We start from the raw sequence: 144,179 nt of genomic DNA, 5'->3' as shown, positions 1-144,179 counted from the left end.
AACCCCTTTAAGTGAAAGCTTCAGCTGCTAAGACGTTCAGCCTGGTTGACCAGTGTCCATCCTGGGGACACGCTCCCTTTAAACCTCCATCCTCTAGAACAGGCATGCTCAACCTGCGGCCCTCCAGCTGTTGTAAAACTACAACTCCCACCATGCCCTGCTGTAGGCTGATAGCTGTTCGGGCATGCTGGGAGTTGTAGTTTTGCAACAGCTGGAGGGCCGCAGGTTGAGCATGCCTGCTGTAGAATAACAGAATGTACTTTGCCATTTTAGGTTCATCCTGAAGAAGTACAACATCACGTTCTTCTCAATGAGACAGATCGATCGCATCGGAATCCAGAAGGTCATGGAACGTACATTCGATCAGCTACTGGGAAGGTAAGTGATCCAATGTTCTACAGAATGCCCGTGTAAGGCTAGGTTCACACCCGTAATCTGAGAGACTACCAGAGTGACCGTATGCGGCCGTGCTGGGTCCCCATTGGTATCCGGCGGGGAACCTACGGGTTTTCAGCTTAAAAGCCAGAAAAATATCACTCCATGCTAGGTTCACACCCAACGGACGTGTGAGCCCAGCCTTACACAGCTTTCAGCGGAATATGGCGCAATTTTTTTTTTCCTGGCATGGGAACTGAGCTGTGATATGACTGTGTGCATGAGCACCTGAGGAGGCCGCTGACCATCAAGAAGCCATAAGAATTTGGGCCCATTCACATGACCATATTTTACTTTTCACATCCGATCCGCAATTTTGCGGATCGGATGTGGACTAGAGATAAGTGAAGTATTGGAAAATACGATATGGCTGCTTCACCGAATTTTACAAAAATATTCACTTTGTGAGAAATTACTTTGTCACGACGCACATGTCTTTGTAAGTAGCGGGTGCAATGACAGGGAACGGTGATTGCTTCCCCCCCCCCATCACTGTACCGCGATCAGTGATGAACTGATCAATATGCCGGGGCCCCCACATTGAATATACTTACCCGTGTCCCTGCTTCTGATCCCCGCACAGCCGCTGCTGCTTCTCCCCGTGCGTGGATGAAAACATCCAGTGTCGAGGAAGGGGGGAGCAGCCAATGGCAGGCGGGGACGGGGATGAGCCTCCCTAGTATCGCGGGTGACGCTAATAATGCTGATCGCGGTAATTCAAGCCTTTACATGCCCGCTTCCTACCAGCATCCTCTGCGGCCAGTGAGGATGCCGGTTATTGATTTTAATACACTGAGCATCACTGAAGAGGCTGCAATTCTTATTTTGGCCACCAGGTGGCAGGCCAACATAGGAAATGAGCAATTCTGAGCAATAACTGGATTAAAAAAAAAAAAATTATTTTGTACGCTCAAATAGAAGCCTCAAAATCATTAAAAAAAAACTTTAAAAATATATAAAAATTTAAAAAAATAAAAAAAAGTTTAAATCACCCCCTTTTCCGTATAATAAAACAACTGGATTTTAAAAAAAATTTGGATTTTGTATGCTCAAATAGAAGCCTCAAAATCATAAAAAAAAAAAAAATATATATAAAAATTTTAAAAAATAAAAAGTTTAAATCACCCCCTTTTCCGTATAATAAAAAAACTGGATTTAAAAAAAAAATTTGATTTTGTACTCTCAAATAGAAGCCTTAAAATCATAACAAAAAAAATAAAATATATACAAATTTAAAAAATTATAAAAGTTTAAATCGCCCATTTTTCCGTATAATAAAAAAGTTAAAAATATACACATCATGGTAAAAAAAATAAAAAATCATACTTACCTCATCCATTTGATAGCAAAGAGCTGGCCGATGCCATCTCGATTGAAGATCCAGTGTGAAATCTTGCGCAGCCCGTAGTGACGTCCTATGTCATCGCGTACAGGATTTTGCGCAGGATCTTCAATCAAGAAGGCGGTGGACGGCTCTTCGTGCTGAAATGGATGAGGTAAGTAGGATTTATTTTTTACTGCCATTTCAGGGAAATCGATTCGTTACCACGAAGCACGAGGAAATTCGGGTTTGCGGTGAATCGAATCAATGGGGCTGCAAAAGATTCGGACAGCACACCGTGTGCTGTCTGCATCCGCACAAACAAAGGTAGAACATGTCCTATCCTTGTCTGTTTTGCGGACAAGAATAGGCATTTCTATCATGGAAAAGGACGTTCTGATCCGTAAAATGCAGAACGCGCGGCCGGTATCCGTGTTTTGTGGATCTGCAAAAACAGATATGGTCGTGTGAATGAGCCCTTATTCAGGTTTTTCGGTATGTAATGAAAATGAAATCTAAAAAAAACAATTATTCCGATTTTTTTATTTTTTATTATTTGTTCCATAATAGGAGGCAGCGAGCAATTCACCTAAGCTTCGATATCGACGCCTTTGATCCCACGCTGGCGCCAGCTACAGGAACCCCGGTAATTGGAGGCTTAACCTACAGGGAAGGAATCTACATAGCAGAAGAAATACATAGCACTGGTGAGTGGAAGTCATGCCGATTGGCGGATTCTGTACGGAAAATTCACAGCGACTACACAGTATGGGTTTTCTGTTCCGCTGCAGAAAGGTGGTGGATATCTCTCCTGGCGTAAAAAAGTCGCAAGACCTCTTTTTGCGACTTTTTTTAAATGCCTTGGGAGTGGCTGGGGCCGCGCCAAATTTAGTAACAGTCAGGGGCTGGAGTCGTTTATAACACCAGGTGCACAAACTGGGAGGAATCAAAGACCAGTGTAAAAGGCCGGTCTTTGTAAATGACCCCCATGCGCTTCGCCTGCACTCGTGGTTTGGTCGTAAGGCAAATTACTACCCCACAGCATTTGGCCTCACGCACACGGCCGTATTTTTTCACGGTCCGCAAAACGGGGTTCCGTTTTTCCGTGATCCGTGACCGTTTTTTCGTCCGTGGGTCTTCCTTGATTTTTGGAGGATCCACGGACATGAAAAAAAAAGTCGTTTTGGTGTCCGCCTGGCCGTGCGGAGCCAAACGGATCCGTCCTGAATTACAATGCAAGTCAATGGGTACGGATCCGTTTGACGTTGACACAATATGGTGCAATTTCAAACGGATCCGTCCCCCGTTGACTTTCAATGTAAAGTCAGGAGTTAATATACCATCGGATCGGAGTTTTCTCCAATCCGATGGTATATTTTAACTTGAAGCGTCCCCATCACCATGGGAACGCCTCTATGTTAGAATATACCATCGGATTTGAGTTACATCGTGAAACTCAGATCCGACAGTATATTCTAACACAGAGGCGTTCCCATGGTGATGGGGACGCTTCTAGTTAGAATATACTGAGAACTGTGTACATGACTGCCCCCTGCTGCCTGGCAGCGCCCGATCTCTTACAGAGGACTGTGATCAGCACAATTAACCCCTCAGGTGCTGCACCTGAAGGGGTTAATTGTGCATATCATAGCCCCCTATAAGAGATCAGGGTCTGCCAGGCAGCAGACCCCCCTCCCTCCCCAGTTCTAATTTCATTGGTGGCCAGTGCGGCCCCCCTCCCTCCCTCTATTGTATTATTTTCATTGGTGGCACAGTGTGCGGCCCCCCCCTCCCTCTATTGTATTATTATTGGTGGCCAGTGTGCGCCCCCCCCCTCTATTGTATTAATATCATTGGTGGCCAGTGTGCACTAAAGGCACCATGTCCATATTTTTTCGAAAAAGGGAGCCAAGGACCTCTATAAGAATGGCACCGTTGGATCTGGCACTATGCTTAGTCGGATGTCAGACTCCCTTTAAGGCCCCAGTCAGATGAATGTATGGCCTCCGCGCCCGTGTTGCGGAACATGTCGTACCTTTTGCGGCGCGGAGGCATGGATCAGAAGTTCGCGGAAACATTCGGAAGCCTTTCCGTGGGCTTCCAAAAGATAGGACAAGTCGTATGTTGCAGATTGAAGTCAAAGCGTCCGCACTGCGGCACGGAGTTCGCATTGGCCTGTATCTCCGTGTATTACAGACTATAGGAAAAAGTGCGTCCACATCCAATCTGGAATAAAAAAAACGTGTCGCCGTGTGCATGATGCCTTACCGTGTACACATTCGCCTCTTATTACGGCTGTATTATTTCTCGACAGGAATGCTTTCAGCTATTGATCTGGTAGAAGTCAACCCTATTCTTGGAGCTACCTCCGATGAAGTCAAGGCCACCGCCAGTCTAGCCGTGGACGTGGTGGCGTCGAGTCTTGGCCAGACGAGAGAATGCGCTCACCGGATTATCAACGAGCTCCCGACACCAGGCGCTGCCTTCGAAACAGATGGCGAAGAGCAGATCCGGATTTAAGAGCGAAGGACGTGACTTTTACCACTCTCCATGACGAGGGCCGTTATGACTTTGGCCGGTGACCACCCTAGAGACCTTGAATACGTTGGACAAGGTGGTAACCAGGCATCGTACATAGATCGTTCGCGGCCTAGCCTTATTCTATAAGTCTACTGACACCAGGTTCTCGAAGATAATATTCTGTCTTGCATTTTATGTGCTCATTTAATTTAAAGGGGAAGCGTCGTTACGTAATATTTTTTCAGCATTTATAACCTGGTTGCATGGGTTTTTTTATTTTTCCGTTGCCGATGCAATGTACAAGTTTTCTTGCAATTTCATGGACTGAACTCTACTGTTTGATCAGTAGCGTTTCGTGGACTGAAGATATCCACATTGGATACTGACCGTAATCCATTCGGGCATTTAACTGGTGCTATATGAATGCACGCCATATTTAAAGGGGTCGTCTAGAATTCAGTTTTATATTTAACCCCAGGCAGCATTAGCTGTGGAAAAAAAAAATATCTATATTTACTGCTCCCACCCCTGGGTGCTCTTCACAGATTGTGGCGCAAAAAACCTCAATCTGCACCAGAAATACGCCTATTATAGGCGTATTTCTGAATAGTAAATGACCTCTTGTGTTCCTTGTTCCTTCTGCTGGAATAACTTCCATTTTGGTTAAGAATATGGGATGAAAAAAGGGCTCATATATTATGGCTTCATATATATATATATATATATATATATATATGCAGGGCCATAATAGGGGGCCTATACTTACTGATAAAGCCCAGCTGTACCTCCTCAGGCCTCGTGCACATGACTGTATTTTCGGTCCATGTCCAATCCGCATTCTTTGCGGATCGCACGCGGACCCATTAGTTTCCATAGGGCTGCAAACAAATTGCAGACATCCATGTGCCGTATGTCCGTCCCGCAAAAATAAAAAAGATACATGTCCTATTCTTTCTATTTTGCAGACAACAGAATGGGACGTGCAGATTGAGAAAGCGCGGGATGCACATGGCCAATATCCGTGGTTTTCAGGCCACTAAACACCTATATGGTCGTGTGCATGAGGCCTTCTTCTGATTTCTTATGAAGGAGAGATCCATTAGATTTTTTTTTTATTACACAGATATATGTCCCTAGAGGTATTTACTTCTTGGGGAGAATCAACCTGTAAAAAGAAGGCATCTCATAAAAGCACGGTATGGCGGCACAAGGTGTGCTAGGGCTCTGTAGGACACAGCCACCACCAAAGCAATGTGATACGTGTGTAGTCAAGACCTTAGGAATCCACTGATATCCAGAGGTATGGATCAGCTTATACTGTCAGGTGTAAGCAGGATACATATCCGCTTTTTAAAGGGAACCTGCCATCAACGTTATGCTAACCTCACTGAGGGCAGCATAAAGTAGTGACAGAAATGCTGATGTCAGCGGTGTGTCACTCATGAGCTAAAAGTGGTTGCCGAGAACCAGCCTCATAATCATTACAGCCCAGGCCTTGAAAAGAGTCAAATCTACCTGAGAAGAGTCAGTTATTCCTAATCTCCTGTCCATCTGCTGATGATTGGCAGTTCTCTTCTAGGGAGAAAACTAGGTAGAAGACTGTCAATCAGCAGGTGGGCAGGAATTTATGAATAGCCATGACTCTTTTCCAGGCCCAGTCTGCAAGGATTGTGATGTTGGTTCTCGGCAACCACTTATTCTTAACTTTTAAATGACAGACCTCTGAAATCATCTCACCTGTCTCTACTTTATACTGCCATTAGTATGGGTAACATAACGTTGATGACGGGTTCCCTTTAATACTGTGATTCATATCCCTGATATAGATGATGAAGAAGAAGCAGAGCTAGTATTCAGACCAAATAGCTATTCTAGATTAAGATGTATAGACAGATCCCATAGGGCTGTCTCCTATTTACTATGTGACAGACGTAGAATATATAGACTATATTCTCTCTTTGTTTGAATTTACTTATTTTTAATAAAATGTCTGGAAACGTCTTGGATTGTTCATCACTTATTTTATTGTGCAGGTGACAATTCTCCCCATCACGTATATTGAATTCTATATGTGTGTGTTCAGACGTCTGGAAAGTCCGTAGGAGCGTGCACTACTGGGAAGCGTTTCGCCGACAGAACGCACCCAGTTCTCTGAATTTTGCAGGCGGATTTTCAAAATCCGTAGTGCGCAACGTGGTTCGAGACGCATTTTTTGCGGCTCGGATGCAGACCCATTCACTTCAGTGGGGCCGCAAAGAGGCGCACAGCAGTCAGTGCTCCGTTCCGTGGGGCCGAAACAAAAAAAAAATAGAACATGTCTTATTCTTGTCCGTTTTGTAGACAAGAATAGGCATTTCTATTTTGGCCAGCCTGTTCCGTAAATTGCGGGACGCCCATATCTGCTGTATAATCCACTGCAACCAAAACGTGGCGGAAGGAGCGCTATTCCCAGGTACAGTACGGCGCTGTGAGGACTCCCGGGCATGTGAGCAGGGTGAAGTCTATGCCGTTACCGAGAGGTTTCATCTTTTTAATAGATTATTAGAAGTATAAATAGCAATGACAAGAGAAGAGGCTTGAAGGGGGTGTTCACGGACTTTAGAAGTGAGGATTGGCCATTTCTATTTGATTGTTGGGATTCCGACACCCCGCTGATCAGCTGTTCTGCAGCGCCGGAACAACACCGCTTCATCCACTCTGCACTGGACCGCGTTGATTTTGACCAGCGCCGTCTACTACACAATGGACGAAGCTGCGTAGTTCTGGGGAAGGAGCTACTGCAGAACTAGTGCGTTGTGGGGGGGGAGTCGTAACCCCTGACAACCCGATAGTGGTGGCGTGACTGTTTCGCTGGTCCGTGTTCAGTCCACAATTTTGGCGGTGGACCCATTGACGGCATTTTGCAGACACATTCTGTTTGCAAAACTGGAATACGGATGTGGTCAATGGTTCCACAAAAAAAAAGGGAATTCAACACGGACAGGATCAGCAATTTGCAGACTGCAAAATACATCCGGTCATGTGCATGAGGCGTAATCCTGAGATAGCCATCTCTTGTAAATCCTGGACAACCCCTTTAACTGTATTTGATTACTTTAAAAGGGCATCTGTCAGCAGTTTCGCACCTATGACACTGGCTGACCTGTTACATGTGCGCTTGGCATCTGAAGGCGTCTGTGTTGGTCCCATGTTCCTATGTGCCCGCATTGCTGAGAACAATGATGTTTAATATATGCAAATGAGCCTCTAGGAGCAACGGGGGCGTTACCGTTACACTTAGAGGCTGTGCTCTCTCTGCAACTGCCGCACCCTCTGCACTTTGACAGGGGCGATGACGTTTTCGCTGCCTGGCCCTGTCAATAAAAGTGCAGAGGACGCAGCAGTTGCAGAGAGAGCAGAGCCTTTAGGTGTAATGGTAACGCCCCCGTTGCTCCTAGAGGCTCATTTGCATATATTAAAACATCATTGTTCTCAGCAATACGGGCACATATGAACATGGGACCAACACAGATGCCTTCAGCTGCACATGTAACAGGTCAGCCAGTGTCACAACAGTCCCTCCATCCACTACCCCCAGCAGTCACAACAGCCAGGCGCAAAACTGCTGACAGATGCCCTTTAAAATATATTAATTCTGGAAAAGGATCATAAAGAATGAAGAACACTGTAATACAAAATTATAATGTAAGAAACAACAGATGCCACCTGCGACACATCATGGTCTCCTCTGTGTCACAATTACTTTACAGTTCTCCTCCACTACTAGGGAGGTATAATAAGTATCAGGGAATTGCTGAAGTAACAATTGCCTTATTAACAAACAGGTCCCGTTAGCTGCAGCAGCAGCGATGCAAACATGCTGCAGGGCCGCGCGCCATGCTTCTTACGTCCCGCACCCTGAGATAGGCGTACTCGTACTTCACAGATGAAAAAAAGTCACCCTTCACTGGACCAATCATGCTTTACGGAAAAACTTGAAGTAGACCACACCGCCAAGAATGGCGACTTCGAGGATGATGATGATGGATAGGAGGAGTTTGTTCGTCACAATTCTAGAAAAGAAAAAAGAAGAAAAAGCGTTTCTATAATATCAAAAGGATAAGCGAATGCAATAAAATGGCGAAAGGATTACAGTCATTATCCCAGGTACACCACAGCTGGTGGGTTTGACCAGGTCATCTACACCTAGGGCTTTGACATAGAAGCTTCTAGTGCGTTAAGAACTGCTCACTTTTCCAGCAGCCGGTCACAATTTGGGTGGGACTGCAGACCGCCCCATGACTGGAGCACAGGCACAGGGCCGTGCTATGCAAGTTCAGCTTTCCAACACCATTGTCTGCTGGGGGTCGGCCGTTCGGGGCTGCAAGGGCCCAGGGGCGGCCGTTCGGGGCTGCAAGGGCCCAGGGGCGGCCGTTCGGGGCTGCAAGGGCCCAGGGGCGGCCGTTCGGGGCTGCAAGGGCCCAGGGGCGGCCGTTCGGGGCTGCAAGGGCCCAGGCCGCTCTGGCTTCTTCTCACATAACCCCTCCCCAGCCTGTTGCTTGGCCCGCCCTGTAAGCCTCTTGCGTCATCCAGTGTACTGGCCGAGATCGCGCATGCGCACTGTGATGACCATTATAATAGGGAGTTTACGGGACTTGTGTCCAAAAACACGATGCTCATAGGTGAATGCATCCACCTACATATCCATCTCTAGTCTTGATCCAGCCATAATGTCATATACATGACATAAACCATCAGCTGAACGTTTCCCGCCCAGCCCTAACCAGTGGCAGACACCTCTGGTGGCCATCTTATATCCCAAAGAACAAAAGGATTGAGCATGTTGAAGGCCAACGTGCCCGAACCTTCTCTCCTGCCATTGCTCCAGTACACCATTGATGGTTGGCAGATACCACAGAAATCGGTTCGGGCCGACATACATCCAATATGTATGGTCAGCTTAAGGCTCCATTCACACGTCCGCAATTTCACTCCGCATTTTGCGGAACCGAATTGTGGACCCATTCACTTCTATGTGCGGGCCAGCTCCAGAAATGCGGACCCCCACTTCCGGCTCTGCATTTCCGTTCCCGAAAAAACTAGAACATGTCCTATTCTTGTCCGCAATATGCGGTCCGCAAAATGTGGAACGCACATTGCCGGTGTCCGTGTTTTGCGGATCTGCTGATCCGCAAAACACACTACGGACGTGTGAATGGAGCCTAAGGGTGAGTGTGGCTTCTCTGAGCTCTTCTTTGGGTAATCAGTTTTCTTTCTACACAGTTTGTAGATTACCAAAGTCTGAACTTACTTCCGAGACATGGAGCGCAGAATCTTCCGACTTTTGCTCAGGTTTTCACCTGTGTTTATCAGCTGCAAGAAAAACGAAAAGAGATCTGTTAACAAAGGCATCAAGACAGACCAAGGCAGGTAGATGGAGATTCAGCAGAACAGGTGCAAGGAAAAACCACACACACGGCTTCAAAACCTAAGGGTCTACACTCAAATACTAAAGACCAAAACAAAATGACAGAAAAAAATCTAATATACTACCCCTGAAGTCACAACAGTCCCTTCATCCACTACCCCAGCAGTCACAACAGTCCCTCCATCCACTACCCCAGCAGTCACAAGAGTCCCTCCATCCACTACCCCAGCAGTCACAACAGTTAATCCATCCACTACCCCAGTAGTCACAACAGTCCCTCCATCCACTACCCCAGCAGTCACAAGAGTCAATCCATCCACTACCCCTGAAGTCACAACAGTCCCTCCATCCACTACCCCAGCAGTCACAACAGTCCCTCCATCCACTACCCCAGCAGTCACAACAGTTAATCCATCCACTACCCCAGTAGTCACAACAGTCCCTCCATCCACTACCCCAGCAGTCACAACAGTCCCTCCATCCACTACCCCAGCAGTCACAACAGTCCCTCCATCCACTACCCCAGCAGTCACAACAGTCCCTCCATCCACTACCCCAGCAGTCACAACAGTCCCTCCATCCACTACCCCAGCAGTCACAACAGTCCCTCCATCCACTACCCCAGCAGTCACAACAGTCCCTCCATCCACTACCCCTGAAGTCACAACAGTCCCTTCATCCACTACCCCAGCAGTCACAACAGTCCCTCCATCCACTACCCCAGCAGTCACAACAGTCCCTCCATCCACTACCCCAGCAGTCACAACAGTCCCTCCATCCACTACCCCAGCAGTCACAACAGTCCCTCCATCCACTACCCCAGCAGTCACAAGAGTCCCTCCATCCACTACCCCAGCAGTCACAACAGTCCCTCCATCCACTACCCCAGCAGTCACAAGAGTCAATCCATCCACTACCCCTGAAGTCACAACAGTCCCTCCATCCACTACCCCAGCAGTCACAACAGTCCCTCCATCCACTACCCCAGCAGTCACAACAGTTAATCCATCCACTACCCCAGTAGTCACAACAGTCCCTCCATCCACTACCCCAGCAGTCACAACAGTCCCTCCATCCACTACCCCAGCAGTCACAACAGTCCCTCCATCCACTACCCCAGCAGTCACAACAGTCCCTCCATCCACTACCCCAGCAGTCACAACAGTCCCTCCATCCACTACCCCAGCAGTCACAACAGTCCCTCCATCCACTACCCCAGCAGTCACAACAGTCCCTCCATCCACTACCCCAGCAGTCACAACAGTCCCTCCATCCACTACCCCAGCAGTCACAACAGTCCCTCCATCCACTACCCCAGCAGTCACAACAGTCCCTCCATCCACTACCCCAGCAGTCACAACAGTCCCTCCATCCACTACCCCAGCAGTCACAAGAGTCAATCCATCCACTACCCCTGAAGTCACAACAGTCCCTCCATCCACTACCCCAGTAGTCACAACAGTCCCTCCATACTTACACGATCCTTAGTTCGCTCTAGCTGCTCCCTCTGTCCTCCGAGCTCTTCCACAATATCCTGGCCGATGGCATCAGTTTCGGCAGCTATGCAGTGGCTTCTGGCGATACTATCTGTAGTCCTGTTCAAGCTCTCATGGCCTTGGAGGAGCAGCGCTCTTTGTGGATCTACTCTCGCCTGTAGAAGATGCTCAATAATTACATACTATAGGCTGCAAGGAAGTACATGACTCAAGGCCAATCAGTTTGACTGTTGACACTCTGATCTTGTTCTTCTGATATATACGAGTGTACAAAACACAGGACAAGATAAACGGGCAAGGGGATTAATCATCATAAATGCTAAAAACTCCATTATCTACAGTACTTGTATGAAAACTGTACTAGTTTTAAAGGGAAATAATCTACAAGTAGATAGTTTAAGGTCGAGGACTAAATTAAAGGTCATTTTATAAGACTAAATCTTAAAGTGTGCCTCTACAGATACAGTGGAGATGCAGTCTGGTCACAAAAACCTGCTAGCTGTGAAAGACGAGAGAATGCAGCGAGAGAAAGACTAGGTGTTTAAATCAGTGCAGATGCTGCTGTGATCACAGGACTTAAACACTTGTAATTTTCCGTTTGTGTAAAATGCTGCAGTAATTCTCCTCCCTATGTTTAATCTGAGACCATACTGCAATGCATATCTTAACAGGTTTCTAAGTGTATTTATAGAGGCTAGCTTTAATCATTGTACATGTAGCAGCCAAGCCGCGGTAACCGCATGCAGATTACCACTATTTGGTGTGCGGCAACTGTACGTGCAACTAGAAACTACGGCAGGTACAAATGCATCATGGCAGCTAGCGGTAATCTCACTGTGTTCGGGTACAAATGGAAATTCTTGATTTCCCCCTACACATTCCACAGACGGTGGAGTCAGGAATAAGAAATCGAAGAAGTGATTTCTACAGGTCAGGAACCTTACTGAGGAGCTGCTGCCAGCTTGCGAAGGATCCGCAGCCAAGTCTCCTCTAAGGCCTAGTTCACACAAACGTTTTTTTTTGAGAGTGTACGGGCCTTTTTTTGCGTTCCGCATACGGAACCATTCATTTCAATGGTTCCGCATTAATAACGGAATGTACTCCGTATGCATTCCGTTTCCGTATTTCCGTTCAAAGATAGAACATGTCCTATTATTGCCCGCAAATCACGTTCCGTGGCTCCATTCAAGTCAATGGGTCCGCAAAAAAAACGGAACACATATGGAAATGCATCCGTATGTCTTCCGTATCCGTTCCTGCGGAACCATCTATTGAAAATGTTATGCCCAGCCCAATTTTTTCTATGTAATTACTGTATATGCCATACGGAAAAACGGAACGGAAACGGAAACACAACGGAACAACGGATCCGTGAAAAACAGACCGCAAAAAACTATAAAAGCCATACGTTTGTGAGAACTAGGCCTAAGGCCTAAGTGATCCGTGGCCGCATTGCGGCCCACAAATTGCGGGCCGCATGACACGGCCACAGTTCCGTGTGCATTCCGCATCACGGATGCGAACCCATTCACTTCAATGGGTTCCGCAAATCCGGAATTGCGGAACGGCCGCACGGAACATGTCCTATCTTTTTGCGGAACGGACGGATCGCGGACCCATTAAAGTAAATGGGTCCACATCCGTCATGCGGTGCACAAACGACCAGGGCCCGTATATTGCAGACCCGCAATAAAGGCACGCCCGTCTGCGCAAGCCCTAATACTCCACCTCATGATTAAAAACCTGCAAGAGAGAAGCGGTAGCTCACATCAACCAATCAGATCACTTCTGCCCACCCGCAACGGAAAAACAAAAGCTGGAAGTGGCACTTTTTCTTTCGTGTACGAGGCCCGGCACGTTCCCTGGTACACACTCGTAGCCAGGTCTGCCATGCCAACACAACCGGAATTAGCGGGTCCGCTAATAACCAGTAGGCTTCCCCCCATGTAGTCACAACCACAACTCCACCCCCCCAATGGTCAATGCAGGACTACCTCACTTCCAGTAGTCACAGCATCCATCTCCATTACATGGGAACCCCCGAGGGTTTGGGAGCCATCCTCGTATCCCAGAACGTACCCTCTGCTCGTCCTCCGCGCTGTAAAACCCTTTCCTTCTGTCGTCCGTGGCCAATCCGGTATTAGTACTTCTGGCTTCTCGCTGCAGCTCTGCGAGGCCTTTCCTGTACGAACGCATCTTACTCAACATTTGGTTCTGGAACGCCCGGGGGGCACCTCGGAGTTCTTCTTCCATTTGTAAAAGCTAGAAAAAAATAAATAAAAAAAAGATATTCATTTTAATGAAGCGCTAAAATATTACTTCCATAGCCATCCAACGTAAGACCTAGCATCTCCATAGCGGAAGGTGCTGCTGCTAACTGATCTTTAGGCTGGGGCTCATTAACATTGGAGGTCCGTTCTTCTGATCTGTCAGAAGAAAAGCAAAAAAAAAACAAAAAAAAACGGATCATCAGTATCTGATCGGTGGGGGTCCGACAGCTGTTCTCCCTGCTCACCAAGCACAGCGCCGTACATTGTATAGTGGCTGGGCTCGGTATTGCGCTCAGCCCCATTCACTTCTATAGGGCTGAGCTGCCGATGAACGTGTCGTCACTGGCCTAGGAAAAGCCGAGAGAAGGTCGGGACACTCAAAGGAACTCTGATGGGCGGGGGTGCCGGGGGTCTGACCCCCACTGATCAGAGAGAGGACAGGTCATCAGTATAAGGCCTCATGCACACGACAGTATTTTTTCACGGTCCGCAAAACGGGGTTCCGTTGTTCCGCGATCCGTTTCCGTTTTTGTTTCCGTGTGTCTTCCTTGATTTTTGGAGGATCACCAGACATGAAAAGTGAAAAAAAAAATCTAAGTCAAGTTTGCCTTCCAAATGATAGGAAAAAAACGGACACGGATCACAGACGCGGATGACAATCTTGTGTGCCTCTGTGTTTTTACGGACCCATTGACTTGAATGGGTCCGCGAACCGTTGTCCGTGAAAAAAATAGGACAGGTCCTATTTTTTTGACGGACTGGAAACACGGATCACGGACGCGGATGACAAACGGTGCATTATCCGAGTTTTCAACGGACCCATTGAAAGTCAATGGGTCCGCAGAAAATCACGGAAAACGGAACAACGGACATGGAACACAACAACGGTCGTGTGCATGAGGCCTAAGAGTAATAGACAAATCTCCTGTACACTTTGCCAATTTGTTCTGCGCCAAAAATTTCCTGCCGTGCGGATTTTCCAATCTGCAGCATATCCATTATTTCTGCGGTTATGGCCTCATGCAGACGGCCGCTGTTTTTTGCGTCTCGGATGCGGACCCATTCACTTCAATGGGGGCCTCAAAAAGAGGCGGACAGCTCCGTTCCGTGGTCCGCAAAATAAATCTAACCTGTCCTATTCTTGTCCGTTTTGCGGACAAGAACAGGCAGTTATATCGATGGCTGTCCGTGCCATTCCGCACACGGACGCCTTCCGCAATTTGTGGACCGCAAAACACACAACGGTCGTGTGCGTGAGGCCTTTAACCACTTAAGGAACACAGGTTTATACCCCCCTAAAGACCAGGCCCTTTTTTACAAATCGGCACTACACTACTTTCACCGTTTATTGCTCGGTCATGCAACTTACCACCCAAATGAATTTTACCTCCTTTTCTTCTCACTAATAGAGCTTTCATTTGGTGGTATTTCATTGCTGCTGACATTTTTACTTTTTTTGTTATTAATCGAAATTAAACGATTGTTTTGCAAAAAAATGACATTTTTCACTTTCAGTTGTAAAATTTTGCAAAAAAAACGAGATCCATATAGAAATTTTGCTCTAAATTTATAGTTCTACATGTCTTTGATAAAAAAAAATGTTTGGGTAAAAAAAAAATGGTTTGGGTAAAAGTTATAGCGTTTACAAACTATGGTACAAAAATGTGAATTTCCGCTTTTTGAAGCAGCTCTGACTTTGAGCACCTGTCATGTTTCCTGAGGTTCTACAATGCCCAGACAGTACAAACACCCCACAAATGACCCCATTTCGGAAAGTACACACCCTAAGGTATTCGCTGATGGGCATAGTGAGGTCATAGAACTTTTTATTTTTTGTCACAAGTTAGCGGAAAATGATGATTTTTTTTTTTTTTTTTTTTCTTACAAAGTCTCATATTCCACTAACTTGTGACAAAAAATAAAAACTTCTATGAACTCACTATGCCCATCACGAAATACCTTGGGGTCTCTTCTTTCCAAAATGGGGTCACTTGTGGGGTAGTTATACTGCCCTGGCATTCTAGGGGCCCAAATGTGTGGTAAGTAGTTTGAAATCAAATTCTGTAAAAAATGACCTGTGAAATCCGAAAGGTGCTCTTTGGAATATGGGCCCCTTTGCCCACCTAGGCTGCAAAAAAGTGTCACACATCTGGTATCTCTGTATTCAGGAGAAGTTGAGGAATGTGTTTTGGGGTGTCTTTTTACATATACCCATGCTGGGTGGGATAAATATCTTGGTCAAATGCCAACTTTGTATAAAAAAATGGGAAAAGTTGTCTTTTGCCAAGATATTTCTCTCACCCAGCATGGGTATATGTAAAATGACACCCCAAAACACATTCCCCACCTTCTCCTGAGTACGGAGATACCAGATGTGTGACACTTTTTTGCAGCCTAGGTGGGCAAAGGGGCCCATATTCCAAAGAGCACCTTTCGGATTTCACAGGTCATTTGTTACAGAATTTGATTTCAAACTCCTTACCACACATTCGGGCCCCTAGAATGCCAGGGCAGTATAACTACCCCACAAGTGACCCCATTTTGGAAAGAAGACACCCCAAGGTATTCCGTGAGGGGCATGGCAAGTTCCTAGAATTTTTTATTTTTTGTCACAAGTTAGTGGAAAATGATGATTTTTTTTTTTTTTTTTTTTTTTTTCATACAAAGTCTCATATTCCACTAACTTGTGACAAAAAATAAAAACTTCCATGAACTCACTATGCCCATCAGCGAATACCTTGGGGTCTCTTCTTTCCAAAATGGGGTCACTTGTGGGGTAGTTATACTGCCCTGGCATTCTAGGGGCCCGAATGTGTGGTAAGGAGTTTGAAATCAAATTCTGCAAAAAATGACCAGTGAAATCCGAAAGGTGCTCTTTGGAATATGGGCCCCTTTGCCCACCTAGGCTGCAAAAACGTGTCACACATCTGGTATCTCTGTATTCAGGAGAAGTTGAGGAATGTGTTTTGGGGTGTCTTTTTACATATACCCATGCTGGGTGAGATAAATATCTTGGTCAAATGCCAACTTTGTATAAAAAAAATGGGAAAAGTTGTCTTTTGCCAAGATATTTCTCTCACCCAGCATGGGTATATGTAAAATGACACCCCAAAACACATTCCCCACCTTCTCCTGAGTACGGGGATACCAGATGTGTGACACTTTTTTGCAGCCTAGGTGGGCAAAGGGGCCCATATTCCAAAGAGCACCTTTCGGATTTCACAGGTCATTTTTTACAGAATTTGATTTCAAACTCCTTACCACACATTTGGGCCCCTAGAATGCCAGGGCAGTATAACTACCCCACAAGTGACCCCATTTTGGAAAGAAGAGACCCCAAGGTATTCGCTGATGGGCATAGTGAGTTCATGGAAGTTTTTATTTTTTGTCACAAGTTAGTGGAATATGAGACTTTGTATGAAAAAAAAAAAAAAATCATCATTTTCCACTAACTTGTGACAAAAAATAAAAAATTCTAGGAACTCGCCATGCCCCTCACGGAATACCTTGGGGTGTCTTCTTTCCAAAATGGGGTCACTTGTTGGGTAGTTATACTGCCCTGGCATTTTCCAGGGGCCCTAATGTGTGGTAAGTAGGTAAATGACCTGTGAAATCCTAAAGGTGCTCTTTGGAATGTGGGCCCCTTTGCCCACCTAGGCTGCAAAAAAGTGTCACACATGTGGTATCGCCGTATTCAGGAGAAGTTGGGGAATGTGTTTTGGGGTGTCATTTTACATATACCCATGCTGGGTGAGAGAAATATCTTGGCAAAAGACAACTTTTCCCATTTTTTTATACAAAGTTGGCATTTGACCAAGATATTTCTCTCACCCAGCATGGGTATATGTAAAATGACACCCCAAAACACATTCCCCAACTTCTCCTGAGTACGGCGATACCAGATGTGTGACACTTTTTTGCAGCCTAGATGCGCAAAGGTGCCCAAATTCCTTTTAGGAGGGCATTTTTAGACATTTGGATACCAGACTTCTTCTCACGCTTTGGGGCCCCTAGAATGCCAGGGCAGTATAAATACCCCACATGTGACCCCATTTTGGAAAGAAGACACCCCAAGGTATTCAATGAGGGGCATGGCGAGTTCATAGAAATTTTTTATTTTTGGCACAAGTTAGCGGAAATTGATATTTTTAATTTTTTTCTCACAAAGTCTCCCGTTCCGCTAACTTGGGACAAAAATTTCAATCTTTCATGGACTCAATATGCCCCTCACGGAATACCTGGGGGTGTCTTCTTTCCGAAATGGGGTCACATGTGGGGTATTTATACTGCCCTGGCATTCTAGGGGCCCTAAAGCGTGAGAAGAAGTCTGGAATATAAATGTCTAAAAAATTTTACGCATTTGGTTTCCGTGAGGGGTATGGTGAGTTCATGTGAGATTTTATTTTTTGACACAAGTTAGTGGAATATGAGACTTTGTAAGAAAAAAATAATAATAATTCCGCTAACTTGGGCCAAAAAAATGTCTGAATGGAGCCTTACAGGGGGGGGGGGGGGGATCAATGACAGGGGGGTGATCAATGACAGGGGGGTGATCAATGACAGGGGGGTGATCAATGACAGGGGGGTGATCAATGACAGGGGGGGTGATCAATGACAGGGGGGGTGATCAATGACAGGGGGGTGATCAGGGAGTCTATATGGGGTGATCACCACAGTCATTGATCACGCCCCTGTAAGGCTTCATTCAGACGTCCGGATGCGTTTTGCGGATCCGATCCATCTATCAGTGGATCCGTAAAAATCATGCGGACGTCTGAATGGAGCTTTACAGGGGGGTAATCAATGACAGGGGGGTAATCAATGACAGGGGGGTGATCAGGGAGTCTATATGGGGTGATAACCACAGTCATTGATCATGCCCCTGTAAGGCTTCATTCAGACGTCCGGATGCGTTTTGCGGATCGGATCCATCTATCAGTGCATCCGTAAAAATCATGCGGACGTCTGAATGGAGCTTTACAGGGGGGTAATCAATGACAGGGGGGTGATCAATGACAGGGGGGTGATCAGGGAGTCTATATGGGGTGATCACCACAGTCATTGATCACGCCCCTGTAAGGCTTCATTCAGACGTCCGGATGCGTTTTGCGGATCCGATCCATCTATCAGTGCATCCGTAAAAATCATGCGGACGTCTGAATGGAGCTTTACAGGGGGGTAATCAATGACAGGGGGGTAATCAGGGAGTCTATATGGGGTGATCAGGGGCTAATAAGGGGTTAATAAGTGACGGGGGGGGGGGTGTAGTGTAGTGTAGTGGTGCTTGGTGCTACTTTACTGAGCTACCTGTGTCCTCTGGTGGTCGATCCAAACAAAGGGGACCACCAGAGGACCAGGTAGCAGGTATATTAGACGCTGTTATCAAAACAGCGTCTAATATACCTGTTAGGGGTTAAAAAAATCACATCTCCAGCCTGCCAGCGAACGATCGCCGCTGGCAGGCTGGAGATCAACTCTCTTACCTTCCGTTCCTGTGAGCGCGCGCGCCTGTGTGCGCGCGTTCACAGGAAATCTCGGCTCACGCGAGATGACGCCTATTGGCGTTAGTGTGACCTGGGAGCGCCGCAGAAATGACGCCTTTCGGCGTTAGCGTGGCGGGAAGTGGTTAAGCTGCAATTTTCACCCTTCTGAAATGAAGGCTGAGATCTGCGGCAAAAGCGCGTGAAGTTTCTTATCGCGGTGCAGAAATCCGCCCGGATCTTTTGCGCGTTCACCCTATATAGTTCTCTAGGTAAAGGGGTCTTGTGGTGCGAGGACATGGCTCCTGCTCGGTCACAGGTTTGGCTAAAGATGGGGCGAAATGTATGGGGATATTAACCCCTTAGCGGCATGTGCTGTTTATGGATCCTCGTGGTCACGCTATATTGCTAAAACTTCATTTTTTCGAATATTCAAGAATAATATAGCAATATAGCGAATATTCGGGGGAAAAAAACCGAATATAGAGCAATTTAGCTAATATAGCGCTATAATCTTCTTTGTCTAATAGTTGTACGTTCAAACCTTCGCAATAAAAATTTGCATTACGAAAATTCACAAACAACACTGCTCCTAAAGTCAAATATACTGCAGCCTTCTCATTGGCCCACAAGCTAGAAGCAGGGGAAAAAAAAATCGAATATTCAAAAATTACGAATATATATCGCTATATTCACGAATTTTCGAAGTACCTATATTCGCGATAAAAATTCTAAATTCGAATATTCGTGATCAACACTACTAGGGATCAGCGCCCCCATTAACCAAAGCTTTATGAGAAATCAGTAACCCTTTAAAAACCCTCACCCCATTTTGACTAGGCGTGCTGTCTGGTAGGGTTGAGCCTGCTGACGATACCCGTCTTGTGAAAAATGGTCGTGGCGTGTCCCAAAACGTATTTTTTTTTAATGCAAATGAGGGCGCAAAGCCCTTTGGTTGATCCTTCTGACTGCTTCAATCCGCACAGGGCGCTATTGGGGGGACATTAGCACAAGTCCTGCCCCCTATAGAGTCCATTTCATAGGGAGGGGGGGGGGGGGGGGGGGGGTAACCTAGTGTGCAAGCGAGCTTTAACCCCTTGGTGCACATTACAAATGGAGGAAACGGCTCCCGTATATTTACCATCTCATTTGCTTCTAGATGCCTCTTGTCAAATTCTCGAAGGACACTTTTACGTTTCTCTGTGGAAAAAAAAAATACAAAAAAAAGGCGCTTAGTTAGAAAAAGGCTTTCCGCAAATCCGTGAAAGGGAACGCCGTACCACCGCCGATCAGCTCTGAAACTACAGCGCCACTCATTGGGTAGTGGACAGAGCTGGTTACTACAGGAGAATCCCTTCTGCCATTGTTCTCTATGGATTGATCTCTGCTGATCATGGTCTGGCATTTCTGGATTTGTAGACCCGCTGGCAATGCCCACTAAGCCCAATGTCCAAAACCTGACATGCACTATGGCGCTAGAGGGCGCTCTATATCATGCAGTACTATGGGCATAACCACAGTGATGTCACCATTACAAACTCAGCTCTGCTACAACAGTATAAAGGCAGCAGCAGCCCACAGTCACCTCCGCGGCAGCCCTCCAGCCTCTGCGGCATCCTCTGCAGCTGCTCATAGCGCTCTGTGAAGAGGTCGTGAAGCGTCTCGAAATGTTCGGACGACATCGCGGCGATTACGGGAACCCACGGAGAGAGACCACCGAGCGGTCATGTGACAGGGCTGCCGCGGAGTCACGTGACCGGGCGCCTTTCACTTCCTGCTCGCGCCAGTGCGCGTCTGCGCATGCGCCGAGAACGAGCATCCCTGGAGCTGGCGGCGGTAGTCTAGAAAGAATCCACCTTGTAGCCGTCCGGGCGAGCGAGGCTGGGGGGAGCTTAGAAGTAAAACGCCGAGGCCCTGGCTGGTTAATGTTATCCTATGTGGATTGCCATAGTTCCTTAGGTCAGGAATCAACAAGCTCAAGCAGCGGTGAGACTACAACTCCCAGGATGCTTCAGTGCTGGTGCCAAGAACAGCTGAGAAAGTGGGCATCTTGGGAGTTGTAGTTTCACGAGTGGCGGTGGTCGCCGATCGCTGCTTTAGGGCATTCTGTGCCATATCTGCCATTGGGGTACTCGGGCATAGGGGGTCACGCAGAGGTAGCAGTCGCTACCGGGCCCAGGAGCCCGAGGGGCCCAAAGACCCTTGTGCCGCATAAGAAGACACACAAAGCACTGAGGGAAGAGGGGCCCAACCTGAACTCTTGCACCGGGGCCCATGAGCCTTTAGTTACGCCCCTGGCATGGACCGAGGGCCCGCGTCCACTAAGGGGCCCCGTGAGTTGTCAGTCCGCCCCTGTCTGCCTCCCATATAGGCCCAGACTATGATTTTTTTTTTCTCCCGACTTTTGGATTTGAAATCCACTTCAAGAAGGGACACTTTTTTTCTCAATGCCAAATTTACACGGAAACCAAGGCCAGGTAGCTGCACACGGATAGGGTTAATCTGCGGCTCGAGAAACGGCAAAGGTGCGGCCGAAAATCCAAGGGTGTTGTTGGGTTTGCCAATGAGCATTTTATAGAGGAGCCGTCGCCTCTCCTGAAGCATCTATTAGGGCTCGGTGTTGTACAGTTCCACTGTTATTCCTCCGGGAATTGCTATCAGTTTCCGATGAAGGTCCAGATGGGTGTTATCAGTTGGCGGGGGGAGGGGGAGGGCACAAACTGACACTTGCAGCACTGATAGGAAAATGACTGTCCAGGGACACACTCCGAACTGGTAACACCCATCTGGACCTTCATGGCAGACTGCTAGTAATTCATTCATAACGTCAGAAGCGCAATCCAAGCTGATTAAATAATGAATAAGACTGTGGGGTGCTAATGTTAATGCACGGTAGTCTGGGGCATAATGAAGGCTCCGACTGCTGCCGGCAGTGTTTTCCACAGAGGAGCCGCCTGCTGGTGACTGTCGGTATAGCACTGACAGTACAATGCTTTATAGAAATGATCAAAAGATTGCAAACAAAAGACTAATAAGTGGTTAAAAAAAATGCACCTTTTTCTATTGTGAAAATGCTTTTCAATGGCAAAAATAAAATCCCTTATACTTAGTAAGGCCTCATGCACACGACCGAATGTGTTTTGCGTTCTGCAAATTGCGGATCCACAAAAAAAAACGTCCATATGGCATCCGTTTATTTTTGTGGATCCGTTTTTTTCCCGATCCATTGTAATAAGGCCTATTCTTGTCTGCAAACTGGAAAAAAGTAGGACATGCACAATTTTTTTAGGCGGGGCTACGGAACGGACATACTGATGCGGACAGCACACGGTGTGCTGTCCGCATTTTTTGTGGACCCATTGACATGAATGGGTCCGTATTCTATCAGCAAAAAAAACCAGAACGGACAAGGAAACAAAATGCAGTCGTGTAATGCTGCGTCCGTAAAAGAGCCGCACTACACTATTATCACGTGATTTATCCCGTACGGTGAACAACGTAAAAGAAGATGTAAAAGCAATGGCAGAATTGCTGTTTATCCTCCACCAAAAAAAAACAACAGAATAAAAAGCGACCAAAAAGTGTTATGTACCCCAAAATGGTATCAACGAAAAGTAAAAGTCGTCCCACAAAAATCAAGCCTTCACACAGCTCTGCAGAAAGATTATTCGAAGGCTCGTTAAAAAGGAGACACCGCTTTGCATATTATTTTCCCATGGAGCATTGCCAGAAAGTCTCCATACGGGGCTGGTCTCTTTAAAGGGGTTCAGAGCTGAACCCGGACATACCTCCGTTTTCACCCCCCTGACTTGAGCTAGATCGCGCAGGGCAAAGGCATTTTTCGGAGATCCTGTGACGTACCAGGGCTCTCCATGGGGCTGCCATGAAGCCCGGTGACGTCACCGGCACTGATGGGCGGGATTTAGCGCTGCCCTAGCCAGTAAAACGGCTAAAGCCCGCCTATCAGAGCCGGTGACGTCACCGAACACACTGCCGGGCGGAAGTTTCCGCCCGGCCGTGTGTTATTGAAAATAAAAGAGCCCGTGCCCTGCACGATTTAGCATGAGATGCTCCGATGCTAGCCTCAAGGGTTTGCAGTTTACAGTCCCCAATGCATGGGCAACGTCCGTGCGGCGGCTGGGACGGATCGAGACCCAATCAACTTAAATAGGTCAGTGATCCGTCCGCACCGTAAAAAAATAGAACATGTTCAAGTGAATGGGTCCGCATCCGTGATGCAGGGAGCACACGGCCGGTGCCCACATATTGCGGGCCTCAATGCGGCCACAGGCGGGCAACGGCTGTGTGCATAAGGCCTTAATCAGTTAATCTTCCACAAAAACCCCCCAAAAAAAAAGTATAGCTCTTGGAATGCGACGATTAAAAAAATAAAAACAATCGCTTGGTCACTAACTCCCAAAATGCACATGAGGCGGGGCAAATTTTCTACAACAGAAGCTCCACTGTGGATTTTCTGGTAGATTTCACCCTATGCATTTGCAAAGGGTTAAATCTACAATGGAAATCCATAGCGTAAATTGGCATCCTGTGGTTTGAGGGCCAGTTCACATGGAGTTTATTTGGATGTGTTTCCTCCTCAAAAACGGCTCCAAGATAGCCTCAATGGGAAGCAGCACTTGCTTTTTTTTCCACTTGGAAAAACATGTAAAAATAGCCCTAAAATGTTCTTCAGTTAAATAAATGGTGTTGACCCTTTAACCCCTTAAGGACCCGGCCATATTTCACCTTAAGGACCAGGCCATTTTTTGCAAATCTGACCAGTGTCACTTTATGTGTGAATCTTTTTAAAACGCTTTTACTTATCCAGGCCGTTCTGAGATATTTTTTTCGGCACATATTGTACTTCATGACACTGGTAAAATGGAGTCAAAAAAATTAATTTTTATTTATAAAAAAAATACCTAATTTACCAAAAATTTGGCAAAATTAGCAAATTTACAAGTTTCAATTTCTCTACTTCTATAATACATAGTAATACCTCAAAAAATAGTTATTACTTTACATTCCCCATATGTCTACTTCATGTTTGGATCAATTTGGGAATGACATTTTATTTTTGGGGGGCGTTACAAGGCTTAGAAGTTTAGAGGCAAATCTTGAAATTTCTAAAACCCACTTTTTCAGGACCAGTTCAGGTCTGAAGTCACTTTGTGAGGCTGTCACGGATGTAGTAGGGGAGAACACCAAAAGACAATCAAAAAGGAAGGGGAAAGACATTAGGCCTCACCGCTAGGGAAGGAAAAGGGTCACCACCTGTAAAACCCTGCTCCTGGCCCTAACTCCTATCCGTATGGGCACCTCTCAATGGTAGAGATACCCATACACGGGAACCTAGAAAACCCTGGTGACCCTCAGTTGCCCTAAAGATAATGACAGGGCAGAGACAACCTGCTCCTTCCCTGGTGAAGGAACCAGCGTCTCACTGAGGCCTAGTAAACAACCGGGGGGGGGGGAATACAAAACACGACAAGCGGAACACTTAACTTCAGAGGATGAAGGATGAACAGCACTTAAACACGAACCACACTCCAGCTCTTCCAAGACCAAATGAAGCTATCCAGAGCAAGAAGTGATGGGTAAAGTCAGACTAAATAGGGAGAGGGGAAGGTCACATGATCCACACCTGAACAGGAGGTATGGACATACCAGCAACACACAGAAAAAGTGAAACCAAAAGAGGCTGTCAGATCACTAATGCGTAGATAATCTTTCAGACCTTCTGGGACCTGTCACAGATGTGACAGAACCCCCCCCCCCCCTTCTACGGGTGACCTCCGGGCACCCAGGACCGACCTTATCAGGATGAGCTCTGTGGAATGCTCTCACCAGACGACTAGCATTAACATCGGTCGCTGGAACCCACATCCTCTCCTCTGGTCCGTAACCTCTCCAATGAACGAGATACTGTAGGGATCTCCGGAGAACTCGGGAGTCCACAATCCTGCTGATCTAAAATTCTAAATTGCCGTCCACCATGACAGGAGCGGGAGGTGAGGACGGCTCAACAGGTTCGACACATTTCTTTAGCAACGAATAATGAAATACGTTATGGATTTTCAATGCCTGAGAAAGTTCAAGACGGAAGGCTACAGGGTTAACAATGGCAGTGATCTTATATGGACCAATAAATCTTGGGCCCAACTTCCAAGAAGGTACCTTAAGTTTAATGTTTCTTGTAGACAACCACACAGAATCACCCACTCTCAGGTCCAGACCACTCATACGTCTCCTGTCAGCCGCACGCTTATACCTGTTGCCCATCTTTTTCAGGTTATTTTGGATTTTCCGCCAAATAGAAGACAAAGAAGAGGAAAATTGTTCCTCCTCAGGAATGCTGGAATTTTGAGCACCAGAAAATGTACCAAACTGGATGGAACCCATATGCCCCAAAAAACAGCGACTTATCAGTGGATTCCTGTCTACGGTTATTTATAGCAAACTCAGCTAACGACAAAAATGAAGACCACTCTTCCTGATTCTCTGAAACAAAACATCTCAAGTCTCCAGATTCTGATTAGTGCGCTCCGTCTGTCCGTAAGGACAATTGTACACCCAGACGAGTACAGAACGCTTTCCAGAATCTGGAAACAAACTGAGTCCCTCTATCGGACACCACATCTGAGGGAATGCCATGTAGTTTCACGATGTTGTCGACAAACACCTGTGCAAGAGTTTTAGCATTGGGTAGACTAGGTAATGCAATAAAGTGTGCAATTTTACTAAAACGATCTACAACCACCAGAATCACATTTTTTCCCGAAGAATTCTGTAAATCCATGATAAAATCCATGGACAAATGGGTCCAAGGTCTGGACGGGATGGGCAATGGAAGCAGAGATCTGGAAGGCCGAGTATGTGTCACCTTAGCACGTGCACAGGTACCACAGGCTGACACATAGTCCTCAACACACTTACGCAACCCCGGCCATCAAAATCTGCGAGAGATGAGATCGACAGTCGATCTGCTCCCAGGGTGCCCAGCAAGCACTGTACAGTGATGTTCCTCAAACACCTTGTGACGTAATTCGGAGGGAACAAACAACTTCCCCGGAGGACAAGAGTCCGGAGCACCCTCCTGTGCCTCCAACACCCTGGCCTCAAGATCAGGATAAAGAGCGGATATGACTACCCCTTAAGATAAAATGGGACTAGGGTCATTAGACTCACCCCCCCAGGAAAGCTACGTGACAAAGCATCCGCCTTGACGTTCTTAACCCCACGGCGGTAAGTGACGATGAAGTTAAATCTGGTGAAAAATAATGACGATCTGGCCTGCCTTGGGTTCAGTCGCTTAGTAGACTCCAGGTAGGCCAGATTCTTGTGATCTATTCTGTAATTACCGTAATAGGGTCAATTGCTCCTTCCAACCAATTCCGCCATTCCTCGAACGCCAACTTAATGGCCAGCAATTCCCTATTTCCCACATCATAATTCCTTTCAGCAGTAGAGAGTTTTTTAGAGAAAAATGCACATGGGCGCAATTTACTAGGTGAAGGACCTTGCGACAAGATTGCTCCTACCCCTACCTCGGACGCGTCAACCTCAACAGTAAATGGCTAAGTCACGTCCGGTTGCATCAGAATAGGGGCCGAAGCAAAACATTCTTTCCAAGTAGAAAAGGCCTGTAATGCCGCATCAGACCAGACAGCAATATCCGCACCCTTCCTAGTCATGTCTGTTAAAGGTTTAACCACCAATGAATAGTTCAAGATAAATTTACGGTAGTAGTTGGTAAACCCCAAAAACCGCATAAGTGCTTTCAGATTTTCGGGTCGATCCCAGTCCGCCATGGTAAGGACCTTCTCGGGATCCATACGAAAACCTGAGGAGGAGATCAGGTAACCCAGAAATTGCACTTCCTGTACAGCAAATACACACTTTTCCATCTTAGCATACAAGTTATTCTCTCTTAGGATCTGTAACACCTGTCTCACATGATCCTGATGAGTCTCCATATTAGGCGAATAAATTAGTATGTCATCAAGGTATACAACGACAAATCTCCCCACCAGATGATAAAAGATGTCATTGACAAAGTGTTGAAAAACTGCAGGAGCATTGGTTAACCCAAAAGGCATGACCAGGTTTTCAAAATGACCCTCAGGGGTATTAAATGCGGTCTTCCACTCATCGTAGATGATCTTTCAGACCTTCTGAGACCTATCACAGATGTGACAGAGGCTTACATAATAGAAACCACCCAAAAATGACCCCATTTTACAAACTACACCCCTCAAGGTATTCAAAACTTTGTTTACCCTTTAGGTGTTCCACAAGAATTAATGGAAAATAGAAATAAAATTTCCAAATTTCACTTTTTTGGCAGATTTTCCATTTTAATAATCTTTTTACAGTTACAAAGCAAGGGTTAACAGCCAAACAAAACTCAATATTTATGGCTCTGATTCTGTAGTTTACAGAAACACCCCATATGTGGTCGTAAACTGCTGTACGGGCACACGGCAGGGCGCAGAAGGAAAGGAATGCCATACGGTTTTTGGAAGGCAGATTTTGCTGGACTGGTTTTTTGACACCATGTCCCATTTGAAGCCACCCTGATGCACCCCTAGAGTACAAACTCCAAAAAAGTGACCCCATTTTAGAAACTACGGGATAGGGTGGCAGTTTTGTTGGTACTATTTTAGGGTACAAATGATTTTTGGTTGCTCTATATTACACTTTTTGTGAGGCAAGGTAACAAGAAATAGCTGTTTTGGCACCGTTTAGATTTTTTGTTATTTACAACATTCATCTGACAGGTTAGATCATGTGGTATTTTTATAGAGCAGGTTGTCACGGACGCGACAATACCAAATATGACTACTTTCTTTGGTTGTTTGTTTCAGTTTTACATAACAAAGCATAAAAATAAAAAAAATTATGATTCTTTAGTGTCTCCACATTCTGAAAGCCATAGTTTTATTTATTTTTTGGGCGACTGTCTTGTGTAGGGGCTAATTTTTTTCGGGACGAGATGACGGTTTGATTGGCACTATTTTGGGGTGCGTATGACTTTTTGATCGCTTGCTATTACGGTATTCACCTGAGGGGTTAGGTCATGTGATATTTTTTTAGAGCAGGTTATTACGGACTCGGCGATACCTAATATGTATACTTTTTTTTTAATTTATGTAAGTTTTACACAATGATTTCATTTTTGAAACAAAAAAAATCATGTTTAAGGCTGGGTTCACACTTGAGCGTTTTACAGCGCGTTCAAACGCACTGTAAAACGCTCAACACATGAAAACCAATGCTTCCCTATGGCCCTGGTTCTCACTTGAGCGTTTTACAGCGCTAAAAAACGCGCTGTAAAACGCCCTACGCTCAAACAAGTACTTGAGCTTCTTTGGGGCGTTTTACAGCGCGTTTGTGGCCATAGGACATTGCAGTCAATCACACAAACGCGCGTTTACTATTGCAAAAAACGCGCGTCAAAAACGCGCGTTAAACGCGCATATCAAAGACGCTCAGGTCTGAACCCAGCCTTAGTGTCTCCATAGTCTGAGAGCCATAGTTTTTTCATTTTTGGGGCGATTATCTTGGGTAGGCTATGATTTTTGCGGGATGAGATGACGGATTGATTGGCACTATTTTGGGGTGCGTATGACTTTTTGATTGCTTGGTATTACACTTTTTGTGATGTAAGGTGACAAAAAATGGCTTTTTTGACCCAGTTTTTTTTTTTTTTTTACGGTGTTCACTTGAGGGGTTAGGTCATGTGTTATTTTTATAGAGCAGATTTTTACGGACGCGGCGATACCTAATATGTATATATATATATATATTTTTACATTTAACACAATAAAAGCATTTTTGAAACAAAAAAATCATGTTTTAGTGTCTCCATAGTCTGAGAGCCATAGTTTTTTTTATTTTTTGGGCGATTGTCCTATGTAGTGGCTCATTTTTTGCAGGATGAGGTGAAGGTTAGATTGGTACTATTTTTGGGGGCATATGCCTTTTTGATTGCTTGGTGTTGCACTTTTAGTGATGTAAGTTGACAAAAATGGCTTTTTTTTACACAGTTTTTATTTTTTATGGTGTCTATCGGACGGGGTGGATCATGTGATATATTTATAGAGCCGTTCGTTACGGACGCGGCGATACCTAATATGTCCAGTTTTTCTTTTTTTCTTCAATTTTTTATTCGAAAATCAGGGGAAAGGGGCGTTTTTTTTTTCTTGAAATTTTATTTTTTTTATTCAAAACACTTTTTTTTTACTTTTTTTTTTGAAACTTTATTTCTGTCCCACTCTGGGACTTCAACTTTTGGGGGTCTGATCCCCTCTGCAATGCATTACAATACATCTGTATTGTAATACATTGCCTGTTCGTGTAGTACAGTGAGTCAACAGGTTATCTAGGAGACAGGCCTGAGGCTGGATCTCCTCGGCTCCCGTAGAAGGCAGGTCCCGATGCTGTGCAAGACGAATTGGCCATATTGATCATCACCCCATTCACCGTGTGGGATACATTTTTAAAATATTTTAATAGTACAGGTGTTTTCGGACACGGCGATGCCTACAATGTTTATATTTTTGGATTGTTTATTTTAATTTTGGGGAATGTTTATATTTTTTAATATTTAAAAAAAATGTTTTTAGGCCCCCCAAGTGGAACCCAACATGCAATCATTAGATTGCAATTGGAAGAAAGAAGGGAAAAGGGGGCTAATGGATCAAGAAATTGAAGGAACTGTCAAGTTCGGTGGAGAAAGCCTGATGATATGGGGTTGTTTCACAGCTAAAGGCGTTGGATCAGGATCAATGGTGGTCTCAATGCTGAGCTATATGTGAGTATCCTACAAGAAGAGTTACTTTGTACACTCGAGTACTATGGGTATGAAAAGGACGACATAGTGTTCCAGCAGGACAACGACCCAAAGCATACATCGAGATTGGTGAAGAAATTATTCAATGACAATGAAGTAGAGCTACTGGATTGTGCCCCACAGTCCCCAGATCTCAACCCAATCGAACACTCGTGGGTAGAGTTGAAGAAAAAGCTGTATTCGTACCCAAGTGAGTCGACCAGTATGCACCAACATTGGGAACGTGTAGAAGAGACCTGAAAACAGATTTCGGTCGAGATATGCTTGAACCTGATGGAGAGCATGCCCAGAAGGATTCAGGCAGTGCTGAAAGCCAAAGGTGGATTTACAAAATACTAACAAAATACTAAAAATAAAAATTTTAGGAGGAAAACAGTAACAATGCAGTTACATGACAAGACTACCTCTTGAAGCTCATCAAGAGAATGCCAAGAGTGTGCAAAGCAGTAATCAAAGCAAAAGGTGGCTACTTTGAAGAACCTAGAATATGACATATTTTCAGTTGTTTCACACTTGTTTGTTATGTATATAATTCCACATGTGTTAATTCATAGTTTTGATGCCTTCATAGTCATGAAAATAAAGAAAACTCTTTGAATAAGAAGGTGTGTCCAAACTTTTGGTCTGTACTGTATGAGATAGCCAAGATGACTGTCTATAAAATGATGGGAGTCCCACGTTCCAAGCTGTAGAGGATGGTGAGATGTGGAGCCTGAAAGTCAAAAGGTCTAAACATTGTTACACTTTTTCTCATCAATGTATTTTAAGTCCCCTTAGGGACTGAATAACCATTGCAGCCTATGGGAGTTATGCTATGTTCCTATGGAGCTCTGTCACCTGCAAGCCTTCATAGGAACTCCTTTCACTATATTTTGGAGTGCAGCCTTATTTTTATGGGTTTTGGGTATCTAGAGGACCTTTCGCCTGTGGTTCCAGGGAGATTTCATCATCTATCTATCTTATATCTACCTATCCATCTAATCAATCTAAAGATAGGTAGATGTAAAGCAAATATTCCTTTATTTACCTGTATTTAATGCTGCACTATTTCTACTCCCAGGTACTGGGGTTTGTCAAGCTGGACAAAATCCTTATCTTTCAGGGCTGAAATGTGACGACATGAGAAGACAAGTCCACTCTGTCATCTGGAGCATTTCTACAGTGAGAAATGTTAAACCCCTAAATACCCTTCCTTCAGCCCCCTTCCAAATATAAACCCATAGCCACATAGTTGGCGGGAGGGAGGGGTTGCAGATTACAAAATGAATGAGACCAGTCTCTGTTTTTCAAGATGATGGGCGGTTTGCGGAGCCATGTGCGCCTCTGAGGATTGGGACCCAGGTGGCTGCCCAACCACCCATATAATATTCTGCCACTGCCAGACAGAACATAGACGGGTATTACACTAGTTGTTTGAATGAGCTCTAAATGTGGGCTGACCATTTGCAATAGTTAATCTGCCTGTAATATTCTATATGATAAATAAGGCAGCAATCTATGATGAGGCACTTTAAAGGGGTTCTGCAGTTTTTTCAACTGATGATCTATCCTCTATCCAATGATCTATCCCGAGTGTCGGACCCCCGCCGATCAGATGCTGATGATCTATAAAAAACTGCAGAACCCCTTTAACATAAATGAAAAAAGTAGTGCATTACCAAATATATGCACTAGATGGCGTTTCAGCATAGGAAATTAGTGAACTTGAAAAATGTACATGGCTCTTCCTGGCCACTAGAGGGTGCAGGCAAAAAAAACAGCTGCAGACAGCTAGAAACGAATTTAAAGGAAACTAAATCTTGGGGTCTCTTGTATAAGGTTGTGTTACTTTTATTATTAACATATAGGGGCACGTTGGCAAAAACATCCCAATTTTTATTGTACGGGTTCCGCAAAACTTTTGCACAGACGTATTGGAATTTTTTCCACGTGTGCTCTAACTGGCATACAACCACCAATCGTCATTTGTTAAACTATAGGCTTTACACTATATATGCCCAAAAGTAAGTGGACACCCCTCCTGGTTAATGAGTTTGGGAGTTTCAGCCACATCAACTGCATACTAGTGCATCCAATCAAGCACACAGCCATGTCAATTTACATGGACAATCATTGGTGGTCTTACTGAAGGGCTCATTGACTTTAAATGTAGCACTGTCATAGGATGCCACCTTTGCCACGGGAAATTTCAAGATATTTCTGGTCTGCTAGATGTATCCTTCTGATCTGTAAGAGCTATTATTGTGAACGTGGAAGCAGGGGCGGAGTGGGACCTTAAAGTGGCCCTGGAAAAAAAAAAACATGTTGTGGATGGGTCCAAACTGACAGAAAACTGGGCAACACAAGTCGGCAGGGACAATAGAAGTAGGCGGGGCCAGCAGAACACATTACCGCCCCAGCGGAACAAAAAACCATAGTGTGGCACAAGGTACTGCCGCCCGCGCCACAGTATGAAACTGAATCATTGTCCTGAGGACAGCAATACAGATGTATTCAGGAGAGCACCTGCGGCCAATGGCCAGGTACATGAGTGCCTGATGTTCCTACATTATTACTGCTGACGGCCATGAGGGGGCTTGGGCGGTTCCCTGGGTATCGGCCCACCGGGAAATTTCCTTGTAGGGTCTATTTCCAGTCCATCCCTGCATGGAAGGACGCTACCTACAGGAATGCTTAGGGATAATGGTATAGGGCTGCCCCACAGCCCCTTACTGTCAGTAAAGGGTGATGTTATTGCTGTAGCAAACAAAGACATTTTGGACACTTGCTTGCTTCCAACTTTTTGAGAAGTTTCCTGTCCCTCTATGACTGTTCTCACACAGTCCTGACCTCAACTCGGTCAGACACCTTTAGAAAGAACTGGATAGATTTTCTAATCCAACATCAGTGCCTGACCTCACAAAGACACCCTCAGACAAACTCTTGTTGAAAGCTCTCCCAGATGAGCAGACGGATGTCTAGCAAGCTCATATAGGCGTGGTGGTCAGGGGTCCACATACTATTTTGGCCATATAGTGCAGAGCACTATGTGTTATCCTGTCTCTGGTTACTCATGACCAGGCAGGTTTCATGAAAGAACAGGCCATCTGATTAGAGGTAGAGATTCATCTCATCAATCAGGGTCCTGCACCTGCCATCAGGAAGCTGAGGATGCTCCTTCCGTCACTTCGGCTGCTCCGAGAAATGGCGAAAACGCAGAGCCTCTGCTCCTCCTTATGGAGTAGCCACTGTGCCACTACACTTTTAGGTGGCGGTACACCACCTTCAGTGGAAGCAGAGCCTCTACACTTGTGACGCTACTGTCAGGGCTGGCTGAGATGTCAGGTCCTGTCAATCAAGCGGCTGGGTGAGTATTCTCAGCTTCAGGGACCCCCCGTCGCAGAACTCTGCTTGATGAGATGAACACGGCCCATGTATAAGCCGAATCATCCAGACCAACAGCATCCTTATCTGACCCGAACTGTCTGCATTGTAGTGATTTATGATGCAGTGAGTTCCTATCTGATCGCAAGTCTATTGTAGTATACTCACACGATGGCAGTGAGAGCTACAGGTTTATGCAGCTCCCACTGTGACACATTTCTAACAGCTATATCACCTTTTTATAGTAGCTATCTAGTAGCAATCATTCTGTGGTTTTAAAGCTTAGATCAGGCTCACATCTCTAGCTGCTACAGAGCCTGAGATATTAAGGGTTAAAGCAGCCCTTCAGCCTTCTGCCCCAGTTTTGCTTGGGCAAAGCTGCTAGGTTCCCTTCTTAGAGCTTGAGCAGAGCCGGGGGGTTAAGATCGAGAAACAAGTTGGTTGCAGTATAATCAGTATAGGCATTGTTACAATGCATCACACGGATATCATCCGTATTTTATGTGGATCCGCGTTTTGCTCCATTATACTCATTACGCAAAATTTTACAAAATTAGTACAAATGAGAAAAAAGAAAAGTAAGGCTATCTTTGTAGGCGTTTTAAGCGCTTTCTTGTGGGCTTGACTTCTTCACCTCGGCAAATGCATATGATCATTTTAGAAGCATTTTAATCTAGAAAGATAACATTTAGCGGTGGGCGCAGATTGTTCTCACCCTCGGGCGGTTCATTCGAGAGCTAGTGAAAAGTGCTGTAGTGTTTCTATTGTGTGACAACGTGCAGGGTCATTGAAACAGAAGAGGATAATATTGCAGAGGGATTTAGAGAATTTCGAAAGCTGGGCGCATGAAATTTCATGTGGATATATATAAGCTTAGGCACTTAGGGCGTGAGAACAAATGGCATCATTACCAGTTAACAGGGATGCAGTTAGGTCCATATATATTTGGACAATATTTTTTCTAATTTTTGCAGTTGAAGTTCAGACTTTCAGCTTTAATTCAGTGGGTTGAACAAAATGATTGCGTAAAAATGTGAGGAACCAAAGCATTTTTTAAACTCAATCCCTTCAAATCGGAGGCTCAAAAGAAATTGCCCAAATGCACTCAGTCCGTCGTCCGGCGCATGCGCACTGCGATGCCCATTCCTTGTATGGCATCGCAGTAATTGATGCGCATGCGCCTGCTTCCGGACGACGGACTGAGTGCGCAGGCGCGGGATCTCGGCGAAACAACAAGTTAGTAGATAGGCGGGCGGAGGGAAAGGATGCGCGGGCGGGGGGAAGCGAAGAAAAGGCTGAGCTAGCAGGGCACCTACGAGGGTAACGCCGCCCCTGGGCACTTGCGAGCCCTCATTTGCATATGCTGCAAAGATGTTTTTTGCCGGTTTTATAAGTCCAGGATTGATGCTAAAGGTAACGTTTTTATTAACTGTAAGGATGCTAGAAACCTATGGGAAGGGTTACAAAGGTGAAATGTTGATGACAGACTCCCTTTAACAGTTGAAATCCTCTATTGGGTTCAGATCCGGTGACTGACTCGGCCATCCAAGAATATTCCACGTCGTTGCTTTGGCTTTATGTTTTGGGTCATTGGTCGGCGTTTCATAATACAGATGGACAATCAGTTTGGCTGTATTCGAGCACACGGTATGTCTCTGAAAACCCCAGAATTCACCCGGCTGCTTCTGTCCTGTGTCATCTTATCAATAAACACTAGGGCCCCGGGGCCACCGGCAGCCATGCATGCCCAAGCCGTCACACTGCCTCCGCCATGTTTTACAGATGGTGGTATGCTTTGGATCATGAGCTGTACCGTGCCTTCGCCATACTTTTTTCTTTCCATCATTCTGGTAGAGATTGATCTTGGTTTCATCTGTCCAAAGAATGTTCTTCCAGAAGTGTGCTGGTTTTTTAAGATTTTTTTTTTAGCAAACTCCAATCTGGCCTTCTTATTCTTAAGAACCCTCTGTATTTACCTTCATGCCGTCTTCTCTTCATGGTAGATTTGGATATTGATACGCCTATATCCTGGAGAGCGTTGCTCACTTGGTCGGCTGTTGTGAAGGGGCTTCTCTTCACCATGGTAATTATTCTGTAATCATCCACCACTGTTGTCTTCCGGGGGCGTCCAGGTCTTTTTGCATTGTTGAGGTCACCAGAGCTTTCTTTCTTTCTGAGGATGTACCAAACTATAGATTTTGCCGCTCCTAATAGTGTAGCAATTTCTCGGATGTTTTTTTTCCTGTTTTCGCAGATGAAGGACGGCTTGTTTCACCTGCACGGAGAGCTGTTTTGATCGCATGTTTACTTCTCAGCAAAATCTTCAAAATGCAAGCACCGCACCTCAAATCAACTCCAGGCCTTTTATGTGCTTAATTGAGATGAAATAATAAAGGAATTGCCCATGAAACAGCCTTTGAGTCTATTGTCCAATTACTTTTAGTCCCTTTAAAAACAGGGTGCTGCATGTAAAGGAGCTGAAACTCCTAGACCCTTCATCCAATGTTAATGTGGATACCCTCAAATGGAAGCTAAAAGTCTGGACTTTATGTCCATTATATAACTGTAACTTGAATATGTTTTAGTAAACAGGTAATAAAAACAAGATATGTGTCAGTGTCCAAATATATATGGACCTAACGGTACATGGTTAGAGATATTAGTGATTAATTAGCTGAATTGTGCCAGTGCCAGGCAGCTGCTTCCAATGCAAATAAGGTAGCAGGACGCATAAAAAGAAGAAAAACATAAGAAAATTGCTTACTGACAGTCAACCACAAGGGGCACGCCTTGTCATAAATTAGGGGAAACATCCACCAGTGCAGAGGGGAAACTAAGACCGTCGTAAAATGTTGGTCTTTGTAAATGACCCCCACAGGTTTTTAGTGACATTTTGTATATTTTTTGTTTTACCTGTGTTTTTTTGTAGCTACTTTTTTAATTAAAAACAACAGCTCCTATTGTTAGCTATAAATTAATGGGACATATGAAACGCAGGAACACGCCGTTGGTGTTTTTGTTATTTAGGTGGTGTTTCTTTGGACCTTTTTTTTTTTTTTTTTAGCTTCTGGTGTCTTTTTCTGAAATTTTGATCTCCTTTCCTATGCACTCGTTGCATATTAAGCGCAGTTTTTTTGTGTGTGGAAAATCCAAAACGCAATACAGTACCAGGAAAATTTTTGGCTTTCCATTTTCGTTTTTTTCCTCCTCACGTTCCAATAGCCATAACTTTGTAATTTCCCGTTCATATAACCATATAAGGGCCTATTTTTTTGCAAGATAAGTTGTATTTTTTAAGGGCACCGTTTAATTTACCATTTCTGTTATTGGAAAATGGTAAAAAAAAAATCTTTTGGGTGTTAAATCGAAAAAAAACAACACAATTCCGCCAAGGTTTTTGGTGTTTTGACATCACTGTGCGCTAAAATTGACCTGACTGATGTCCTTATTTTACGGCTCAATCCGAATATAGCGATACCAAACTTGTATAGTTTTTTTTTTCGTTTTGCTACTTTAATAAAAAAAAAATTCTTTGCATCGCCATTTCATAACTTTTTATATTTCCGTCCACAGAGCTGTATGGGGCTTGTTTTTTGCAGGACGAACTGTAGTTTTTATTGGTACCATTTTTGTGGTACGTACAACTTTTTGATCACTGTTATTCAATTTTATTTTTAAAAAAATGGCGAATCGTGTGTTTTTCCATTACGCCATTCACCGCACAGGAATTTTTAAAATATATTTTAATAGTTCAGACATTTTCGGATGCGGTGATTCCTGATATATTTATTTTTTTATTGTTAATATATTTTTATATGTAAAATAGGGAAATGGGGTGACATAAACGTAATATTTTAATGCATTTTTTAAACATTTTTTAAAAATTTTTATTCAATAACTATTATTCTCCTAACGGCTTGTTCACACAAACGTGTGCTGCCCGTTGCCGTATTGCGAACCGTATTTGCGGATCCGCAATACGCAGGCACCATTCCGTGTGCATTCTGCATCACAGATGCGGACCCATTCACTTCAATGGGTCCGCAAATCCGGAGATGCGGAAAGGAAGCACGGAACGGAACACTACGGAGTGCTTCCTGGGGTTCCGCGCCTCCGCACAGCAAAAAGATAGAACATGCTCTATCTTTTTGCGGAACGGAGGGATCGCGGACCCATTCAAGTGAATGGGCCCACGATCCCCATGCGGCTGCCCCACGGACGGTGCCTGTGCATTGCGGAGCGCAATGTGCGGTCCACAGCACGGGCGCGGGCTTCACACGTTCGTTTGAACGAGCCCTAAGGGGGCTAGAACCTGGGATCTTTTGAATCCCTTACCATGGAAGGCCATCACAAGTGTCCAGGCTGCCATGGTAACTGATCGGAGCCCCGCAATTTGGTTTTGAGGGGGGTCAGTGCCGGTCTGGAAAACCGCGCAAACAGAAATCCTCGGCCGCGGGAGCTACAGCGCAGAAAACAAGGGGTGGAAGTTTCAGCGCAGATTTGTTCCGGTTCTCAGCACCGAATCTGCGCCCTCAAAAAATCTGAACATACCTTTAGGGTGCCTGCACACGGGTGCCGGTTTAGGGAGGGTTCACATGACGTTTTATGCCTTCGTTTGACATATACGTTGGAAGAAAAAGAATACAAAAAACGTAGCGCACCACGTTCTTGTATTCTGCAGAGTACAGTAAAAAAAAACGTATACGCATGGTGATGGATGCCACTGTATGGCATCCGTCTGAGGCATCCGTTTAACGTACACGTTTTTTGTATATGTTAAACTGGTGGGAAAACCTTGATGTTAACCCAGCCTTAGGGTCCATTCACACATCCGTATCCACAAAACACGGACACCGAGAATATGCGTTCCGCATTTTGCTGACTGCACATCGCCAGCACTATAATAGAATATGTCTAATTGCGGACAAGAACAGGACATGTTCTATTTTTTTCGGGAACGGAAATGCGGACCCGGAAGTGCGGATCCGCATTTCCGGATCCGGGCAGCACAGCGTGCGGCCCCATAGAAAAATTAATGGATCCGCAAATTCCGTTCCGCAAAATGCGGAACAGAATTGCGGACGTGTGAATGGATTCTTACAGGCAGAAGTTCCACGCAGATCTCCGCATGTTTCCACGTCAATATCTGCAGGCGTAACTCGCGGATTCGGATCCGCCCCATTGTGAAATCCGCACAAAGAATTGACCCGGCAGGTCAATATCTGCACGGAAAAATGAATCTCATACACTTTGCTGGTACTGTAATACGCTGCGGTTTTTCCACGCGAGAATCCGCACTTAAAAACTGTGCGTAATTCACAAGGGAAAAAAATGGCAGAAAAGAGCAGCGTTCACACAGCAATCCACTAAGGCCTCATGCACACGACCGTTTTTTCGGGTCCGCATCCGAGCCGGGTTGGGACCCTTTCGCTTCATTGGGGCCGCAAAAGATGCGGACACCACTCCGTGTGTTGTCCGCATCCGTCGCTCCGTTCCGAGGCCCTGCAAAAAAAAAAATCTAGCATGTCCTATTCTTGTCCGTTTTGCGGACAAGAATAGGCACGTCTACAATGGGCCGCCCGTTCCGTAAATTGCGGAAGGCACGTGGGCGGCGGTCCACAAAAAACAGCACAGTCGTAAATAAAAACCCTTGCCATATGGAATGAATAATACAAGTGTTTTTATTTTTTGTGGTGGTAAAATGCTAGAATGAATGCCCGAGACCCAAAAAACTATATTAATAAAAATGTCAGTAGCAAAAAAGTGAGCTTTTCCCCAAGAAAATCTGCCAAAAATGCCACAAAATTTTAAGAAAACGCCAGTAAAAACCTACAAGTCTGAACACTAGGAGCTCACATTCTCTTCACCTCATGTTCTTCCACACCAAGAACGCAGATAAAGCGCAACCCGTTTATTCTTTTATGCCCTATTATAATTCTTATATTTTTTATTATTTTATGCCCTATTCTTATATTTTTTGCTGCCCTAGAAGATGGCACGGTGACAGACAGTAGCCTGTGGGAGCTGAGGGGAGATAATGGCGGCGGGCGGGGCGCCGTCTGCCTCCTGCTCATAGGAGCGGCCGCGGCTGCGGGGAGTGACTGGGGGGCTGACGTCTAGTGCCCAGAACGTGGGAGACTGGCAATAGCAGCCGGAGCCGCTGTGCCACAAAGGACGCTCTCCAGCATGGCATCCAAGTGCCCGAAGTGTGACAAGACCGTGTACTTCGGTAAGGCGCCATTTCTGTCTTCTTGCGCGCTGTGTGTGCACCTGGCATCGCATGCCACCTGCTAGTGGCACATAGGAGGCAAATTCTGCTTTATCCGGGGATTTCTTCTCATGGTAGCTGGGTGTGACACTGCCATAGTGCCAGGCTGGCACAGCTGATGTCATTCATATGCTGTATGCCACTGTCTCAGACCATGAGGTAAATAAGCCTCATGCCTCCCTCACAGGTTGGTACCTCAGGCAGGATGCAGCGCCTGGCATCCGTCTCCATGGCAGTCCTGATAACTTGGCAGTGTACCATGATGTGCGTTTATAAAATAATAAAATGACCCAACGTGACATCGGAGGGTGTGGACGTGGACGCCATTATTCTATTTCATCAGGTTTACAAAGGGTTAATTTTATGAATTCAAATTATTATTTTTGTTCTGCTCGTAAAACATCGCTGCGCTGCGGTAATGAAGGTCTGGCGGCAGTCTGCAGGTAGTCGTGAGGTTGTGGCGGGCATGTCCTGGCAGCTGGGTGTGACTGGAGATTATGTGCGGCGCCCAAGCCACGCCGGGATCATGGGGGTTATCCAGAAACAGGCGCGACCAGGGCCATGTATGTGTGGACCACGGGAGCCAATGGAATGCTTTAACGGACGTTTATGGATGTGAACAAGTAGGCGCTCATCGCGGAGTAGACGCTTACATAGGAGATTGCACCCCGGAGTAGGCGCTCACACCACAGAGTAGGCGCTCACACCACGGAGTAGGCGCTCACACCACGGAGTAGGCGCTCACACCACGGAGTAGGCGCTTACACCACGGAGTAGGCGCTCACACCACAGAGTAGGCGCTCACACCACGGAGTAGGCGCTCACACCACGGAGTAGGCGCTCACACCACGGAGTAGGCGCTCATCGCGGAGTAGGCACTCACACCACAGAGTAGGCGCTCACACCACAGAGTAGGCGCTCATCGCGGAGTAGGCACTCACACCACAGAGTAGGCACTCACACCACAGAGTAGGCGCTCACACCACAGAGTAGGCGCTCATCGCGGAGTAGGCGCTCACACCACAGAGTAGGCACTCACACCACAGAGTAGGCGCTCACACCACAGAGTAGGCGCTCACACCACGGAATATGCTCTCACAGCATGGAGTAGGCGCTCACAGCATGGAGTAGGCGCTCACAGCATGGAGTAGGCGCTCACACCACAGAGTAGGCGCTCACACCACGGAATATGCTCTCACAGCATGGAGTAGGCGCTCACAGCATGGAGTAGGCGCTCACAGCATGGAGTAGGCGCTCACACCACAGAGTAGGCGCTCACACCACAGAGTAGGCGCTCACACCACGGAGTAGGCACTCACACCACGGAGTAGCCGCTCACACCATGGAATAGCCTCTCACAGCATGGAGTAGACGCTCACACTGCAGAGTAGGCACTCACTTCATGGAATAGGCACTCACACCGCGGAGAAGACGCTCACGCTGTGAAATAGAATAGGCGCTCACAGCATGGAGTAGGCGCTCACACCATGGAATAGGCTCTCACAGCATGAAGTAGACGCTCACACTGCAGAGTAGGCACTCACTTCATGGAATAGGCACTCACACCGCGGAGAAGACGCTCACGCTGTGAAATAGAATAGGCGCTCACAGCATGGAGTAGGCGCTCTCACGCAGAAGAATAGACACACCACGAAGTAGGTGCTCACACTGCGGAATATGTCCTCACGTTATGGAGTAGACACTCACGCTATGAAATAAAATAGGTACACGGCAGAGCAGGCACTCACGCAGCGGAATAGGCGCTCACTCCCGGCATTATTTCTCTATGTAACAGAGCAGTCCCTGTTGGTGGCTGGTAGGGACTGCAGCTGGCGCAGCTCATGTGCCAGTTTAGTGCCAGACGTGTGTTTTGGCGCAGTACGTTCCCTCGGATGCTTGCTCCCAATCCATAGGGCTCCATTTAACAGTTCTGGGGGGTTGTGTGATATAAAGCCCAAGCACAGTAGGTTCATCCTGCCGCAGTTGTGCCACTTGTTGCCATTCCCTAAAGTGCGCCTATAGGTTACACAGCAGTGAAGTTTATGTAGACTTAGCTGCACTTCTGCAATGAAATCCACCGGTTACTTGTGGGTTTTCATGCGGATTTGCCCTGGATATCAATCACCCCTTGCATTGGAAAGAATGACATCTGAAAATCCTCACCGCAGGTCAATGTCTGCACCATGTACAGGAGATCTCTTCTACTGGGATTATACTGCCGATTCTCTGCACAGATATCACCTTATAGGCACTTGTCTCCTAATCAGGTGTTCTCATTATTTATCGTTGTCCCCTTTTTAAAATCTCATCCACTTTGCCGCTCCTGTAAATGCTGCAGGTCTTCCACAGTGAACAATGCACAAATAGTGTGCTCTGTGCTGTGGAGAGGAATACATTGGGGGGGATCTGACAAGAGTGAAGCCCCGCCCACTATCGCCCCCTGCTGGTTATCCTCCTGGTCCACCTTCTCCTGCATTCAGTGGTGGACTCAGGGCTGCCCTCACATGAGGCAGATTTGGTTGCAGAAAATTTCTGAGACTGAAAATCATTTCCATTTATCTGAACGAGGCTTAGAGAAGTCTATGTGCTTCCCGCCAAACAACCCCAGATGAATGGGACTGATCTCAGGTGCGGAAATTATCAGCAACAAAATCTGCTGTGTGTGAAAGTGCGCCAACATGCGTCCTCTACTCTCAGTGCTGATGTAGTCAATCACTCCGGATGTCCTTCCTTCCTTGCTTTCCTCCCTCCTTTCCTTCTCTTCCGTCCTTCTTCTCTCCCCTCCCTTCCTCTGTCCCTTCTGTCCTTCCTTCCCTCCGTCCCTTCTGTCCTTCCTTCCCTCCCTCCCTTTCCTTCCTCCTTTTCCCTGGGTCCTTTCTTCCTCCCTCCCTCCTTCTTTCCTTCCTTCATCCCTACCTTCCTCCCTCTCTCCCTTCCTTCCTCCCTCATTTCCTCCCTCCTTCTTTCCTTCCTTCATCCCTCCCTTCCTTCCTCCCTCCCTTCTGCCCTTCTTTCCTCCCTCCCTCCCTTCCCTCCCTTCTGTCCTTCCTTCCCTCATTTCCTCCCTTCTGTCCTTCCTTCCTTTCTCCCTCCCTACTTTACTTCTTTCCTTTCTTACTTCCCCTTCTGTCCTTCCTTCCCTCATTTCCTCGCTCCCTCCTTCTTTCCTTCCTCCATCCCTACCTTCCTCCCTCTCTCCCTTCCTTCTTTCTTTCCTCCCTCCCTTCTGTCCTTCCTTACTTCTTTCCTTTCTTACTTCCCCTTCTGTCCTTCCTTCCCTCATTTCCTTGCTCCCTCCTTCTTTCCCTCCTTCATCCCTTCCTCCCTCCCTTCTTTCCTTACTTCCTTCCCCTTCTGTCCTTCCTTTCCTTTCTTCCCTCATTTCCTCCATCCTTCATCCCTTACTTCTGCCCTCCTTCCCTCTCTTCCTTCCTTCCTTCCTTCCTTCCTCCCCTCCCTTCTTTCCTTCCTTCCCTCCTTTCTTTCTTCCCCTTCTGTCCTTCCTTTCCTTCCTTCCCTCATTTCCTCCCCTCCTTCTTTCCTTCCTTTATCCCTTCCTCCCTCCCTTCTGCCCTTCTTTTTTCCCTCCCTTCCTTCCCTCCCTTCTGTCCTTCCTTTCCATCCTTCCCTCATTTCCTCCCTCCCTTCTGTCCTTCTTTCCTTTCTTCCTTCCCCTTCTGTCCTTCCTTTCCTTCCTTCATTCCTACCTTCCTCCCTCTTTGCCTTCCTTCCTACCTTCTGTCCTTCCTCCCTCCCTCCCTTCTTTCCTTCTTCCCTTCCTTCCCCTTCTGTCCTTCATTTCCTTCTTTCCCTCATTTCCTCCCTCCCTCCCCTTCTTCTAAATTCCTACATGTATATAGCTATATCTCTCTGTAGACAGTGGAGAAGGGGGCATTACATACATATGTATCTCTATGGCTATATGTGAGGGTCTATTTTCTATGCAGAGGAGGAAGGGGTTAACAGGAGCTAATGGCAGTGCATCCTGGGAGATGCGGGTACTTGATGAGCTGCCGCCCACCTACAGAAAGGGAAGAAAGTCCTCCAGATAAGTGAGTAGATATTAAGGCCCTCACATTAGGATGGGGACGCCTTTATGTCACTTTGGTTTTATGTGATTCCTGCGTGATGTCACTGTAGCATTAATATTACCATCACTATTACTATCTTCTTGTTAAAGGGATAGTCTCCTGTCCACTCCCAGTCTGCAAATCCCTGTCCCTTGGTTTTGTACCAGTTATGTGCAGTGTAATTCTCCACCGTCCCCTGAGACATAATTACAATACTCCTTGAGGTCAGTCCTCTGCTCCTTGGGAGGAGGATGTATAGGACGTAGTCATTTCTTAATGGGTTTTGCTCCGTGCTGCCAGATAACTGGAGAGGAGCGATCGGCTGTACTGGGAATCACAAGGTTTTCTTCCACCAGAGCCCTTCATCCAAGGAACCAGAGATCTCATTATACACGTCTGTGATGAGGGTGGGAGTCCGGCCAGTAAAGCCTCACCCGCTCACCAGTGTTCTCTGCGGGCAGCACACGCCCCCGCTCATCAGTGTTCTCTGCGGGCAGCACACGCCCCCGCTCATCAGTGTTCTCTGCGGGCAGCACACGCCCCCGCTCATCAGTGTTCTCTGCGGGCAGCACACGTCCCCGCTCATCAGTGTTCTCTGCGGGCAGCACACGTCCCCGCTCATCAGTGTTCTCTGCAGGCAGCACACGTCCCCGCTCATCAGTGTTCTCTGCGGGCAGCACACGTCCCCGCTCATCAGTGTTCTGGCACGGTCCGTGTTTTCAGCACAGATGCGCGCTCTATTTTGTCCGTATTCACGGATCCATCACGTCCATTATAGTCTATTGGTCCAACGGGCCAGTTTGCTCCTGGGGCCCCTGAGAAATCCTGCTGTAAACGAGAATTTGATTTATGGGACGGCTGATGGCCACTCCGTTCCCAGCACTCTGATCCCTGCTAGGCCTGCCGTTCATCTCCACATGACCTCTGCAGCCAGTCACTGTCCTCGGTGGTTGCAAAAGCGTGAATGACCAGTGATTGGCTGCAGCGGTCACGCGTTGCTGACATGACCATGCTACCCAGAACCCAGCCGCTATGCTAGGTAAGTGATCATATATTCTTTATTGCAAGGGCACCCCAAGCGTTGTCCAGTGTCCTCCTGCAGCCGGACAACCCCTTTCATTCTCAGCTGTTTCATGAATGGAGACGTCTCCTGAACAGAGCACGGCTTATGATGGAAAACATAGAACCTGCGCCAGTACAAGTACCAACTAACCCCGGAGGGACGGGACCAGGAAAAGAGGGTACAATCAGTCCTTTCTTTTTTTGTAATACCTACTTTTGTTTTTGTGGTTTGGCCATAAATTAACGTGGCTGCCAAATATTACATTATAGTGAATGGAATTTAGAGATTTTTTGTTCACACCAACATCATGCCCTATGCCTGCTCCACCTCCTACATGTGGTGCCAGGGATATACCCTATTAGGACTGCGGAGACAATCTGTAAACCTGCAGGTACCATATATTGCACTAAGGGTCCATTCACACATCCGTGTGTGTTTTGCGGATCCACGGATCCGCAAAACACGGACAGCGGCAATGTGCGTTCCGCATTTTGCAGAACGCACATTGCCGGCACTAAGAGAATATGCCTATATAAGAATAGGACAGGTTCTATTTTTTTCAGGATCGGAATTGCGGACCTGGAAGTGCGGGTCCACAATTCTGGATCGGGCCGCACATCGTGCGGCCCCATAGAAATGTATGGGTCCGCAAAATGCGGAATGGAATTGCAGATGTGTGAATGGAGCCTTAAGATGTCATTTCACAATGTTTTATGCCTGGTGCAGGGCCTGAGGAGGGAGGTGGGAAAGAGACAACCCCTCAATCTTGCCCCTCACACCCTGCACAAGGCATAATCCAGTTTTGGCACGAAGGGCATACACAAATTCCTTCAGTATTCCCCAGACACTCCCAGTCAATGCAAAATGCAAAGTACAACTCCCGAGACAAATGTCAATTTTTTTTATGACGTCCATTCTGAACATCATATTCATCAATGTATTTACACTAGGCAGCCACCACTAGGGGGAGCTCAGTCCATAGGAATTTATACTGTTACTATTGATATCAATGGAAGCTGTAAATATATATATATATATATATATACAGTACAGACCAAAAGTTTGGACACACCTTCTCATTCAAAGAGTTTTCTTTATTTTCATGACTATGAAGGCATCAAAACTATGAATTAACACATGTGGAATTATATACATAACAAACAAGTGTGAAACAACTGAAAATATGTCATATTCTAGGTTCTTCAAAGTAGCCACCTTTTGCTTTGATTACTGCTTTGCACACTCTTGGCATTCTCTTGATGAGCTTCAAGAGGTAGTCCCCTGAAATGGTTTTCACTACACAGGTGTGCCCTGTCAGGGTTAATAAGTGGGATTTCTTGCCTTATAAATGGGGTTGGGACCATCAGTGGCGTTGAGGAGAAGTCAGGTGGATACACAGCTGATAGTCCTACTGAATAGACTGTTAGAATTTGTATTAGGGCAAGAAAAAAGCAGCTAAGTAAAGAAAAACGAGTGGCCATCATTACTTTAAGAAATGAAGGTCAGTCAGTCGGCCGAAAAATTGGGAAAACTTTGAAAGTAAGGGCTATTTGACCATGAAGGAGAGTGATGGGGTGCTGCGCCAGATGACCTGGCCTCCACAGTCACCGGACCTGAACCCAATCGAGATGGTTTGGGGTGAGCTGGACCGCAGAGTGTAGGCAAAAGGGCCAACAAGTGCTAAGCATCTCTGGGAACTCCTTCAAGACTGTTGGAAGACCATTTCAGGGGACTACCTCTTGAAGCTCATCAAGAGAATGCCAAGAGTGTGCAAAGCAGTAATCAAAGCAAAAGGTGGCTACTTTGAAGAACCTAGAATGACATATTTTCAGTTGTTTCACACTTGTTTGTTATGTATATAATTCCACATGTGTTAATTCATAGTTTTGATGCCTTCATAGTCATGAAGATAAAGAAAACTCTTTGAATGAGAAGGTGTGTCCAAACTTTTGGTCTGTACTGTATATATTTTTGCACTGAGCTCCCCCTAGTGGTGGCTGCTGGAACAGGATAAGCAGTTCAGCTGTGGGCCCCACAGTAGTCATGTGATCTGCCTCCATGATAGGTACACCACAGCACCTTCAACTCTCATCGCCCCTGAGTGTAAGGTGTATATATAGATCCCATATACTTTCTATGGATCTCCACACGCTCAGATGAAGGCTGAAGGGGCAGAGCGCTCAGAGCAGCCTTCTTGTCTTAGAGGTTTAGGGGCCCTTCTTTATTATAGGGCCTTATAAATACTAGATTGACAGGGGAGCTCTTAAAGCACTGTCATAAAGACATTTAGGAGGTCCTGTACCGTAAGACCCCCACCGGTGACTGGAAGGGGGGCATTGTCATGCACGGTTTCACTGCCCTCTGTAAGCATTGCTAACATTTTGCTTGAGGTAGAATTTATTAAGACTGGCATTTCACACGGTAATTAAAAATGCGCTGGAATTTATTGCACCTAGAGGCACTGGTCGCTTTATGAATTTGGCCCATCTTCTGACAGTCCATGCGCCAGAAAATCAAATCTGTGCCATCTATAAGCTGGTATATATTTACTCTATAGTTTACGCCAGTTTATAGCATAATTTGTAGTTAATCTGTTGGGTTGTGAGAGGCAACGCCCCTCCTGTTATGTACCACCCCCCTGCAGTTTTTATGTGCTGCCTTCGATAAAACCCCTTCATGGTGCTTTGAAGACCCCCTACGTTTTTTTTGTTTTTCTTTCCCACAGGTATATTATAACAAGCTGTGTTACCCCGAAACAGCTGTCTGTCTGCGGCTCTGGCTGGGCCACAATCCTAGGTAATGCCTCAAGGCCTGTTTAGAGGGTCACACATCATCTTATAGGCTAGCTACATTCCAGCTGGGGGAACAATAGGCTCATCTGTCTACAGCAGTCCCATAGAAATGAATGAAGTGGTGGACCGACATGGGCACTGCCACATTCAGAGAGGGGACTCTGTACACCTGTAAAAACAGTAGCGTGACCTCAAGCCAGTCCTGTTTTCTGTGGAGAGCAGCTTGTCGGAAGCTTAAAACCGATTACCCTGCCATGTCCGCCCCGATCATTTTACAGTGCTCCAGATCGGGCGGATGTGCCATCACTGATCCTTGTCTACGTAGCAGTGCCTCTATGGCTTCTGACAATCCTATGGCTTAGCTGCAGGGTGTCACTAGTGTCCTTTTTTTTTGGGGGGGGGGGGGGGGGACAGATAGTACCCCCCCTTCAAATCCTGACTTTGGCCTCTCACCCAGTTAAGCCAGTACTCCCTGATCTGCACTAATGAGGGGCAATCACCCCGAAACCTCTGTCTGCAGATGAGATGCTGGCTTATTTAATATCCGAGTCATGTCTCAAGGCCTAGTTAAAGGGTGGGACACTGACTTATAGGATAGCTGCCTTACATCTGGTGGCATCACAGGCAGTGTCCTTTGTCGGGGCTTGGTCGGGGATAATACCACAGCTTAATCCAGAATAACCAACGTGGAATAATGAAGAATTTGTAAGCAGGAATTCTCCTGTCTTCATCTGAGGGTTAGTGACACATACGTGGGATGAGATAGAAATACGGGCACCTCGGAGCTGTCTCTTATCTCAGGAATTCGAACTATGAACTTCAACATTAGAAGAGCTCATTCCATAGGAGAGTGCGGACATCCAGGCTGATGGAGGACACACCACCAGAATACACTTAGCACAACGGCCACCTTCCAGGGGTTTCTCATATGGTCTCTTGAAATATCATCTGAGTTACAATCAATGCTAATTTGTAGTGGATTCTCCTTATTAAATGACTTGTCCCTCTATAAAGCTAGAATTCCTATTCCCATCATATGTTCTAGTATATCGCTGTGGTTGGTAAAGAACCAGTCCCAAGGCTGAAGGTATCGAGTTGCGTTCGGCTTTTTCCTTGCACAGTGCTTCTCCCATCGATCCGCAGCCCTGCTGTATTCAGGTGCATGGAGGGATATTGCAGTTGCCTTCATAGCTCCGTTATGTAGGGAAAACTGTAGCGAAGCCCAGACCCTGTCCATCGTGAGCTTCAAGGAAGGTCCTGCTAGGTAGACCTTCACCGATCAGGAAGTGGTGGCCTATTACAGCTGGATGTCATCTCTATATGTCTTCTCTAATGGTGTAGAAACCAGGTGTTGGACTGACAGTGATCACTCTTTATGGCGGGGGATAAACTAATTCTTTGGGTTGGAGATTGTAGGATCTTCATGTTTAACCTTGACATCAATGCTAACATTTTTCACCATCTGACCGACAGACTATTTGGCTTTTGGTGTAGTGATTGCAAGTACATGCTAAGTACACATGCGGGCTGTAGGCAGTGTAACGACCTATGTTACAGGGAATGCAGTCTGTTTGCTGGAATGTTTACATTGCTGTAGTGCTTACTTTACCTACACGCTATATACACTGTTAGCTTGTCCGGATTAAAAATACAACTCTGTCCTCCGGCTCCAGCTGGGCACACACGTGGAGATTAGGGAGCTGCATGGACAGATGTTTAGGGGGTCGACCATGTTCTGCTTTTCCTTGTGAGCATCTGACTCCAGTGCAGTCTGCAGGCAGCATGTTATAGAGCAGGAGAAGTTGAACAGATGTTTATATAGTAGGGAGAGATTTAGTAAAAAGTGTTTTTTATTCATATAAACCTTAGCTTTTTTTATATTTTTAGGAGTCATGTTGGTACCTTTCAGTAGGCTCCCTGATTGATGGGGTAGGGAGGGATAACATGCATAAAAGTCTATGTTACCCCTTCCCCTGGAGTCATCCACAGTTATACAGGAGGATCTATACCTCCCATCTACCTGCAGTCTGTCAGCATATCCCCTACTGTCTTCCCCTACTGTTCATTGCATTGCTACCCCCAACCAGAAGGGTCTCATTTGCCTGGGACCATTGTGTCTCCCGGACCGTCCAACACTGGACTACCCCTCCAGTGTAACACTGCATCCTACACCAGGATAGCAGCACACAAGCTTCTCAGCTTGTCTTTCTTTCTCCAGTGTGCTACTGAGCCCCAGGCTAGATACCTGTGGCTCACTACCCCCCTGTCTTCCTGCAGTCCTTCCCTGAAGAGTCACGGACAGAAACGTGCCACGTCGGGAGACCTCTGGAAGCATTGTTCATCAACTATCCACTGGCATAACTTCTGTAGGTTGTAGGGCAAGGTCCACCTTAGGGACAGGCTACCGGACGGGGTCGTCTTTTTCAAGGCGAGTGCTCCGTATAGATAGGTAGCAGTATAATAGCCCCCTTCACCTTAGGTAGGGCTAGTTTAGGAATCCTCCTAGTGCTCCTCTTTACGGTTCCATTGTTACAGCACCCATTCCCGAACGGCTTGGTCATCACGTTTCCTGTCTCCTACCCGAGGACCTCTCCCACCACCTACAAAGGGTCTGGTAAGACTGTTCACGTCTCCCCGGACGGAACAGTATTTTGTCTTTACCAGCCGGGTACCATTCCCTTGGTCCCTATGTGTATGTATGTCTCAATTTATGTAGTGAGTTTTATTAATCTGATATTTTTGACATTATTAAAAGTTACATTTTAAATAACGATACTCCCCCCTCCTGCCATAGGGGCCCATTGTCTGTCTTCCCTCTTCCTCTCCATGCCGGCTGAGACCATGGCCGGCTGAAGGAGGAGAGCAACCACCCATTGTATCTCAGTCTGTACAGCAGCTAGAGATATTACTGAAAAGATCTCATTCATGACCTGGTTATTAAAGGCTCAATCTCTGGCTATATTGCAGTTTGCACCGCAATCCTAGTCTTGTTTCAAAGATTAGCCTTAGGCCCCTTGCAGACGAGCGTGTCCGGATGCATCCCGGTGCATTGTGGAAAACCCGCGCGAGTAGGTACGCAATTGCAGTTGCAACATGGTTATAAGGGAAAATAATAGCATTCTGAATACAGAATGCATAGTACAACATAGAAACATAGAAACATAGAATGTGTCGGCAGATAAGAACCATTTGGCCCATCTAGTCTGCCCAATATACTGAATACTATGGATAGCCCCCGGCCCTATCTTATATGAAGGATGGCCTTATGCCTATCCCATGCATGCTTAAACCCCTTCACTGTATTTGCAGCTACCACTTCTGCAGGAAGGCTATTCCATGCATCCACTACTATCTCAGTAAAGTAATACTTCCTTATATTACTTTTAAACCTTTGCCCCTCTAATTTAAAACTGTGTCCTCTTGTGGTAGTTTTTCTTCTTTTAAATATGCTCTCTTCCTTTACCGAGTTGATTCCCTTTATGTATTTAAAAGTTTCTATCATATCCCCTCTGTCTCTTCTTTCTTCCAAGCTATACATGTTAAGGTCCTTTAACCTTTCCTGGTAAGTTTTATCCTGCAATCCATGTACTACAATAGGGCTGGAGGGGTTAAAAAAAAAAAAAAGAAATTTTTTTAACTCACCTTAATCAACTTGTTCGCGCAGCCGGCATCTCTTCTGTCTTCATCTGTGAGCAATAGGACCTTTGATGAAGTCACTGCGTTCATCACTTGGTCCATCACATGGTGATGGATCATGTGATGAGCGTAGTGACGTCATCAAAGGTCCTATTGCTCACAGATGAAGATAGAAGAGATGCCGGCTGCGCGAACAAGTGGATTAAGGTGAGTTAAATTATTATTATTATTTTTTTAACCCCTCCAGCCCTATTGTACTATGCATTCTGTATTCTTAGTTTTTTATCAAATTTTTGGGGAGGTGAAGTCACAAAAAAAACTGTTTGGTGTAATTTTTCTATTTTTTTTATACTGTTTACTTGATGGGGTAGATCATGTGATATCTTTATAGATCCGGTCATTACGGACGCAGTGATGCCAAATATGTCTATTTTTTTTTTTTTTACGTTTTACACAATAAAAACTTTTTTAATAAAAAAAATCATGTTTTTGTGTTGCCATTTTCTTAGAGCCATATTTTTTAAATTTTTCTGGCTATAGTCACGTGTGAGGGCTTGTTTTTTGCGGGACGAGGTGAAGTTATTATTGCTACGATTTTGGGATACATACGACTTTTTGATTGATTAACATTATTATTATGTTTTTTGGGAGGTGAGCTCACTAAAAAAATCTGTTTTTATTTTTCCATGGTATTCACCTGATGGAGTAGATCATATGATATTATTATAGAGCCGGTCGTTGTGGACGCGGTGATACCAAATATGTCTATTTTATTTTTTTGTTCTATTCTTAACATTTTTTAAATAACGGATTTGGGGGGGTGGGAAATTATTATTATTCATTTTTTTTTTAAACACTTAATTTTTATTTATTTATTTTTTATTTTACACTTTGTGCCCCCCATAAGGTCAAACAAGACCTCCGGGGGACATTTGACTTCACTTTTTTTTTTTCACTATTGATTTCTCCTGTAACTGGGGCTGACATATTAGCTCCTCCTGCTCAATAACCTTCTGCCTGCAGATTGCACTGGTGACAGGGTCCCTTTAAATAATACGCATACAGGTTCTTAGGCCTCAAATGTGGATACTGGGCTAAAATATCCCAAGCACCCAAGAATGATGAGTACAATATACATTACAGGCTGTGTGTGAAGGTGGACTGGGAATATGGCTTGTAATGTGTCGCATATTAGGGTAGCGGGCTCCTTTGGCCCCTGACTAGCTGTAAAAACCAGCATCGGTCTATTATGTATCTGAACTGTTTGATTTCCTTGGAAATTGCATCTTAGCTTTACATCTGCGGCTGCCTTAAAATAGCCGTGCTGACAGTTGCTGCAAGATGATGTCTGTGGTTTTTGGCACTGGTTTGTGAAGCTGCTACGAAACTACTGTCCAACTCAGATAAATATAAAACCCCACAAAAAAAATGTTAAATTCTATTCTCAAAGCTACATTTTTTTCTTTTTGTGACCATGTCAAATATTTTCTCAGGAAAAAAGAGCCATTTTTTTTCCTGTGTGACCCTCAGGACTCCATCAAATATGATAGAAATGATTGTTTATGGCAACAGTCAGTGAGAGAGAATGTCCATGTGACCTCTCGCCCTGGGGTCATTTACAGATATACAGGGGCAGGAGGATCTATATGTCCCCTCCTTTTCCCTGCAGCCTGTCTGCATGTCCTCCTCCATGCTGACTGAGATTACAGCCGGCTGAAGTCGGATGTGGGCTGTTTGAACCTGATATATCTCAGGCTGTATAGCAGCTAGAGCTTTTACCTGCACATCTCATTCCCGACCCGGTTAATGTATGGCAGCTAGCACTGTGATCCTGGTCTTGTTTCAAATAGTAGATTTAAAACAAGACTAGGATGGCGACTGTAGCTTAATTCTAGTCTAAGAAAGATCTCAAACAGGGTTGGTTCAAAACAGTGATGTCCTCCTCCTGCTGGACGAAGCCTGTTTGGGCTGATTAGTTTTACGTAAGAGTCCGCTTCAGTATAGCTCCTGTACTCCTTCTACATTGTGCTCATCACAGATGGAGATCTCCAAAAATGTGCAGCCTTCATCCCATGGGATTCATGACATTTACTGAACACATTGAATCGGATCCTATTTTTACATTTCTGGATGAGAACATATTTCCTGTGTTCTTTTTATAGCGGCCTTGACTCTGTCTTGAAGATACAAATTGTGAAGATCAAGGTTTAGCACTTTATAGGGGATGTCTAGTGGGGACAGTCCCTTCCCACATGATGGGCACCCTGATGAAGAACTGATCACAATCCACCATTTCTTAAAGGGGAAGCCAATGCTCGTGGCGCTCATTGGACAACCCTAAGGGTACGGCCACATGTTCAGGTTTCCTGATGCAGCTTTTGAAGCCAAAATCAGGAATGGATCACAAAATGGATTCTGTATTTTTTTTTTATTCATTCCTGGTTTTGGCTTGAAAAACTCATCAGAATCATAAAACCTGGATGTGTGACCGTTCCCTTAACCCCCAAGAGGGAGGACTGCTCTTTTCTGTGGCTCTGAACCCAGACATAACTGCTTCTTCCGTCATTCAGCATGAATGAGTGGAGCATCTGGCTTTTTCTTTACCTACGATGATGTACCAGGTCTCTGAATGGGAATGCTAGGTGGAGACTACGTTTCCCCCCATCTGCAGGATTAGTAAATTTGTGGCCTCTGTATGCAGTGATCTCCGAACTCTGGAGGAAGAGGGTCTGAAAGCAGAGTTGTCCATCACACTACACACAACATTGCGGACAGCAGATGAGATGGAGCAGCTTTACGCACTGCTGTCCATATTGTGGTATGCTACATAAATGGTCACACAAGAGACTATAAACTTGCGGAGAGGGAAATGTATTACTTTTCCAATGCAGTAACAGCCGCCACCATTTAATCACACGAGGGGGGGGGTTATTGATCCCCATAAAGACTAATGCAAGTAGGCAATTAGGCCAGCATCTACATGAATGATTTACATGGCATCCAAGGGGTTCCAATAGGGAATGGAAGGGGGGGGGGGGGCGCAAGAGCAGTCAATTAAATTTCTAATATCATTTGACCTATAAAGGTTAGAAAACGTACCTGTGGCTTCCCGTGATGTCAGACACGCAGGATGAGGGAGTCTGCTGTGAAGGTTATGGAGACCTCTGCTGAATGTTTACTGAGGAGGAAGACGATAGATAGATGGGCAGAGAGGATCCGCACCACTGAGGAGGAAGACGATAGATGGGCAGAGAGGATCCGCACCACTGAGGAGGAAGACGATAGATGGGCAGAGAGGATCCGCACCACTGAGGAGGAAGACGATAGATGGGCAGAGAGGATCCGCACCACTGAGGAGGAAGACGATAGATGGGCAGAGAGGATCCGCACCACTGAGGAGGAAGACGATAGATAGATAGATGGGCAGAGAGGATCCGCACCACTGAGGAGGAAGACGATAGATGGGCAGAGAGGATCCGCACCACTGAGGAGGAAGACGATAGATAGATGGGCAGAGAGGATCCGCACCACTGAGGAGGAAGACGATAGATGGGCAGAGAGGATCCGCACCACTGAGGAGGAGGACGATAGATAGATGGGCAGAGAGGATCCGCACCACTGAGGAGGAAGACGATAGATGGGCAGAGAGGATCCGCACCACTGAGGAGGAAGACGATAGATGGGCAGAGAGGATCCGCACCACTGAGGAGGAAGACGATAGATGGGCAGAGAGGATCCGCACCACTGAGGAGGAAGACGATAGATGGGCAGAGAGGATCCGCACCACTGAAGAGGAAGACGATAGATGGGCAGAGAGGATCGCACCACTGAGGAGGAGGACGATAGATAGATGGGCAGAGAGGATCCGCACCACTGAGGAGGAAGACGATAGATAGATGGGCAGAGAGGATCCGCACCACTGAGGAGGAAGACGATAGATAGATGGGCAGAGAGGATCCGCACCACTGAGGAGGAAGACGATAGATGGGCAGAGAGGATCCGCACCACTGAGGAGGAAGACGATAGATGGGCAGAGAGGATCCGCACCACTGAGGAGGAAGACGATAGATGGGCAGAGAGGATCCGCACCACTGAGGAGGAAGACGATAGATGGGCAGAGAGGATCCGCACCACCGAGGACCAGACTGCGTGTAGGAAAAGATAGTGGTGATTGGTAAGTATATCATAGGATTCTATCCCGTGGTCAATCAGCCGTGGCTTTCCCGCTAATCACAGGCTGTCAGGGCTTGCTGGGAGTTTCTAGTTCTCCAGCAGCTGGACGACCACAGGTTGCAGACCACAGCTGTAAATGTTAGAACAAGTCACAATTTTTTTTACACACGACCACTGTTCTGCTTTATGCCGTGAGCACAAGACACCAACAATTAGCAAATGGTCTAAGTTGTCCCTTTTGACCATCTCAAGCCACATGTACGTGGTCAGCTTGGCCAGGATATGCCATCACTCACTGATGGTAAAGGTCCAAGCGCAGTGACCCTCACTAGTCATGATATCAGAGGGGTCCATGGGGCCACAGTCTGAATTGCAGTACCTGCACAGTGTCTGGGCAGTAATGTCTCTATGTACTTTCAGAAAGAGCCACGGCCCCTTCCTTCTAGCAATCAGTAGGGGTCCCCGAGACTGGGACATGGCCTAGTAATATGTTGTCATCAGCTGCCTTTGGAAAGGCCTTTAATGTATCTCCTCTTGGAAAGTCTAACCCACACGGACATCCAGATGCAGATTTCGACACGTGGATTTGCTGAGGAATCCGCCCTCTACAGGTTTTATTTTCTTTGACTGGTACTACTGGGACTGCTCTGCATATGCTGCTGTCAGTGCTTGGATCTCTAATGCCACATACTCCCTAGTGGTGCTCTGTGTCTTTAAAGAATCCATATGCAATGTGTAGTAGAGCAGAACACGGCACTCAACTGGGGGTAAAAATCTTCTTGCTTTATTGCTTTCTGTGGGTTACCTGAAAATGGACATGAACATCTAGGCGATGGCCGTTTCATGCATACCTGCACCTCGTCTGGCCAGGTATGCACGAATCGGCCGTCTCCTAGATGTCCATGTGTAGGTAACGCGCAGAAAGCAATAAAGCAAGAAGATTTCTACTCCCAGGTGAGTGCCGTGTTATGCTCTACTACACATCTACCTATGGGACAATCCACCTTACCTGCTTTCCACCTCTCCTTTGGCTCCTGGGCTTTATTCACTAGTCTTCCAGTCTACATCTGTATGGACAGGGTCACATGTGTCACTGCAGCCAATGACGAGCCTCATCGGTGACATGTCCCCAAGCGGAATGTGACCCAGCAGTGATATGCCACTTGGGGAGACGTCACCACTGAGGCCAGTTATTGGCTGCAGCCGCACACATGACGCTGTCTGTGTGGAAGTTGACAGGTGGGAACTGGAAGACCAGTGAAGAGTGGCAGGGAGCAACTGGAAGCAGGAGAGTATGAATATGATCCAGAAAATGATGTCCATGTACAGTACAGACCAAAAGTTTGGACACACCTTCTCATTCAAAGAGTTTTCTTTATTTTCATGACTATGAAGGCATCAAAACTATGAATTAACACGTGGAATTATATACATAACAAACAAGTGTGAAACAACTGAAAATATGTCATATTCTAGGTTCTTCAAAGTAGCCACCTTTTGCTTTGATTACTGCTTTGCACACTCTTGGCATTCTCTTGATGAGCTTCAAGAGGTAGTCCCCTGAAATGGTCTTCCAACAGTCTTGAAGGAGTTCCCAGAGATGCTTAGCACTTGTTGGCCCTTTTGCCTTCACTCTGCGGTCCAGCTCACCCCAAACCATCTCGATTGGGTTCAGGTCCGGTGACTGTGGAGGCCAGGTCATCTGGCGCAGCACCCCATCACTCTCCTTCATGGTCAAATAGCCCTTACTTTTAAAGTTTTCCCAATTTTCCGGCTGCCTGACTGACCTTCATTTCTTAAAGTAATGATGGCCACTCGTTTTTCTTTACTTAGCTGCTTTTTTCTTGCCATAATACAAATTCTAACAGTCTATTCAGTAGGACTATCAGCTGTGTATCCACCTGACTTCTCCTCAACGCAACTGATGGTCCCAACCCCATTTATAAGGCAAAAAATCCCACTTATTAAACCTGACAGGGCACACCTGTGAAGTGAAAACCATTTCAGGGGACTACCTCTTGAAGCTCATCAAGAGAATTCCAAGAGTGTGCAAAGCAGTAATCAAAGCAAAAGGTGGCTACTTTGAAGAACCTAGAATATGAGATATTTTCAGTTGTTTCACACTTGTTTGTTATGTATATAATTCCACATGTGTTAATTCATAGTTTTGATGCCTTCAGTGTGAATCTACATGAAAATAAAGAAAACTCTTTGAATGAGAAGGTGTGTCCAAACTTTTGGTCTGTACTGTATATACCACACAGCTTTACCTGCTGTCCAGAAGAGACGGGCACAGAATTATGAGAGGGCTGCTGGGGTCCACGCAGAAGACGGGGCAGGAGTATATGACCTGCTCCGTGTAGCTGTGGCTACACAGGATATAAACCTGTAAAGTAATTCCAGAACTACATCCAGTTCCATTAATAACCAGAGAGCCTTTATAATGCAAGGAAGCCGGCGTCTGAAAACCTCCAGTACACAGAGCGCGGAGGAAAGTCAGATTGTTCCTAGCTGTTTAATCTTCCCCACCGCTATCTATACATCAGTACAATGGGGTATTGTGATTAGCAGCGCCTTTTTCCTGAAATGGAGCCTAATGATGGCAGAAGAAGTGTTTATTTCCTGGACGCCTCAGCTGGCTCCATTCTTTTTCAGTTAATCTCTCGAATTTCTGTTTCCTCCCTTTTTGCTGCAGAAAAAAAATAGAAATAACAAAAACAGAAAAGCCAAATTAACTGGTTGTAATTATTGCTTTTCCGCTGAAGCATTATGAGCTAAATGAGCGTATATGTATAAATATATTCATATAACTCCTTAGAGCTGCCGCCAGATCAGATAATAATCGCGTAAAATGATGTTAATTATTACATTTCATTTTTTTTTAGCATTTTTTATTTATTTTATATTTTGTTTTAATTATACAATGGTGTCTGTCATATTTTTTCTGTTGCTTTCCATTATTCAAATTTCAAATACACATCTGTTAGGACATACCCAAGGCTTGAAAATTGGACCTTCCCGCTGGTCGTGCTGTCCCCGTCAGCCATTGGTCCTGGTGCTTCAGGGGTTCTTTGTCCAGGATTGGAGCTCTCTCCGATCCTGGCCATTAGTCCAGGAGGGCAGCTTTCGACAGCCACCCCCATCCCCTTTGTGCCTGCACCATCACCCTGACTTACATGTATGTTGGAACTGATGATGTACATGTCCTGAAGTTTGCAAAGATGGCCACGGTCTCCGGCATGTTGTGACATTACTACTATATGTGTTTGTACAGAGAGGAGAGGGGGCCACTTTGTAGAATCAAAATGCAGCCTTTCCTCTCGTTGTGAAGCTTTCGGCTTTTCTTTTCGATACTGGATTTTCTTTGAAGCCATTGTACAGTTTGTGCGAGGAAATGAAAAAGTGTGGACACAGACCACTGATTGAAGATCGGTGTCATTCGTTTGAATGGGGCTTGCAGAAATGCTTGTGCTTCCCGCAAAACAAAGCCGTTCAGATGAATGGAAATGTCTGCGTCTCATCCAGTTAACCACTACCTTTCTGTGTACTGATGGGCGTAAGAACCCCAAACAGCGTCTGCAGATGGTAGTATGGTATGAGCTATTTTGCGTGCATTTGCCTCAAAGATAAGTTGCTGTACACCTCTGTGTCTCTTCAATGAGCAGCAGTGCCCCCATAGATGGAACCAACATAGGTGGTCACTATCCTCCAGGCCCTCTACAGCATGCTCCTGTGACAGGTATACCACTGGGATTTGGATTAAAGAAGTGTTTATATCAATCCAATATGTTAGCTCATTGGTGACATCCAATACGCCTTTTTACGGTGGCCCAGTCTAAGGTCTCCTGTGCAGCAGAGCGTGGGCTCGGCTTTCACATGAGAGCCAGGAACCTGCTTCAATGACCTGGAACAGCAGAAGTGCTGATAAACCCCTTAGATGCTGCGGTCAATTGCCGAGGCATCTCACTGTCTCTCATCGGCATCCTGTGAATTAGATTGCGGGGGTGCCGATGTCTTCCCATGGCAGCCTGAGGCCTAATGAAGTCCCCAGGCCTGCCTGCAGTGTATTCCCATCAGGCTGCGCTTCTCTTTCAGTATAGCACTGACAGTATAATACATTGTACTGCATTAGCAGTACAGTGTATTATAGAAGCAATCAAAAGATCCCAAAACGGTTGCTATTAAAAAGTACAGTACAAAACAAGCCCTCCAACGGATCCATTGATGGAAAAATAAAAAAGTTCCAGCTCTTGAAAGGCGACGATGGAAAAAATTAAAAAAATTGCTTCGTCACTAATTCCCAAAACAGGCTGGTCACTAAGGGTTTCCTAAACCTTTGTTGGAAAAAATGAAGGTTCATTAGTTCATTAGCTTCATCGGCTCTGGTCAGCTTTTCGAGCGTTTGGAGTACAGATCCCATATGTTTTCCATAGATCAATTCTCCACATGTCCAAAAAGCCGAGCTTAGCTGATGGAAGACGAAGAGGCGCACTTCTGCCCCTTCGTTTTTTCTACAAAGGTTTCCTTACCCTTTAAATGCCTCACGTGTTATTTCTTTGGGTTTATATGTCTACTGAGATGTTTCTGTGGTGAAGCTGAAATGATCTTTTCTACATTCAGTTGTCCACACATCAGCTTGTCTTATGTAAGACCTTCTTGCCCCATTACTGGAGCCTTCTACATCCCCCAGTAATAGACTTGACAGTGTCTTCCCCTCTGAAATATCACGAGCGCCTGTTTTGCTGAGGCGTTAGGAGGCTGAAGAATAGATTTTTGAAGGTCATACCTCAGGTAGAACCCATGAATCATCTAATGTAATAGCTGGTTATCAGTTTAGCTGAAGCTTCTTCCAAATAGGGACCTCACGGCAGACTGCTCGGTGTGGGTGTGGGATATGGAGAACCGCTCTTAATTACATTCCAGAAAATTAATGCAGCGTGACTTTCTTTCATTCAAAAACAGTTGCACATTAACCAGAATAACAATGTGCTACTACATCTGCTCGCATTGTAACATTTTCTTTATTTTTTCTTCACTGATTGCATAAATGATAACGTGATATAAGTCCCATAACCATTTTTATACTAAATTGTGCAGATTTCATAAGTTGAGGTTATGGCCATGTCAGAAGTCATTGTTTCCGAGGACAAATATAGATCACTGGGACAGTGTCATAATGGGAAGCCGGAAGGACTGGAAGCAGTTAGTAGTAATGGAGATTCCTGTTAAGCTATGACACGTGAACTGAGCTGTGTGCGCGCTGAAGTTTGTATTCCTAAATGGTTGCTAACATTTCAACTAACTTTGCATAAATTAATAATACAGGTGAAGGTAAGAAACTTTGTAATGCATCTTATGAAAGAAAAATGCTTCTTTCTCCCACACCCCCCAGAACTGGAATTCTTTGCTAAATCTGTTTTGAGGGACTAGACAGACTCACTGAAAGATCAGATTACATGCTGCCATAAAAGTCTATGGAGAGAGGTGGCTAAATCTATAGTACAAGTGAATATGAGAAACTTTGTAATGTATCTTATCAGTGAAAAATGCTTCATTCGCCTCCCACTCCCTCCTAAAGTAACATTCTGTGCTAAATCTGTCTTAAGAGACTAGACAGGCTGTCAGCTCACTGAAGGATCAGATTACATGCTACCCTTAGAAGTCTATGGAGATGGGATTGGGGAGGAGGAATGAGCTGCTAGAGGGAAAAAGAAGCATTTTTCTCATAAAAGTTATATTACAAAGTTTCTTATAGTCACCTGTACAGTTGATTTCTGTAAAGTTTGTTGAAAGGTTAGTGACCATTTAACCATTATAATTATTTTAGATGCTGTCAGTCGATTCCTTCACAGCAGATGCCGAGTTGTATAGTTTGACTCTGATAAGAAATATACTGTTCCATTCCTACTAACGGTGGAAGCTGAAGTGGCCCGTGGTCACAGGTTTTTACCTTATTTTCATCATAACCAATAGGAGACATATAAAGAGAAGACTGTAATGTTAAGCAGTGGAAACTGCACCAAAAGTGCACTGTGTGAACAAGATCTAAAATGTCGATATAATGAGAACCTAAATCTTACTGAGAATTGTTAGATCCACCCAAAAAAAATATAATTTCAGTTGTGGTTGGAGATTTTAGATACCTCCTTCCCCAGTAAGGCTCCATTCAGACGTCCGTAGTGTTTTACAGTCCGCAAATTGCGAACCGCAAAACACTGACGCCGCAAATCGCCGGCAACCCAATAGAGAATGCCTATTCTTGTCCGCAGCTGCGGACAAGAATAGGACATGTTCTATTTTTTTCTGGAGCCGCGGACCGGAAATGTGGATGTGCTGGCTGCATCTTTTCCGTCCCTATTGGAAATGAATGGGTCCGCACCGGTTCCGCAAAATTGCGGAACGGATGCGGACCCGTTCTACGGACGTGTGAATGGACCCTAAGGGTTGCGCTCACTGGAGTTGATGGTCTACAAAAGTGAAAGGCAATTTCTTTGGTGGCCTTATTGTATAACTAAAAGCTGCGATGAAGAGTGGTGTTAGGCTTGAGAACCTGCTCCCCAATTCTGGCTGGTCAAAGGAAAGGTGATAAGTGTCTGATTGGTGGGGGCCTGGTTGCTGGGACCCCCTACAACCATGGGAATGGGGCTCCCATGTTCCTCCACCCAAAGTCTGCAGGACTCTCTGGCAGTCCCTTAGTGTCTGAGTGGAGCGGCAGTGCACATCCTCGACCACGGAGGACATAGAAGCCCCTGTTCTCATGATCTGTGTGGATCCAAGTGGTTGATCCCCATCTTATCAGATACTTAGCACCTCCAGCAATCATTATAATGCTTTACTCCACTTTTTGATCTGAAAAGTGGGCTTAGTAGAGCATAAAGGACGCACGGTCAGCCATGGTGTGATAAGTAGTGCAGCAGGTATCAGAGCTGGGAACGTTCAGTCTGGAGGCTCCATTGTGTGAAGTCATCCCTTGCAGACTGTATCCTTCATGGGAGAAGATAACAAGGTCATTCACTGCTGGCTCTTCGGCTGGATGCAGAGCAATGTGCTTATCTATCAGTAACCAGGTCCTATCAGATGAAGTAAAGCCACAAAGAAACTGCTCTTTCACAACTGTCTCATTGCCTGGAAGCCATCAAACTCGAAAAATCACCCGACCTCCAGGGCAGGGGAGCACAGTCTTTTCTCGTCTGAGGGCCACATTGCCAGACTTGAACCAATAAACAAGGTCTACAATAAAACCTAGAGTTGTGTTACCACCTGTGACATTAGGGCCACATCAAAAGTGCTGGTGTCGTTTACCACAATGAAGATTAGGGTTGTCATAATACCAGAATTTGGACCTCGATTCCAATGCCAAGTGCCGTATCTCGATTCTGGATACCAAAACTATACTTTACTAAACTGACTTACTAATAATGTATGTCTCTTGGTGTTATTAATTTTGAACCTCCATCAAACCTCATGTACCCAAACATTAACCTCATGCCGCCCATTAGGTACCTATTACTTTAGTACCTGCATGTGCCTCACATTAATGAGTGACCTCCATCATTTCTCTCACATAATGGCAACACTGGGGTTAATGAGAGTCATATAAATCCTAATCTCGCAGAGGGGGAGTCTCCTTTCATCATGCTGTGGTACGGCACAATCAAATGGGTTAACAGCCGGGATCGGAGCTTCCTCTGACTCTAGACGTGAAGCAGGAGCCTGTGCTAAGAACCAAGGCCGGTTCTTAGCAGAAGAGCGCTCCAGCAGCCCTTAACCCCCATCAACTGCAGCAATGCCAAAAGACCTAGCTGCAAACTGAGCACCTGCACAGAAGACAGTGGGCGAATGTTAAGGGGTTAATGGTAATACAGTATGGCATGAGCTTTATACACTACACTAGTTAATGGGTGGCTGCTATTTTGTGGTTGGTACTGCCATGTAGCTCCTGTTCTACAAAACCATGACAATACTAGTGCCATGGTTTTGTACAACAGTAGCCGAATAGCAGTGCCAGCCACCTATTAACTAGTGCCAGCCATTTATCCTTGTAGTTTCAGGCCCTGACAAAAAGTTTGATTTTGCCATTTTCCTTACAAACTAACTTGTGTGGGACAAACAGGGCGAATTCAATGAATCACCAAGGCCTAGTTGCGAGCCACACAGGACAGCATTGCAGGCCACAGGTTGTGCCCCCATGCCAAAAGGGCTTTTCATGGGAAAAAGCGGGTATTGTTGTACTAAAATCAAGGGTATGTCAAGGGCAACCCAACTTTGGACGATGTTCGGTACTAGACTATCTGTCACAGTGTAGGGGGAGGGGAGGAACACCAGAATGACAACAGTAGGAAAATTTTCAGGAACTAGGCCTCAAGGCTAGGGAAAGAGAAATGGTGACCATCTATGGAAACCCTAAACCTAGCCCTGACTCCTGTCAGTATGAATAGACCCTGAAGGTGGGAATATTCATACACTGTAAACCTAGGCCCTAGTAACCCTGAAAATCCCTAGGAGTAGTGACAGGGTCTGAGACTACTGCTTCCTTCCCAGATGAACGAACCAGCGTCTCCCTGAGGCCTAGTAGACAACAAGCAAATGGGAGCAACAAAATACCAAGAGAAGTACACTTATCTTCCATAGAAAATGGATGAGCGGGAACTCCGATGAGGACCACACACCAGCTCTTCCAACTCCAGGCAGAGAATATCAACCGCATGGTAAGAAGTGTGAGTCCAGACTAAATAGTGGAGCAGTAATGACCACAAGCTGCACCTGAGACAAGAGGTGTGGTCATTACCAACAACAACACTGAAGCAAGTGAAAACAGGCTGTCAGATGACCTAACGTGCAGCCAGTCTTTCAGATCTTCTAACCTCTGTCACTGGAAGGTCTGTGATGCTATCAGCGGAGAGACATTTTACACTGGTAACTTTTTAAGGCGCTTCCTCTTGATGTCTATGGACGTTCTTGTTACTGGAGCCCTAAAAATAGTCCAGCTGGGTCCACCTAGAGTGGTCTGACTGGCCTCTAAAGCCTGCGTTATTGTGTCCACACCTACTGTACTACTAATATATTGAGTGGTCTTCACTTTTTCCACCAGCTCACCTTTACCCGACTCTACCCTGTTTTTTTCATTTTCCTACTAGGCCAGTGTTAAAAAAAGTACCTGGTACTTTTTTTAAACTTGATCTCAGGGGGTTCAGAGCGAGCATTGAGGTGGCACCATATCCATGTGGATAACAAACCACCTGGTGCCAAAAGCGGGTAGGGTAGGGTAGAGGTGGTAAAGCAGCAGTGGGCGGCTTCAGTAGTGGGATAAGTATGAGAGTGTGGTGTACAGTACCTCACTCGTCTGACATATGCTACAGTAGGTGCAGTATATACAGTAACCAGCGCTGGATCCAGTGGGTGACCAGTCACAGATGTATTAGACTGTGGGATTTAACCACAGTCTAATCCTTATGTAAGTAAGAAGAAGAAGGATTCTGTTTTTGAAACGGTTAATGGTTTCCACTTCACATGAAGAGCGGTCTTTGTGGAGCTTCTACATGGAGACTGGTGGTATCAGTTGCAGTAGTTTCCACAGCTGTTCATGGAAAAGCCGCCTGTCCCATCACACGTGTTATCTAGAGGCAACACAGGCGCGGTTCGTTCCAGACTATATCATCAGGTTTATCACTGGGAACACAACAAATGCTCCTTTTATTTTTCCAGTCTGTAAAATAATAGAGATCGTAAAGCTGGCCAGTAGACATGTTGACAAATCCCACCAGATTCTGGAAGAGCTTATCAACCGCAGTGACCGTTCACACTCCACCGGTCCCAGAATACACTGGAGACCGAAGGCTCGATGACAATTATGTTAAGTAAACGGCCGTCAATATATGGGAGGCCATATTAGACGTAAATCACTGACAACTGCATTAAAGGAAATTACTTTTTGTAGGCTGAAGTCCAGAAGTACAGTCGCTGTTCTAAGGGCATCTACGAGGTATCGTGAGAGAGATAAGCAAGTATGTGCGGTATCATCCACTAAACGGTGCCCAAAGTCAGTACTTTGGGATGAAATCTATCATGCTTAGGCTACATTCACACAAACTTATTTTGTTTCCGTGTCCGTTCCTTTTTTTTTTTTTTATATTCTGCCCCTCAAAGGTCAGAAATGAATGGAGACAAGTGGAACGGTTTGTCCATCAAGCAGCAGAGCTGCTCCAGAGGCGAACAAACAATTAAAGATTCATTTATTCTTAAAGCAAAAAATATAAGGGCCGCCCAGCGGGTGAGATGAACTGTTTGTGTTCGATTACACAGTCACTTACGGGCTTTGTTACTTTAGTGCCTGTTGTTGTGTTATACGGTTTCCATGAAGAAGTCACCTCTCACCAGTTAGTTGATGTAAATCAGCTGTAGACACACTGGACAGTGGATGATAATGGCTCCCATTGTACCCGCCGTGCCAGAGATGACAGCGCTTATCCCAGAGTTTCCACAAGTGGCAGATAAGAGCCGTGACGTCAGGAGGCCCACCGGGCCTGATACACGATAACCGCAGAATTCACACTGTGGAATTAACTAGCCTCTTGTGCTGACATTTCCATCTACAGTCTTTCTTGGGTGGGCACTTTGTAGAGATTCCACTTATGCAGTCAGTGGCATTTTCATTGTCGCACACGTTGCCCATAGGAAGCGAAATATCACGTTGCCCTCCTGTATATTTGCTAAAAATAATCAGAGTAGAAAGAAATTGCGTAAAAGTTAAATATACCATCGATGTCATGGGGGGCCCAGCCCTAAACTCCTTCTGTTCCCGACATAGATTCACCACATTGTCTGGCAGCCACCACTAGGGGGAGCACAGTGCAGAGAGATTTCTCTGTCTGCCATTAGTATCAATTTCAATTGTATAATTTCCCATGCACTCAGCTCCCTCTAGTGGTGGCTGCATGCAGACTGTTTTATGATGTACTGTGTGGAAGCAGAGGCCTGACCCCTAACATTTTCACCATTCAGACCTCTTCTGCGGCATTGGTCACATGGCTGCACGCTCAGTCCCATTAGTGAATGGCGTGGAACTGCAATACCTAGCACAGCCACTATACTATGTATGGCGCTGTGCTTGGTTTAGTATGCAGAGCCACAGCGATCAGCCGAGTGCTATAGCTGCTTCAAACAGCCGGTTGTCAAAAGCTTCAGGTGTCAGACCCCCACCGATCAGATATTGATGACCTATCCTGAGAATCGATTGTCAGTATGTAACTCCTGGAAAACCCCTTAATGTTAGACGTCAGGCCCCAAAATTAATTTAGACCCCCAAAGTAATATAGACTACTGTACATTAGACCTCGAAATTAATTATGACCCCAGAAAACGTTTTTTAATCTATCAGATGCAGAAATCACATACACCTGTCAATTTATTTATGCATTTCCAGGAGCAATAACAGAGGAACCGCATCAGTCAGAGTCCTAAGATTAGAGAGCTGTCAGGAGAGCTTGCGGTCCTCTCATTCGTCTATATTTTAGCCTAGTGCCACGTCTTGCAGTTTCTCGTGTGGCCCGGAGGTCTGGTGAGCGGGCAGAAGATTGCGGAACGGTTAGTGATTTCCTTGGAGTGATCAAGTCATTTTATCTTGCGCTCTCACTAGAGAACTAGGACGTGCCATGTACCGGTAATTACTTTTACAAGGAGGAAATTGAATTATGTAACTACTGGTTTCCATTTAGAATGGGGATCCGATTAGATTAACATGTTAATAATTCAGAGCGCTCTGACCTTTTCAACTATTACATGATAACATAATGTGCGAGGCCACTGTGAATACAATGCAAATCAAAATTGAACAGTTTAAACTGACTGTAAAGGGCTTGTCCTTGCCGGAACTCCACAGCTCCACCCCTTGTGAAATGGACGGAGCTGGTTACTGCAGCATTGAAGTGAATGGGGGCAGCTCTGCAGTAACCAGATCCATCCACTGCGTAGTTCAGCTGCAGAAGAGCTGATCGGCTGGTATGAGGGTTGTCGGACCCCCGCTAATCAGATGGCCAGACACGAGGGGGAAGGGGGGGTCTCCTTGGCTGTGAAGTTCCTGCTAGCACTTATGTCAGCCGTCCTGCAGCGAATCTGTCAGCAGCTTCCTGCAATTGTTCAGGGTGATGTCACCACACTTGGGAATCATCAGTGGTAGGGTATCCGTTACTATTCATCCATCAGATGCGCGCCCCTCGGGTCTGAGGCTGGATCTGCCACCACAATACTGTATATATTGTCTATAATTCCTGTTTCTTATGTAGCGCCAACATATTCTGCAGTGTTGTGCTGTGGTGATCACTCCCATCACGGTCTGTCCACAGTCGTCACTACTGTTTTCTCTATGACAGAAGCTAAAGATCATTTAGATTTTGGGGAAATGTATGAATACTAATGAAATTCCATTTTTTTTATTTTTTATTTAATAGGACCTATAATAAACGAGAGCTGGAATTTGATTGGTAATCTATGATGAATGTGACATGTGCATCAAGGATACTGCTGCCTTCACTAGCTCTCCAGTCTCAGTACAGCTTCATTCTTCAACTGATTTCCCCTTCTATGAGGGCCTGTATGCCGGCAGATACTGTGCAGAGTAGGGGTGGGCGATATGGCCTAAAATCTATATTGCGATATAATTTGAAGCATGTGCGATATGCGATATAATATTTTCTTCTGTATGTATACAAAAAATACAGATTAATAAACTTTGCAAGAAATTTCATCAGCCCCATGCCATTTGCCATCAGTCAGCGTCAACCCTATGGCGTTTGCCATCAGTCAGCGTCAACCCTATGGCGTTTGCCATCAGTCAGCGTCAACCCCATGGCATTTGCCATCAGTCAGCGTCAGCCCCATGCCATTTGCCATCAGTCAGCGTCAGCCCCATGCCATTTGCCATCAGTCAGCGTCAACCCCATGCCATTTGCCATCAGTCAGCGTCAACCCCATGCCATTTGCCAATTGCCATCATCAGACATGTCCCCCAGAGCCAGTGCCATCAGCCCCATGGCATTTGCCATCATCTATCAGACTGTCTGATGATGGCAAATGCCCCATGGGGCGCTGATCTGATGGCACTGGCTCACTGGGGGACACATGTCTTATTCAGACATGTGCCCCCCAGTGAGCCAGTGCCATCAGATCAGTGCCCCATAGCATTTGCCATCATCAGACATGTGTCCCCCAGCAGTGAGCCAGTGCCATCAGATCAGCCCCATGTGGCATTTGCCATCATCAGACATGTGCCCCCAGCAGTGAGCCAGTGCCATCAGATCAGCCGCCCCATGTGGCATTTGCCATCATCAGACTCCATGTGTCCCCCAGTGCCCCAGTGCCATTAGATCAGTGCCCCATGGCATTTGCCATCAACAGACATGTGTCCCCCAGCATTTGCCATCATCAGACTCCATGTGTGGGGCCTTGCTATATATTCAGACAGAGCAGCCGGTCTCAGTGCCATCAGAAGATGATCGGGTTCTGGCCATCCTTTGCAAAAAGATCCTTTCCTTATCCACTCCCCCCTCCCAACCCCGATCCTCCAGCAAGAGTCCCCGTCCCCCCACAAGAGTCGCTGTTATTATACTTACCTTTCTTGCAGGGTGCTCGGCAGCGGCCGGCTAATGGAGTCCGCAGATGTGGCGTCTTCTTCGAGCACTGGGCGGGACCTGACTGACGTCACATACAGCGTCAGCAAAGCGGGCTGAGGCTGTGTGCACGCCGGCCCTGGCCAGTACAGCGCGGTGCGGAGTCGGGAGGCCAAGGAGCGGTGAGCCAGAAGCTTCTGCGCAATCATTCACTACCGCTCCGTGGTCATATCGCGGGGCGGCGATATAGGCGATGTACACAAAATCCATATCGTGGCACATATCATATCGCCAATATCGCCCACCCCTAAAGCAGAGTAGTGTGTGATTTCCTCCTCCCCCCCCTGCAGAGATTGCCTGTATGACCCGTTCCTCCGCCGGCCCGGGCGCAGTGTTTCCCAACCAGTGTGCCTCCAGCTGTTGCAAAACTACAACTCCCAGCATGGGAGTTGTAGTTTTGCAACAGCTGGAGGCACACTGGTTGGGAAACACTACTCTATAGAGTGCTGTCTGTGTGTGCTTTCCTCCTATCCACAGCCTATGTGATCTGCTCGTCCTAAACTCTTGGATGCTTGTTCTGTCTCCACTCTCTGATCTGCCATGTACAACATCCCCTTTCTTGCTGCTGTCTCTACCCCTGAGAGCAGGGAGATCCAGCAGTCTGCTTTCAGATCTCCAGTATGCAGCAGGACAGCTAGCTATGTAAAGGAGCTACGCAGCCTGTACGGCAAGAAAATAGTAGGACATTTTTAGTGCAGACTATTTAGAAAGTGGTGTCCTTTTGCACTCAGGGAGCAAACAAACAATAAAAAAATCCGTGCAGATGTGTCTATAGCTGTCAATGGAACCTATGCATTTATATCGGAGACACTGTAGTTGCCACAACATTAGAGCAGTGACAGACAAGTCTTAGCGGTGAGAGAATTTCGGGGTTAAAGGGGTTGTCCGAGACGACATGGGGAATCACTAGGCTGTCACTGTTGTCCTAGATGCTTATTAAACTTTAAAGCGAATTGACATCTTTTAAAGGGGTTCTCATGGATACTATTGTCTCACCCCCAGGATATGTCATCAATCACCCCAACCAATCAGCTGCCTGAAGAGGCTGCAGTGCACCGGTGAGTCTGCGCCAGTGAGGTCACGTTCATCAGTCACATGGCCGAGGCACAGCTCAGTCACATTCAAGTGAATAGGGCCGACCTGCAATACCAAGAACGACCACGATTCAGTGGGCGGTGCTGTGTGTGGTAAACTGCAGGAAGGCTGCGGCATTCACCGGACTGCTGCAGCCTACTCAAACATTTGAGGGAGCCCCAGCGATCACATACTGATGACTTATCTTGAGGATAGGTCATCAGTACTAAACACCCAGAAAACCCCTTTAATATCATATATTGAATCAATATTTTCTACTCCTATCCCTTTAAACAGTGGTTTCTACAGCTATAACTGGCTCATTAAACTCCGGCGGAGGCATCTCCTGGTCTGTGAGGACTTTCTCCTATGTTGTCAGGTCATCAGTGAGGCCACGTCTCTCGCTGTAGTCACCGCAGACTCTCCTAATTTCCTCTGCAATCCTGAAAATGTCTCCCCCAGCCGCCCGTTATGTAATCATTTTGCCCGTCCCTCTCTCCCTGCATATGTCCATGGCTGTTATTTTTATCTTCTGCATGACCTGAATCGGTCCCTCCAGGGGGAGTCTACCAAGCTTCAGCTTTTCTGCACAGACAGAAGCTGTGAATGAACGGGGCGGGTGACGTCTGCTGCCAGCGACCTTAAAGGGGTTTTATCATCTCAGACATTGGTGGCATGTCGCTAGGATCGGGACCCGCACCTATCTCCAAAATCACTGTGGACGCTCGCTTTGTTATTCTGGTGTTTATGTTTTTATAGCGCTTTGTGTGGGTGCGTTTACCCACCAGCAGGTTTTAATCCTGACACACCTATTTTCATCAGCAGCTGCTATTGAAGGGCTTCTGCAGTTTGTTTCTCCAGAGGATAGATCATCAGCATCTGATCGGCGGGGGTCCGACACCCGGGACCCCCCACCGATCAGCTGTTTGAGAAGGCAGCCTGTGCTCTGTGGTCTGCATCTGTTCATGGACGGAGCGGAGATATAAGAAGGATATTCTGCAATTACAGCCTATGTCAGGGCAGTCACGTATCTACCTGGCGGAGAACTTACCTGTCCGTTATGCATCAGCTTCTGCTCGGTGAACGGTACCTTATTACTATACTGTGGTTGGCAGAAGGTTTGTGTCTTCTTGGTGCTTTCATGACAATCTGACATAATCACACGTGGAAAGAACGAGGAGTGCGGCGCTCACACCTATTTATAGCTTTTACAGGAAACACGCTCATTTCTTCCATGAAAAGCCCTTTTCATAGGAGCAGACCGGGAAAAGAGCCTGGCATGTGTAGTGGGGGTCGCACCCTTTGGGCGTGGATCGGGCCAAACGATGCATCACGGAAACCTGGAAATCCTTCTATTTAGAAAGATCTTGTGTGATCGGTCCTAGATAATAGGGATGTGCGCACTTACAGTATATAATGGGGCACGGTTACTAGTCCAGCCTTTACCCCCTGCACTGCCCTAAGCTTCGTCTAATTTATGTTGAGGTGTGCGCCCCATCATCTTGGTAGACTGGGCTCCTGATGGACAAACGATGCCAGCCCCTGGATGGGTGGGTGCATAGACAACACAGAATCCACCATTCACAATAGGTGATGGTCACAGCTTATCTTCTCCCTCCCTGCACAATGAGCTTTTCACAGGTCCCACAGCATGGATTATGACGCTTGGAGGCTTCCGTTTTGCATTCTGTCCTAGAATTCCGTTATATTCCTTCATAACGGATCCTATAACAGAATTCCATAACGCCAATGTGAACCCGCTCTTACTGGTGCAAAATCAGAGCGGGCTCCCTTTACGAAGTTATAGCGCAGCACTGAATTTTAGATAAAGGTTTATATTCCCGGGGGGCTTCTAGCAGTGTGCACAGAGCCCTTTCTTCCGAATCTCAGTCTCTTGGACATGGCCAGGGAAGGTTTTCAGCCTCTAGATCTGCACAATGAATGTAACCATTCACTGACTGCTAGCAGAGATTTAAAAAATGATGAGGAATTAAAAGGGGTTTCTAAGACTTTATAACTGATGACCTATCCTCAGGTAACCAGGGTGGTGGACCCTCACTGTTCAAAAACTGATGACCTATCCTCAGGTAACCAGGGTGGTGGACCCTCACTGTTCAAAAACTTATGACCTATCCTCAGGTAACCAGGGTGGTGGACCCTCACTGTTCAAAAACTGAGGACCTATCCTCAGGTAACCAGGGTGGTGGACCCTCACTGTTCAAAAACTGAGGACCTATCCTCAGGTAACCAGGGTGGTGGACCCTCACTGTTCAAAAACTGATGACCTATCCTCAGGTAACCAGGGTGGTGGACCCTCACTGTTCAAAAACTGAGGACCTATCCTCAGGTAACCAGGGTGGTGGACCCTCACTGTTCAAAAACTGAGGACCTATCCTCAGGTAACCAGGGTGGTGGACCCTCACTGTTCAAAAACTGAGGACCTATCCTCAGGTAACCAGGGTGGTGGACCCTCACTGTTCAAAAACTGAGGACCTATCCTGAGGTCATCAGTTATAAAGTTTTGAAAAACTCCTTTAAAGGGATTCTGTCACCTCTTTTTACCCTATAGAGATGCGGACATGCACGGCTAGCATGTCCGCAATATACCTGTCCCATAGCGCTGTGATTTTATAGAGATGTCAATCAGCCTGGTAAGGAGCCCAAGGGGCTGCACTAACCTTCTTGGGGCCCAGCACCGCCTGCGTCCTCCGAATCTCCTCCTTGCTCACAGTTAGATCGCCGTAATCTAGCGCATGCGCAGTGCCGGCATAGTGTTCCTTCCCTGTGCTGGCATCAGCCTCAGGGAAGGAACTGCGCATGCGCGAGCTCGCGCATCACGAGATTACGGCGATCTGACTGTGAGCAAGGAGGAGATTCGGAGGACGCAGGCGGTGCTGGGCCCCAAGAAGGTTAGTGCAGCCCCTTGGGCTCCTTACCAGGCTGATTGACATATCTATAAAATCACAGCGCTATGGGGCAGGTATATTGCGCACATGCTAGTGGCGATCTAGCCGTGCATGTCCGCAGCTCTTTAGGCTAAAACGAGGTGACAGTATCCTTTTAAGTAAAAAGTAACCCCCATGTACACTCCATAGGAGACCGGCGTTCGCGCTCGAGGCCCGCTTCCTCCTGTGTTACCGTGCAGAACAGCTGCCATCTTCTCCGTGGAGCGTAATGGAGATATCCGAATCTGCAGTGAGAACCCCCTAGAGTTTTCACAAGACCGCAAATAAAACATTTTTAATCGGCTTACGCTGCCATATTTAGACATTAATGCCGATAAGTATAAAACGGGCAAATTGCCTTTCATCCATTTCTAATGTTTTAAGTGATTCCAGTTGATTTATAGCCGCTGCTTGAAATGGAAAATTGTAACTTTCCCATTAGTTCATGTTAAGCCAAGTATGAAGGTCACGTTATTTGTGGCCAAACGATTTCTTCCTGATGTATGAGATGTACAGGAGACACAGCAGATGTCTACCCGCTCACCGGGCCCTCTTTACCGCCACCCTTATTACATTCACTGGAGGGGATGTTATAACGTAATGATTGCCTAATCCCTAAGACAGGACATCTCTGATCGGCGCCCCCCGACCGCTGTCGATCAGCTCTGAAGCCACACAGCGCCGTCCATTTTGTAGTGGACGGAGCCGGTAACTGCAGTACTCCTAGATTGTCCTGATCAGTGGGGGTCTTAGAGCCCGGACCTCCTGCCACCGATCAAACAGTGATAGCTCCGGTGACCCCCGACTGTCTGTGTCTACTTGTCCTGCAGCCATGACATCGCGTGCATCCACATGAGCCATGCCAGGTGGTCACAGGCCGTACGTGCCAAAATCACCACTGAAGCCAGTAACTGGCTGCAGTGGTCACGTGGATGTATGGCTGCTGGTAATGTTTTAAAAGAGCAGCGAGGAATGGTGACTGCTTTAACATGCGACTCTATTTTTATTAACTATTTCTGCAGTTCAATTTTTTAATTAAGGAGAAGAAGTTGGGTAGCCTTAGCAAAGTTTTAGTTGCATTGACCTGGTCTCATTTTTGTCACTTTTTTCCATTTCGGTGACTGTCACCACAGAGTCGGTTGTGACCATTTAGTTAAACGCCTCTCTTTTCTTTCTGCAGCGGAGAAGGTAACCTCGCTGGGAAAAGACTGGCACAAGTTCTGCCTGAAGTGCGAGCACTGCAATAAGACCCTTAATCCCGGAGGACACGCTGAGGTAAGGACCTACAAAACAGCCTACTTGTCAGCCCATGAGAGAGAGGTCCATAGAAGATAATGCAGCCCGGAAAGGGGTTCTCCCATGACTAATGTAAAAAATCATCATACAGTACATGACAATGTCTTTCTAACAAACCCAGAACCAGCCCTGTACCTCACATGGATCCAGAGATCTCCCCATTCATTGCTCTAATTGTTCTGCTACATTTATTTTAAGCTGGCAGCTCAGGGGTGTGTCCTTTCTGCTGAAGCTTTCTCACTATCACAGATCAGGGGTGTGTCCTTTCTGCTGAAGCTTTCTCACTATCACAGCTCAGGGGTGTGTCCTTTCTGCTGAAGCTTTCTCACTATCACAGCTCAGGGGTGTGTCCTTTCTGCTGAAGCTTTCTCACTATCACAGCTCAGGGGTGTGCCCTTTCTGCTGAAGCTTTCTCACTATCACAGCTCAGGGGTGTGTCCTTTCTGCTGAAGCTTTCTCACTATCACAGCTCAGGGGCCGTGTCCTTTCTGCTGAAGCTTTCTCCCTATCACAGCTCAGGGGCCGTGTCCTTTCTGCTGCTGCTTTCTCCCTATCGCAGCTGGAGGTTAGAACTGAGCATGTGTGTACACCTTAGCAAGGTGGACAGAGAAATAAGAAAAAGAACCAACAGCAGGTGGCATATTACAATTCAGTTACAAAAGTATTCGGATCCAGGTGCTGGTTTAAAAACGGCAAAATATTTTTAGGTCAGTTCGTGCTGTGTATCTTTTTCACAGCATGTGGAAGGGGTTGCTCTCCTTTTGGAGATCTTTTGGCAGACTGGCCCCCGTCCTTTGAGGCTGAGCATACTTACCTGCTCCCTGCCACTGAGTTCTGGCTCCGTCGCAGCGCTTCGGTCTTCTGCTATCAACATCCGGTTTCACGCTGCTGCAGCCAATGAATGGCCACAGAGGTGACCTGCCCCTCCCATGCGTCGCGTCAATCGGTCATGTGACGCAGGTCCCCCATTGGGGCCAGTCACTGTCTGCAGTGGCATCAAACCGGAGGGGAACAAAGGAGCCAGGACCCGGCCGGGCGGAGCAGGTAAGATCCCCAGAAGATGAAGAACAACCATCCACATTGCTGGTACTGTAAACCACTGTGGATTTGTCGAATACAGATCTGCAGTTTGTCCGTCCCACGCGGACGTACCAAAACGTTCGTTCACATGTGGCTACAACAGACCCCATATGGTGCCCATTCCATCCAGTAGCCATTTATTGCTCATGTGAAAGAAGTGTGGCATCTAATGGACCTATCATATGAGATGATTTATAAAGCCTCTACATGTCTCGTAGTGTCTTGTGCAAATCTCATCTAAGACACGTTAAATAAATGTGTTGGATGTGGAGTCTGTCCCCTGGATTTCACAACTACCACCGATGTACTATAGTGCACTTATGCCTCGGTGCTTTGTTTCAGGCTGCCCCAGCACATTACAATGCATGCCGTGGTCTCCAGTCCAGCTCTTTCTGATGGCCCTGCTCCTCTTCTGTTCTTTCTGCATTGCGCAGGTCAGCAGCGCATGCGCAGTGCTCATAATAAGCATTGTAATGTGCAGGAGCAGGCTGAGAGGTGAATTTAGATGCTGGAGATGGGGAAGAACATGACCGCACAAGGGGACGGAGTTGGGATGCGTTGCAGAGGTGGACTCGTATGCATATACATCCAACTGCGTAAGGCACTAAAAGGCTTGATTTTCCATTTTAGTGCATTTTCTTGCCCCCCCCCCCCCCCTTATTTTCTCATTGATAGCTTTTACACATTCATTCTTGCTATAAGGGTGTATAGAGCAGAGAACATGGGGTTAAATGAGCCCTGGTAGTATTATCCCTGTGTATCGCTATGCTGGTATTTTCCTGTGAAATAAAATATAAAAGAAAAATTCTGAATCAAATAAGACATTTAGGAAGAAATAACTCTGCCTTTTTCGTTGTGTCGGATTTTATGGACTTTGTGCCACTTAATAGACTCGACGCAGGAAATAAAGCTGTTGATGTCAAGGTGATCATTTTCTAGTCAGCGGGACACTCAATCCTGCGCTATGTGGGATCCGGCCTGAGATTTTCGGCGCCTCCACACGTCCAGCTGTGACTTTCCTGATCTTGAAACATTAGCATCTTTGAGCCTTTTCAAGGCTTAGAAGACGTCTTCTCGATTTCGTGTTTGGTTGCCATGGAGACCTCCATTTCCATCCTGCGGACAATGGAAATATTGTCTGGGGTCGGGAACAGGTGGTTCCCCCGAGTGCAGTCCCTGCGCTGTAATCCGTGGAATCTGAGCAGCCTCCTATCGCTGCTCTCTGCCCGGCATGGCACTCTCGTCACTCCTTTCCTTCCCTTATTCAGGTAAGATTTACTCCCTTCTTGAGAAAGAGTAATTGTGTACCAGTCTCCATGTGTGAAAACTGAAGTCATTCATTTGGCTGAGGCCTTGGAAATGCCGGAGCAGACTGTATATTACAATAGAACATGGAGTAAAAACGAGCTACTGTTAAAGCTGCAATCGTTACTTCAGCTTATATCCAGCATGACCGCCGTGTGCAGCTAGACGGGCTGGGAGTGACTCCATAAGGTCCTGGTAGGTGGTCACAGGTATGTGGAGCCATGCTGACTGCTGGTAGAGGGGGCGTGCGGGGATCCATAGAGCAAACACGACCATCGAGGGGGATTAAGGGGTCAGAGTAGTACTTGGAAGTCTTGGTCATGTTCTTCCGACATGTCACATTGTCCAACCACCGAGTTAAGGTGCCTGACAAAGAGGGCTTTAGATCTTCGAAATGCGTTGCTAATAAAGTAATATATACTTTATTTCCAAATGGAGTAAGTTGGCCCAGAGAATGCCATGAAAAACATCGCCCAGACCATAACGCCGCCACCACCAGCTTGTGTTCTTCCAGCGGCGGTTGCAGGGGGTTTGTTCTCTGATGTTTCTGACCAATGTCCGTCCGTTCGATGAAGCAGAAAACGTGACTTATCAGAGAAGGCAACCACTTTGCAAATCAGCGGAGGTCCATTTCCATTTCCGATACTTCTGCAAAAATGTAATCCCTTTTCTGCCGATGCAACTTTGTTAGCAGAGGTTCAGTGAAGCTCTGTCTGCTTCGGATATCCATACACAGAACTGTCTGGTGGCCCTTGGAGGTGAGCTGCTCCCATGTAGACCGTCGGTCTGCCCTCCTGCACCTTAGTAGACGACGTTCCCCTCTCACATCAATGGTGCTTTGTGCTCAGCAGTTTCTACATTGATTATTCACAATGGTGCCATTTGTGCACAGACAATACACGTTCACCACAGCAGCGGAGAACAGTTCACACACTGCGCAGTTTATACCACCGCCCTTGGTCCAAAAGCCAGTAATCATCACTTTTTGCAACTCTAATAAATCCCCCCTTTTTACCCAAGACAATGAGCAGACGTGTCTATCACCCACCTTATATACCCACCGAGCCAGCTCAGCAGACGTGACTTCCATCATGAGCTACACACTGCTGACGTCAAAATTAGGAAGTGGTCATAATAATTTGACTCGACTGTATATGAGAAACCCCTGTCTTCATACATTTTCCCTTATGTATTAAAAAAAAATTGTAAAAAAAAAACAACCCACTTTCTGCTGCAACCAAAGATAACCTCGGGATTCCAAGCCTCCATGTGCTTCTTTCTGCATCCTGGCATCTGTCGCCATAAAATTTAGAGAAGGACCCATGACTTGTACTGTTGGGTAGAGCGGTCTCTTGCATGAGACAAGCGTCTTCCATCTGTGCCTATCATGACATCTGCAGACCCGCCGTGTGGAATGTGAAATATCCCAGCACTCCGCAGGACGCTATCTGGTTATTTCCGTCCCTGAAGGGACCAAGTCTGATGGTGACATTAGATTTACTCGGCTCGGTATAACTAGGTTTATGCGTCTCTGTAATGCAGAGCTGGACACATCCCTAAAACCTTCTACTGCAGCATAGATTGATTTGCGGCAGTGGATACAATGGTTGGCACCCTTTATAATGTAGGTCCCATACCACCAGGGATTGAGCTTCCAGGTCCTGTTCACTAAAGCTTCTTCTCCTTCATAAGACATTTTGCCAACATAATGTAACAGAAAACATGTAGATGTATAATATTCAAGAAGACAATACAGAGGTCAATTTTTAGAGGGGCTGCCCACAATTTACATTTTTTTAAACTTTTTTAAAATATTCGTGCCAATCCTCAGCAGTGACATGTCTTCAAGTGGCATATTGCTCATGACATATAGACTCGTGCTGGGTGCTTTTAATATGGCTTTCTGCCCTGGCCCTATACCTCCTTAAAGGCCATTCTCATCACAAGCACTAGGATATGCCCCCATTGTCTCATAGGTGCGGGTCCCAGCGGTGGGAACGGAGCCCCGCAAAGTGGGAACGGCCACCACCAAGTGCGCTCCCTGTAGAAGTGAATGGGAGCACACCAAGCATAACCGGCCACCGCTCCCATTCACTTCTATGGGCTCGAGGCTCGGCTATTTTCGGCGGCCCCGTAGAAAATGAATGGAGGGCGGCTGCGCATGTGCCCTCCACCACTTTCAGGGCTCCGTTCTCGATATAGATGCGGATCCCAGCGGTTATACAATGGGGGCATATCCTAGCAATATGCCCCCATTGTCTGTGATGATACAATCCCTTTAATAGTTCGCTGGATTCTCAAAAGCAATGGTTTAGTGTCTGACATTCCAGCAGTTGTAAAACTACCACTCCCAGCATGCAAACCTGTTCAGAGCTCCAATAGAGGTCACTGGAGCATGCTGGAAGTTGTGGTTGCCGATCTCTGGTTTGGACAATACAGTGGATTGTAACCCTAGGACAACCTGTACTTGCCAGGGTATAATACTTATACAGTGCTGAAACCACCACTCCTATCATGTACATCTACCGGAGTCAGACATCTGTAGATCGGTGACCACAAACCTGATGACCTAATTCTGGTATTGTAATTTGAAGAGAAATTTTTCCATAGACATGAATCATCATTTCCATCAAGGTCAGTTGTCTGCAAGGACGTCTACTTTACGTCTAGCTCCCCCCACCCACCTTAGCCATGGCACACCGATATCCAGAAGCGTAGTCCCGCTCTTGGTAAAGAAAGAGAACACGTCCTGATAGGCAATGCCTGAATTTGGTGCAAAATGGAACTTCAGCACGATGTAGGGTGTGCTCGCTCTTCCTGGCCAAGTGACGAAGCTGCAGCCTCCCGTTCTCTTGTAGACTTCACTGAATCCTCCGTCCTTGAAATTTCCCCGGTAGTAATATGTTTTCCTCTTTTTTTCAGCATGATGGAAAACCATACTGTCACAAGCCTTGTTATGCCTCATTGTATGGACCAAAAGGTGAGCTTTTTTTATCATTTTGAAGGGTTTAGTCTGTGAACAATGAACGGTGAACAATGAACGGGCCCCACAGGTCAGGTGATGGCATGATGCACCCCGGTGGTCAGGAGATTGGATAGATGTAGAGCCCTGTTCCCGCCAAGAGTTATACTTGGGTATGGTGAGCAAGTAGGACAAACCAATGAGCACATAAAGCATTGGCGTGTGATCGGGGCCAGCCTACCCTGAGCTGAGCCACCACAACTATGTGGGATGCAAAGCACTAAGTCCAAGCAATGAAGGGTTTTTAACATGTAGGAAGTCAATTAATAAGGTTGTGTTCACACCAAGAGGCTTCGACGTCTTCCTCAGTCTCAGCGTTGCCGCTGTTGAATATTTCAGGTGTTAATATTGGAGGTGCTGGATCCTACATCTACAGGAAGCCGAGTGAAGACAAACCAACATCTCCTACCGAACTGACTCCAAAAGTTGAAGAGAAAAAAGTTAGTTCAGCGCCAAAGACTCTCGTCAAAGGTAAGAGCCTGGCATAAAACTGGCCAAATACACAAGATAGCTGGCGGCCAAGCGCTTCTTCATCCTCCCCACAAACATGCCTACTTGAGTGCTCCTGCTTATTTCAATGAGGAGAGGGAGACTAGCTTCTGCCTAACATCTCTGCCAGCAGCTTATCCATTACAGCAGTAGGTGGCGGTATATGTGAAAGAACCCGTATATATGTCTGCCCCATGGCAAGTTTTGGACAGCCTGCAAATTGAGAGCGTTAGATTATATACAAAATACTTAAAGTCATGAAAAGAGGTAGTCCGACCCTTTCAAGCGTCTGTGATAAATCCATCAGAGAGCTCCTCAGACGGCTCTTTCTCCTGCCCTTTTCTAATTGCTCCCGAACAAACTTCTAAGTCGATTTATGACCAAATGAAAGTTGAAGTTTGGAGACAAATCAGCTCAGCAGATTGCTAAGGACAGGTCAGAGAGGAGGAAAATGAGCCATCAGACAATCTTCCTGATGGATTTATCACAGAACAGTTTTCTGAAGCTGCTGTTTACTGTGAGACATAGAAGCTGCAGAAGCCAAAACAAAGCAAAATACTAAATAAAAACCTACTGCAAACATTGTCCAAAATACATGCAAATGAATAATACTTTAAAAAAATTACTTAAGATATCCATGAAATTTCATCCCATGCGTGTTCATTACAAATCTCAGGTACATTACTCACTCTGAGCCCATTTGTTTTATTTGTGGTTTGAGTGCTATTAAACAAAGCTCCAAGTCTTGGAGGCCGGGATTAAATGACTCCTCTAAAGTTGCTTGCAGCTCTTGCTACATGCATATAATGATATGGTAGAATTCCTGGCCGCACGAGGTATAGATATCCAGAACAATTAGTAATTATTGAACTCCCAGATCACACTGACCGCTCAAACTACAGATCACCGTGGCCCACAATAGCAGGTATCAGGTTCATTTCCCCTAGTGCCAGAACATGTTTAAGCAATAGACCTTTCCTGGCTGTGACGCTCTCCGATGTGATTGGATCGCGGCACAGCCAGGGAGAAGGAGACGCCATTGAGAAACCATGGCGTCTCCTGCTCCCTGTTCCGATGCTCAGTATTAGCATACTGAGCGCAAAAACGTCAGCCGGGCGCAGCGGGGCATAGGGGCAATGTTAAAAAAAAAAAACGTGTGGCAGCATCAGTACAGGTATTTAGCTTCTATAAGTAAAACAGATGAAAGGTCCTCTTTAATAAGAGTTTAAGGGGTATCTTTATATTGTTATGCCTTTTTTGTAAAAGCCCCATTGTGTGTAAACCAATTTGTAACATAACTAGACAGATTATGTGTCTCAGGGTACTTTCACACTAGCGGTTTTTTTATTCCGGCAGGCAGTTCCGGCAACTGAACTGCCTGCCGGATCCGGCAAGCCGTGTACAAACTGAAAGCCTTTTTTCCGGATCCATTAGACGGATCCAGTGAAATACCGGATCCGTATCATCCGGAATAACGGATCCAGTATTAAAAGTAGGGATCGACCGATTATCGGTTTTACCGATATTATCGGCCGATATTCAGGATTTTGAAAGTTATCGGTATCGGCATATATTTTGCCGATATTCCGATAACGAATCGGGAACACGGATCGCGCTGCTGTCAGCCCGATCCGTGTTCTCTCTGCAGCACAGGGGAGAAGGAAGCAGTGTCTCCCTCCCCCCTGCGCCGCTGCTGCCACCGCTGCCACCAATGAGAGGAGGGAGGACAAGAGGAGGGGAGGGGCTGTGGCCACTGCGCCACCAATGAAGATAACTCTCTCATTAATTCATATACAGGAGGTGGGAGCTGGCTGCAGAATGACATAGCCGGCTCCCGACCTCTATGACAAGTAGCTGCGATCTGCGGTAGTTAACCCCTCAGGTGCCGCACCTGAGGGGTTAACTGCCGCGGATCGCAGCTACCGCTCATAGAGGTCGGGAGCCGCCTATGTGATTCTGTAGCCAGCTCCCGCCTCCTGTGTATGAATTAATGAGAGAGTTATCTTCATTGGTTGCGCCCCCCTCCAACCCCAGTATTAAAAACATTGGTGGCACAGTGCGCCCCCCCCCCCACCCAAGCCCCCCAGTATTAATTATTGGTGGCAGTGGCCACAGAGTCCCCTCCTCCTCAGTGGCAGTTCCCATCAGAACCCCAGCGGTGTAAGCCTGGGGCTCCGATCGGTTACCATGGCAGCCAGGACGCTATTGAAGCCCTGGCTGCCATGGTCAGCTCCCTGCTGTTGTGTGCACAAAGCACAGAGCAGCAGGGACAGTGAGATCCTATTCATCCTGATAGAGATCTTTCAGGGTGAATAGGACAAGGGTTCTAGTCCCTAAGGGGGGTAATAGTTAGTAAAAAAAAATGTAAAGAAACCCCAAAAACACCAAAATATTAAGTATAATTGAAAAAGAAAGACTTACAAAAAAAAACCTACACGTTAACAATAAACATATTAATTTTCAGCAGATTTGTGTAGGATATATTTTTTTTTAAAATACAAAATTCACAGAATATCGGTATAAATTATCGGCTATCGGCCTGAAAGTTCACAGATTATCGGTATCGTCTCTAAAAAATCAATATCGGTCGATACCTAATTTAAAGATCAAACGCGAAAATAGCTCCTTCTATGTCCCGGCGCATGCGCAGACTGGAAAACCAGATTAAGGCATTAATACATCTCTATGGAAATTAATGCCGGATCCGGAAAGTGCGGTATTGTTCCGGGATATTGGCCGGAAAAAATACTGCAGCATGCTGTGGTATTTTGTCCAGTCAAATACCGTACAAGGGACGGAACAGAAGACATCCTGATGCATACTGATTGGATTGCTTTCCATTCAGAATGCATTAGGAAGAAACTGATGCGTTTTTTTTTCCGGTATTAAGACCCTTTACCGGATTTCAATACCGGAAAAGAATAAGGCTAGTGTGAAAGTACCCTCATGGCTAGCCCGACTTATGTTTCAAGGCAGTTTAGATGGTCGGACATTGCCTTACAGGTTAACTACCTATAGATGGCGTTAGAGAGATTTCACCCCTTTGAAAGAGCTCTGTTTTGCATACCTTTCCCAGGGAGCATTGCCCTAAGGGCTCCCTACTACCTAAGCCAAAGTACATAGGAACAGTACATAGTATATGTTACAGAAATGGCAGTCCCTTTAATAGGTTGCCATTCAGACTCATTTGATTTAGATAAAGGATATACGCACCAGGAGCAATGGGGTGAATGACAGTATCTAACAGAGACTCAGGTTCCTAAAAAACAGCAGATTTAGTATTGCTGAACCAACATCTATTAACAATAAGTAAGTAATGGGTAGTGGGTATGGTATACTAAGTAACTGGTTTGGCTTTGGACTTTCTCTAAGGGCATTATCCTGGCAGTCCCCTGGTATTCATCCTTTAACCCCTATATAGGCATCTGAGCTTGGCTGTAGGCGAGCCGCCAGGCCGCTGCATCTTAAGATTGTCCCAGTGTAGTTGGCGGGTGACCCTCATGGGTCAGAAACACTGATGTGAAGCACCGAGGGATTAGACGATATATGAAGTCAGTAAACAGGCAGTGGTCAGGGAAGGCAGAGTTCGTGCCTATCCGTGAAACTAGTCCGAGGTCAGGGCAAGGCAGCAGTGGTTCTTAACGATAGGCAGCCTATAGTCAGGGCAGGCAGCGGGTAATCGGACATGATGAACAGCGCCTCCTGCTGTCTGTATACGGCATTTAGTGACTTGTTTAACGCTTGTCTCTTTCAGCTTCAAGTATAACAACTTTTACAGGAGAACCCAACTTGTGTCCTCGCTGTGAAAAGAAAGTATTTTTTGGTAAGAAAATAAAAATATTCAGTTCATTAGCTTTATTCCCACTGGACAGAGCGAAGATGAAGTGAAGGAACGTGACTTACGTTTTTGTCTCCTCCTGCTGCATTAACCACTGATTTGTTACAGGTCTTTGAAGTGGAGAACCTCTTTAAAGTATCGTAAGCACACCACCATGGAGGGTAGATGGAGGGAAACACAAACACACCTTTCTTGTAATAATCTGGTCCTGTAGTCTTGAGAAATGCTTCTTTTTAATTTTTATGCAAATCCGTTTTTTAGTGCACCCTTGGCAGAGTCTCTCTGTTTGGTGCACCATCGCTCCACCATCAGAGCCAGTAGTAAGGATGCAGGGAAGCCAGGTGCACTGAAAACCTTACTTGTATATAAATAGAGAGAAGCATTTCTCAGGATGAGAGGGCCAGATTTTCACAAGACATGACACTATGCTCACTTTGAAACTGATTTTGGAAGTGACAGACCTCCTTTAAAGGGGGTTGTGGAAAACGCCTCACATGAGTCATTGCCTCTGCGGCTAATCCTTTGGCTTACAGTAGCTGCAAGTAAAGAATACAAACACCCTTTGCATTCCCGCAGGACAAACATACTTTTTCACAGTGTGAATATGAAGTTTTATTCTGCCGGGCCCGGCTCTGCATTAAGCATCTTCACAACCGCTCTGACTGCCAGCTGTGGTGAGACTGCTACAGCTCGTAGTAGTCTCCATTCCAGCAAATGAAAAACAGCTTTGTTGGTACAAATGTCTGGTGAAATCATCTGCATCCAGATAGAATTAAATGATTAGTGGCCCTTTAAATAATTGCATCAGTTCTTACTTATCATAGGCTGGTGTTTTGCATAATAAAACAAGTCAGTGTGTTATAGATAAAATCAGACTTATCTTCACATCCTCTATAGGCCCTTTGACACAGACGAACTGACGAGGCAATTATTGGGAATTAACTGCTCCTTCCCATTAATTGCTTATCATTGAACATAGGTCAGAGCTCCATTTACATGCATCAGTCATCCCCTGCAGAACGAGCACTTGCTACTCCGATCGTTCGTCCCCATACAGATTCATTGTTTGCCGGTAGCAGATCCTTGTTTAGACAACTAAGGATGCGTTCACATCAGCACTATATGATCCGGTAGTCTGCTCTGACAGAGGAACCAATCACTGGATTTCACTGTATCCAACATATAACATTCTCTGACGGACCCCATTCACTATAATGGGATCTGGCGGGGATCCAGATGGTTTCCGGCATGGGTGTTGGGTTTCGGATGAACCAACACCATTGCATGCAACAAAAAACCCAGTACTCATGCTGGAAACCAGCCAGATCCGAGCTGGATCCTATTATAGTCAACGGGGTCCGGCAGTGAACGGCAGTACCTGGCTATGCCAGATATGGTGAAATTTAGTAGTCTCTGCCGGAACAGACGACCGGATCGGGTAGCGCAGATGTTAACAGTGATTTTTGGTGCCGCTTTAAAGGTACGATCACCTAACAGACAATCATCATCAGGTGATGCACAACACATTTACACAGGGCAATTATCAGGAGCAAGCACGTGCCTTCCCAGTAATCGCACCGATTCTTGGCCCGTGTGAAGGGTCCTTTAGTCATTGCTCCTAAATACACTATGATACTCTATAGAATAACTGCTCCTATAAAGGTAACCCCCAACCAGAACCTGTCTCTATGAAACTCATTTCGCCCTTAATTATTTCCCCAGCTTCTTTTGGACTTTGAAAGATTACAAACCGTGATCTGAGAGTATGTATGACTGCCAATGTATTGTTCAGTATTCTGGTGAAAAACATGGTGAAAACCCCTCTGGGAGCTTTAATGGCAGTCATTTCCTGCTGTCACATCTGGAAAAAACCAAGGGAAGAAACAGACAGAACTAGGAGGCTGCTGAACGAAAGAAATACTATCAGCCCGACAGAAGAGGATGGACTTGTCTTTTATTTTACACTATAGTCTTCTCATCAAGTAGAATATGTGAGCAGATTCCTTAGAGGGGTCCGGCTGCTGAGACCCTCACCCCGATGATTAGCTGTTATCACTTAGAGACTAAAGGGATTGTCCACCCTAAATAGAGGAATGACAGGCAGGTAACAGGTTAAAAAACAAACTCTGTAATACCCGTCCCTGACGTTTCTGGTCCCCTCCTGACGTCCCACAAAGGCTCAGTGGTCACCGCTGCAGCGGTCACATGACCAAGTCTGGGCTCGCCTGCTGTCTGTAAGGACTGTAAGTAGGTACAGACAAGGACAGTGAGCCCCGACCTAGAACCCAGCAAGACTGCAACTGGTTGACAGCCCCTGTGCTACTTACGTGCTGAGACAGAGAAACGCCAAGAGACAAAACAACACAAAAACTGGGTCGTACATGAAATGGGTCAGAACCAGACAGGCTATGCAGTACCAAAGGAGAGACAGAGAGTGGTCAGAAGATAAGCTTGGGTCCGAGGAATAAGCACAGGAACAAGGAACAGAGTTAGTGAACGGCCCTTGCGTATAATAAACTTGCATTTAATACATATCCTTGATGTCATATTAAAAATAGCATTTATTCTGGTTGTCTTGTAGCAGAGAAAGTGACCTCCCTTGGGAAGGACTGGCATCGACCTTGCCTGAGATGTGACCGTTGCTCGAAAACTCTAACTCCAGGTGGTCACGCTGAGGTGAGAAATATTCTTTATACTTAAAATGGTGGAACCCTTAAATGACTTGTCCAGGACTTAGACATTGATGCCCTGTCAGGATAAGCCATTGTTACCTGATCAGCGTGGCCTGACACCCGCACCGATCAGAAGTCTCATTGTAGTCCTGGCTACGGACGGACGAAGTTGGTAACTGCAGTGCTGCTCCCAGTCACTTCAGTGAGATCAGCACTTACCGGCTCTGTTCACTGCACCTGGTTCTGGTTCTGGTTCTGACTCCCACCTCCGGAGCTTCCACTAAAGAGCTAATTGGAGGGTGTGCCAGGAGTCGGACACGGATATTGATGGCCTTTCCTGTGGATAGGCGAATTCCTATAAGAGGCTTTGATCTAGCACAATATGGCAGTGCTGATGCATGTTGCTGTTAGTGCTCCTCTCAGGTGTCTTTGTATCTCAGTAATCATTTGTTTTAGAACAGTACTGATTAATTTGTATAAAGGGGTCTTCCTACAAGAAGAAGTATTAGGATATGACGTCATGTCTTGATAGGGGGAGGGGGGGAACACCTACATTGTTGTTCTGCTGATGTATTTAACGTACATACATACATTAATATGACAGACAATGTGCTGCACTATTAACGCAGTGTGTCTAATGGTAAGCGCATTAGCGTGGCGCCCTGTGGTAACAGCGCAGCGTGCCGCCTGCCCTGTTAATGATCACTACATCTGGAGGACCGTCTACGACAAGCTGTCAGAAGATTGCCTCAGCTTCTCAGTCTCTGCAGGTGAACGGTCAATGTTTCTATTTACTCCCAGCAAACAGAGATCTTGCAAAATGCAGTGGAATTCAAACACATATATACTTGAAAGCTTCAGAACTTTCCATTATATTATCATGTGTTACCCCAGCCGGTTACTTGGCTTCAATACGGTAAGATTTACAGTTTTACTGAACTGAACTTAGACCGCCACAGGGGAAGGGGGGGTGCGGCCGCGGCAAAAGCATCTGCTAGTGAGGTCTTGTCGACAAACAATCAAGTGACACAAACTGATTTGTATGAGAGTCATAAACTGCCAAATGATACATTACCGCCATAAAGCACATGACGGCTGTGGTGGGAGCTCTGTCCACTCTTCTCATGTATGTAAGACATCTGAAATTCATACTCGATATGAAAATGAGTGGTTTTCGGCTGATAAAATTGGCAGGTAAACCCTAATGTACATATGGTTTAGGATATGCGAAATATGTAACATTACGTCAGCACCAGGTTCTGATTATAGAAGATGAAATGCTCATGAAACAGGTACTCCACCTACATCTATATTTACAAAAATTTGATTACTATGGCAGAAAGAGACACCTCCCAGGACTCTGCCCATGGCTGCTAAGAGGGACTAGAAGGTGAAAAGCAGACACGTCATTTGATTTCTCATCTCAGCCTAAATCATTAGTCAGATTTCTGTACGTTATAAGGATGGCGGTGGCTTCATTTACGAAGTGCTGCTCTGCAGGTGATGAAAACTGCACCAGTGACTTGTACTGCTCATCTGTAGGCCGTGGAAGAATGGCCGGGATACCTCCATTTATCTGGGAAGGAAGCTGGCTTTCATTCACCAGCTATGACTCCTTACAGTCCTCTGGTAGTTGGGGACAGACAGGCCGCCTCCATAGTCACCGCATTCCTCCAGAATCAATTGATTCTACCAGAGATGTAACTGCTGGGAAGACATTTCCATCTCCTTTCTCTATATCCCTGTGTAGTGACAGGCGGCACACAGATCAGGAGGGGATCTGTCCTGTACAGGCTCGCTCTACAGTGCTGTGGGGGTTAAACTGCATCCTCCTGCATTCCTGTGTGCAGCAAGTGGCATCTACAACTGGTTATATAAGGCAAGCAGACAAGATTAGTCTTATCATGTACAAACACACCTAATTATAGTGATTACACAGCAGCACATTTCACGCCCCCTTATCACATCCCTTCCTCATTTTACATGCATTTGGTGCCATCAGAAAATGATCTTTAAATCCAGTTTTTATTAGTATTTTGGTGAATTTTATTATATTTTTCCACCATTTACTGTATACTAAAAGAAATAATAATAATTGGGCGGATTATCGGGAATGAACGTTCCTGTGAATGCTCCTCTCCGACAATCTGCCCGTGTAAAGGTCCCAATGAACGAGCGTTTCGATCCTGCCGTTCGTGCAGCACGTAAATGATCGGTTCTGGGCAGCAGATTGTGCGGTTTAAACAGCAATCTGCTGCCCAGTGCGGCTGTATGAGGACGAGCGATGGCAATAGCGATCCCTCGTCCTCATACTGACATGCAGCGGTCTTCGCTTCCTTCCCAGCAATCTGCTGCCCAGTGCGGCTGTATGAGGACGAGCGATGGCAGTAGCGATCCCTCGTCCTCATACTGACATGCAGCGGTCTTCGCTTCCTTCCCAGCAATCTGCTGCCCAGTGCGGCTGTATAAGGACGAGCGAGGGCAATAGCGATCCCTCGTCCTCATACTGACATGCAGCGGTCTTCGCTTCCTTCCCAGCAATCTGCTGCCCAGTGCGGCTGTATAAGGACGAGCGATGGCAGTAGCGATCCCTCGTCCTCATACTGACATGCAGCGGTCTTCGCTTCCTTCCCAGCAATCTGCTGCCCAGTGCGGCTGTATGAGGACGAGCGATGGCAGTAGCGATCCCTCGTCCTCATACTGACATGCAGCGGTCTTCGCTTCCTTCCCAGCAATCTGCTGCCCAGTGCGGCTGTATAAGGACGAGCGAGGGCAATAGCGATCCCTCGTCCTCATACTGACATGCAGCGGTCTTCGCTTCCTTCCCAGCAATCTGCTGCCCAGTGCGGCTGTATAAGGACGAGCGATGGCAGTAGCGATCCCTCGTCCTCATACTGACATGCAGCGGTCTTCGCTTCCTTCCCAGCAATCTGCTGCCCAGTGCGGCTGTATAAGGACGAGCGAGGGCAATAGCGATCCCTCGTCCTCATACTGACATGCAGCGGTCTTCGCTTCCTTCCCAGCAATCTGCTGCCCAGTGCGGCTGTATGAGGACGAGCGATGGCAGTAGCGATCCCTCGTCCTCATACTGACATGCAGCGGTCTTCGCTTCCTTCCCAGCAATCTGCTGCCCAGTGCGGCTGTATGAGGACGAGCGATGGCAATAGCGATCCCTCGTCCTCATACTGACATGCAGCGGTCTTCGCTTCCTTCCCAGCAATCTGCTGCCCAGTGCGGCTGTATAAGGACGAGCGAGGGCAATAGCGATCCCTCGTCCTCATACTGACATGCAGCGGTCTTCGCTTCCTTCCCAGCAATCTGCTGCCCAGTGCGGCTGTATGAGGACGAGCGATGGCAGTAGCGATCCCTCGTCCTCATACTGACATGCAGCGGTCTTCGCTTCCTTCCCAGCAATCTGCTGCCCAGTGCGGCTGTATGAGGACGAGCGATGGCAGTAGCGATCCCTCGTCCTCATACTGACATGCAGCGGTCTTCGCTTCCTTCCCAGCAATCTGCTGCCCAGTGCGGCTGTATGAGGACGAGCGATGGCAGTAGCGATCCCTCGTCCTCATACTGACATGCAGCGGTCTTCGCTTCCTTCCCAGCAATCTGCTGGTCTAAATGCACTGTAAAGCACTGCGCCATATGTTGGCGCTATATAAGTGAGTTAAATAATACGCACTGAAAATCGTACAGCTTGTAGCTCGGGGTCCCAACCAGCTCTCGTAGTAAAGGTGTTTTCCTTAAATTTTTTTAGATAACAGCAAGGATTTTAATAAAGTAACAAGCCAGACTTACCTGTCCATGTCCCCTGCAGTATCGACGTCTCCAAGGACCCCACGTGATCACCTCAACCAAGCACTTGCCTTAACTTTACCCAGATTGCTTCTTTTAGACAAGAGGATGGTTCAGGGTATAGGGGACGGCATCTTCAGGGTGCCTGCTGACTGTGCTGCAATATTTTCCCCCTTAGAGACTATTCAGACAGAGTATTATGCACCAAAACCTTAGGAAACCACTTTCCATTATTAGGGGTCTGTGCTGCTCATGTAGCTTCATGTTTTGCGGCGACCATGAGGACATGTTCTTTCCTGGCATGGGCACAGCACTGAAAACAAGGAGAGGTGGTTTCTACTATATCCGTCTGTGGCTTTTTGGTATGGAATCCGCCATAAACCTCTATAGGTCAAATGCCCAGACAAACAATCCTCTAACCAAGAGGGCATGCTGCGCTAGACTCAGAGATAGAGATATGCTTTACAGCAGCCACTATGGACCATTTCTAGTCATGTTCTGGGACCTGTGCAAAGCTCATTGTGCAGGGAGGAAGAGTAGATAACCTGTGAAATCAACTATTTTGAATGGCGGATACGATGTTATCTGTCATTGTAATCCTGTCTGTGATGATTAAATGACTGCTAAAAAGTGATCTCCACAGACCAAGAAGTGGCGCCTGTTATTAGGTTCAGTGGCCTGTGAAAACTGCAGGATTTTAGGTTTTTTTTTTTTATAGGCATCACCAAAAATTCTTTATTAAGATTCACATAAAAACTTGATACAATAGATGATTAGTCCCTTTAACTCCCAGACACCCCATTAAAGGGGGGAAGGGTTAAAAATGCCCTAGAATGTGAGCAGGACTAGTTGTGGCCACTTGCAGAGCTGTCTAAGGGGGGTGAGTGGTGGGGATTCGTTACACTGCTGTACAATAGATGGTTATGATGTGATATGTCATCATGGCTGAGCAGCCTGACAGGAGCGCTCTCCGATATGAAGTGTATGCAAGGGCCAGAGCCTAGTGTATAGTGAGGCCCTGTCTCCTCACCCCCCTAGGCAGCTCTGCAAGTGGAGGCAACCAGTCCTCCTCACCTTCTAAGGTGGCCATTTTCAGTCATTCCCAGAGAAACCCTTTAAGGATCAGTGAATTAATTAGACTCCACCACCACACCATGTTGCCAGTTCTCCTACAAGCTCTTGTAGCTTCTCTTTGTGAAATGTTCTTGGCATCTATCAAGGCCACTTTGTGCAGCCGCAGGTTCTTTGGCATCTTCATGGTGTTGCAATGAGTTTGGACATTTATAATACGTGTAAATGAATAAGTGCTCGTTCAGGCGCTATTGTCAGGAGCGCCTTCAGTTACCCCAAGCTATAGTAGATCTTGTTGTTCCAGAAGTCTGAGGTATTGGATGTCATCTATGATTAATTCATGCATTGTTGTTTCTCCATTCCTTTACAGACGCTCATTGCCTTCACTATCTCGTTACCTTCAGGGAAGCTGTTAAACGCTCTTCATTATAAGCTTTACATTTTCCTGATCTATGAGGTCATGTACAAACTAAGCCGTGTGTGCTGCCAGATTGTGCCCACCAGGGGGAGCTACAACATTATACTGATTAGCATTTAATATTATTACTATTATACAGTCTTTACGCTTTTGAACTTTTTGTCTCAATTTAAGTAAATTAAAGCATCCAGTCATTTCACGAAGAAAGCCGTATACATACAGATATTTTCCATAGTTATAATAGTAGGTGTATACTTGCGCCCAGTGTTGGCGTTAAATTCGTTTTGATCTCTTCTATTGTAGATTGGTAGACTCCTGAAGGGGCTGTCAGTCACTGATAGGACCTCCTCATAGAGGGAAGGCTGTCAGTCACTGATAGGACCTCCTCATAGAGGGAAGGCTGTCAGTCACTGATAGGACCTCCTCCTCATAGAGGGAAGGCTGTCAGTCACTGATAGGACCTCCTCCTCATAGAGGGAAGGCTGTCAGTCACTGATAGGACCTCCTCCTCATAGAGGGAAGGCTGTCAGTCACTGATAGGACCTCCTCATAGAGGGAAGGCTGTCAGTCACTGATAGGACCTCCTCCTAATAGAGAGAAGGCTGTCAGTCACTGATAGGACCTCCTCATAGAGGGAAGGCTGTCAGTCACTGATAGGACCTCCTCATAGAGGGAAGGCTGTCAGTCACCGATAGGACCTCCTCCTCATAGAGGGAAGGCTGTCAGTCACTGATAGGACCTCCTCCTCATAGAGGGAAGGCTGTCAGTCACTGATAGGACCTCCTTCTCATAGAGGGAAGGCTGTCAGTCACTGATAGGACCTCCTCCTCATAGAGAGAAGGCTGTCAGTCACTGATAGGACCTCCTCCTCATACAGGGAAGGCTGTCAGTCACTGATAGGACCTCCTCCTCATAGAGGGAAGGCTGTCAGTCACTGATAGGACCTCCTCATAGAGGGAAGGCTGTCAGTCACTGATAGGACCTCCTCATAGAGGGAAGGCTGTCAGTCACTGATAGGACCTCCTCCTCATAGAGGGAAGGCTGTCAGTCACTGATAGGACCTCCTCCTCATAGAGGGAAGGCTGTCAGTCACTGATAGGACCTCCTCCTCATAGAGGGAAGGCTGTCAGTCACTGATAGGACCTCCTCCTCATAGAGGGAAGGCTGTCAGTCACTGATAGGACCTCCTCCTCATAGAGGGAAAGCTGTCAGTCACTGATAGGACCTCCTCCTCATAGAGGGAAGGTTGTCAGTCACTGATAGGACCTCCTCCTCATAGAGGGAAGGCTGTCAGTCACTGATAGGACCTCCTCCTCATAGAGGGAAGGCTGTCAGTCACTGATAGGACCTCCTCATAGAGGGAAGGCTGTCAGTCACTGATAGGACCTCCTCCTCATAGAGGGAAGGCTGTCAGTCACTGATAGAACCTCCTCCTCATAGAGGGAAGGCTGTCAGTCACTGATAGAACCTCCTCCTCATAGAGGGAAGGCTGTCAGTCACTGATAGGACCTCCTCATAGAGGGAAGGCTGTCAGTCACTGATAGGACCTCCTCCTCATAGAGGGAAGGCTGTCAGTCACTGATAGGACCTCCTCCTCATAGAGAGAAGGCTGTCAGTCACTGATAGGACCTCCTCCTCATAGAGAGAAGGCTGTCAGTCACTGATAGGACCTCCTCCTCATAGAGGGAAGGCTGTCAGTCACTGATAGGACCTCCTCCTCATAGAGGGAAGGCTGTCAATCACTGATAGGACCTCCTACTTATAGAGGGAAGGCTGTCAGTCACTGATGGGACCTCCTCCTCATAGAGGGAAGGCTGTCAGTCACTGATAGGACCTCCTCCTCATAGAGGGAAGGCTGTCAGTCACTGATAGAACCTCCTCCTCATAGAGGGAAGGCTGTCAGTCACTGATAGAACCTCCTCCTCATAGAGGGAAGGCTGTCAGTCACTGATAGGACCTCCTCATAGAGGGAAGGCTGTCAGTCACTGATAGGACCTCCTCCTCATAGAGAGAAGGCTGTCAGTCACTGATAGGACCTCCTCCTCATAGAGAGAAGGCTGTCAGTCACTGATAGGACCTCCTCATAGAGGGAAGGCTGTCAGTCACCGATAGGACCTCCTCCTCATAGAGGGAAGGCTGTCAGTCACTGATAGGACCTCCTCCTCATAGAGGGAAGGCTGTCAGTCACTGATAGGACCTCCTCCTCATAGAAGGAAGGCTGTCAATCACCGATAGGACCTCCTCCTCATAGAGGGAAGGCTGTCAGTCACTGATAGGACCTTCTCATAGAGGGAAGGCTGTCAGTCACTGATAGGACCTCCTCCTCATAGAGGGAAGGATGTCAGTCACTGATAGGACCTCTTCCTCATAGAGGGAAGGATGTCAATCACTGATAGGACCTCCTCCTCATAGAGGGAAGGCTGTCAATCACCGATAGGACCTCCTCCTCAAAGAGGGAAGGCTGTCAATCACCGATAGGACCTCCTCCTCATAGAGGGAAGGCTGTCAGTCACTGATAGGACCTCTTCCTCATAGAGGGAAGGATGTCAATCACTGATAGGACCTCCTCCTCATAGAGGGAAGGCTGTCAATCACCGATAGGACCTCCTCCTCAAAGAGGGAAGGCTGTCAATCACCGATAGGACCTCCTCCTCATAGAGGGAAGGCTGTCAGTCACTGATAGGACCTCCTCCTCATAGAGGGAAGGCTGTCAGTCACTGATAGGACCTCCACCTCATAGAGGGAAGGCTGTCAGTCACTGATAGGACCTCCTCCTCATAGAGAGAAGGCCGTCAGTCACTGATAGGACCTCCTCCTCATAGAGGGAAGGCTGTCAGTCACTGATAGGACCTCCTCCTCATAGAGGGAAGGCTGTCAGTCACCGATAGGACCTCCTCCTCATAGAGGGAAGGCTGTCAGTCACTGATAGGACCTCCTCCTCATAGAGGGAAGGCTGTCAGTCACTGATAGGACCTCCACCTCATAGAGGGAAGGCTGTCAGTCACTGATAGGACCTCCACCTCATAGAGGGAAGGCTGTCAGTCACTGATAGGACCTCCTCCTCATAGAGGGAAGGCTGTCAGTCACTGATAGGACCTCCTCCTCATAGAGGGAAGGCTGTAAATCACTGATAGGACCTCCTCCTCATAGAGGGAAGGCTGTCAGTCACTGATAGGACCTCCTCCTCATAGAGGGAAGGCTGTCAGTCACTGATAGGACCTCCTCCTCATAGAGGGAAGGTTGTCAGTCACTGATAGGACCTCCTCCACATAGAGGGAAGGCTGCCAGTCACTGATAGGACCTCCTCCTCATAGAGAGAAGGCTGTAAATCACTGATAGGACCTCCTCCTCATAGAGGGAAGGCTGTCAGTCACTGATAGGACCTCCTCCTCATAGAGGGAAGGCTGTCAGTCACTGATAGGACCTCCTCCTCATAGAGGGAAGGCTGTCAGTCACTGATAGGACCTCCTCATAGAGGGAAGGCTGTCAGTCACTGATAGGACCTCCTCCTCATAGAGGGAAGGCTGTCAGTCACTGATAGGACCTCATCCTCATAGAGGGAAGGCTGTCAGTCACTGATGGGACCTCCTCCTCATAGAGGGAAGGCTGTCAGTCACTGATAGGACCTCCTCCTCATAGAGAGAAGGCTGTCAGTCACTGATAGGACCTCCTCCTCATAGAGGGAAGGTTGTCAGTCACTGATAGGACCTCCTCCTCATAGAGAGAAGGCTTTCAATCACTGATAGGACCTCCTCCTCATAGAGAGAAGGCTGTCAGTCACTGATAGGACCTCCTCCTCATAGAGGGAAGGCTGGCAGTCACCGATAGGACCTCCTCCACATAGAGGGAAGGCTGTCAGTCACTGATAGGACGACGTCCTCATAGAGGGAAGGCTGTCAGTCACTGATAGGACCTCCTCCTCATAGAGGGAACGCTGTCAGTCACTGATAGGACCTCCTCCTCATAGAGGGAAGGTTGTCAGTCACTGATAGGACCTCCTCATAGAGGGAAGGCTGTCAGTCACTCATAGGACCGTCTCCTCCTCATAGACGAAAGGCTGTCAATCACAGCAAATGTATTGTACTAGTATCCAGACTGAAGAGTCCTTTACAGGCGCCTTTGTGCGGTACCATTGCTATTTGGACAGTAGGTTTTGGAGGGCCATCTCAGAATACATTAAAATACTAGTCAGTAGTGGTCCACAGAGCGGTTACAAATGGCAGTGTAGCCTCATTTGCAAAATTCTGAATTCATCCTTAGGTGGGAGAAGAAGACCTCACCTAGTTAAAAAATCTGTAAAATAAGATTCTGGTTAATTTAGGTGTACTGTGACTTCATGCCTGCAGCTAGGGGTATAGCAATAGTGGCAGCAGGGGAAGGGGCTGCTGTGGGCCCCGAACTCAGAAGGGGCCCGCCCAGGAGGAGGACTAAAAGATCTTATTGTCAGAGCCCCATCAACAGTATTATACAATGACATTATATACAGTAACAGTACATACAGTGACATAACATACTGTATCAGGGGTGTAGCTAAAAGGCTCTTGGGCCCTGGTGCAAGAGTTCAGCTTGGGCCCCCCTTCCCTCAGTGCTTTGTGGCCAAGGGCAGGGAAGCACATAGCTTTCGTGCTGACTGAGGCAAAAATTTAAACGTCACCCCCCCCCCCCCCCCCCCCATGCCAAATTCTTGACCTAACCCCTTCTATTTAGCCAGAGGTGTAACTTGACCAACATGCACTTTCTATAATACCAGTGTCTTCTTATGTGGCAGAAGGGTCTTTGGGCCCCCTCAGGCTCCTGGGCCTACCTCTGCACCCCCTATAGCTACGCCCCTAGTACTGTATATATACGTGTAGGAAACGTACGATCTTGACTGGCCACAGGATTGTGTGTGTGGAGGGTGGGGGGGGGGGGGGAGTTGCACAGGAGGAGGGAGTTACTAAGAAGTTGCTGGGGGGCCCCGTTCAAAATTTTGCTGTGGGGCCCAGTCATTTTGAGTTCCGTAACTGCCTGCAGCTCCAGTTATACGTAATTTTCCAGAATTAATTAACCCATTGTCACTAATACGTTTTCTCTACTTGTTACAGCATGATGGACAGCCCTATTGTCATAAGCCTTGCTACGGAATCCTTTTTGGACCAAAAGGTAAGCCTGCAAAAATTGGAAACTTTGGGAGGGAGATTGAAATACTGGGCCATTGTTATTTAATTTTAGTAAAGCAGTTTTTTGTTTGGCTGTTTTGAATATTTTTTTTCTGTGAAACACACGGCTTTATTTTTATGTTAATTTTTTTTTTTGTTTTATCTTTTTTTTTTTTTACAAAAACGTCTGTTTTTCACGGATCTTAGGGCAGCATGTTAACATTATATTTCCTCCTGTAGCTGGAGCCAGCATATTAACCCCCGTCACAGGCAGCCTCCCTACAGAGCGGATCTATAGTTACCTGCCACCTGACGATCCTATGATTGCTGAGACATCATGGTCACTTCCTGACCTGTATGAATGTAAATTGTGGTGTATATAGGAAGGCGGGGATGTAGTAAACAGTCTTTGCCTTCTCTGTGGTGAGCCCAGCTGTGACTGACAACAGCTGCAGGCTCAGCAAGGACATTAGAAACGTCCTTGCTGAGTTAAAGCCAGACCCACCAAATGTTTAAAGGGGTTGTCCCATTAAGACAATTTATTCCCTATCCACAAGATAGAGCATAAGTGGCTGATTGAGAGGAACCCCCTCCAATGACGAGAACGTGGACACATACTCCCCAGTTTGAATGGAGCGGTGGTCACGTCTATGTGCTGCCGCTCCATTCAGCTTTATGGGGCCGCTGGAGGTAGCCAAGCATGTATATCTGCCACTTCATTCAAATGGGGAGCACGGACACCCATTCTCGTGACCATCGTTTGGACATCCGCTGATCAGACCCGTATCCCGTGGGTAGGGCATAAGTTGCCTTAATGGGACATCCCAAAGTTTACAAGTAGTTGGAGATGTATTCCTGTGGAGGCAGATCCAATCATCGACTCCTTCCTTCCTGTGTTCCCTGGGGTTCCTCCAGCTGTGTACCACAGACACTGAGCTGTAGCCTTCAGACATGGATACAAGATACATTTTTGTCTTTGTGGATATTTGAGAAAGTGAAAATGACCTCCTCTAAAGCCAGACGGGGCGAAAGGAGACATCTGTGACTTCAGTTACACTTCACGCTCACTTAGACACACACATGAGTACTTGGCTTACGTTGCGCTGTCTTCCTTTCTCGTCTGAATTGTTTCAATCCCTTTCATATGTTGAAAGCATCTCGATGATGTATTTTCCTGGGGTGGAGAAATATCTGTGCATGTGGCAGTGAACGGAAAACCAAGGGGGCAAGAAGTGAAAGACAGCTCATATGTACATAGATAATAATGGATTTCTGTGCGTAAAGAATCATATTCCACATAATAAACACACCGCCATATACTCATCAAATTCTCTTGTGCAGATGCAAATACTCATATTATCGCCAACACAATGCGACGTTTCGACCACAATGCGACGTTTCACCAGAAAATCAGACTGAGGTCTATGGTATGGCCATTTTATGATGGACCTTTATATTTTGACATTTCCCTGTAGAATTTACTTATACAATTCAGAATTCCTAGATCGATCCGTGGCGGCAAGCCATCCTGCTCACGTGTATCACGGTGAGGCTGAGGGTCTTCTGTTGGAATAAGGAACTTGGCGTCCAAAAATGTAATATAGTAAAGGAGTCAAAAAAGCTGATTGTGCATGTCCATGAGGGGTCAGAAGTATTAGCTGTCCGCCAAATGACGACGGTTCAGCCGACCACTATCTAAAGTGAATGAGCCCCTTTAGCGCATACAAATTCTGAAAATACTGAAGGGTTCACGGACTTTCTAGCTGTGAAACAGCAATGCATTTATGAGTAACTCTCGCTCTTGTATTCCAGGTGTGAACACCGGAGGAGTCGGAAGCTACATCTATGATAAAGATCCTGAGGCAAAGGCTCAACCCTAAGGACTTGAAGCCCTATTTCAGCTGCAGCAGACGCCTCTCACAACCACTTGTACCATTTCTAGCTGATAACACTAAGCTGACGGCCGGGAACATGTAGATAATAAACCGTTAGAGCGGTCTCAATAAGCAAAGTGCACTCCTGACTATTCTGTATTTTGTACTGGACAATGGAAGATATGAAGGGTCTTGTGTTATGTGTATAAGGGTCTATGTGCTACCGAAAGGTCTCTTCTTATATTTGTCTTTTTAGGTTCAGCTATAAGGATGTTTCTGAAATTCCATATATAAAATGTCAAGGTCCTGCTTTGTGTCACAGACACTGGGGTTACTCCGTGTGAATGACAAAACCTTAAAGGGAATCTCTAACCAGGAATGATCTTTAGACTGGTCAATACAGCTAAACAAGTGGGTCAGCACAGTATCCACTAACTACCCCCTAAGTTATGATATGGACTTAGGGCTCATGCACACAAACGTATTTTCTTTCCGTTTAGTTTTTTTTGCGGACCGTATGCGGAGCCATTCATTTCAATGGGTCCGCAAAAAAAACGGAAGTTACTCTGTGTGCATTCTGTTCCCATTCCACAAAAAAATAAAACATGTCCTATTATTATCCGCATTACGGACAAGGACAGGACTTTTCTATTAGGGGCCAGCTGTTCCATTCCGCAAAATACGGAATGCACACGGACGTCATACGTCATTTTTGCGGACAGCAAAATAGATACGGTCATGTGCATGAGGCCTTATAATGATGGCTGCTATATATGGCCGCTTCCCTCTCCTCATTTCAGCCCCCCGGTCAGCAGTGCCAAGATAGGTCATGTGACATGATCTGGGACTCCGAAAAACTTCCTGCTTCTAAGGAGTCCAGAGTCATGGTCTTTTTGTCAGTATTTTTTGACTTCTTAAGACAAAAGGGAAATGTAGCATTTGTAATCCTGTCTCCGGGAAATCTCTGCATAGGTCACCATCTAAGGGCATGTTCACATCAGTAATAGTCATTTCCATTAGTGGAGCAGAACGGAGAAAATAAACAGATGTAAACCAACCCCATTGACTATTATGGGGTTTGTTCGATTTCAGTTTGATTGTTCGCTTTTTTAGTCCACTCTTTGACGGAATCTGCAAAGGAAGCCCCTTGTGAACTAGCCCTAAGATTTCAGTAGTGATACATCAGAGCAACTGGACTTGTATTTGTTTCTTGAAGACATTTCGCTAGTCATTCCACTGGTTTTCTCATTTAGAATGACCTGTACAAGGAATCTCCAGCATTAAATACTGGTGTCTCATGCTTCAGTCAGCATAATCTAGTTATCATAATCAACATAAGGTAAGAGACCTCATGGAGGATAATATTTTGATTGCATTTGCATGACTGAATCTTTTAGATGTGATCAAACGGCCTTGGGAGAGGTGTTAGAACAGCATTGTAAGTGGCAGACAATAGATGTCGCACCCCTCCACCACCAATTTAATATAAATAGCTTCCTACACAACTCTTGTTGATTATGATAAACAGATCATGCTGGCTGAAGCATGAGTCACCAGTATTTTATGCCGGAGATTCCTTGTTATTCTAATTGAGAAAGTCAGTTGGATGACTAGCAAAATGTCTTCAAGAAAAAATACAATGAGGGTAGTTTACCATGACCGTCTTTTCACATTGGTCTTAGATTCCCCCCTATGCTGCCATAATTTATGACAATGCGAATCTGTGGTAGTCAATGCACCAGAGCCCATCTGCCGGACAGGAAGGAACACCGGCCATGTGACTAAAAAAGTTGCTAATCCCTATCTAGGTAGAGATAATGATGGCGTATCCTTAGGATAGGTCCTCATTGTCACATCGGTGGGAGTCCGAGTCCCAGCACCCCTGCTGGATCAGGTGTTGCAGGGAGCCGCCGACTCCCAGCATCTCTCCAAGCACAGTGCCCACTGACCTCACATGGCCTAGGAAGAGGCCGCGGTGCTCACAGAGCCCCGGCCTCTTCTAACAACAAATGAGAACCCTAAATTAGTGAAGAAATGGGTCAAAACACCAGGTAAGGCCAGGTTCACACAGTGCTGTTCATTGTCTTCATGATGTATCTAATGAGTTTGTTCCATGTACAATAATTTCATTAAATTTTATTCTCTTATATACTTGGAGCTAAGGAGAACAAGTATTTTTACCCTAGACTTACCTGAGTGTGAACTAAATAAGCAAGATAAAATGTAAAAAATAAAATAAAAAAGTTTAAAGGAGAAATGGAGAAAAAAATAAACTTTTCAGGGTGACTATTGTCCCAGCATGTTGATATCAGAGACGCAGTGATCGACCCCTCCAATCACTGGGATGAGTAGTAGATAATATGACTTCCATGGCTGTTACTAAATGACTGTTGGGTTACTGTAGTCTAGAAAAAACATGTCCGATCCCCAATCCCTGTATACCTTCTATTGATGCTCTTCTTAAGCCTTTATGATGGATTTTGTGGTTCCTAAACAATAAAGAGAAGCACCAAACCCATGCTGTGTGAACCAGGCCATATAGTACTAGATTTTTTCAGAATGACTTTGGGTTACATTTTGGGTTTTCTGTCTTTGTAGCAGATACAAAGTAAGAATGACCATTTCGGATGGATATTATTTAAAGGGGTTCTCCATGATCCCCTAATGACCTAATATAAGAATAATACTCACCCGTTCCCCACTGCACCCTCCTGGGCTGCGTTCGGCAATCTTCCGGTCCCAGGCTTGTTTACTACTAACCAGGCTGCTGACAGGGTGATGTGCGCTGCTGCAGCCAGTGACTGGCCTCAGCGGTGACGTGATTTATGGCACCGCATTGAGGATTAAAGTTAGATTTAAAAAAAAGTATAAATTGGATTTCTAGTGGTCCACAAGTTAGCGAGCGGTGGAACTATAGGGGGTACAGAGGCTGCAGTCACCCCCAGACCCTAGAGCCTCAGGGGACACAAAGTATGGCCCTGTCCTATACCAGGAAAGCAGTATTATACATGACTATAACAGGATCCATGATGCTCTGTGCTGTTCAGGTTTCTCTAAGGGCTCACAAGCGCGTTTGCCTCGTGCCCGTATAGCGGGTCCTCAATATACGGCACCAGCCGAGTGCATTCTGTATCACGGATGACGACCCATTGACTTGAATGGGGCGGAGGCACGGATCAGAAGCACTACGAAACGCGTCCTAATTTTTTGTCTTGCGGACTGTCTATTGCGGATCGTGGACCCATTCAAGTCAATGGGTCCGTATCCGCATGGGCACTGAGCAAGTACACTCGTGGGCATGAGCCCTAAGAAACATGAGAACCCCGCGTGCCATAACGAATGTGATTTTGGCCTCATTCACATATTGCAGATTTGGTCAGTATTTGTAGCCCAAACCAAGACTGGATTCTTTAAAGACAAGGGAGATTTATACTTCTGCTTCTGAATACCAATCAAATCTGCAAAGTGTGAATGCGGCCGACCGACGGTCACACTGTGTCATTTTACTGAAGGGTGTCTGTAGATGATGACTGGTATAAAACACTTCAAGCATTCTTCCCAGAAACGTATTGACTACTGTCCGCCACATTGGTCCAAACCTTTCCGTACGAAAATGTCGTCCTGCTTCTAAGATCTCTGATGAGATAGAAATGGCGCACATGATTCCGTGATGAAATCTTCAGGAAATTCCTTGTATTGTATTCCAGGTAGTGGAGCTTGTATTAGCCAATATTCTAGATGTATATGACAAATATATGGCAGTATTATTAACCCTGTAAACACGCCTCTTTCTGCATGCCCTTTTATCCTACGGAAATAAATTATGGCATTGAACATGGCGTCCTGTCTCTTTTTTTCTGGCAAAAGAACGCATTATGGGGGTCATCTACTAAGACCGGCTTTTTACGCCCGTCTAGATTTCTGCCAAAAGATTTGGCTAATTAGGTGCATCTATGGTAAAAAAAAGAAAAGACGCTCCCTGAGTGGAGTAGTTGTTAATTCCGGTTTTGAGAACCGGCAGAATTAAAGGGGTTCTGCAGTTTTTTTAAACTGATGATCTATCCTCTGGATAGATCATCAGCGTCTGATCGGCAGGGGTCCGACACCCAGGACCCCCGCCGATCAGCTGTTTGAGAAGGCAGTAGCGCCGCGGCCTTCTCGCTGTTTACCGCAGGCCCGGTGACGTCACGACGTGTATCAATGGCCTGGACGGGGCTAAGCTCCATTCAAGTGAACAGAGCTTAGCCCTGCCCAGGCCATTGATACTAGTGGGGACGTCACTGGGCCTGCGGTAAACAGCGCCGCTGCCTTATCAAACAGCTGATCAGCGGGGGTCCCGGGTGTCGGACCCCCGCCAATCCAGAGGATAGATTATCAGTTTAAAAAAAACAGCAGAACCCTTTTAAACAGATCCCTTTTGATTTTGCACATCAGGATGCGGTTGTGTGAAATCAAACCGGAAAAAAAGCGGATCTGTTTCTAAATACATTAAAAGTCAATGGGTGATGGATCCGTTTTTTAGGCTCCTAAAAAAACGGATCTGTGACCATTGACTTACCTTGTTTTTAGTGACGGATCCGTTTTTTTTCCAGTTTGATTTCACACAACCGCATCCTAACATTTTTATGACAAAACCGCAGCTTGCAGCGGTTTTGTGTCCGGTCACAAAACACAATGCTGCCTGAACGGGTCTCTTTGCATTCAGAACGGGCGACGACTAAACGGAAACATTTTCCTCTGCCGAAACAACAATGCAAGCGTGAAACAGGCCTTAGGGTACTGAAACACTGGTCAGTGACAGTCGTCACAGCCAGGATCGCAAGGGCACCGCAGTGTAGCCGTGAACCCACAGAAATGAATGGGGGTCGCACCATGAGTCTCATGTGCCACGACTGAATCGCACAGTTGGATTTTTTGTGATTCAGTGGTCACAGTTGTGGCGCACATGCGACTCGCGCTGCAAGCCCTTTCGTTTCTATGAGATCCCCGCTACACCCAGCCTGGCCTCCCCCACTCCCAAGTGGTAAACACATAGCAAAAATATTTTGTCGCACGGGCGTTAAAAAGTTACAAAAAGGGAGTTTGCGACTTTTTAAATGACCACCTATGAATATATATGGTGGCATATTGGTGCCACTAGAATGGTTTGTCTCACCCTGGGAAAGCTGGGTGAGAAAGGAAAGTCGGGTTGTTCCTCTGTTCCTCAGACACCTGGGCTGTTAATGAGGCTCATCAGCTGATGGAAATATGGGCTGAGCTCTTCAAACAGGGCTCCCAGTCTGAGACTCGAGAGAGCCGCGGCATCAGACGTATGGTATGAACTGTGACGTGTTTTGTGGACACCTATGTAGTTAGTGGCCAGACGGACTAGGACTTGTTTGGTGTCCTATGGTGGAAATGTACACTGATCACTGTAGAGTGTGTGATGTGACTTCCTGTTTGCTGTAGATAAAGACTAAGGCCTCATGCACACGGCCGTTGATTTGGTCCGCATCCGAGCCGCCGTTTTGGTGGCTCGGTTATGGACCCATTCACTTCAATTGGGCCACAAAAGATGCATCCGTTGCTCCGTTCCGTGGCCCGGCTAAAAAAATATAACATGTCCTATTGTCCGCGCTTTGCGGACAAGAATAGGCATTTATATTAAAGGCTGTCCGTGCCGTTCCGCGAATTGTGGAACGCACACAGAAGCCATCCGTGTTTTCCGGATCCGCGATTTGCGGACCGCAAAACACACCATGAGGCCCAATAAAGCTATTTGCACCCAAATTTACTGAGTTGTCACAATACCTGTGGCTTGAGGTTCTGACACGTTTGGGCCTCAACTCTAATGCGGAAATGGTGCACTCCTGAAGGGGGTTAAGGCTGGGGTCACATGTGACCGATAAGCTGCAGGTTCGCCGTAGCGGATTCACAGCGTTAGGGCTCATGCACACAAATGTGTGCCAGCCAAGCTCGTATTGCAGCCCGCAAACAGCTGGTCCGCGGTATACGGATCCTGGCCATTTGTGCATCGCGGATGCAATTGAATGCGTCCTCGGTGCGGAATGGATGCACAGTACCCCACGGAAGAACTACAGCCGTTTTCTGTCAATTCTCCACAATGTAAACATTTTTTATTTATTTTTTTTGGCCGGTGCAGATGGATCACGGACCCATTCAAGTTGACTGGGTCTACATCTGTCTGCGGAAACCGCACGGATGTTGCCCGTGCATTGGGGACCGCAAATTGCAGTCCCCAATGCATGGAACAGCCGGCACACGTTTGTACCAGCAGAGCGGATGACAATTTTAGAAAAAAAAAAAAAGGCAGCAGAAAAGCAGCGGTATTGTGGATTTGAAATCGCAGCCTGTCAATCCAACTGCATACAACCAAACCCATGATGCACTTCTCCTTTCTCTGCCACAGCTCAAGCACCGCCCCTAACAACGCCTAGATAGTTTATAGCTCCTCCCATCCAGCCAGTTACATAGACACTCCCCTAACAACGCCTAGATAGTTTATAGCTCCTCCCATCCAGCCAGTTACATAGACACTCCCCTAACAACGCCTAGAGAGTTTATAGCTCCTCCCATCCAGCCAGTTACATAGACACTCCCCTAACAATGCCTAGAGAGTTTATAGCTCCTCCCATCCAGCCAGTTACATAGACACTCCCCTAACAACGCCTAGAGAGTTTATAGCTCCTCCCATCCAGCCAGTTACATAGACACTCCCCTATCTCTGCCCCGCCCATGGACATAACATCACAGGAAATGAGAAAGCTGCTTGGACATGGTCATGTGACCACAGCCCACAAAGGAAGATTTTAATTTTTTACAGATGTTGCCTCCTCACTTTTTGGGAATCCACTCCTAGTTTTGGCTGCAAAAACCGTTATGGGGTCATTTAACAAACTGGTGTAAAGTAGAACTGCCTTAGTTGCCCATAGCAACCAATCAGATTCCACGTTTCATTTTCCAAAGGAGCTGTCAGAATCTGGTTGCTATGGGTAACTAAGCCAGTTCTACTCTACACCAGCTTGATAAATGACCCCATTAGAGTAGATCATGTAAATCTACCTCTACATGATGAGATTTCTTTAGCCACTGTACATATTAGGCTTTCTCCATTGCTTCCTTATTCTGTTCTCGGCTTGACCCTAGCAGCTGACACATGTTCCTCTGGAATCTGTCCTCGTAACCAGCTAATCCTTCCCAGACTGTCTGTAATCCGGAGAACCGGCAGCTGGGACCATGAGTCTCTAGGCCTCGTTGGCGACTTGGTGCTATAGTCTGCTGCAGAATTGTGAAAATGTATCTCTAAGGTATTTCGCCAGCCGATGGAAGGGGATCGTCGACTGGTGTTTAACACTTGCCATAGGGTGTGGACATGGCATCCATTTCTTACAGGATGTTGTCTGAACATGGCACTATTAATAGGAGGCTAATTGTATTAGTCATGAGAGCGGGGGTACAGAGAAATCATAGGACCTCAGAGGATGGGCTCTCTCTACCCCCGTTCACACTGTAAGCAAAAACCCCTTGGAGGAACCTTCATTAGCCCCAACAGGCCAGATAGTAGGGTGCAGAGACCAAATGATCTTCTGGAATATAGTCTCAAAGCTAGTAATCCTCTGTAGGCAGTACTAGGGGCACGTCCAGGGGTATAGCCCTCATATTCCCCATTTAGGCCTCATGCATACGACCGTATTCATTTTGGGGTCTGCAAAATACACGGGACGTTGCGGTTTTGTAGCAATTTTCAAAAATTAAACGAGGTATCTAAGTTCGACGCATATCCCATGCACCCGGTAGACGAGCTGATTGAGAGGTTAGGACAAGCCCGGAATTTTTCCGTTTTGGACCTCACCAAAGGGTACTTAATGGTGGCTGCCAAAAAGAAAACTGCCTTCTTCACACCGGAGGGGCTGTACCAGTAAAAGGTGTTACCCTTTGGTCTGCATGGCGCTCCCGCCACTTTCCAAAGGCTAATGGACATTGTGCTGCGACCACATCGTTGGTACGCTTCGGCTTACCTGGACGATATTGTCATCCACAGTACCGACTGGGAAAGTCACCTGCCCAAAGTGCAGGCTGTAGTAGACTCTCTTCGAAAAGCTGGACTAACCGCTAACCCCAAAAAATGCGCGATAGAGTTAGAGGAGACAAAATACCTGGGGTATCCGGGCACATCACTTTATCGTGACGGACTCATGGACGATTCCACATCTGGATTCCAATACTCCTGTATTGACTGACTGGCAGTCCCAACAACTCCGCCATTTCCTCTCTACGCTACCACAGGTGTCTTTATACGTTAGAGACAAAACAGACTTTGAGAAACTATGTGATCAAAGGGGTATCCTCCGACACACTCTCTCCAGCATGTACTGTTTCCCGAACTCTCCTTCGGGTCTTTCCCCCCCCCCCCCCCCCTTGAAATACATGACACAATGGGAACAGGACCTGGGAGTGGCGTTCACGGCTGAGCAGAAAGACAGGATTTATTCGTGCGCACATAAAACCTCTATAGCTAGTAACATACAGGAAGCAGGGTTTAAACTACTCTCTAGATGGTACCGTGTACCCACCAGATTGAATGCCATATTCCCTACAGTGTCTCCACTATGCTGGCGCTGTGGCGAAACCAGGGGGACCTTGTTGCACATCTTTTAGGAATGCCGGGCACTAACACAATTTTGGGATAAGGTGTGGCAGGTCACATCCAAATTTTCCACGGTCGACCTCCCGAAATCACCAGCATTCTTCCTGCTCCACCAGTGCGACCTATCCATGGTGACTTATAAAAAATCTGTGATACGACATTTGGTCAATGCTGCTCGGGCAGACGAGGCAGACGACTGTGCCTACGATGTCTCTGTGGCTGGGTAAAATTTTGATGTAAAGAAATCTGCAGCACTCGCCAGTATGAAAAATCCAATAGTGGTTTTATTCCAAAAACAACAGGACAATGCAACGTTTCGACCTTCCTTAGTCTTTTTCAAGCAATCTAATCTGGGTAAAATTTTGGAAATAATGAGGATGGAAGATCTAACCGCTTCGCTAATGAACACCGAAAATAAGTTTCTTAAGACATGGAAAAGCTGGATGACATTTCAAACTACCCACGACTATAAACTTCTCGCTGCATAAGGTGTGAGGCTCTTGTTTAACTCTCTTGGCCTTTCCTTCCTTCGCTCTTTCTGGACTGTTGTCTTTCTATTTCTGTTCCCCTCTTACCCTGGTCTTTCCTTCCCCCCTACGAACTACCTGATGTTTCTTGTTTACTGGGCTGCACCTTTAATGAAGGAATACCCTGATATCGCCCGGCATATGCTGGTATTGTATATTTGCCATTCAATTTTCCTTGGTGCCTTCCTGTTACTTATTTTCTGTTTACTTTTATAACACTTTATGTTTTTACTATTCTATCACTCATGCCTTATGGAGGTAACTCTCTTGGGCTGCGTCCCGAGGTGTCCTCCCCTCGTGATATGTTAATTTTAAATGGAAAATTTAATAAAAAGAGAACTTACAAAAAAAAATACTTTGGGTATGTCATTGGGCGCGGAGTGATCAAACCCCAAGTAAACAAAATAGAGGCGATAAGAAATTGGCCCCGACCTGTCACTGCTAAACAAGTAAAGTCGTTCCTAGGAATGATAGGCTATTACATGAGATTTGTTCCCTACTTTGCTACTATAGCCGCGCCCTTGACAGAGCTCTTGAAGGGACGAAAATCAGTGATGGTTCGCTGGGATGAGCAGGCGGAAGAGGCTTTTTCCACTTTGAAGTCGGCCCTGTGCGGGTCACCGGTTTTGGTGACGCCAAAGTTCTACCCTCTGGTGGGTGACGCCATGGTAAGTTCTCCGTGGAACTCAGGGCAGACCGGTTGCAGGGAAACACGGATGCCCTGTCCCGGGTATACTGTATGGCAGGTGCTCCCTGGAATCATCGTGGATTAGTTATTTATTTAAGTTTTTTCCAAAAAACATGTAGTCTAGAGCCTAGGAGATGCGACAACTGGCTACCATATGGTAAATGTATTATAAAGGTGATAGAGGGTAGAGAAGAATAGATATTTAAGAGACAGGGATACTGGGTTGCTAGCCCTATGTGTCCCTGTGTCTACCAAATAGACCCTCTAGATGACCCTTGAAGTCCCTCTTCCAAAGTTACAGTGACTGCCCAGTTTCGTCAAGTAATACAGAAACAGAGACAAGAAGAAGGGACTCCTAAATAAAATCAACCTAGAGGATTACCAGAACAAGAAATAGAAGAACATGACCCCTGCAGAATACAGGCTTCTGTCTACAGATGTCGGTGTCCTCTCAGCGTCAAAGATTTTTGGTCTCTATGATTTTTCCATTTCATATATTTTTCATTATTATTCGTGCTATTCCAGAACGTAGGGATTGAGTTGGATTCAAACCAAAACGTTACTAAAAACATGTTTTTTCTAACATTCAGCAAGGTGAATAGTCCTATTTCCACCACAAGTGGGCACACTTCACACACAAGTTAGATTTTATTGGGCTGAGAATTATGATTTGATTGTAGGGGAATTGGACAGTATCGAGCTGTGGACTTCTGATACAAGTGAAAACTGGTCCAGAGTCAGGATTAAGTTAAAGCGGTTGACTGGACCCTCAATCAAATTTCCGGGAATTGTGTATGAGCAGGTATGGAGAGTTCTACAGAAACCAGGACAACCAGAGCAGGTAAGTAACTTAACCATAAATAGAGACACTGATGGTTGGCCTTAGGTTTGAAGGTGCCTTCATTTGATGCCCCACTATACAGTGCACAAATATTACTATCACACAATGTACAAATAACACTACCGGACAGGTCAAGGAACTAGGGATGAAGTTGTGTTCTGTGTGGGATTAGGGCGCAGGATTCAGGTGCCCAGGTCATCAGGCCCATTGATATTCCTTCAGTCCAGGCCGGCCCCAGTCTATGGGACATTTGCTGGCACTGCGGCTAGCACAGTTATGACTCTTTTTTATGATGCTTTGAGGCAGCTGTAGCACATACAGTGCCTTGAAAAAGTATTTATACCCCTCAATCTTTTCTACATTTCTTTCACGTTACACCCACAAACTTACATGCATTTTATTGGGATTTTATATGAAAGACCAACACAAAGTAGCAAGTGTGTGTGAGGTGAAAAGAAGAAGATACTTGGTGTTCAAAATTTTTAATAAATAAAAATCTGAAAAGTGTGGCGTGCATTTATATTCAGGCCCCCTGAGTCCGTACTTTGTAGGACCACCTTTCACTGCAGTTACAGCTGCAAGTCTTGGGGTATGTCTACCAGCTTTGCACATCTAGAGGCTGAAATATTTGCCCATTTTTCTTTGCAAAATAGATCCAGCTCTGTCAGATTGGATGGAGAACGTCTGTGAACAGCAATAATCTTTGAAGTCTTGCCCCAGATTCTCAATGGGATTTAGGCCTGGACTTTGACTGGGCCCCTCTAACACATGAATATGCTTTGATTTAAACCAGGGATGCTCAACCTGTGGCCCTCCAGATGTTGCAAAACTACAACTCTCAGCATGCCCTAATAGCTATAGGCCCCTATATGGGCATCCATAATCTAAACCATTCCATTGTACTGTAGCTCTGGCTGTATGTTTAGGGTGAACCTCTGCCCCAGTCTCAAGTCCTTTGCAGCCTCTACCAGGTTTTCCTCCAGGATTGCCCTGTATTTAGCTCCATCCATGTTTCCATCAACCCTGACCAGCTTCCCTGTCCCTGCTGAAGAAAAGCATCCCCGCAGCATGATGCTGCCACCACCATGTTTCACGGTGAGGATGGTGTGTTCAGGGTGATGTACAGTGCTAGTTTTCCACCACACATACTGTAAGGTTTTCGCATCAGGCCAAAAAGTTCAACTTTGGTCTCATCTGGCTAGAGCACCTTCTTCCACATGTTTGCTGTGTCCCCTACATGGCTTGTGGCAAACAACTGCAAATAGGACTTCTTAGAACTTGCTTTCAAAAATGGCTTTCTCCTTTCCACTCTTCCATAAAGGCTAGATCTGAGGGGTACACCACTAATAGTTGTTCTGTGTACAGATTCTCCCACCTGAGCTGAGGATCTCTGCAGTTCCTCCAGAGTGACCATGGGCCTCTTGGCTGCTTCTCTAATTCGTGCTCTCCTTGCCTGGGCTATCGGTTTAGGTGGACGTCAATGTCTTCGTAGGTTTGCAGCTGTACCATACTCCTTCCATTTTCGGATGATGGATTGAACAGTGGTCTGTGAGATGTTCTGAGCTTAGGATATATATATTTTTTTATAACCTAACTTTGTTTTACACTTCTCCACAAGTTTATCCCTGACCTGTCTGGTGTGTTCCTTGGCTCTCATGATGCTATTTGACCACTAAAGTTGACTAACAAACCTCTGAGTCCTTTACAGACCAGCTGTAGTTATACTGAGAATAAATTACACACAGTTGATAATAAGGTGACTTCTGAAGGCAATTGGTCACACTGGATTTTTTTTACGGTATCAGATTACAGGAGGCTGAATACAAATGCACACCACACTCTCCAGATTTTTATTTATTAAAAATGTTGAATACCATGTATCATTTTTTCTTTTCATTTCACATGTACTTGCTACTTTGTGTTAGTCTATCACATAAAATCCCAATAAAATATATTTAAGTTTGTGGGTGTAGCATAATTTTTTTTAAAAAAGTTCAAGGAATATGAATACTTTTTTAAGGCACTGTAACTGCATGATGCTCACTGCAACTACATCTTCTTACCCCCTCAAGGGAATGTATGAAGTTGGGTTCAGGCGCTAATCGCCCGCCTGCAACAACTCCAATCCTGGCTGTTTAACCCCTAAGATGCCACAGTCAATAGTGACTGAGGAATCTGAGTGGTTAGACAGATAATTGGTAAAATTAAAAAAATGTAATAAAAAATATTCGAACAGTCCCCTTACCTGGTATCATCCAGATTAACCTTTATTGCAGATACTGGCAATTCATTCATAAAGTTCCAGAAGGAATAATAGATGCATGGCCCGGTATAGAGCTGTATGAATAGGGAATGCAAGACGTTAGTAAAATAAACATGTCAGGAGAGGTGACGGGTCCTCTTTAAGAGGTTAAAGAAAGATGGACCACTTCTGCAGGAAGACATACGCAGCTCCTTGGTACCGACACTCATCTCTGTATGTCATTACGTGATGTTATATGCATGGTCATCATGGCATTGTCCATAGACTTGTCATGGTGTATTACTGGCGTTGTCAGGTTATACGCGTTCTAGCCACATTGATATTACGTGGTATTACTAACACGGTTTAGCTAATTGTATGGTTTAAATGTAGTGAAAATTGCAGAAGAGGAAATGACAGCTCCCATGACACCATGCTACTATGTGTATATAGCAGGTGTGGGAAAACTCAATTTACCTAATTACATAACATGGCTGCTGTTTTACGTGACACCATTAGATGGCGGTGTAGACAAGTGCAATATCCTGCAGCGATGAGCGTTTGGTATTTGGCGGCAGCAAGCACTTTTGAAACTTTTGCTCCATTTATACAAATTGTTATAAAAAGGGGGGTTATTAATGAAGTATTTGCCACCTGGGGAACGCCAGTCAGTGATTGATTCCCCCTAAAGGTCCGGCAGAAAACACCTCCCTTTTAGAATTCACTGATTTGATGTCCATTCTGTAGAATAAGTTTACAGTGCTATTAAAGAGCACATGTCAGCAGGATCAACCCCACAAAACCATACCGCCTGGTAAAACCATACCTGTGTCGTCAAAATTCATTCCGTCATTCCTGAGTGATTCTATGAGCATATTAGGGCTTCAGTGCATGGCAAATTGTGGAAAGAGAATGAGCGGAGGTGCACCAAGGGGCTAGGGCCAAACCCTCGGTGCACTAAAGCACTAATTTGCATATAAAATCAAAGTTCATTTTTCCGGCACAACAGATTTTGACAATAAATAAACTTCCCGTAGGGTCATAGGTAGTGATGGACGAGGATGTTTCGCGAATGCGAGTTCGCGATCAAATGTTGTGAACCGCGCGTTTGCGGCTGGCCCCATTCACTTTAATGGCAGGCGAACCTGAAAAACCTTCAGGTCCTATTTGCAGCCACCAAATACTTACTAGAAGTGCGCAAATAGTCCCACAACATGGACAGTGACATATCAGAGGGGGATCAATGGCAAAAATTCCCGCAAAAAATATGTATTTTAATCAGGGGCCATTTTTATGCGTCTTAAAGGGAAACTCTCAAAAATGTGCCCTGCTGGAGCCCACGGGAGAACGGGCCCCAAAAATTAAGCATTCACCTGACAGAAAAGAACAAGTGATTATGTGGCTGGAGGCAGTGGCGTAGCTAGAAATGACTGGGCCCCACAGCAAATTTTTTCGCAACCCCTTCCTTTCATGCTCTTTTAGTCCTCCTCCTCCTCTTGGATGGGCCCCTTCTGGGTCAGGGCCCTAAAGTTCGCGATTCGCCGAACATATGGAGATATTCGCGCCCGCCATATTCTTTTACATTGTGAAGAACTTTGGCCCATGACACATTCATCAGGTGGGACAGCCAATTGAGACGTTTCAGCACATGGACACACCCCCTACCTTATAAATAAACCCGATCTGGCCGCCATTTTACATTCAGTCTTTTGCCAGTGTAGGGAGAGGTTGCTGTGTGGAGCAGGGACAGGCTGTTAGGGACACCAAACGCTAGCTAATAGGGCCACAAAAGTCCTTTTAAGGACTGGTATAGGTGTGCTATCTATATGTGTGATACACAGAGGGGTGCAATATACTTATACTCTTATAATGAGTCAAAAACACATAGATCTATATAGTGATAACCTGGAAGTTAGGGGCTTACTAGGGCCATTTTTATATAGGGTAAGGTTCCGGACGGGGTCGCTCTTATCAGGGCGGGTGGTCTGTTGTTAGGCTATCAGGGCCAGAATAGCACCCCCTGTAGGGCAATATCAGGGACAGTTCTCTGCCCACCCGGTCCTTCAATACCACATCATCATCTAGCCCAGGGATGGATGGTTTTTGCTTTCCCTCCGGGGTCCATGGATGTGCACTGGAACCCCACGGATTGTGGTAGGACATATGGTTTCTGATTTGGTGCCGCCGAGCACTTGTTATTGCCGACCGCATCTATGCTTTTTGCTTAACTTTAATCATTTAATTTATTTTCATTTTGAGGGATATCTTTTCCATTCACACATCTGCAAAATGGGTCCGCATCCGTTCCGCAATTTTGCGGAACGGGTGCAGCCCCATTCATTTTCAATGGGGCCGGAATGTGCTGTCCGCAACCGCATTTGCGGATCCGCACTTCTGCATCCTTGCTTCCGTTTCTGCAAAAAAATAGAACATGTCCTATTCTTGTCCGCAATTGTAGACAAGATTAGGCATTTTCTATTATAGTGCCGGCGATGTGCGGTCCGCAAATTGCGGAATGCACATTGCCGGTGTCCGTGTTTTGCGGAACCGCAAAACACTTACGGACGTGTGAATGGATAGTAACATTATTAAAGGTTACGTTTTATCTTCATGAATATTCTAATGGATTGCCTTCCTTGTACAATGTTATAATATACTTTCTATGTTAGACGGTATATTATAGTGCATTTGTATTGTGCGGCAGTTGTGTGCGGTTCTGCTGCGATACCGCAGGTATATAGAGGGACAAGCGTTATTGGAACAAATCATTTCTACTGGTGTGATATACCAGTCGCCCCCCCAAAAAACTGAAGCGGGGTGTTTATATACCAATATACTTTCTTTATAGTGCATTTGGGTACTGTATAGTGCATTTGCGCGTACGCAAAAATTATATTGCCGATATTTGGCATTGAAAAAAATAATGAATGGAGAAATTTTAATAATACATCTGTTATGTCACTGTCCATGTTGTGGGACTATTTGTGCACTTCTAGTAATTATTTCTTGGCTGCAAATATGAGCTGAAGGTTTTTCAAGTTCGCCTGCCATTAAAATGAATGGGACCCACCGCAAACTTGCCGTTGTTCGTCCATCACTATTAGACGGTCAGTGGGTAACAATTTTACTGTAGGCCAGTGGAATACAGGGCCCAAAAATTATGCATTTATCTGACAGAAAAGTCCTTTTTATGCCGCTGTATATACATAAAGCAAGGACCATTCTTTGTTCTGAGTGGTGGCGGATATGTGTGGGCTGGCATGAGGAAATTCAATTACACGTGGTCGTCACAGGTGTTGAATTCCTCCGAGATCCATGCCTCATTAATTTTTTGAAATGTGAGGTAGTCCACACTGTCATGAGCTAGGCGACTGCGCTTATCGGTCACGATCCCCCCCGCTGCGCTGAATGTCCTTTAAGACAGGACACTAGACGAGGGTCAAGCCAAGAGTTCCATGGCAAATTGTGCCAACTCTGGCCACAGGTCAAGCCTGCCCACCCAGTAGTCCAGGGGTTCCTCGCTTCTCAGAGCGTCCACATCGGCCGTTAACCCAATGTAGTTGGACACCTGTCGGTCTAGGCGTTCCCTGAGGGCGGCTCTCGATGGGTTGTTTGCAAGAATGATCTCCTATCCGAAGTGACCAACACATGTTCAAACCGCCCTCTTCTTGCAGGCGTGGTAGGAGTGGTACCCGCAAAAGCAGAATGCAGCATTTCTCGCAGCAAGGCCTGGAAATGCTGCATTCTGACAGCCCTCTGTGATGATGGTAACATGTCCACCATTTTGTGTTTTGTACTGGGGGTCTAAGTACATTGCCACCCAGTACTGGTCCTTGCCCTTTATGCTTTTTATACGGGGGGGGCCCCCTCTTTAAACACTGGAGCATGAAGGCTCCCATTTGCACTAAATTGGAAGCGCTGCTTCTCGACGGCTTGATCAATGACACGATGCAATGGACGCTCCAGAAAGAAGGCGTAAGGTACGATGTCACTGATGGCGCCCTGGCTCCGACTGACCAGCTTGGTGACCTCATCAAATGGCCGCAGAAGTCTGCATGTGTCACGCATGAGCAGCCACTGGCTCAGTGAAAAAAAAAAGCTCCCCAGAACCTGTCCTGCCGCAGAGTTTGTACAGGTAGTCGTTAACGGCACGTTGCTGTTGGAGCAGCCTATCAAGCATATACAAGGTGGAGTTCCAGCGCGTCGGGCTGTCACAAATCAGACGTCTGACGAGCAGGTGGTGTCGCCTCTGAACGTCAGCAAGGGCGAGCAATGACCGTGTAAGATCTTCTAAAATGGCCAGAGAATTTCCTGGCCTGCTGCAAGGCGTCCTGGACCCCAGGGTATTTGGCAACGAATCGCTGCACGACTAAGTTCAGGACGTGTGCCATGCATGGCACGTGCGTTATTTTGCCCTGTTTCAGCGCGCTCAGCAGATTGGCACCGTTGTCGCACACCACTTTACCAACTGTGAAATTAAGCGGGGTTAGCCACTGATCGGTCTGTGACCGCAGAGCTGAAAGGAGTGCAGGACCGGTGTGGCTCTTGGCTTCCAGGCACAACAGCCGCAGCACAGCATGGCAATGTCTCATGTGGCACGTTGAATAGGTTCTGGGGAGCTTGGGGGGTGCAGCGGAAGAGACGGTAGCAGTGGAAAAGGAGGAGTCAGCCGAGGAGGAGAAGAAGAAGCAGGCCTGCATGCAATCCATGGCGGTAACACCAAATCCACACGGGAGCCACGGGTTACATGCTTGACGGCTGTTAGAAGGTTCACCCAGTGGGCAGTAAAAGTTATGTACCTTCCCTGCCCGTGTTTGCTAGACCACGTGTCTGTGGTCAGATGTATCTTGGCACCGACACTGTGTGCCAGAGATATACTGTATTAACTTGCCGCTGAATGTGGCCATATAGCTCTTGGATGCCCTTCTGGGAGAAATATTTCCTTCCGGGGACCTTCCATTGCCAATGGGCACAAATTTTCTAAAGGCCTCCGAGTCTACCAGTTTATATGGCAGTAGTTGGCGGGCTAGCAGTTCCGACAAGCCAGCGGTCAGCCATTGGGCAAGAGGGTTATCCGGCGTCATCAACCTTTTATGCTTGAACATTTAGGCCACGGAAGCCTGACTTGTGCCAGATGAACGCGACGACGGCACGGTGAAAGGTGGAGTGGAGGACAAATGGGAGGAGAAGGAGAAGAGGCAGAACGTGGCGCGCCGGAATTGTGGCTTTGTGGGTTCTGACGGCTTTGCTCCCACTGGGCTCGGTGATGGGAGGCCAGGTGCCTTCTTAAGGCGGTTGTCTCCGTCAGCGAATGGTCCATGTGCTAAGCACTGGGCTGTGGGCCGGGGCAGACTGATGTGTTCAGCAGAGCAGTGTTTTGTTGGCAGATGTATGGACGCCGGCTAGGGCCCCCGCGCAAGACGCGGATTTATTGGCTTGGCGTGGATGCATTTGTTAAGAGAACAATATATGAAAGGAACGTGCGTTTGTTGTCTCTAGTGCGCCTGATCAGCCCCTGGAGATAATGACGTTGTCCTGTAAATAAACATGCATGAGGATCATGGTAACTTTATCTGGCATAGATCACTGAGCAAGGCTGGATAAAATTAACTCCAGTGGTAATGGGAGATTACTGTATACATGTGTTTGCTAGCTGGCTAGGTTATTCTAAATCAGGGATGCTCAACCTGCGGCCCTCCAGCTGTGGTAAAACTACAACTCCCACCATGCCCTTCTGTGGGCTGATAGCTGTAGGCTGTCCGAGAATGATGGGAGTTGTAGTTTTGCAAAAGCTGGAGGGCCGCACGTTGAGCATGCCTGTTCTAAATGATGGTGTCTTGTCTTCCTGTATGTCATCACTTCCTGTATGTCATCACTTCCTGTATATCATCACTTCCTGTATATCATCACTTCCTGTATATCATCACTTCCTGTATATCATCACTTCCTGTATGTCATCACTTCCTGCATCCTTGTTATGGGCCAGCCCCTTTTACACCTTTTATGAGTAAATAAAAGAAACAGACTGGGCAGGGGGAAGGAGGTGCTCAGAAGAATTCAACATGGTAACACCTGTGTCTGACTCTGACTGCGGTTGAGGAATTTTTACCTTTCCTTACACAAAGTTTGATGAGAGCGGATTTCAAATATTAATATTTCTATTTCAGTGTTGGGCTTACCGAGACTTAAGTGTTGACAGTACAGGCTGCAGATGGCAACACTATTGTCAGCAGCTGACACGTTAAAAAAAAGCCCGCACTGTGGAGCCATGTGCCGGCATCCTGGTAGCACAAGATGTGACTGTGCATGGTGGATGGCTCGCTCCAGATACATTTGCAGTCTGCTTTTTGCCTCCTGTGCACTGCGAGTTCTGCCTACTTCTTCTCCCTGTCTGCTGCTCTGTCTCTCCCTCTGAACTCCCCTCCTCTTCCTCTCTTGTGGGCACCCACGTGACGTCCATCGACACGTCATCATCGTGACCTTCACCACCACTGACTTTAGAGATCTCAGAGTAGGCAGCAACAGCGGGGACCACCCTACTTTGGCTGATTTGGGTACTGTCGTCAGACCACTGGGTGGTGGCCATTGCTACCTCCTCATCCGATGCCAAGAATGGCTGCGCATCGGTAAGGTCTGGGAATGGATGGGAAGATAATTTCTCTAACTTGAGTGGAGGGGCTATGGTGGTGGTAGTGGTGGTGTCTTTGGGGGTGCACACAACAGAGAGGGAGGAGGGTGCAGAAGCGGAAGTCAGAGTGAGCCACTCAACCAACTCTGGTGCGTCCTTTGATGTAATCGCATGCACCTTCTCCAACTTCCTACTTAGGCTCCGGCCTGGTGCACCTGCCAGACCCCACCACCCCTGTGGAATGGCCTGCCTCTTCCTCAGCCTGTCATTTTCAAAATGACCCTGTGCCAAACTAACTAGAGAAGAGCAGTATTTTGTGGAAGCAGGTATAGCGCACCCCTCAATCAGTATTTTGTGGAAGCAGGTATATAGAACCCCTCAATCAGTATTTTGTGGAAGCAGGTTTATAGAACCCCTCAATCAGTTTTTTTTATGGGACAACAGGTATATCATACCCGTTACGAATAGTTGTTCCAATAGTGTTTGTCCCTCTATATACCTTCGGTATCGCAGCAGAACCGCACACAACTGCTGCACAATACAAATGCACTATAATATACTTCCTATGTTAGAAAGTATATTTTAAGTATATTACACCCCTCAGTATAGCACACATATGGATAGCACACCTATACCAGTCCTTTAAAAGGACTTTTGTGGCCCTATTAGCGTTTGGTGTCCCTAACAGTCTGTCCCTGCTCCACACAGCAACCTCTCCCTACACTGGCAAAACACTGAATGTAAAATCATTTATTTATAAGGTTGGGGGTGCGTCCATGTGCTGAAACATCTCAATTGGCTGTCCTGTCCCACCTGATGGATGTGTCATGGGTCAAAATTTGGCGCAATGCAAAAGAATATGGCGCCAGCGGACATCGCCATATGTTCGATTAGTGTGATTCCTTTATAGATATAGCTTGTGCAACCTTGTCCTTAGGTGGTTTTATTATTATTTTTTTTAACCAATTAGTGTCAACAGTAACGGGACTTACCGGTGTATATATAAATTTATTAATTGTTATTGTTTTTACAATCTTTAATATTTTTTATTTTTATCCATTTTTAAAAAAATGATTTTACTATATTGCATCCATGTCCTACTTCATTTTTATTCTATTTTTATAAATAAAGTTTGGGGGTTTTATACAAATAATCCTCTGGTCCATGTGATTCCATATGATGTGTGCCTATCACCCTACGGGAAGTTTATTTCCAATTTTATTGACGAGGTGAGTCAAGTTGATTTGAGCACCTTCTCCTTAACAGTACCTAGGAGAGCCACCTTATTAACATTCATTTATAGATTTTGACCATACAGGTATCATTTTGATCAGCAGGATCAACCCTACCAAGCATTGTGTCTGCTTTAATGGGGGGTTGATCCTGCTGGCAGGTCCTTTTGGGGTTTTGACATGCATTACAGGTGCAATTTCCCAGGCCGATCACAGATCTAATATCCCAAACTTCATAGGGATCCAGGAAGCTGTTTACTTGCACCTTTAGGGCCAGATCTGCACCCGTGTTAAGTTTGTGAGGAGCCGGCCATGAGACTTGAATAGTAATAGTATGTCAGTAAGGCCTCCTGCACACGACCGTTTTTTTTCCCCGTTAAGGCTGCATTCACACGTCCGTGGTGTGTTGCGGACCCGCAAATTGCGGGTCCGCAACACACCAGCCCGGCACCCCCATAAAAATGCCTATTCTTGTCCGCAAGCTGCGGACAAGAATAGGACATGCTCTATCTTTTTGCGGAGCTGCGGACCCAAAATCGGGGCCGCGCTCCGCAATTGCGGCTGCAGACAGCACACTGTGTGCTGTCCGCATCCATTCCGTCCCCATAGAGAATGAATGGGTGCGGACCCATTCATTCTCTATGGGGATGGAATGGATGCGGACAGCACACATTGCGGAATTGCAGAAAGGATGCGGACCCATTTTGCGCACGTGTGAATGGAGCCTAACTGGCCGTTTTAGGCGTTCCGTATACGGTCCGTATACGGAACCATTAATTTCAATGGTTCCGCAAAAAAAAACCGAATGTACTCCGTATGCATTCCATTTCCGTATTTCCGTTTTTCCGTTCCGTTTAAAGATAGAACATGTCCTATTATTGCCCGCAAATCACGTTCCGTGGCTCCATTCAAGTCAATGGGTCCGCAAAAAAAACGGAACACATACGGAAATGCATCCGTATGTCTTCCGTCTCCGTTCCGTTTTTTGCGGAACCATCTATTGAAAATGTTATGCCCATCCCAATTTTATCTATGTAATTACTGTATACTGTATATGCCATACGGAAAAACGGAACAGAAACGGAAACACAACGGAAACAAAAAACGGAACAACTGATTTGTGAAAAACGGACCGCAAAACACTGAAAAAGCCATACGGTCGTGTGCAGGAGGCCTAATACAGTAGGGGCTCATGCTCATGACCGTAGCCTGTTTTGTGGTCCGCATATTGCAGATCCGCAAAACATGGATACCAGCCATTTTACAGAACGGCTGGCCCATAATAGAACAGTCATATCCTTGTCCGTAATGCGGACGATTGTAGGACGTGTTCTATTTTTTGGTGGAAGTGCCATGAGGACACGGAGTATACAGGCCGCAAAGAAGAAGGAATGGACATGGACAAAAAATACGTTCATGTGCATGAGCCCTACATGTGAGGCTGAATCGTCAGTGGGAATGCACATTAGATGGGAATAGAAATGATATAATTAGAGTATTAACTGCCGGTGGTTTTCTGAGCTATTGTCCCGATAGACATGTAAGACGCTGTAAGGCTCCTTCCCAATGACGGAGAACGCTATAATGAACGATAAGTGACGATTCCCAGACAGCTAAATTGAGTGGAACAATTCCACCGTCTGGGCAAAAACCAGATTAGTGACTCATACAGTTAATGTACGGAGGGTGATCTATACAAAACAAATTAAGCATGGAGTAGTAGATCAAGGCACCTGTAAGTGCAGTGGCCAGACGTCTGGCTTTAGACCAGAAAGTCCGGTTTTCTGGCTCCCTGTCCTCCTTCTGGCTCAAGCCTGAAAGGATGCTGGGGCTCCACTCTCAGGTGGCAGCATTAGGCCTCATGCACACGACCGTTGTTTTATTCCGTGTCCGTTGTGCCGTTTTTCGTGATTTTCTGCGGACCCATTGACTAGTATTATTTAAACTAAAATCCAGATGACAGAATTCCTTTAGGCTAAATGCACACAATCAGGATTGCGTGCTGAAAATCCGCACCCTAGGTCATGTACATTGTATTCTATGAGAATTTGAAATTCTTAATGCACACGATGCAGATTTTTTCCATGCAGATTTTGACCCGCGGTGCGGATTTTAAAATTTCGCAGCATGTCAATTTATTTTATTTTTCCTGACCGGATTTTCTCCATTCACTTAGTAAAATCCGCATGTGGAAAATCCACACCAAATCCGCACCAATTGATGCGGATTGACAGCACGGATTTTCCTGCGAACACCTGCGGATTTCAGTGCGGATTCTCCGCACATGAATCCTGAACGTGTGCATGTACCCTAAATGTCCTCTGTCCCTTTCCACTGCTCCCTTAAAAGACAGTTGCTATGGCTTGTCTGTCTCCAGCTAAGAAGACAGGAAGACGGAGGGGCGGTCCTTCACACTGCATGCCTGCATTAGGCTTCAGAGGGAGGAGGCGTGTCTCTCAGTAATCCAATCTGATTGGCTGGCTACAGCAAGTGTGTATGTGAAGTGAGGGAGAGAAGTTTTGGCCTCAGAGAACTGGCAGAGGTTAAAACAGCCGGAACTAAAAAAAAAAACTCTAAGAAAACAGTGGTATGTGAAGAAACTAAAGATAGTTTTATGCATAATGCTGCAGGAGCAGTAACATATGATAAGATTTTTTGCTGAAAACCTGACAGTTACACTTTAAAGTATTGGGAGGACAGGATGGTCTGAACGGTATTGTAAGGTGGTTGTGGATGTAAGAATGGTACTTACTCCTCCCCCTTTATGGGCGTGGCTTACTAGGGAAAGGAGTGACCTACGATATCCTGCTTTATGGGGTTTCACAAGTGGAAGTGGTCATTCCAACTCCTCTATTTAGTCTGGTCTCACCCATCATGCTATGCGGTTGACTTTCTGGTTGTGGAAGTGCTGGTTTTTGGTTCTCCTCTTGCCCCCCCCCCCCCCAGGTCATTCCTTGCCCCCCCGGGTGCCCACCCCGCTGATTCGCTAATCCCTGCTGCCTGCGGCCGGCCGCCCGCACTACTGACTCAGTGATTCAAGTTAAAGTACAATACTACACACACTACAGAACACAGATACATACACAGTCTCAGACATGAGAGTCACATGACAGATGGGGGTGGGGGCGGCGTTCGGACCCAGCGGAGGCAGAGCGTGCAGGGCGGGCGCAGGCTGGGAGTGTGGCAGCCGCAGAGACGAGTTGACGTCACGGTCGTCACCACGTAAAGCTGCGTGCCTGCCCGCCCGCGCGAACGTTTGCTGCCTTCATCCTCTGCTCCTGCGTCACTCTGCTGCTAGTCTAATGACTTAGACTAGTGAGAGCCTGTCTCTGTCTGTCCCCACTGCCTAGGGCTAGGCCGTCAGGAGAGGAGGACTACAGACTGTGACTGCTGCTGTGGCAACTTCCCAACTCTGCCTGGCCGGCCCCGGCCCTAGAGAAAAGAAAACAAAGTAAGAATAAAAAGTTTTAAAAAAAGTATGTAACCCTACCCCCACTACCTCGCCTCATGGCCTGCACTGCCTGCTTGACTTGCGCCCAGCCCCTCCTCAACCCTGATACCCCTATAACTTAGGGGTATCAGGGTACAATTTACAGGGGTAATATAACTAAGGACCCCTGTATAATGTCCCTTGATAGCACTGAGTCCTCCTCAGTTATATTACCCTTGTATAATGTACCCTGATACTCCCTAGTTATAATATTACCCATAATGTCCCCTGATACCCCTCAGTTATATAACTGAGGGTAATCAGGGTACATTATACAGGGGGTAATATAACTTATATTACCACCGTATAATGCCTGATAGGCCTCCTGAGTTATATTACCCTTGTATAATTATGTACCCGGATACCCCTTAGTTATATGATCCCGTCGGGGTCATATAACTAAGGGGTATCAGGGTACATTATTATACAAGGGTAATATAACTCAGGAGGCCTATCAGGCATTATACGGTGGTAATATAGCTTACATTACCCCTATATAATGTCCCATGATAGCCCTCCTCAGTTATATTACCCCTGTGTAATGTACCCTGATATCCCTTAGTTATATAATATAACAAAGGGGTATCAGGGTGCATTATACAGGGGTAACATAACTGAGGAGCGCTATCCTATCAGGGACCTAATAGAGGGGTAATGTAAGCTATATTACCCCTTTATAATGTCTGATAGCCCTCCTCAGTTATATTTCCACCAATGTACCCTGATACCCCTTAATTATATTACCCCGGCGCCAGGGGCGTAGCTGCAGGGGAAGCGGCTGCTTTAGTATTTTTCAGTAGTATGATTAGCTGGTGAAAATTATTAGTGCCCACCCATTTTTGACTGTGTATCTTCTGTGCCCCCCCTATATATTGATCCTAGAGTCGCCACTGGGCCTGAGGGAGTCTTCTGTTCCTTCAGCTGGGAAGGAACAGGTCATCTTTTGTCCTCCTGACACAATTTCCAGGGCCCTTTAGGGTCAGATAGGGCTCTAGATTCCTGCGTATGAACATTCCTACCATTGAGGTCTGTTCATACTGATAGTAGTCAGGGCTCGGTTTAGGGATTCAGTAGGTGGTGACCTTTCCCCTTTCCCTAGCTTCCAGGCCTAGTACCTTTTCCCTTCCCTCTTGTGTTCGGTGTCAGTTTATTAGCCACACCGCGCCGTGACACAATCAGACTTTACAAATTACACATCTTATGTGTGGACAGGAAGCCAGTTTCTCTATGTATTCCTATGGGAGTCTCACTCTCAGTCTCATAGGAATGAATAGAGATGTAACTGACTTCCTGTCCTGTGTCAGATAGAGAGCAGAGTGTTGGTCACATGACACAGCTGAGGAGCAGAAGGGAGGTTTTATCTCACAAATACGGTCACTGGTGAGAAGATTACATTCACTACAGATTACATCATGTACCTTGCAAACAGGTCAGAGAATAAACATTTTTGCAGGAGTTCTACTTTAAAGGATGTGCACGTTTGTCTGATTTAAAAATATCCTCCGGCTTTGTGCATACAGCACCTAATTGGATCCGTGTGTCTCCATGGTTACAGACTACAGACAAACTGTCTGTAGTCTGATCCCGCTGTCTTATTTGACTTCCCTCCCTCTGCCCCCTCTTTACTAACATATAGGGGGAGGCAGATGGAAGGGTGTAACACATGACTGCAGGACCAGATGGGTTTGTTTCCAGTAACCATGGAAACACATAGACATACATAGAAGCTGTATACACAAATATATATATATATATATATATATACAGTCAGGTCCATAAATATTGGGACATCGACACAATTCTAACATTTTTGGCTCTATACACCACCACAATGGATTTGAAATGAAACGAACAAGATGTGCTTTACCTGCAGACTGTCAGCTTTAATTTGAGGGGATTTACATCCAAATCAGGTGAACGGTGCAGGAATTACAACAGTTTGCATCTGTGCCTCCCACTTGTTAATGGGCCAAAAGTAATGGGACATAATAATAATCATAAATCAAACTTTCACTTTTTAATACTTGGTTGCAAATCCTTTGCAGTCAATTACAGCCTGAAGTCTGGAACGCATAGACATCACCAGACGCTGGGTTTCATCCCTGGTGATGCTCTGCCAGGCCTCTACTGCAACTGTCTTCAGTTCCTGCTTGTTCTTGGGGCATTTTCCCTTCAGTTTTGTCTTCAGCAAGTGAAATGCAGCTCAATCGGATTCAGGTCCGGCGATTGACTTGGCCATTGCAGAACATTCCACTTCTTTCCCTTAAAAAACTCTTTGGTTGCTTTTGCAGTATGCTTTGGGTCATTGTCCATCTGCACTGTGAAGCGCCGTCCAATGAGTTCTGAAGCATTTGGCTGAATATGAGCAGATAATATTGCCCGAAACACTTCAGAATTCATCCTGCTGCTTTTATCAGCAGTCACATTATCAATAAATACAAGAGAACCAGTTCCATTGGCAGCCATACATGCCCACGCCATGACACTACCACCACCATGCTTCACTGAGGAGGTGGTATGCTTAGGATCATGAGCAGTTCCTTTCCTTCTCCATACTCTTCTCTTCCCATCACTCTGGTACAAGTTGATCTTGGTCTCATCTGTCCATAGGATGTTGTTCCAGAAATGTGAAGGCTTTTTTAGATGTCGTTTGGCAAACTCTAATCTGGCTTTCCTGTTTTTGAGGCTCACCAATGGTTTACATCTTGTGGTGAACCCTCTGTATTCACTCTGGTGAAGTCTTCTCTTGATTGTTGACTTTGACACACAGACACCTACCTCCTGGAGAGTGTTCTTGATCCGGCCAACTGTTGTGAAGGGTGTTTTCTTCACCAGGGAAAGAATTCTTCGGTCATGCACCACAGTTGTTTTCCGTGGTCTTCCGGGTCTTTTGGTGTTGCTGAGCTCACCGGTGCGTTCCTTCTTTATAAGAATGTGCCAAACAGTTGTTTTGGCCAGGCCTAATGTTTTTGCTATCTCTCTGATGGGTTTGTTGTGTTTTTTCAGCCTAATGATGGCTTCACTGATAGTGACAGATCTTTGGATCTCATCTTGACAGTTGACAGCAACAGATTCCAAATGCAGATAGCAGACTTGTAATGAACTCTGGACCTTTTATCTGCTCATTGTAATTGGGATAATGAGGGAATAACACACACCCGGCCATGGAACAGCTGAGAAGCCAATTGTCCCGTTACTTTTGGTCCCTTAACAAGTGGGAGGCAGATATGCAAACTGCTGTAATTTCTGCACCGTTCACCTGATTTGGATGTAAATACCCTCAAATTAAAGCTGACAGTCTGCAGGTAAAGCACATCTTGTATGTTTCACTTCCAATCCATTGTGGTGGTGTATAGAGCCAAAAATGTTAGCATTGTGTCCATGTCCCAATATTTATGGACCTGGCTGTATATACAGACACACGCAATTTTTTTAAATGCAAACTATTTGCAAATAAAAATTGTAGTCTACATAGCCATAATGAATCCTGTATATAACTTATATTAGTAAAACCATTAACTAAAGCAATAGTTTTTCTATGGGAATGTTGTATTTTCCGTAGCTTTATTTATAGAGAACATTTTACAGTGGGCTGCTGCTGTCTTATTTAGGGTATACTTGAGCAGATTCAAACATTCAAATGCTGGAGGAAAGAGCCTTTAAAGAACATATGTCAGCAGGATCAACCTTATTAAACCAGCCATACTGCCTCCTCGGGTTGATGCTGCTGAGTAAATGATATGTCTTGTGAAAATCCGTTGTGCCGTTCTTGAGACTTTTAGTCCATATGTAAATGAGGACTTCAGTGCATCAAAGCACCTAAGGGCACCTCAGCACATTGGCCATTCCCTTCCCCTTGTGTGACAGGGACATGCATAATCATTGTCCCCTCGCCTGGCTCTGCAATCCTGTGTATGCGCCGTACAAGTGGCACATGAGCCGTGCATCTCCTTCACCTTGCTGAGATAATCAGTGGTGTCCCCTTCCAACCTGGAGAAGAGATTTTTTTTGTAAAAAATTTCTGACAATTTTTTTTTTGCAAGGTTGCCTAAACCTTTTCCACATGGAATGGCGCGCCGCGCGCCGGTTGTATTTTTTATTTTTTACCATTAATTGGGGGATACACCATGTTTGGTTGGAACCCTACTGCTATCCCAGTGTAGGAGCGGCCACATGACATCCTCCCGCCGTCTCAACAGAGGGCGCTCTGGAGCATCAGGAGGGTCCTCTGAAAACCCTAACCGGTGTCATGGTGTGTGATAATGCAGGAGACGGTTGTATTGTAGTTTTTTTTCGTTACATACTGTAAGAATCCTAAATATCAGCGCCCACGTCATCGTAGAAGCCTCTGAGTTTTTCCCACAGGAAAAAAATGCATCAGCGACTCATATATTTAGCAGTTTCCTGGTCTGGGGTCAGCTTTTCCCTGATTTTCCTTGCTTTCCCCTGAGGTCACTTGTAGTCCCAGCGTTCATATTTTTTTTTTTGCAAATGAGATATAATTGGAATATAAGAGGAATGCAGCATCTGACGGTTCCCAAATGTTCCTGTGAAAGAAGGAAACGCCACATTTAGATATAGAGTATAACGCAGGAATTTAGTAAAAATTAGGTAATAAATCATAAAACATTCCTACACTGAATAGCGTAATAACCAACACAAACACATTTCCAGGGACCGCTTGTTACTAGGATGATGTATTTAAGACTCTGTTCACACCAAACTTATGTATACGTTTCCTCCAGGGTATGAGAGAGAATATACTGCATTGTGTGTGTGTTTGTTTATTTATTTATTTTTATTTATTTACTTTTATTTATGTTTATTTTTCAATAACTGACTAGCCTGTTCCCTTATGGTAAAAGTGCTGAAAGGTAAGAAAGTTGCAATTTCAGCCCGTGTAGCAAAAAGTGTAAAAAACGGACATAATGGTTAATGCGTTCCCTCATACATCAGCGGTCAATTTATTTATACATTTCCAGGAGTAATAAGATGGGAACGGCACAAGTATTTACTAAAAGAAGGCAGGAGAGCTGAATCTTGTGAAAAATTTCTACTCATTTAAAGGGGTCGTCCCATGGAAAATCTTATACATATTTATTTCCACATTCTGGTTTTCATTGTGGCGGCTCACTTCTTAAAGGGGGTGTCCCAGGAAAAATATTCTGCGGTTTTCAAACCAGCACCTGGATCGGAATATTTTTTGCTATTACATGTAATTACCGTACAATTTTAGTATAGCCCACTGGGTTATTTAATAAAACCTATATCTATGGCGCCGCCTGCTGTTTGTTCTTCTCATTTCTATGACCATTTCCCAGAAGTGGACGCACATGCTCAGTTCCATCTTTAAAATGCCACCAGCCCTGTCTTCTATTAGAAACTGCTGTGACAGTAACAGGGAGAGAGTTGCCCTCTGAGCTGTGATAGGGAGAGCTGCAGCAGGAAGGACATGCCCTCTGAGCTGTGATAGGGAGAGCTGCAGCAGGAAGGACATGCCCTCTGAGCTGTGATAGTGAGAGCTGCAGCAGGAAGGACATGCCCTCTGAGCTGTGATCATGAGAGCTGCAGCAGGAAGGACATGTGCCCCAAACTATGATAGGGGGAGCTGCAGCAGGAAGGACATGTCCTCTGAGCTGTGATAGTGAGAGCTGCAGCAGGAAGGACATGGCCCTCTGAGCTGTGATAGTGAGAGCTGCAGCAGGAAGGACATGCCCTCTGAGCTGTGATAGTGAGAGCTGCAGCAGGTAGAACATGCATCCTGAGCTGTGATAGTGAGAGCTGCAGCAGGAAGGACATGCCCTCTGAGCTGTGATAGTGAGAGCTGCAGCAGGAAGGACATGTCCTCTGAGCTGTGATAGTGAGAGCTGCAGCAGGTAGAACATGCACCCTGAGCTGTGATAGTGAGAGCTGCAGCAGGAAGGACATGCCCTCTGAGCTGTGATAGTGAGAGCTGCAGCAGGAAGGACATGCCCTCTGAGCTGTGATAGTGAGAGCTGCAGCAGGAAGGACATGCCTTCTGAGCTGTGATAGTGAGAGCTGCAGCAGGAAGGACATGCCCTCTGAGCTGTGATAGTGAGAGCTGCAGCAGGAAGGGCATGCCCTCTGAGCTGTGATAGTGAGAGCTGCAGCAGGAAGGACATGCCCTCTGAGCTGTGATAATGAGAGCTGCAGCAGGAAGGACATGCCCTCTGAGCTGTGATAGTGAGAGCTGCAGCAGGAAGGACATGCCCTCTGAGCTGTGATAGTGAGAGCTGCAGCAGGAAGGACATGCCTTCTGAGCTGTGATAGTGAGAGCTGCAGCAGGTAGAACATGCACCCTGAACTGTGATAGTGAGAGCTGCAGCAGGAAGGACACCCCCCCAGAGCTATAATAGTGAGAGCTGCAGCATGAAGGACATGCCCTCTGAGCTGTGATAGTGAGAGCTGCAGCATGAAGGACATGCCCTCTGAGCTGTGATAGTGAGAGCTGCAGCAGGAAGGACATGCCTTCTGAGCTATGATAGTGAGAGCTGCAGCATGAAGGACATGCCTTCTGAGCTGTGATAGTGAGAGCTGCAGCATGAAGGACATGCCTTCTGAGCTGTAATAGTGAGAGCTGCAGCAGGAAGGACATGCCTTCTGAGCTGTGATAGTGAGAGCTGCAGCATGAAGGACATGCCCTCTGAGCTGTGATAGTGAGAGCTGCAGCAGGAAGGACATGCCCTCTGATCTGTGATAGTGAGAGCTGCAGCAGGAAGGACATGCCCTCTGATCTGTGATAGTGAGAGCTGCGGCAGAAAGGACATGGCCCTCTGATCTGTGATAGTGAGAGCTTCAGCAGGTAGAACATGCACCCTGAACTGTGATAGTGAGAGCTGCAGCAGGAAGGACACCCCCCAGAGCTATGATAGTGAGAGCTGCAGCATGAAGGACATGCCTTCTGAGCTGTGATAGTGAGAGCTGCAGCATGAAGGACATGCCCTCTGAGCTGTGATAGTGAGAGCTGCAGCAGGAAGGACATGCCCTCTGAGCTGTGATAGTGAGAGCTGCAGCAGGTAGAACATGCACCCTGAACTGTGATAGTGAGAGCTGCAGCAGGAAGGACACCCCCCCCCCCTTCCCCCAGAGCTGTGATAGTGAGAGCTGCAGCAGGAAGGACATGCCCTCTGATCTGTGCTAGTGAGAGCTGCAGCAGGAAGGACATGCCCTCTGATCTGTGATAGTGAGAGCTGCAGCAGGAAGGAGACCCCCCCCCCAGAGCTGCCCAACTGAAATGAATCTAGCAAAGCAATGAATTGTGAGATCTCTGGGTCCATGTGAGGTACAGGGCTGTTTTCATTTTTTACATAAGTCATAGGATAACCCCTTTTAACAGTAATATTTCTTTTTTGGCTTGCTATTAAATTTCTAGTCTTTATATCCCTTCTGAAGTGTGATGCTTGAAATCGTAGTCAAAAGGTGGTCTCACACTTCATCTATAGAGGAGCAATATACCCGAAACCTATTGAATATCTCCTTTTATAGTGCCCCAATATATTATCTGCTTTTGCATCAGCTGCTTGGCACTGAGCTCTACCGCTTGGGATAATATATTGGCTATGAGCTATTTAGAAGCCAAGTACCTCTAAGACGTCTCGGTCATCTACCCCTCATCCCAGAACGGGGGGCACGAGACAGAGCAGAGAGAGCTGAGCCCACATGAGAACGACTGGACCTAGTGACTACTGCACACAAGGCCTCGGGAGCAGAGTTGATTTTGGCTCCAAGTACACTTTATGCCAGCAAGGAAATCTAATCACACTCACTTAAAACAGTCTTGCATCTGAAGTATGCTGGAGGCTGCCAAATTCTTCATCAAGAAGGCCTTTCGGAGAAATTCCAAATTTCCATAATACTGTGGTTAGTAGACTGAAATAGGCGCCGCAGCCTCTACTGATCTCTGCAAAACCCATGCCTTTCATAATGATCTTGTATCTATTCTCCTACAGAGTTATCCTTTTAAGTAGGTTGAAGCCTATATTAAAGGGGTCCTCCACTTTAGACAATCCTCACTAGTATTATTATGCAAAGAAAAGGGTATTGGAAATATTATATATTATTACGGTATACAGGCAATAAAAATATTCATACATTTTCCTCTCTGGTAATGCCTCCTGCTGTTTCTCCGTCTGGTCCACCTTCTGTAATCGGAGGTGGACTGACATGCTCAGTAGCCCCCCGCTCCCTTCCTCCTGTCAGTGCCGCTGTAGTGAAGCGACCCAGACATCTTTTATTAATTTGTCCAGACTTCTAAATTCATAGAAATATATGGCTATAGACAGCGGAGAAGGAAATGGCAGGGGCATGCCGCATTACATACCATATGTATCTCTGCGGCCCTCCAGCTGTTGCAAAACTACAACTCCCAGCATGTCCAGACAGCCTACAGCAAGGCATGGTGGGAGTTGTAGTTTTGCAACAGCTGGAGGGCCGTAGGTTGGGCATCCCTGTTCTAGTAAATGTGTTCTATAAAATAATACATGGTAATGTCAGGAATATATCCAGTCATGGTTTTTCTAGGAGACTATGATGCCGACCAGCCAAGCCCCAGTTGGTCAACCTATCTATGAGTCTGGATGCAGAGTCACCAATCATATCCTTATCCATTGTCCAATCCCGGAGCCAGGTGATGGATTTAAGTCTAGCGCTGACTTCTGTCTTTGCCTGTAATTTGGTTTTCCTGGCTCTAGTTCATTCTGTGTATTAACCTTGGTTTGTTTCTGGATTAACTGCCTTGTCTACTGAATAGGCTTTAATTGTTTTTCCTGGGTTTGACTCATCAGTTGTTTCTGGATTACCCCTTGCCTGTTTTGGCTTCTATCGACTCTCCTGGCTCAGACGGTCTTGTTTTACTTTCGTTCTACTCCTTGGCTTCTGATAGGTCTGCTACCTGTGAGCTTGCACCTGTTTTCTGCTGCCTTACTCCGCAGACATAACCTGGGTCCACAGCAGCCAACCAGCCTCACAGGGCCTTTGGTGAACATCTAGGGGTTGCCTTAGATCTACTATCCGGGGTGGTGAGATAAAATAAAGTAGGTAGCAGATGTGGAGTTTGCTGGCTGTGGCCCCAGATGGTGACTCTGTTTTCTCACAGATAATATTTTAGGCATGTCAAAGTGTAAACTGAAAAGAAGAAGTGATATATGAATGGTCCATGGTGTGGCATCAGACACGGCCCTAGAATATATTGTCCATTCTCAAATAGAAAAAGTACGCCTACAAATTAATGATAATGTTATCAGTCTGTCTGGGCGAAACCAGATTGTTATAGTAGTCTGCCATATATCTTTCCTTTCCTTTCCTCATATGTTTAAAAGCTCCCATACACATCAAACTGTTGTTGGCCAAACCCACTATTCTATTGTGTGTGGAAAGCTTCGACTCTCAGATGATGTCATGGGAGAGAAGGATTTCTGTCACGGAACCATGAACCAGACGTACAACAAGAGATAAGTGAAAATAAGAAGGCTTTATTGAAAATAAAGCTGTAAAGCAAAAGTCCAAACGGATGGTGAAACCGAGCAGAGTCTTTGCGAAGCCAGAGGTCAGGAACCAGAAGGGTAGTCAGACGAAGCCAGGATCAGGAACCAGCAGGGTAGTCAGACGAAGCCAGGATCAGGAACCAGCAGGGTAGTCAGACGAAGCCAGGATCAGGAACCAGCAGGGTAGTCAGACGAGGCCAGGATCAGGAACCAGAAGCAGCAGCAGTCTTAGAAGCATGTGAACACAAGCGGACCAAGCAAGTAACTGAAGCCACAGACCTCCTATATATATGAGCTAGGCATCCAGCTCCTCCCAGGGGAAGGAGGAGCCGCAGGGTGGAAGGCTACAAGAAACCCGGGACCCAAGATGGCCGCCAGCACATGTCAAACGAAGGAGAGCAGCAAGCAGGTAAGACCATGACAGTACCTCCCCCTCAAGGGCCCCTCCTCCGCGGAGCACAAAACGGTTTCTGAGGGAAGCGTGCGTGGAAGGCTCGGAGCAAGGCAGGAGCATGGACATCTGCGGAGGGAACCCAGGAACGCTCCTCTGGACCATAACCACGCCAATGGACCAAAAACTGCAACCGACCGCGGACCAGGCGTGAGTCCAGGATATTGCTCACCTCATATTCCTCACGATTGCCCACTTGGACCGGACGAGGCCGAGGAACCGAGGAAGTGAAACGATTACACACCAGTGGCTTCAACAGGGAGACATGAAACACGTTGGAGATCCGCATGCCAGGAGGAAGCGCAAGGGCATAGGCTACCGGGTTTACCCTGCGAAGCACTCGGAAGGGACCAACAAAGCGAGGCGCCAGCTTGGGAGTGGGCACTCGAAGGTTGAGGTTGCGGGTGGACAACCATACACGGTCTCCGACCTGGTAGGAAGGAGCAGGCGCTCGTCTGCGATCAGCCTGGAATCTCTGGCGCTGCGCAGAGACCTCAAGGGACTTCTGGATCTGTACCCAAGAAGCATGTAGGACGGAAAGGTGATCCTCCACAGCCGGAATATCCTGGGGAGAGAATACCTCCGGTAACACGGCAGGTTGGAACCCATAATTGGCCATGAAGGGAGACGTCCCAGAGGAAGAGTTCACCGCCGTGTTCCTGGCAAACTCAGCCCAAGGCAGGAGGTCAACCCAATTGTCTTGGTGATCGGAGACATAGCAACGAAGGAATTGCTCCAAGGCCTGATTGGATCGTTCTGCGGCCCCATTGGACTGAGGGTGGTAGGCCGAGGAGAAGGAGAGATGAATCCCCAACTGGGAGCAAAAGGCGCGCCAGAACCTGGACACAAACTGACTCCCCCGATCCGACACAATCTCCTTAGGCAAACCGTGCAACCGGAAGACCTCCCTGGCAAAAATCGTGGCCAACTCTTGTGCAGAGGGTAACTTCTTGAGAGGAACACAGTGGCACATTTTGGAAAACCGATCCACAATCATGAGAATGACCGTATGGCCTCGGGATGCAGGGAGGTCCACAATGAAATCCATCCCCAGGTGTGACCATGGGCGCTCCCCGGTGGCTATGGGTTGCAGAAGGCCCAACGGAAGGTGCCGAGGGGACTTACTCTGGGCACAAACGGAGCATGCCGCTACATATGCGGCGATGTCGGAACGTAGGGAAGGCCACTAGAACAGACGTGAAACAGCCCAGGACAGCTGATTCTTTCCAGGATGCCCCGCGGTCTTGGAGTTATGGTAGGTTCGCAACAACCGAGTGCGCAACTCCTCAGGCACAAAACATCTGCCGTTGGGTCTCCCAGAGGGAGCACCAGATTGAGCCGCCAAAATCTGCTCACCCAGGGGAGAGGTCAGGCTGGTGCGAATGGCGGCCAGGATCTGATTCGGAGGTATGACCGAAGTCGGAATCGACTCCTCCCTGGACAGCTCGGAGTACTGCCGTGATAAGGCATCTGCCCTGATGTTCTTGGAACCGGGTAGGTAGGAGACCACGTAATTAAAACGTGACAAGAACAGAGCCCATCTGGCCTGACGTGGTGTCAATCTCTTGGCCTCAGAAAGGTAGGTCAGATTCTTGTGGTCCGTCAGGATGAGAACCGGAACCACCGAACCCTCGAGCAAGTGCCTCCATTCTTTAAGGGCCTGCACGATGGCCAATAACTCCCTGTCACCAATCTGATAGTTGCACTCCGCGGAAGACAGTTTCCGGGAGTAAAACCCACAAGGAAGCAGAGGACCCTCTGGTGTTCTACGCTGAGACAGAAGGGCGCCTACTCCCGTCTCAGACGCGTCCACCTCGAGGACAAAGGGCAACCCAGGGTTGGGATGCGACAGAATCGGAGCCGACACAAAGGCGGACTTTAGGGCCTCAAAAGCTCGGATGGCCTCGAGCGGCCAGACCTGGGAATTACTGCCCTTCCTGGTCAGATCCGTGAGAGGCTTGGCCAGCATGGAAAAGTCCCTGATGAACTTCCGATAATAATTGGCGAAGCCCAAAAAGCGCTGCAGGGAACGAAGACCACTGGGCTGGGGCCACTGTAAGACAGCCGAAACCTTCTCAGGATCCATGGAGAACCCCTCAGCGGAAATGATGTAACCTAAGAAGGTTACCTGGGATCGGTGAAATTCGCATTTCTCAAGCTTACCGAACAGCTTGTTCTCTCGTAACCGTTGCAACACTCGTCTGACATCCAGAATGTGGGCCTCCATGGATTCAGAATATACCAAGATGTCATCCAAATAGACTACCACACACTGCTGCAACAGGTCACGGAAAACATCGTTGATGAATTCCTGAAAGACTGCGGGCGCATTGCACAACCCAAAGGGCATAACCAAGGATTCGTAATGACCGGTCCTGGTGTTAAACGCGGTCTTCCACTCATCGCCCGCCTTGATCCTTACCAGGTTATATGCCGCCCTCAGGTCGAGTTTGGTAAAGACCGTGGCCCCTTTAAGGCGATCGAACAGCTCGGAAATCAAGGGTATCGGGTAAGCGTTCTTGATCGTGATGCGATTGAGACCCCTGTAATCGATGCAAGGCCTCAACTCACCGCCCTTCTTTTTCACAAAGAAAAATCCAGCCCCTGCCGGGGACGAAGATTTGCGAATGTGTCCGCGTGAAAGCGCCTCCCTCACGTACTCCTCCATGGCCTCATTCTCCGCTACCGACAGTGGATAGACTTTGCCACGAGGAGGAACGGCACCAGATTGTAACTCTATGGCACAATCGTATGGGCGGTGCGGAGGTAGGGCAACCGCGCGCACCTTATCGAATACATCCCGGTACTCCTCGTATTCAGGAGGCAACAGAGAGTCCGAGGAAGTACACAGCAACTTGACAGACCCATGGATGCAACTAGCCCCACACTGCGGTGACCACGAGAGGATCTCGACCGATCTCCAATCGAAAGTCGGATTATGCTTCTGGAGCCAGGGGTACCCCAAGACCACCGAGTAGTGTGGAGACGAAATAACCTGAAGGCAGACCGACTCTCTGTGAACGGCACCAATGGCTATTCCCACTGGAAGGGTCTCATGAGTCACGTGTGGCGGCAGAAGGGGTCTGCCGTCTATCGCCTCAAGAGCCAGTGGGGAACCTCGAGCCTGCAGAGGAATGGAATTGGCGGCAGCGAACACACTATCAATGAACAAACCACCAGCACCAGAGTCCACCAACGCCTGGGTCGTCACCGAGCCCCCGACCCAGGAGAGGACAACAGTGATCAGTGGTTTGTCAACACGGGAAACCGGGGACGAGGAGACTCCACCCAAGATCTGCCCCCGACAGGATCTCAGGGTACGAGCGTTTCCCGGACGGTTCGGACATGCCAACCGAAAATGCCCACCGAGACCACAGTACATGCATCGGCCCTCGCGTCTCCGGAGTGCCCTCTCCCCCTCGGACAGGCGAGCAAACCCCAGCTGCATGGGTTCACCCCCAGACAAGTCATCCCCAGGAGGCGTGGGAGGAGAGGGAGGCACGGGTGGGACAGCAAACGTAGGCACCAATCTGTTAGAAGACCTCCGCAGGTTCTCCTTAAAGGAAGGTCTCTCCCTGAGTCTGGTGTCAATCAAAATCAGGAAAGAAATAAGAGACTCGAGCTCAACTGGTAGGTCCTTAGCTGCAACCTCATCCTTCAAGGCATCCGAGAGACCATGAGAGAAAGCAGCGACCAGAGCCTCATTATTCCAGCCCACCTCTGCTGCCAGGGTACGAAACTCAATGGCGTATTCAGCTACGGATCGTGAACCCTGTCTGATGGACATAAGGAGCTTCGCAGCAGAGGCAGCACGAGCCGGCACATCGAATACCTTCCGAAGAGAAGCAATAAAACCGGAAAACTCGGCAACCACCGGATTGTTGTTCTCCCATAAAGGGCTGGCCCAGGCCAAGGCCTTGTCCGAGAGCAGCGAGATCAAGAAGCCCACCTTTGATCTCTCAGTAGGAAAGGCATGTGGCAGCAACTCGAAATAAATGCCCACCTGGTTAAGGAAACCTCGGCACTGAGTTGGCTCTCCCCCAAAGCGCTGTGGAAGAGGGGCAGAACCGGTCATACCCCGAAACACCGCAGGCGCAACAACAGGTGTCGGGGTAGACTCTGGCGCAACCACCGGAGCGGCAGTAGGAGCGAGCCCAGGAGCGACAACCGACCCATCGGCAACGGGAGCGAAATGAGCCGTGCGTTCAAGCAGGGTTTGCAACGCCACAGCGAACCGACCCAACAGGTGATCCTGCTGATCAAGTCTGGCAACCAGCGTGGGTAGCGAGGATGGCCCTGTACCGTCAGAATTCATGGCTTGGTCCTAATGTCACGGAACCATGAACCAGACGTACAACAAGAGATAAGTGAAAATAAGAAGGCTTTATTGAAAATAAAGCTGTAAAGCAAAAGTCCAAACGGATGGTGAAACCGAGCAGAGTCTTTGCGAAGCCAGAGGTCAGGAACCAGAAGGGTAGTCAGACGAAGCCAGGATCAGGAACCAGCAGGGTAGTCAGACGAAGCCAGGATCAGGAACCAGCAGGGTAGTCAGACGAAGCCAGGATCAGGAACCAGCAGGGTAGTCAGACGAGGCCAGGATCAGGAACCAGAAGCAGCAGCAGTCTTAGAAGCATGTGAACACAAGAGGACCAAGCAAGTAACTGAAGCCACAGACCTCCTATATATATGAGCTAGGCATCCAGCTCCTCCCAGGGGAAGGAGGAGCCGCAGGGTGGAAGGCTACAAGAAACCCGGGACCCAAGATGGCCGCCAGCACATGTCAAACGAAGGAGAGCAGCAAGCAGGTAAGACCATGACAATTTCACTGCCTGTTCCTAATGTTCTCCAGGGAATTAATCCACCGGTATTGTTTCTATAAAGGAGCGACTCTGGAACATGAAGTGTATTTTTTATAATATGATAGATGATGATTTTTCTTGCACCCCAAAACCCTTTCTAGTAGAAGCTTTATATAGAGAGCCTGGAAACAATAATGTGACCCAAACTGGGGAAGGGAAAACTTATTAGCGACCAACATATATAACACAGCCACATTGGCTACATAGCCCTATTTGCCCCAGAATCCATAATTGTCGTAAAACATAACTTTCACTATTAAACAATTAAAATCAGTAAGTGAAAAAGAGAATGCGTGTGTTGTTAAAGGGTACCTGTCATATTTTTATTTTATTTGCTACCGTAGTTTATTAGAACTAGGCATGTATACCTGAGTTAGTCTGTCAATGATTGTCAAAAGATCTGTAATTACCTTATAATAACAGCTTTCATTAATGTCCTCTGTCCCTTTCCACTGCTCCCTTAAAAGACCGTTGCTAGGGCTCATCTGTCTCCCAACTTAATGTAAACAGAAGACGGAGGGGCGGTCCTTCACACTGCATGCCTGCATTAGGCTTCAGAGTGAGGAGGCGTGTCTCTCAGTAATCCAATCTGATTGGCTGGCAGGGAGCTGCTGACTACAGCAAGTGTGTATGGGAAGTAATGGAAAGCAGTTTTGGCCTCAGAGAACTGGCAGAGGAGCCATCTTGAGAAGATCCTCATATTGTAGGATTCAAGACAGCCGTAACTAAGGGAAAAACTCAAGGAAAACGGTGGTATGTGAAGAAACTAAAGATTGCTTTATGCATAATGCTCCACAAGCAGTAAGGCCTCTTTCACACTTGCGTTGTTGGGATCCGGCATGCACTTCCGTTGCCGGAGGTGCCTGCCGGATCCGGAAAAACGCAAGTGTACTGAAAGCATTTGAAGACGGAACCGTCTTCCAAATGCTTTCAGTGTTACTATGGCACCCAGGACGCTATTAAAGTCCTGGTTGCCATAGTAGGAGCGGGGAGCGGGGGAGCGGTATACTTACAGTCCGTGCGGCTCCCGGGGCGCTCCAGAGTGACGTCAGAGTGCCCCATGCGCATGGATGACGTGATCACATGGATCACGTGATCCATGCGCTTGGGGCGCCCTGACGTCACTCTGGAGCGCCCGGGGAGCCGCACGGACGGTAAGTACACTGCTCCCCCGCTCCCCACTACACTTACCATGGCTGTCAGGACTTTAGCGTCCCGGCAGCCATGGTAACCACTCTGAAAAAGCTAAATGTCGGCTCCGGCAATGCGCCGAAACGACGTTTAGCTTAAGGCCGGATCCGGATCAATGCCTTCCAATGGGCATTAATTCCGGATCCGGCCTTGCGGCAAGTGTTCCGGATTTTTGGCCGGAGCAAAAAGCGCAGCATGCTGCGGTATTTTCTCCGGCCAACAAACGTTCCGTACCGGAACTGAAGACATCCTGATGCATCCTGAACGGATTACTCTCCATTCAGAATGCATTAGGATAATCCTGATCAGGATTCTTCCGGCATAGAGCCCCGACAACGGAACTCTATGCCGGAAGACAATAACGCAGGTGTGAAAGAGCCCTAACATATGCTAAAATTGATTTTTTGATGAAAACATTACATTTATCCTTTAAAATTAGCTAGCAACCGGTCCTTAATTTGTAGATCTTATCTGCATGCTGGAGTGATAGGCGTGCACTATCAGTCACAACATACTGGTATCTCCTGACTGTGTGTAATCCCGTCAGTTCCCCTTACTGACCCTGCTACAGCTATAACAGGAACTATGCTAGACCTCTAAAAAAACTCTCTGCCCCCCAACATGTTTCACCAGTTAGACTGGCTTCATCAGAGGTAACAGGCAGCATAGAGAGTCTTGAACAAGTTTTCTTGCCCCTTGAACTTTTCCACATTTTTTAAATGAAAATTATTCATGTTTTTCAAAGTGTGGCGTGCATTTGTATTCAGTCCCCCTGAGTCAATACTTAGTAAGACCACCATTTGCTGCAATTACAGCTGCAAGTCTTTTGGGGTATGTCTGTACCAGCTTTGCACATCTAGAGGCTGAAATGTTTGCCCACTCTTCTTTGCAAAATAGCTCAAGCTCAGTCAGATTGGATGGAGAGCGGCTGTGTACAGCAATTCTTTTGTAGATCCATTTTTGTAATTCCATTGTAGATCTGGCTGTATGTTTAGGGTCTATCCTGCTAGAAGGTGAACCTCCGCCCCAGTCTCAAGTCTTCTGCAGCCTCTACAAGGTTTTCCTCCAGGATTGCCCTGTATTTAGCTCCATCGATCTTCCCATGAACTCTGACCAGCTTCCCTGTCCTGCTGAAGAAAAGTCTCCCCGCAGCATGATGCTGCCACCACCATGTTTCGTGGTGGGGATGGTGTGTTTAGGGTGATGTGCAGTGTTAGTTTTCTGCCACACATAAGGTTTTGCATTTAGGCCAAAAAGTTCAACGTTGGTCTTATCTGACCAGATAATCTTCTTCCACATGTTTGCTGTGTCTTTACATGGCTTGTGGGAAAACTGCAAACAGAACTTATGGTTTGCCACTTATCCATAAAGGCCAGATTTGTGGAGCACACACCTAATAGTTGTCCTGTGGACAGTTTCTCCCACCTGAGCTGTGGATCTCTGCAGATGACCAGAGTGACCTCTTGGCTGCTTCTGTAATCAGAGCTCTTCTTGCCTGGGCTGTCAGTTGAGGCTGACGGCCATGTCTTGGTAGGTTTGCAGTTGTGCCATTTTCAGATGATGGATTGAACAGTGCTCTGTGAGATGTTCAGAGCTTGGTATATGTATATATATATATATATATCTCACCAAATAACGGAACAGCACCTCCAGAAACAATCGCAGGTGCAAGCTACCAGGCAACAATGTAGCAACCAAATAAAGTAACAGCACACTGCTAAATGCACTAAGAATGGGTGAACAGGTGAATAGGTGAATGTGTGAACAGGGTCAAATACATGACGCCAATACTTACTATTAAGCAGTGAAGAAGCTCTTAGCTCATATTATTGATCAAAAATATGTCGGGGCCCATCTACCAGACGTCAAGGTAACTTCTTATCAGATGGGACCTACTCTAACACGGAGTGTCCAGCTCCATTGTTACTCTGATTAAAAGCACCCAGGGGTGGAGGGTGGGTGGGGAGTGCTAAGTTCCCAAGAGGATACATGGTCCTCTATAATATACATATAGCCAAATAATGGAACAGCACCTCCAGAGCTCTCCCGCCCATCCCCCACCCCTGGGTGCTTTCAATCAGAGTAACAATGGAGCTGGACACTCCGTGTTAGAGTAGGTCCCATCTGATAAGAAGCTACCATGACGTCTGGTAGATGGACCCGACATGTTTTTGATCAATAATATGCGCTAAGAGCTTCTTCACTGCTTAATAGTAAGTATTGGCGTCATGTATTTGACCCTGTTCACACATTCACCTGTTCACCCATTCTTAGTGCATTTAGCAGTGTGCTGCTACTTTATTTGGTTGCTACATATATATATATATATTTTTTTTTATAACTTAACCCTGCTTTACACTTTTACACTTCTCCACAACTTTATCCCTGACCTGTCTGGTGTGTTCCTTGGTTTTCATGATGCTGTTTGATCACTTATGTTCACTGACAAACTTCTGAGGCCTTCGCAGAATAACTGTAGTTATACTGAGAATAAATTACACACAGGTGGACTCTATTTACTAATTAGGTGACTTCTGAAGGTAATTGGTCACACTGGATTTTATTTAGGGTTATCAAAGTACAGGGGGCTGAATACAAATGCACACCGCACATTAGATTTTTATTTATTAATAATTTTGAGAACCATGTAACATTTTCTTTTCACTTCAGTTGGTCTATCCTATAAAATCCCAATAAAACACATTTAACTTTGTAGGTGTAACGTGGAAAATTTCAACAGTTATGAATACATTTTCTAGGCACTGTAGCACATTATCGTGAGCAGAATTACCTCTGAGCTTGAAAAAAAATAAAAAAAATTGAAAGTTAGCGTTTTTAAGAACTATTAGAACATTATTATACAGCACATATTCCAGGGCTGATTGGCATTTATGTCACCACTCATTCATCTATTAACCACAGCTTACCGCCACACCCCGGCTTATGTTTGGTTGCTGTGGAAACTAGAGAATGAGCAAATATACAGCTTGTTGCTATGTTATTTTATCAGTTGTGGTTGTAGAAGACGGATTTGCATGAAGCGAAGGGCAGACGAGCAGGAAATGCGACATTATGGGCAGGGGGACTGAGTCACAGCCTACACAGTAGTGAAGGATGTGTATCCGATCCCATTACCGCTTCTGCTGACTATAAATACTGGACGGTTGAAAGTGTGGCTGCGGACTGCTCTGCCAGATCTGCAAGGCGACTCTTAAAGAACCCCGCACATATACACGCACTGTACTGCATGGATTGTGTTTTTACTGGGGGCATCATTTTTCGAGACGAGCGAATTATTCAAAAGTTCAATTCGCCTGCTTTGCTGATTTTTATAAAAAAAAAAATATATTTTCTGACTAATTACTTTGTCACGAATCGCATTTCTTTTGTAAGTAGTGGGTGCAATAACAGGGAGCAGCGATTGCGCTGCCCCTCGTCATTTTACCCCTCGCGATTGTACCCCTCGCTGCCCCTCGTGATTGTTCATACATGATTGTGGCATCTGATATAAACAAGATTGTAAAATAAAATAAAAAAAATCATCCTTACCTGATCCATTTGCTCACGACAGGCCGGCCGCAGCCATCTTGCGTAATGAAGATCAGGCGCGAGGTGACGACATCATAGGTTGCCGTGCACGGGATTTCGTGCAAGATCTTCAAGCAAGATGGCTGTCGCGAGCAAATGGATCAGGTAAGTATGATTAATTTTTTAAAAATTTTTTCATTATTTCAGGGTAAATCAATTCGCTACCACGAAGCACGAGGAAGTTTAGCGAATTTATCCTGATTCGCTCAACTCTAATTATTTCCTTCAAATGCAGCTATATCTCACTATTATGGGCTGACAGTCTTTCACAATTCTTTTTGATTCATTTGTTTTTTTTTCTAAATGGACAAATCCTTTTATGCTGATTAATTAATTTTGATACAGAGTTCCACATCGCCTGCATAGAAATGGAGTTAAAAGGGTTATCCCACGCCTTTCAAACTGTTGTCACTCACATATATTTGGAGGACTTGCCTCCATTTCTGTTGGTGGGCGGCAGCTCTTCAAGTACCTGCATCTCCCAGGATGCACTGAAATTAGCTTTAGGCCTCTTTCACACTACCGTATGGCTATTTCAGTGTTTTGCGGTTCGTTTTTCACGGATCCGTTGTTCCGTTTTTTTGCTTCCGTTTCCATTCCGTTTTTCCGTAAGGCATATACAGTATACAGTAATTACATAGAAAAAATTGGGCTGGGCATAACATTTTCAATAGATGGTTACGCGAAAACGGAACGGATACGGAAGACATACGGATGCATTTCCGTATGTGTTCCGTTTTTTTTGCGGACCCATTGATTTGAATGGAGCCACGGAATGTGATTTGCGGGCAATAATAGGACATGTTCTGTCTTTCAACGGAACGGAAAAACGGAAATACGGAAACGGAATGCATACGGAGTACATTCTGTTTTTTTTGCGGAACCATTGAAATGAATGGCTCCGTATACGGACTGTATACAGAACGCAAAAAACGGCCCCCAAAACGGAAATAAAAAACGGTAGCGTGAAAGAGGCCTTAGCTTGTTAACTCCTTACTCCACTGCATACAAAATATAGCCCCAGAGATACGTATGGTATGTTGCCTTGTCTGATGTCTGGACCACTTCACCTGCTTCTCTATGAGATCACTACACCAGCACTGAGAGGAGCAAGAGAGCAGGGAAGTCACTGAGCATGTTAGTCCACCACTGAATGCAGGAGAAGGTGGATCAGAAGGATAAACAGAAGGGGGCGCTACCAAAGCGGAAAACGTAGTGTACATAAAAAACCAACAATATTTACATTGCATGTATATTGCAATAATACTTTTCGTGGCATAGCACCTTTAAATGATGCAATTCTTACTGCCTGCAGCCGCCACGAGAGAGAGCTTAGATTCTTGCTGCATACTGAACATCCACTGAACTCTATAATAAAACAGTATGCAGTAAGCTCCAAAGCTCCCCCTACTGGTGGCTGAGGCAGACAATACATTTTAATGCTTTATGGAAACTGCATTAA

At 46.4% G+C, this 144,179-nt stretch overlaps 3 protein-coding genes and 1 long non-coding RNA gene across 4 annotated transcripts in view; 2 read left to right on the top strand and 2 right to left on the bottom strand.

Annotated features, from left to right (window-relative positions):
- ARG2 (arginase 2) overlaps positions 1-4,758 on the top strand; it is a 13,140-nt gene extending 8,382 nt beyond the window's left edge. Inside the window, exons 6-8 of the mRNA XM_040411854.1 lie at positions 274-378; positions 2,327-2,463; positions 4,071-4,758. Coding sequence (XP_040267788.1) covers positions 274-378; positions 2,327-2,463; positions 4,071-4,276 — 448 coding nt within the window. The 3' untranslated portion in view covers positions 4,277-4,758. The remainder of the gene's footprint in view (positions 1-273; positions 379-2,326; positions 2,464-4,070) is intronic.
- Positions 4,759-7,941: 3,183 nt separating this feature from the next.
- VTI1B (vesicle transport through interaction with t-SNAREs 1B) lies at positions 7,942-20,686 on the bottom strand. The gene is made up of 6 exons (XM_040410861.1): positions 20,515-20,686; positions 20,071-20,129; positions 13,259-13,441; positions 11,161-11,334; positions 9,567-9,628; positions 7,942-8,328 (listed from the first exon to the last, which is right to left on the bottom strand). Exons 1-6 carry the CDS (start codon positions 20,609-20,611, stop codon positions 8,232-8,234), a joined length of 672 nt encoding a protein of 223 aa, XP_040266795.1. The 5' UTR covers positions 20,612-20,686; the 3' UTR covers positions 7,942-8,231.
- Positions 20,687-39,241: 18,555 nt separating this feature from the next.
- CRIP2 (cysteine rich protein 2) lies at positions 39,242-99,402 on the top strand. The gene is made up of 8 exons (XM_040410863.1): positions 39,242-39,376; positions 74,013-74,107; positions 79,436-79,493; positions 79,875-80,006; positions 83,779-83,847; positions 86,444-86,538; positions 96,903-96,960; positions 98,769-99,402. The coding sequence occupies exons 1-8, from the start codon at positions 39,334-39,336 to the stop codon at positions 98,834-98,836; spliced, it is 618 nt and encodes a 205-aa protein (XP_040266797.1). The 5' UTR covers positions 39,242-39,333; the 3' UTR covers positions 98,837-99,402.
- Positions 75,893-100,783, bottom strand: LOC120981382. The gene is made up of 3 exons (XR_005774704.1): positions 100,304-100,783; positions 83,919-83,922; positions 75,893-75,903 (listed from the first exon to the last, which is right to left on the bottom strand). It is a non-coding gene; the product is annotated as an uncharacterized LOC120981382 (long non-coding RNA).
- Positions 100,784-144,179: the final 43,396 nt, after the last annotated feature.

Source organism: Bufo bufo, chromosome 11, assembly GCF_905171765.1.
Source record: "Bufo bufo chromosome 11, aBufBuf1.1, whole genome shotgun sequence".
Taxonomy (NCBI): Eukaryota; Metazoa; Chordata; class Amphibia; order Anura; family Bufonidae; genus Bufo; species Bufo bufo.
Note: the sequence above shows the minus strand (reverse complement) of the source record. Positions and strands in the feature narration are given on the sequence as shown.

Coding starts and splice junctions, on each gene's coding strand:
- VTI1B (XM_040410861.1), bottom strand. CDS start 20,611: ATGTCGTCCGAACATTTCGAGACGCTTCACGACCTCTTCACAGAGCGC. Junction 13,442..20,070: donor ATCTAGAAGCAAATGAGATG/GTAAATATACGG, acceptor ATTTTTTTCTAG/CTTTTACAAATGGAAGAAGA. Junction 11,335..13,258: donor GCGCGGAGGACGAGCAGAGG/GTACGTTCTGGG, acceptor CATCTTCTACAG/GCGAGAGTAGATCCACAAAG.
- CRIP2 (XM_040410863.1), top strand. CDS start 39,334: ATGGCATCCAAGTGCCCGAAGTGTGACAAGACCGTGTACTTCG. Junction 79,494..79,874: donor CTCATTGTATGGACCAAAAG/GTGAGCTTTTTT, acceptor TGAATATTTCAG/GTGTTAATATTGGAGGTGCT. Junction 96,961..98,768: donor AATCCTTTTTGGACCAAAAG/GTAAGCCTGCAA, acceptor CTTGTATTCCAG/GTGTGAACACCGGAGGAGTC.